This window comes from Anopheles nili, chromosome 3, assembly GCF_943737925.1.
Source record: "Anopheles nili chromosome 3, idAnoNiliSN_F5_01, whole genome shotgun sequence".
NCBI lineage: Eukaryota > Metazoa > Arthropoda > Insecta > Diptera > Culicidae > Anopheles > Anopheles nili.
In genome coordinates this window covers 13,413,754-13,557,932 of record NC_071292.1, presented here as the reverse complement: position 1 = coordinate 13,557,932, position 144,179 = coordinate 13,413,754, and the positions used below count along the sequence as shown (strand labels likewise).

Sequence of the window (144,179 nt, the reverse complement as noted above, 5' to 3'; positions counted from 1 at the left end):
AATAGGTTCACCGCTTGACGGCGGAACCAAAATGTACAAACTCATTCAAACGTGCGTGGAAAATCGACCCACCCTCTTGGATTGGCCCTCGGGAGCGAAAGTACACGCAAGTGTCGTTGCGTGTGGCCACATCGATTAGACGCGCAAATAAATTGCCATTTTGACGTGCTACCGTGTCGTGGGCAAACACAATGCGGAGATTGAGGAATCGTGTACGGGAGGTGATCGTGTGTGACCTGTGATCGTTAAGCTTTAATGAAACAAATGATGCCGTTGCACAATAGGCGGTCGACGACGGGAATGGTTCCGCCCGGGTATTCCCTTCTGCGTGTGTTCTATTCTGTTGTTTCGCTACCTACCAACGCTGTGATTAAAGTGAAAAGTCAGCGATAGTGCATTTATTAACCTATACCTTCGGTGTTCTACGAGAAACGCATTCGATTCAGGTGGCTCAATATGGTCGTGCGTTTCGATTTGTAATAGACAAATCTCCCATCAATCAGGTCAATTACTCGTCGCAGCTTCCAGCTGACGAAACTGCATTACGGCACAAATGAATTACCTTCGGCCCTTGGTGCGCGATCTTCGGGTGCCCAAAGATGATTATGACACCCGAGCCGGTTGCCCTGAAACAATTTAACATTCGTTCCAGATAATAATGCTCGCGTCAAGGGTGCAGAGTAACGGCGAGAGGGAAAAAATAAAGAGCCGTACCATACCGGTGCGGTGTAAACAAACACCGCGCTAAAGGGGAAACCTGTTTCAATGACAATTCCGTTCGGCGTGAGGCAACCTTCACCAGTTGTCTGTAATATCGCACTTGAACGTACGCAGTCGGTGTCGTCGGACGGTAACGAGAGGGAAATTGAACTTGACCCACGATCAGTTGGGCCTCTTTGTCGACCAGCCTGGCTGGATCGTTTTCCTGGCGAATTCCTCACTTGGAAAGCATTCACCAGGCATTCGCAACGAACGTGAAGAAAACCCACTCTCGCTTGAGCTACTACACCCGTCCCGGCACCGCTGCGTGGTGGTTTTTCTCGTCTGCTTGCCAAACGCAACGAAAGACTTCATTACAAGCGACGAACCCCTTCGCACGCAGGTACGCGATCATGCAGTTCATGGTTACGTTTCTTTATCTTCCCACCGTTTTCGTCACCGTTCGCCAGCGGGTTTGTTTTTTTTTTATCAAGCTTACGCTCGTGATTAGGTAATGGTTACTCGGTTACTACTGGCCACGCGATCGCGTCCCCATTGGCATGATGCTGCGAATGGCAACCGAACTTCGTCCGATGCCCACGTCGCTAAATATGCATCTTGAGGGTGCCGGTGCGGAATGTGTTTAAAGCTGTTGTGTGGCCTATACAGTCGTTCCATTTTCCAAAAATACACGGACTAGTGTGCCCTCAATATGGGATATAATGAGGTTTTGGCTGACGAATATTCGATGCCTAAGCTCACAGCAGCCACGCTAAACATCCTCGAAGCAGAAGCAACAAAGCAGGCAAAAAATAGACGCTTAATCTATGCTTTATTTTATGTTCGTACTAATCGCCGGCCGGAGAGGCTCGCACGCGCGATGGGTGAAGCAACCGGGCTTAAATATATTCCGCACCCCAGTTGAGTCAACCGAGCGTCGTTGCATCAGTTGTGTGGGCTTTTTTTGTGGAATATTTTTGACCAACAACGGCACGTGGCAGTTGAAAGCCCATGGTATATAAATAACCCCAGACACCAAGAAAGGTGTCCACCTCGGGTAATGATTTATCGAACTCGATCGTCTGTGGAGCTAATTGTTGTCCTTTTGAATCTATTGCAAATCCAAAGAACGATACTCCGCATTGGCTTTGACCTCGTTGACCTCTCGAGCCAAACATTCAAGGTGAAGCGAGTGAATGCGAATCTTTCGACACACTCCAGGTGGTGCAGTTCATTCAGGTGTTTGATGTTTTCTTTCTTCGTCCCTCCCAAAGAATGCCTTCCATTCCTCCCGACGGCTTATAAGCACACAGCAGCTTAAATGGGCGGGAAAAAGCCGCCCCTCGAAGCAAGAGTTGAAGAAAAAAAAAACCGCGCACACAATTTACAAACAATCCAACACTCGACCGAACGCACCTCGTTGCTCAACCACCGCAGCACGGATGATGGACACTAGGTCAGGTGGTTGCACACCCCATCTACCACCTGGAGACAGCCACCACGCATCCCTGACCTATGCATGATTTTATTTTCGCTGGAACAACGTTTTCTCCCCCAACGCGGTGAGCCCCGTGTGGCAAACGGCTCGATCTTTAACGGCCTTGGTGGTTTGAATCGGCGGCAAATATTTGCTCCCCACGTTTCGGCGTCACGAACCATCGTTCATCGCGCGTCGATCGGTCGATCGGTCGCGGGTTCAATTGAAAGTAAAAAGCGGTACGTACCAGCGGGCGCCGTGTTTGCATTTCGCTCGTTCGCTTTCAGCTCGATCGGTGACATTGAAATTTGTGTGGAGAAGAAACGTGGCAATGTGGTGGGTTACGAACGGTTCCAAAGACAGTTCAGAGAGCCACTTGGCGGCTCAAGGGCAGTGTGATGAGCGATCGACAGAGACACGTGCTCACTATCCGCAGGCTCACTTGGGTGGAAGCCTTCCAACGTCATGACAGCAGCAGGTGCCGTCCGAATTCATTCATCAAATCTCACTGCCTGTAACAGTTTAATCAAATGATGATTTACGTCATCATTGGCAGAAACGCTCGTAATAAAGATGTTGCTCATGTTTGGGGCTACAAACAGCCGTATTTATGTGTTGTTTTATGAACATTCAAAAATGTTTGCAACAGTCCCGCAGGACAAATATTTAAAGCAAATCTGTCAGTTGCAAATTACTCGTTTACTTTGCTTGTTTGGAAGAATTTATTAAACCTTATGGAGATTTTTGAACCCTACCAAAAAGAGCCCTCTTCGTGCTGTCCGTTATACGTATGCAAACGAGCGAGCTGCGATCGTTAGTAACTTTTGAGTACATCACACAGACGCGATCACCTGCCATCACTCCTACGTCCGTAGGTCCGGTTGCAACATGTCGCAGCGCGCGCGCATCATCAACTGGCCGCAGAGCCGCCAAGGCCGTTATGAGGCGATAATTTCCTAGCAAAGGTCTCGCTCTCCTCCCATTCCGGTGCTACCGGTGGTGCACATTTTCGCGTCCTCACCGGATAAGTCACTTGCCACCGCGTGTGCGCGCGGCTGCATCGCGCCAGTCATCCACCGCTCGGAAGCGTTCTTGGCCGATTGGGAAATCGTAAACAAGCATATGCCACGCTTTGACGATCAGTGTCACCGCTAACGGGGAGGCTTTCGCAATCCGCTTACCAGGCGAGATTATCTACCACACGATTCTAAGGTCAACCGTTTGGTGATCGGGCGTCTGCGGTGGCGATCATCCGTCGAGAACGGTCCACCATTACCGTGCTTTAGTCGATCGTTTGTCACCGAACGTTCCCGATCGCACCAGCGTTCCGGTCGGTGGAAGCTCTCAATCGCCATCAAGGGCTAAGCGTGAGCAGGACGTTTTAACGGCATTTAGCGCTCGAACGTTGAGAGTAGGCTTCGTTTCGCATCTGCCCACTTATCGGTAGCGATGCAGCCTATTAATTCCTCATTCACAAAACCGCCATTTGTGACGTATCGGCGCTAGCTTTTTTTTTCCCGCTAGCATTATTAACCTCAACGTCAAAACGTATACACAAATGCCGGAAATGGCATACGGCAAATGGCGTCCATCGTCCTTGCAAGCCAAGCGCCAACCGCGGCGCGGGTGCTGAATTTTTAATCAAATCACAACACTGCAGCTGCACGACTACTTGCCCAGACCCACATCTGTAACTAGGAAATGTATTCCATCGAGGAAGCGCGACAACTGCTTTACTGCCGTCTCGGCGCAAGAAAAAATGAACACCAAAACGCTCGGGTGGGTTTTTATTTATTAACCCTGCGGAAAAAAGAGTATCTCGCCGACCCTGAATGGTGATATTTTCCGCGTGTGGTTTAGGTTGAGTATTTTTATTCGAGCACGGGGAAATACAGCCGACTAAATGAACCTGCATTAGTTTGTGGTTGTCACCGAGCTAATGCCGTTTGGCTGGAGAATGTGTGATTTACGGAAGCTTTAATTGCTTCCAAGAATGTGACAGAAATCCAAACGATCGCACAAAGTGGCCGATCGATTATTGATGCAAGTGATATTAGATCCCTTTGAATTGTGGGTCGTCGGTTGAAAACTTCCCCATTTTTTAAGCTCAGCTTGACTCATCATTAAAAATCACCTCCCATTAGTGAGACGTTGGCCTCTTTTAAATTTCCGTGAGATCGGAGTAGCTTCATTCATAGCGAACGTCGAAAACGTAATCTGCCGTGGAGTGCTTATTAACACCATCCTGTCGTACGTTTTCCCATCGCCCTTTGCTAGATACCCGGAACCCGCGGAATATTCTTCGACGACCAGCCAGGAGGTCGTTGTCAGTGCTGCCCACAGGCACTCATTAGCCGTGTGAGCAGCCGTAATTCGTGAGTCCACTTCACACCGGAGTGTGAAAACAAAACCCGTAATCCCTTAGCAGCGCTTTAGTGATCATCAGTGACCTACCATGGCGTCCCCGAACGCGACAACCTCGTCCAACTACTGGGACTTCTTGTTCACCGAGCTGGCCGATCCACGGACGAACCACTGGCCGCTCATATCATCACCGGTGCCTGGCCTTACGATAATCGCTAGCTACCTGTACTTTGTGCTCAACTTCGGCCCTAAGTACATGGCTAACCGTAAGCCGCTGCAGATGCAGAAGACCCTGGTCGTGTACAACTTTATCCAAGTGCTAGTTAGCGTGTATCTGTTCGCTGAGGTACGTTCCGTTGATGTTTGGTGTTTTGTGTGTCCTTGCGATCCTTGCGAACATCGGACTGACCTTGTCCTTGTGGCAAAACACATTTTTTCGGCAGGGTCTTGATGGTGCCTGGCTCCGACACTACAGCTGGAGATGTCAACCGGTGGACTTCAACGACAACCCCGCCGCCATGAGAGTAAGTGCATGCAGAATGCGTGCGATCTATCGCTAGGGATGATCTCACACCTGTGTTGCTTTCTCGATCAGGTTGCCCGTGGCTGTTACATCTACTTCCTGGCCAAAATCTCGGAACTGCTGGACACGGTGTTCTTCACGCTGCGGAAGAAAGACAACCAGATCACCTTCCTGCACCTGTACCATCACACCGTGATGCCGATGATCTCGTGGGGTGCCACCAAGTACTACCCGGGAGGACACGGCACATTCATCGGTAAGTGTTGAGGTTGCGGGTTTTCTTTTCGGAGGGTTGTTTTTCACCCGTCGATCACCTTTCCGCAGGGGTGATCAACTCGTTCGTACACATCGTCATGTACACCTACTACATGATGGCGGCCATGGGACCTCAGTACCAGAAGTACCTCTGGTGGAAGAAGTACATCACAAACCTGCAGATGGTAAGAGCATCTTAGCTTGCGATGTTCCCTCTCTGCTAGTTCCGATTCGAGTTTCTTTCACTTCTTAAAACCCTCCCAGGTTCAGTTCGGTATGGCGTTCGGTCACTCAGCTCAGCTCCTGTGGACGGACTGTGGTTACCCGCGCTGGTCAGTGTTCTTCACCCTCCCGAACGCGATCTTCTTCTACATGTTGTTCAACGACTTCTACAAAAAATCTTACGGCTCAAAGAAGGCCTCCACCACCGGAGCAACCGGAGCTCAACCCGTCACTGCCGACACATCCAGCGCCAGCAAAACGCCACCAACGGAGAACAACAACTCACTCAAAGTCGCCAGCAAGGAGCTGTGACCGGTCACGACCGATCGCGGTGTTCCGAGATCCACAAGTCTTCACAAACGCAACCAATAGATATCAGAGAATGGCGCAGCCATCACGCCCGGCGTGGAGGCCGGCCAGTCCTACCTGCACCACTGCTCCCGTTCGCGTCCAGGCAAGGCGCGAGTGTCCTCGTCCGAGAACCGAACGGGATGAGCCTGGCGGGCCAACCGAGCAGTTACCGATAGTTACCCCCCAGTTTGGCCGCAGCAAAGGGCTCACACCAAGGGGATGGCGAAGCGAAACCGTAAGCGAGTGATCGAGTCCGAATCGAACGGTTAGGTAGCGATCTAGTGTAATCTTTTAGCTGTAAGCGTACCTCGTTTTATAAAGAAAAAATAAATTAATGATACAACCGAAAAACACCGCGACGAGTGCAGTGGGAGTCGTCGGAGCCAATTGCGTCACCTTTTGCGGAACCAGCTGGGGAGTGGGCCACGCCCGGGACTTTTACTTTCCAGGAGGCAAATAGCGGACCGAGGAGAAAGAAATGCCGGTTGTGACTTCCTACGACGATCGTACTCGTTCCCAGCAGACCCAAGGTCGGATTGCGTGGCACCGTTTGACCGACTTTGACGCTCGAGCGGGTTTCCTCCCGTCGGTGGGGTTCGCCTTTTACCGTGCCCGGGTGCTGAGTGACGATTACCTAAATACGGGTTATTGTTTTTCGCCCTCGGTCCACGCTCCGTTTATTATTGATTTGTCGCCGGGCCGGGAAAAACGGCCCCTGCAGGAAGCGCCCGCACTAATGCCCATGGCTCACGGTGGAGGGATTTTTTTTTTGTTTCGATTGTGTGTTGGGTTTGGGTTTGCATAATTTAACTACCGAACCGGCGCGATCGGTTCACCCCCAAAGCGGGTTATGCTGCTACGTAAGTGGCGGTTGAAAGAGAAAATATGATGAGAGAGCGTGAGGTGAGAAAAGACACACACAAAAAAAAAAACTGGTGAAACCGATGATTTGGTTCCCTGCGCTCCGTTTCGAAACGAACCCGAATCGGTCGACCGCAAAACGTAACGCGCGTGTGGCCTGGGAAGGTTGGATTGGCGCAAAAAAAAACAGGTTTCCGCATACGGCACTTTTCTACAACCTCCTCCGTGCGTGCGTGCGTGTGTCGACGGTGGAGGAATGCGTGTCGTTTTGTTTGCTTTTTTCTCTGCGCCATGAGGGATGCTGTCAACGCAACATCCAAGCAGGCCGTGTCAATCAATGTGTGATGTTGGCAAAAATGTTGAACAAAGAAAAAAGGCTCCAACTGCAGTTTTTCGATGAATTATTGTCTCATAAAGATCGCCAACACCAGAGAACGTGAAAGAACGCGAAATTCAACCATCCATACGAGAGCAAAAAACATCCACGAGACTTGGGGCGGTGAATAAATTAAACGGCAACTTGAGGTTTATTTCGCTAAAATCAACAGTAATAAATAATTTCACACCCAATCGCGCTCCTTCCCCTCCATCTACTCCGTTTTCGGACCCACCGGACCTCGTTTACCGCGGTAGGCCTTGCGGTAGAAGTTGATGAACAGGAACAGGAAGATGGTGATGTTGCTGACAAAGAAGTACGTCAGCGCGCGCGGCACATGGCACTGGAGGCTGTTGATCAGCACGAAATAGCACAGCATGATGCCGAACTGCGTCAGCTGGAGCGTGGTCAGGTAGCGCTTCCACCAGAGGTACTTCTGGTAGCGAGGTCCCAGGGCCGCTATCAGGTAGTAGCTGTACATGATGATGTGCACGAACGAGTTCAGCACACCGATGAAGGCAGCATGCATTCCTACACACGGGGAGAAAATGTTGCATTGTGGTGAATTGGCCTTTATGCCATGGGTGACCTTAGGTCAGGGTTCTTACCGGGGATATGCTTCAGATAGAACCAGGTGAACAGCACCATGATCGTGTGATGATAGACGTGCAAAAACGACACCTGATTTTGCTTCTTACGCAGCACGAAGAACACGGTATCGAGCAGCTCGACGATCTTCAGCACCAGATACACCCAAGCACCATTCCAAACCTACGAAAAAAGCGACGAATGATCATTATTATTAGCTGAAATCGGCGTGGAATGTGGTCTAATTAAAATGCTTTGAATTTTGCCGCAATCGAAAGCAAATTTCGTATATCATTATGCGTCACCAACAAGCAAATTTGAATTGCTAAACAAATCGAGAGGCTCGGGTTTAGTTGATAAATTAGCACATTTCTGCACTATTAACACCTAAGTGCTTCCTTGTTTGCTTTAGTTGGCAAATCGAGGCCTCGTGTGCTTTGAACTCCCTCACGATGCCAATAATACAGCGTGTCATTTTGTCAATATTACGGGTCGAACGTCGTGTCAGTGCTTCAATAAAACGGCATGCGAATGCCATTAAGAGAGGTGGAAAAACCCCAGATTTTATTCTACGACCCAACGATCCCAACCTACTATCAATCATTTGTATCGCATTTCTCAACCCATCGACCCGATCATTGCAAACACACGCGCAAATGACTTAATTAAATCGCCGCCCGAGCCCGAGAACCGCCGAGTCATCGGCAGCACAAATCGAAACCGAAACAAAGCACGGGAGGCTAGAGAGAAAAGAGAGAGAGAGAGAGAAGGCAAACGATCTCATCGCACTTTAATTCACGAAATTGGCCCCACTGCGCTCGTTAGATCTGCCCGTCTCGTGGCATTGAATCCCCTCCGGGAGGATCGGATTTTTCAGAGGCCCCACGAGGACGAGTGCTCCATCATGGAGCATCCGACAACAACAGGTGCACAAACACACATACACAATATGGTGCAAAACAGGAAACACCCAGCTCACTACCCAGTGCTCGTCCGAGTATCGCACCATCTTTGAGCAGGGCGGAAAAGAACGGAATAAACGCAACCATCCACCAGAACGCGGTGGTGCGAAAATGAAAAATAAAAAACCCGCGAAAGATACGCAAACAGAGCGTCCTCAAACCGCTCGTTGCTTCTCCTCGTTCGCTCCTTCATCCAAACCGAGACTTGCCTAATTCACGTCCGTCTGGGTCTACTCACGGTGGTGGAACGAAATTAATCACATTAATGAGTTTAACCTCCGCCCGACGAGCCGGCGATTCGCCCAAAGCTCATCTCCATTTTCCAGACTCCTTGTTCCAACCCCCGGCCAACCCCATTCCTCACACTTGTCTCCCTTTCGCACCACCCTCTAATGATCCACCTGCTCGATGTGGGGTTGTATGGCGCAATTCGGCAGGGTTGGGGTTTTTCTCACCCCCAAAACGCCCTACAGGCGATCACTCGGAAGTGGGCGAGCAAACCGACAAAAAAAAACCCCACCCGGGCCCGAAGTTAATGGGTAATTATCTGCTTACCGTCAGCTGCAGGTCTTTGCTGACGCCAGTCATCGCCTCGCCGCAGGACATCGACAGGTAGAGCCGACTGAACAGCCCGGTAAAGAATGGCTGCAAGCAGAACGCGGTTGAAACGACCACTTGGATGGCATTGTACACGATCAGGGTGTGCTTCAGCTCGTACGGTTTACGGTGCTCCATCCAACGCGGTCCGATCCACAGGACGAACAGCAGATACAGGCCCGTGATCGTCACGATCGGTCCGGGCGTTTGCATCAACGGCCAGCTGTCGATGAGCGGATCTAGCCGGTTTATGGGGGTGAAAAGAACGCTCACGTAAGACGGGGGTTGTTTGATTTTCCCGGCAGCTTTTCACACCTACCTGCACCCTGGGAGAAGTTCCGATACTGCACGGAGATTCTTTCCACGTAGTTGCTCATCGTTCGGCAGGAAAACGATACACTTGTCACACTTTGCTCGTCGATTGAGATACGATCAATCGTGGCTCAACGAACGGATATTCACGCGACTGGAACGATCGACAACTTCCGGCACACTCTTGCACACTCTGGAACCGCTCGAGCTGGCGCACCGCAACGGACTGATCAGGACGCCCCGGTGCAGGCAACCGCGTAAGGGCTTCGGGTCGTTTGCAAGCATTCCGCCAAAGAAAAGTGAAAACCGAAGAAAGTCGCGTCTTCATCGCAGGCGCCAAGCCGCACGGAACCGGCGGTGATGATTTTATGGCGGCACCGAAAAACAGCCCATGACCACAGCAAAGTGCGATAACTGGTCCCTTTTCTGTCTCGCTCACGCACACGGCACACGGTGCGATTCGCAACTGCATGTGCAGTTTGTCTGCTGGTGGTGCAGCGATCAGATCGGTCTTTTGTTTGTTCCTGTTGCTTTGCGTTTCGTACGGGTTTCCTCCTCCTTTCGGCCCTTAAAGGCACCCGCCCCGTCCCCGCCAGAGCCTACGCACGGTGAAAAAGGGGAAAGTTCGTTACTTAAGATTTTGCACCCGCGAAACCTGCCCGCCCGACCGACGGATAAGTTGATGAAGAATTTACCGCATTGTTGAGCTTCGGGCTGATTGACTTAGTGACTCGCGAGACCGTGACCGCGGTGCGGGAGTCGGTTACCGGAGCTGGCCAGAGGCTGAACCATCATGCTCTCTCATCCCTTCGGCCTGTCAGTGAGGGAGTGCCTTTTTTATTACCCATCGTCGCTATTGTGAACCGGCCACCCTGCTGGACAGGCGTATGCACTGTTCGTGGCTGTGTCACTTGGTTGGGGTGCACTTGTGTGCACTTTCTGAAAACAATTATTCATCAACGCGACGATTGATGCAAAGCTTTCACCATTAGTCGCAAGGGGTAGGCTAAACACTGGCGATCGTTGATCGTAGCTAATGGTGGCAGAAGCAGATCGTGGGAGAGCATTTGTCGTCTGCCATAGGACCCTGCAAGATGATAATGAAGTATATTCGTTTCACTTGGGGGGTTTTCTGCAATTTGATTTTATTTGTTAACCCCAGTGGTGTGTATGCTGCACATGTTGCATGCATTTTAGATACTTGTTAAACAGGCTGGCTTATAGAAAGCTTAGTATAATTTAACAATTTGTTCCGAAGGAAGATGTTCAAGGACAGAATTTTTGTAGATATGTTTCGTGCTTGAATTGAAATATATTGCCTTAATTTATGATCTTGCATATGTTTCTCTTCTATTTTGTCGTACGCACCTGCTCATTTCAAGAAGCACTTTATTCTTAGGTCATTTGAACGATTTTAAACAAAGAGCGCCTAAATGTATGCAACCAACCATCTTACTGAACGATGCACTTGCACTCTTAAGAAACAGGTACACGTAAGCAATATGTTTTACATTGTAATATAAACTTTTACATCAGTGAACGAAAAAAGAGTATTGTTTTTGCTTTGTTGTCCTTATATTTATGACCTGTTCATGGTTTAAATGCAATCTTTTAGAAGTTGATTAAAACGTACATGCAGCAAGTAAGTAATAAATTCTTACATCAATTTCAAAGCCTGCTTTTCAGTACCATAGGAATACGATCACAATGCAGTGCGTATTACAAATGTGGCCTAGATTTCAACCGTTAAACCTTAGCCATGAATTACATGACATTTGAAGCGATGAGATAATCGGAAGGTTAGTACGACCACACCAACGCGCTTCGCGAGCAATCATTCGCGAAACGCTACCGTGCATCACTTCCGTTGTCGTGCTCATCATCTGCACATCTCAAATCGAGGTCAAACGTTGTCACAAAAAGTAACACGCAATCCAGCACCATACCGGGACCAGCAAATCCATTCCAGCGCATCGCCCTTCACCGAACGCACGAAGCCCACCGGTGACAGCAATTTGCTCCATTGGTGGTCATTTGCATGCCGGCGCTTAAACGCTCTCCTTTCCAGGTGCCTAACGACACCATTCTGGGGTCCTTTTGCGCACATTTTTTTTTTGCTCACACTCAACGCGGTGCCATCTTAATCCCTTCGGGTTGACAAAACCACCACCATTCGAGCACCATTCACACGAACGGGCCACGAACGATCCGGACGGCAATTCGTCCTCTCGTGACTGAGTTGGTTTTTCACGAGAACGTCACACAATCGAAGCAATTGATGTAAATAACCACTTGATGACGATTAGCCGTCGTTGGGCACACCTGTCGGCACACCTGGCACCGGTTTAGCCTGACCGTTTGGTTGGATGGAAAATGCGAGCGAGGAAAAAAAAAGACGACAAGTCCTTCATCGGTCCCACCGGACGTGCCAGAATATCCCACGAGATCACTCGGCATGGTCCTCGTGAGTGTAGGAACCGTGCAAGCCGCACTGCAGGAATGCAAAGCCAGCCGAACCATTCCCATCCGCTTCGGGTGATGGATCCCAGCCTCGATACGCAAGTACGATCGACCGGTACCGTTTGGCCTCCAGCCGGACGACTCCTTGCGCGAGGCGAAACAATTGAAAGCAAAATGTTGTCAACATGAAATGGAGATTACAAATGGTTCAGCTCGCACCGCAGCGCCCCGAAAATGGGCCCCCATCCGATCTCGGAATCCCGGGAATGGGCCTTGTAATGGTGCCAATTTTCCACCACCGTTAGCGTCGCAAGACGTGTGCCAGCGCTGTTTCGAGGCTTGAACCACGCAAGCAATCGTTCACGGGGATCAATTTGCACGGGTGTGCTTGCAGTTTCGTGCCGGACACGAAACATGGGCCCATGTTTCCGGGCCCACTCCGAAACGATGCCACGGAAATCTGTTAAGCTCTCAAGATGCGGCTCTGGGGCAGCTGCGTCGGCGAGTGGACGGTGGAGGATTAGAGCTTATCGTACGCCTAATCCGAACCGAATCGCCAAAGCAGAAGCATGGAATTGTTTAAATTGTAACCGAGAACATACACACGCTCGGTTCTCCCGCAAGGACCGACCAGGGCGTTCGGATGCAATTCGAATGCGCATCCCTGTACGCGTTGGCAGCTGGCAGGAAATGTTATTAATTGTACCGGCTGTTCGAACGGGCAGGGTGGCCTGTTGGCACATCAGAGCCACGTCGGTTGTTGGATATGGTTGAAGGGCGCCTAACATGGACAGGCTTTTAGGGTGCGTCACGGGGACCGAAATGCCACAAATTTCGCTTACCCAAGCGGGGACGTACACGCTCGATGAAATGTGTGGAATCGATCCAATGGAGAATGGATCCATACAACGATCTTGTGGGAAAGCTGTAGCTTAGAAAACATGCAATGAGGAAGAGAAAATGAAAGTATGACTTAATGTGAGGGAATAACTTTGCTGATGTAATAAGCAAACCCCTAGTGCTAGTAAATAAATGAACCGATAACAACTACGGTTTTTGCAAACATCCTAACGGTGATGACATTGTTGCAATGCACCATTGCATTGTTCCAGACCCATTCGTACGACCCTTTCACACTTATTCAAACGCAATTCTCTGACTCGAACTACCATCGAAACGGATGTGCATCGTACAAACAGTTTGCTTTGGGGCAGCACCTTAAAATGGCGTTCCTCTGAGCATTCGTTGGCAGCCAATTCGATGCAAGAGGGCTCGACCCACGCCGTTTTAACCACGTGCTATATAAACAGGTGGCTCGGGTGCGTTTCTGGACTCCAGTCGGCTCATCTCGTTGACGTTTTTGTGCACAATGAAGCAGCTGCTGGTGCTATTTCTGGTTGGTTGGTGTGTGATTTTTAGCCCCCCAACACAAGCTGTCCCATCAACGGCCTGTTACCAGCTCATCAACGGAGGCAAGTTCCTGCGTCCCAGCAGTGCGGTGGATCCCAACGCAAACTACCTCCAGTTCGCGGTTCTCTCGACAAACAACACCGCGAACGCCACACTCTGGAGGCTCGTTCCGGGTGTTCCAACGTGCTTCCAGCTACGCAACGTCCAGACGGGCCATTTCCTGGCCGTGGCAGACAACAATCAAGTGTACGTCCTGCACGAAAACCAGCTGTCGATGTTGCCGCAGAACTCGACCAACTTTGGACCGTACTACCCGTACTGGCCGGCTAATGCGGATGCTCGGCTCACGAACGCCCTTAAATCGTACCAGCTGTGTGCGTCTTCAACCGTCGTGGAGCCAAACCACGAAACGCTGCTCATAGCCCTAACAGATCCTTCGGGAGTGTCCACCATTCGGTCTGAGTGTCGCTGGGAACTTCACCTGCATCCAAGCTGCATCCCACGATCTAACGATCGCTGCTAACCGCGCCCTACGCTGGCCATCGATCGACGTACCGATATCGTCGAATTTGTGTGACGTCCAAGGTCACGTCTCTTGGGTGTTTGCGTGCACCGTTAGATGGCCATTTTCCCCCACGAACACACGCGTTGTAAGCTTTTCCTCTCTGTCGCGTGCTTTCACGCGTCCCATCACGCTTTCGTATGTACAGCGAGGCACCGTGGGCAGCATCCCATTTATTTACCGACTAATCATCGACGCGATCATTAATGGGCTTCGGCTGGTGTTTTATCGGCGTTCTAGCCTCCTGGGTGGCGCAATCGAATGGCATCCGTATAAAACGTGTGCTCAGCTGCCACGGTGAGATCAGTAGCAGCTTACCATTGTGCGCCCGATCACGTTTCCACCTGTGTTCATACATCCCATAACATCACTGCCACCATGGTTCCATCGATCGTCGTCCTCTGTGCTGTGTTGAGCGTGTTCTGGTCTGCGGATGGCGCGTACATCGACGATCGACGTACCGAATGCCGTACCGAAGGTTGTGTCACGCAAGCGGGTTGTGTGCCACGTTTTTCCCAATACAACACGGCTCTATACTGCTCCCAGCGGTGTGTTATCGAACGTTGTCGGCCGGTGTCGGAGGAACCAGCTCGGAAACCCTGCCACCGGATCACGTCGGTGGCCAACGGGATGGTACTGGCCGCAACCGAGAGCTACGATCGACGGGATAATGTCCGGTACGCGTCACTCGTCAGTCCGAACGCTGGTGAACGCGATCGTTGGTACATGACGGTGGGACCGGACAACTTGGGCTACTACATTCAGAACAGTGACACCGGCGAGTATCTGCGGGCGAGCGAAAACGACTACGTGTATCTGGTGGCGGGTCGACCCAGCGATGAGAGTTTCCTGTTCCGGCCGGACCTTGTGCGAGGTAGCTGGTCGTGCGTGTTGCTGCAATCCGTGTGCTATCGGGGGTATTTGTTTGGTGAGCGGTATAATGGAGCTGGCCGAAGCTTTGCACTTATGACGCGTGATCTTCAGCGCTGCTACCAGGAGAGCCTGTGGAGTATCAGCACTGTGAGCTGCTGATCACAAGGGAGAATGCATGTTTGCCGGGGATCGAAACGCCATACTGCCATATTTGAACACTGCTTAAGAAATAAAGGCACCTTTACAACGAATCGAAGCGTCGTTCATCGATTTTTGATGACAAACAAATAATTTTTGAAAACTACTAACGATAATGCATAATAAACTCAATGTTCAAAGTGTAATTAACATAATAAAACCCCTTCGAGTAATCTTACCTGGAAGCTGTTTCTGATTGTCATTCTTCGTTACAAATTCATGGTTTATGCACATTTAATTACCATCCTGTCGAAGGACATCTCTTCCAGGACATGCCATGAAGATGCCACGGTTCTATTAACAAATTATTAACTTCCAACATACCCTGGCAGAGAGGCAAAGTGTCCATCCTATCCATGAGAGACAAGGAACGATCGTTCCAGTTTGAAATCAATCGGTCCTAAGCTGGGTAACCTGTGCATGTGAATGACTGTATGGTTTTATAATGCTCATTTAATTTTAATTCCACCTGATTCTGTTACACAAAAGGCCGTCCCACCTTCAGCATCAATTGATTGTGAAATAGAAGGTTTTGTTCCTTCAGATTGAGTCCAACGACACTGACGTTGTCGAAGCTACCGTACCAGTCCCTTGCAAGGATATAATTGTCCCAGAACGCTATGCAGGCGGCAAATTACGGCACAAATTACAATGCCATGTAAATCTTCCTGCCCGAGATGTTCATTATCTCGCATACTCTCGCCGGAGCCTCGGTATCGGGCTGGCCTGTTGCCAGCGCCACCGAGAAAGGACAATTTGTTCCGCTCCGTCAAACTCCCCGCTCAGAAGTCAATTAAAAGCCGAAGGAGTTTTATTTTCCGTTTGTGTGGCGTGTCGCCGTTTTTGCCCTCGCTCCTTGGTTTTCTTTTTTTGTGTGTGCCGGGTTGTTGCTGCTGCGATGCTTTCTTATCCCTTAAACCGTAACGTAAGCCCTACGAGGGCTGACAATTCCAAAGCAACATCGAAGGGAACGAAACGAAAACAACAAAAAAAGGAAGCGGGAGTAGCAAAAACAAAAACAACACCCAGTTGACGCCATTCCCAGGCCGTTTGGTTCGGTCGTTTTTGGCCTGGTCTGGTCCGGGCAGCATCCGGAAAATTTTCTCCCGAAAGCGGGCGAAACGAAGCTGGCAATGAAAAACAGGAACAAAAAAATGTCCCACGTACCGGCGGCTCACACTAAAAAAAACGGCTCTAGAAGGAAATCACAGCCAAAATTCAGCAAACCGTGAAAAATCTCATTTTATGCAACGATGATGCAACACACGCGGGTGACGTGTTTCGTTTGGGGCCGCGGGTTGTCCGAGCCCCGTTTCATTTGCCGTTTCATTGTTAGCCAAAGTGCCGCCCGTGGACCTCAAGATGCGGCCTTGTCGTAAGAAAGGCACGGGCCCAACATAAACCCGGACCGAGAACGCGCGCCACGCGAGTCCGACGAAAAACAACCGGGACGGTAAAAGAACACTGGGCGCAGGGAAACTAATTAAATTTCTGCTAAACTTTGCTTCCTTCACGGACGGGAAAGAGCTCCCCGGACACGGTGGTGCATTTTCCGACCCTCTTCGAGCCGTGTATTGTTGCATCTCGGAACGGGCGGCTTCACTGGACGAACCGGCCACCACCGTACGGTTGGAGGGAAATAAATTAAAGCCAAAAGAAGAAGCGCGCAAGACTTTGTTAGATGCCCAATTACAACCGGTTTGTCGAGGGTGGAAAAGCGAGCAGCGAGCAAAACGGACAGATGTCTCCCGGGTGCCATCCTGCGCCAGGATTCGAACGTGAAGCGAACGGACGCATCGCAACTCTTTGACACAAAACAGACGCCGGTTTGGTTGCCCAATCTTTTCCACACCCCGGCACTGGAATGACCAAAAGCGTAAAGCATGGCGGAAAGATTCGTTTCTTTTCGCAAGGGAGCATCGGAGCGCTTGCAACAGCAGCAACAGCAGCAGCAGCAACAGAGGCAACATCATTAGGAAACAGACATTTTTCTCCCACCATCGTTCGGTTCAGCACCAGCAGAAGGATACAATGCCCGGACGATGATGCCCTAGCGTTATGGGGGTTGGGAATAAATCCGACATTCAAGTGCCGAAAGAACAAACAAGCGGCCAGAAAAAAAAACCGGCGGCATCGCAAACTCTCAGCCTCTTTCGGGTGCGATCGAAAGGGCAAACCCGGTGGAATTCCTTTCCGGATGATGCTCCCCAAAAACCCCGAGCAACCCGTTCGAAGAGGAAAATCCTACGGCCTGGATTTGCCCTTCAAGAAATGGCAGCTTGGGGTGGGTGGAAAAAAAATACGCCCAACTGCAAGAATGCTAATGAATGCACATCTCCGGACGCACGATTTCGTCGGCCAATTCGTCGTAGCGTGGCCTGCCACCGAGCTAATCCTGGCCTACCCGGGGCGAACGTCCTCGACGGCGTGGAGGAGATAAGCAGTCGTAGAAAAAAGCTTCCCTAAAATCACACACACTCGGTTGCTTGCGCTCCAAAGCGTGCCTTCAGCTCGACCAGCATCCGAACGAGTTGGACGACAATCGGACCTTCAGAAGATTGAGCAGCAACGAAAACTGCAGGCGAAAATAAAGCAACACACACTTTTCCGGACGTCGCACAACATTGTGCTGCTAGCCCACAAAAAGGAAAGGGCATTTGGGTGCTGCTTTACGCCCTCCGGCCAGCTGTCCATTATTTTGTCCCGTCTGCCGTCGGCCGTTCTGCCTCCGAAGGGCGCACTTTGGGACGCAGCGCACCGGAAATAAATCGGCCATAATTTTGCTGACCTTGAGCCGATGTGGGCCAAATGGCTAGCGTAGGAGTGGATCCACCCACCCATCGTCAAACGAAGTGTGACGGCTCAGATGGATGGCAGCGTGGAAGATAAGCGCGTCAGACCATTCGCGGTGCAACTGAGCGCACGTAAAAAGCTCATTTAAAAACGACCAATTAGCCGGGCCGTAAATGTCAACCGGGGGTTGTTTGGTTGCTGCTTTTATTTTCCCTCTGCCAATATTTCATCTCGTCGTGTGGGGGTTGCTTAAAGGTTTAGTGCAGGTGCACGCACCATAAGGCGCTGGTAAACTCATAGCTCGTATTCAATATTCACAACCATTTGCCATTTTGTCCGCTAGCACGTGATGCGAGCTCCCATCGTGGCCTACTTGCGTCAGGAATTAAATGTCGCGTTCAAGCGCACACAAACGAGAGGTACGTCCATCGCAAGCCCGATTTCGTGCTCCAATTTCAGGAGGAAAATGCACATAATTACGTCACATTCATTGGCCGGTTGGTTGGCCGTGCGCAATCGAAGATGGAACCGGTGTCGCGTGGGTCTGTCGAGCTCTCGGTCGTCTAGTTTTCCACGGGGACGTTTAGAGTGAAGAATTTTCCGCTCCAAAAAATTGCACCGTTATTGTTGTGGCGCGCGCGATTTGATTGCACTAATGAAATGGTTTCCATGAACAAAAGGGATTCTGCAACTCGCGCTAGCTAATTTAATCATCAATTTCGTGCCAGGATGAAATGCAATTTTGAAGCATTTTCCTTTGTTTATTATTGCACTTCAATAAGGTCACTCTCACCAGCATCCATCGCTCCATCTCTACGCTCAGATAAAGAGAGACGCTCGGCAGCTGTCAGATATAAAAGCCAAAATGTATGCCCCATCCAAGCAACCTAGAAGCGAGCCCACCAGGACCTACTTCGATACGCACTCAGTGCGTCACCCGCAAAAATCTCCCCACAAGCGGAAAACTCTTCAGTCCGTCCCATAAATCAATGCTGGGCGGGAACGTAAACGCTGTCAAATTAAGAGAGAAATAATAATATTTATGGAGTTGCGCCTCCACGCTTGGTCGCTTCTGTCACTTCAGATAACGTGCCGCGCTATCGGGAGGGTGTCTCGCCTCGTATAGCAAGCTTTAGCGAAACTGCCACGGCTCGACACTGATCTCTGCGGCTCAGCGCTACCAACTGCTGGTGGTGTCGGTCGCTGCATCCACCGGCTACTCGACGCGAAGGCATCAATTTTCATGTTGTAAACATTAGCATTCCCCTGGCGCGCCAAATGCCCTGGTGCTGAGTCGATCCGAGCCGGGCGCTAACACATTTCCACCCGCGTGGCGGCGCTTTACATCGGGTGGCGCATAAATGACACCGAATTTTTGGTGAATTTAGAACGAATACGCGCCCGCGCACCAGCAACACCAGCAGCGCCGATTTCCATCCACGGTGGGAGGGGGAGAATAATTTATCGCCGAACGCTGTGCGTGAATTCACAATAAATGATACTTGCGTGCGAGGGTTGCGCTGCATTGGACGGTTACGAGTGGGGCGTCCTTGCAGGGCTTTTGGGAGGGAAAAGCGCTGCATGCACGAGGGCATGGAAGAAGCCCTTCAATATTGCAAATTAGACCGAAACCTTGCATCTGGTTCTGTAAATATATGGACAAGTAGCAACATTTGCACGACCATGCGAGTGTGTTGTGTGCTGTTGGCGGAGTTATTGGTGAAGAGTATAGCAGTGAATTATACATTTTACACAGCGTATTTTGAAACAGTGCTCTTGAACGTGGTAACATAAACAGGTTTGGCAGTTTTAAACAAATCGTTGATTTGATTTAAAATATTGAAATTCCAACGCCACCTAGGATGGGCGTCTCTAATGAGATTCTATTTGTAACTTAAATTAAAGATGACCAGTTGACCATTTACAGATAAGGCGCTTTGTTTGAAAATTCGTTTCAGGAATCCCTTCTTTCCCTGACTTCCGTTCCACCACGGGCCCTTCAATATCCACACGACACAATGAGCCAGCTTTAACATTCCGCTGCACAGATTTGCGCCCGTTCCCGCTGGCGGTAAAAATGTGCTAATGTAAAATCACGTACTCCCGAGTGCTCCGGTTTTGCCGCTTCAATGACCGTGGGCTCAGTACCACGGGAGATACTCGATGTCTTCAAATAAATTACCATGCTTAACGGGCTCGGAAACGTGCCGAAACGAAACCCGATACCCTGGCCGGCCCCAGTCGGGAAGATGTACTGGTCCAGACACCGATGGTGACCTCCGGCTCTAATTTGTGCAAATCGATTTAGCACTCCGACCCCAGGCCCTACCGTCGAACGATGGACGATATTTTTCCAACCAGTCCCGCCAGCCGTACGACGTATCGAAGGCAAACGAAACGGGAATAAAAACCGGCATGGCAAGGAACCTTCCGTTCGTGGGCACTATCTGTTCACTCCGACCAGCCAGTTGGCGTATCTGAGCGGTGGAGCTATTGGGACCGAAAATGTTTTGCACCGATCGAAGCACTTGGCAACCTTTGCGGAAGGCCAAACGGTGCTTGTTATTGCATTCGGATCACTCGCCTTCCACGCCAGTCCACTGAAGGCGACGTCCTGCGACGAGTGCTCAGGGCAAGATACGAGAGTCCTCAGTCGCACCAAGCAGGACGAACAATCGAACGACATCCTCTACATGTGACCTCCGACCGGGCGGGCTTTCTTTCATCTTGCGTTCGAGTACTTCCACTACCGGTCTAAGCCCTGCTCGGTTCTTCGGTTCCGGTGCCAATCACGGCCGGGCTTTTCCCGGCCCGGAAAATACGCTTACGCTGGCCAATCGGTTTCTGAACTCGCTCGGACTCTGCGCGGCTGCTTTCATATTCCACTCAGGTTCTGATTGAGACTAAAGTGATTCTCATTTGGAGCAAATAAAATTTCGCTTTGTTACCGATCCAGCTCCGTTCCGCGAACCCGAGCGCCTGCGGTGTATGCAATCGTCTTAACACCACCGTCTTTCCATCGCGCGCGTTCGGGCGATTTTCCGGGAAAATCCGGGGTGGCCTCGGTGCGGTACCAAACCAGGAAGATGTCCACCCACTCATCTTCTTTCCACCGTTCTTCCTTTCCCACCCCTCCTCGAGCAAAGGCGTGACGATGGAGCTCGATTTTTCCTATCGATTTCTCACCTAACCAGATTCACCTCCACACTTCGCTTCGGTCGGTTCGGGTTCTTACTTTTTTCTCTCCTCCATTCGCTTGACTTTTCCGAGAGCAAAAATCGAACCAGGAAAAAAACCACACCACACCAGGACCACCGGCGCGCGCGGACAACCGCACACGGGGTAGAAATTTAAATTGTAAAATCTTGAAAATATAATTTGCATATTTTATGGACGCGATATTTATTCAAATTGAACTTTAAAAGATTATGTGCCGTTACCGCGACCGAAGTGGAACGCCAAGCAGAGCACCATCCTACAAAGTCGATCGGTGCAAAAAGGCGGGCAGCTAGAAATGAGATTATTTCTCCGATGCCTTGCTTTCTTGCCTCGGCAAAGGAAGCCTCCCAGTCGCGTCTTTCCACGCCGTTTGTTAAGCCTAATGCGAACGAAGGAAATCACTCCGCAAAGTTGGGCGAAGTGATTTTTGTTATTTTCCGCCGTTCGGTGCGCTTAGTGAAAGGCAGCTTCTACAGCAAATTGGGCCCATTTGTTCGGCCGGCGCTGGGAACCGGGCGTGTGCGTGTGAATTTTAACTTCCTTTCGCCGAATCCTCGGCCAGATTTTTGAACCACCAAGCGCGTCGATTTCGAACAGCTTGTACGAATTTAAATTATTTGCGAGTGGGATAAACGCTAAATTAGACCATTGAGGCTGGCGCCGGCATTAACTGTTGCTTCTCGGCTCTTTTTTCGACGGTAACTAAGGGTACGATTGTGGCCGAAGACGAACAGGACATCGTGTTGTGGTTCACGATGAATGCCTAAGAGAGTCTTATTTTCTACCTGTTTAACCTACAAAACGTGGCTTTTATGGATCTTTTATGGGAAATAAGTTTAAAGCGTTTGTTCCAAGCACACATAATCAGCCACGAATAATCTTTTAACTAAAACAATGCAGCACTTCATTTAGCAGACAGCAAACAAATCCCTCTCAACGGAATAAATCGTTTTCCCTCGCGTGAACCCTTCGGTGCCGAATCTGTCAACCAATAAACCCTTTAAAGCAAACAGCTCGATGAACAGCCCTTGGGTGTTTAAAAGCACATCAAAAAACGCGGCCACACTAACGCCTGCCCACTCTCGGCGGTTGTCCTCGGCTTTCCAGGAAATTCACGCCCAATTATGCTGCGTCAACTGCGACAGTAAAGAGTTACAGCTCGAAGGGAGAAGTAAAAATAAAGTCAATGGGGACTTACCCGAAAGGACGTCGTTCCGTTCTCGGCTGGCCGAAAACTTTCCCCTGTGAGTGTGACTGCTTGTGTTGTGATTTTTTTTTCTTCTTTATTTGGCTTCTTCTTTCGATGATGTCGCTTTCCCTCTGGTGGCATTTGGCACCATTCGCACGTACGCCAACGCATGGTGCACGGCTGGAAAGTTTTTGCCTTCTGTCCAAGAAATGAGCCGCCTGGTCACACACGAAAACCACAACGAAACAATCCGCAACCCTTCGGGGGTCGGATGGGTTTTACCAAGAAGAAGAAAAAAGGGACAGACGAGAAAAGGGCCAAAAGTCGAGCGTGGAAAACTTACCCAAACTGCAGCAAAATCCGATCCTCGGGCTTTCAGGCGGGGTGAAAACTTTTGCCAAAAACTATTATTACTTCTTTCACATTCAAATAAACAACGCTCGCCCTCCTGCCGGGGGCCGCCTGGGATGGATTAGTTTGGCAGTTTCCTTTCACCCAGGCCCCGGCCAAAGGGCAAAGCACTAGGGCCCATCGCAGCCCCTGTTCGTGAGAGGAGAAATAAAATTTTACTTTTACTGCTCGCCAGCTCCAGCTTGGCTGTTCATCGGAAAAGTGTGCTGTCGAGCATAACCGATAACAGGGCCACGTGCTTGAGGCGCCTCCACGAGGGGCTCAACTTCTTCGGCCATCCACAAAATGCAAATCCACGGTGCACCCGGAGCCCTCCGAATGCAGCCAATCCAGCTTAAATCCCGGTGCCCGCTCGGAAATGCTGTCCGCCCAATCTTAAAAGCCTGCACCATGGGATCCTTGTGCAGGTGGTCGGATAAAAGGGAACGCCACGGGGTCTGTCTGGTCATGTCGGTTGAGCGTGCTTTTGGCGACCTCCTTTCCGATACAGACACTCACACACGCACACACACACACACACACACACACACACACACACACACAAATCCGTACAATTTGCCGCACAGATAGAAAGTTTTTTTTCCTTCTTCATCTTCTTACGCTTACACTCCCCATTTGCTTTGTTTCTAAACACCCCGACGAATGCCATCGCAATCCAACGACAAACGCTTGGGTCCGTGGTGGGGCTTAAACCCGAGGATTACCCGTGAGTGGAATTGGCAAAGGGAGGTGGGAAAACTTTTCCAGCCCTCCCCCCTTTTCGCAATGAAATGGTGCAGAAAAGTACCGGGGCAGCTAAAGCTCGCCAAATCCGGCTCGTGCTAAATCAGAAAATCCCGCTGCAAACAAAGCACACACACGTACACACATACACACTATGGCAATAAAAATGGGGGAGGACGCCGTGTGTAAGATGTAACGCCGCGTCCTAACCGCCCATTCTCACCTGTGTGCCATCGTGCGGATCGATGGCAAGTGTCGCAGCAGCAGCGCTCGGTTTGTCTGCACGAGCTCCCAGCTAGGTATTAGCAACACACCGTTAATTCGTCCTGCGAGAAGCGATCGCAGCGAACTGCAACTGCAACGGACGACGATGCCGATTCGAAACACGGGAATGTACACTCATTCCGGTCCGTTCGGAATGAAGATTGCCAATTCCGTGTGCGTGTGTTTCCTTCCCGTGCAAGCTGGTCATGTTCGATCCCGACCGAGAACAGGGAACACGAACTAGTGAACGCCGTTACACGTGCGATGAAAATAAATACCACCGACACTTGCTAAATGTTTTGTAAAGCGAGTCGCATTTCCACCGAGTTGTGTACCGTGCTTAGTGCAGGTGGTTCAGGAAAATCGTAAAATGGCGATGGGCTATCGTTGTCCGTTTAGTGCAACATGGAAGATTTCATTAGGCGTTAAGTACGTTTCGATTAACTGCGTTTATTCGTTGTTTATATGTGTATCTTGTTTCGCACTATCATGATGGCTGATTGGCACACTTTGCTGTTTGAAAATGGCATCCATGTATAATTATATATTAAAAGGATATGTGAAATAAATAAAGTTCGATTTATTTCGAAGATAGTTTGCTGTTTTTTTTCAACGATCATCCATTCTGGTACCTGTTTAGTATGTGTCTTTTTTACCCACTCAACTTAAAGTCAATTATAATACATTCTTCTCCAAAAAAACACCAAGCAGTTAAATGCACTCCGGCCTGCATTCATCTCCATCGCAATTCAATCAAAATCTGGTGCTGCTCATTTCGAAATAATGGCTGCATTTTCTCGCCACGTTACCCACGCGAACAAAGACGGAGCACTGCAACTGCCGCAAGCACTTTCGCGCAACACTTTCCCAGCGTTCAATTAATGCCACCGAAGCGCAGATGCATCGCAGATGGGTTTGTTTCCCCTTTTTTCACTCCCAAAACCGCGAACAAGAACGCCCGCTACAAACAAACAACTCGCCCGTCCGTGCGCGTGTCGGCACGCTTATCGATACCAATAAATTCACCACCGCTATCCTCATAAATTTTCATTATAAAATACTTAGCGGCGACTGAGTAAAATCTTATGCTCACGGTGCTCCGGTTTCTCCTCCGAAGGTACCTCACTTTCACCATTGTTTCTTTGGCCTGTTTTCGTTCGTCCTTTTCCACTTCTTCGTGTGCTTTGGTAGTGTGCTTTTCAGCCGCCGCGAGCGTGAAAACAAACGGCCCAACAAATGAGGCGCCCTCGCGCAACGATCAACCGGGTGACCGGCGGATGCCAAGAAACACGCTCCATGAATCCTTATCGAGCGCAAATAACCATAAGATTTAATTTTTATATTGACAGATTTCTCCAGCCCCAGCACAGGAAGGCGCACATGCACCCACTAAGCCCCGTGAAAACGACGAACCACCAGCTGGGGTGTTTAGCCGGGCACCCATTCATTCGTCAGTAAATTGCTTTCGGACCGTATGCTTCGTATTTCACTGCGCTGTGGCACCCACCGCAGGCCACGAAAGGCACCAAAAATGGTCGCATTATTTCCCATCACAACGTTTGCTGCCGAGACGCTAAAGATTGGCGGCTTTCGCTTGCTGGCAGTGATTTTTTGGCCCGGGAAACGGGCAATAATATCGAACAATGGCTTCCTTGGGGAAGGGATTTTTTTTCTTTCCTTCGAAACCACCCACACCCGAACCACGGCACGTTATAAACATGCTAATGACAGCGGGAAGAAAAACCCAAGAAAATGTTTAAATAATCTTAACGGGACTCGTTTGTTCGTAGCGGAAGCGCCCACTTCCTAGGGCGCTTAAAACGGCTCCAGCACCAACACAAACGCTCCTCGGTGGTGGACGTTTCGGGATGATTACTTCAACAACCTCACAGGAAGGAACACGACGACAAAAGACCATGCAACCAGCCTCGTAGTGATCAATCGCGCGCGGAACGGGGAACACCAAATCGGAAAAGTGTCTGCTCCGCGATGCAAAAAGCCTATCCGAGTCATCCCAGGCCCGATAGGCTGCTCGACCGTGGTGACACATTTTCACGACGCACCGTACGGTCGATGGTGACGGTGGCGATCCCGAGAGGCGTCGGCCGCATCCGCGGCTCAGTCGTAAAGAGGCGCGCTGATGATACCGAGCCGTAACCGTAAAAAGTAACGACACTTTCAAGGGCCTGTTAATCCATTAAACGATGGTCGTGAACGAACTACCGTATCGCACGTCGTTTAAAGCCTAAGCCTCTAAACAATCCCGCTCCCGCGGGTGGTCGCGCTTTTACTCTTTTTGCACTCGGAGCTCTTTCCGGCCACCGTCAATCGAACACTGGGTGAAGGAAAATGAGCAGCAGTGGCTGGAAAATGGAAATGTTACGCTGCAGCAGAGGCGGCTCGTTTTGTTTGCTTGCTCATGTGGTATTAAAAACTTTGAATTTGAATTGGAACGCAGCAGGCTACGCCTTTCGTTTGCAAGTAGCTTTTACGAAGATTTGCTGTTTGAATTGGCGGGCAGTTTCCTGGACATTGGTGCAAATGACATCTGGCAAACGTCGAAACGATGGTGCAGCTACGTTACAATCTTTTGCAAAGTTACCGTTCGAACGAATTTGCTGCAAAATTTAGCCCATTTCCCTCAGGCATATACAACGCCCAAAGGTATGCAACACGAATGCAATATGTGCGGAGCTTTTTTCACGCATTATGCCTGCGTTAACTCAAAATTCCATTTTCACTCCCACGTAAAATTCCGCACCACTAGAGACCATTGTGTACGCTGACACTCCACTCTCGTTATCGTACGGCACCGCTATTGATCCGCGGCCACACAAACCAAAACGACGACCGGAACCCCCAAATCACCGTAGGCCCGAACATCGAAAGCCATCGCTGCCAGCGACGGCGCTGTAATGAATCAATAATGATGTCTTCATTCCCTCTCCGCAGTCATGCCGACGGCCTACCCGTAGCTCCCCACCCATCCATGACGGCAATAAGCCATCCTTCGTCACGCTTCCGTGCCACGTTGCTCATCCAGCCGGTGTGGGGTGGCCGGAAAATCAGCTTAAACAACAAAATACACACAACCAACCACACGCGCTCGATGCTGATGGAGTACTCACGGGCTGCGTCGTCTGCCTGGCAACAGGATGGCAATACGGGGTTGGAGGATATTTTCACTTCCAAACCATCCCCACCGAGACGGCGAATGACCGACGACGAGAGCCTTCCGCGAAGTGCCGGAAAAATTCGCCAAAGAAAAACGCTTCTTCCGTCCTGATCCATCGGGGATGGTATCAAACAAGAGGTTTACATAACAGAGGGTTTTCGGAAAATGAAAAAACAATCCTCTAGCTGCTGTGCTGAACAAGCTGCCAAACTGCAACGGCTGATTGGAAAGAATTAAGACAACATACCGCTTCATGATCGGAGCGGAAGACCTATCACACGGCGCGTAGAAATATTCACCCCTGTGTAAAAGGCACATCCACCATCGAGCCGCTGTGTTTAGGGCTTTACTTAGCGAAGGGATTACCCGTCGGCCGAGTCGTCCTCCGCACTCCGCGTGCTTTATTCGTTTATTCACGGATTTATGTCTCGGTTTGGGCACGCATCATCGCACGCTTGTCGCCGTCATGTAACCGTTCCGCCCGATTTAGGGGCGGTTCCGGTTGCCACGATTTCATTTTTCACAAAATCATCCGCCCGCAGCCCGACTCGCAAAATCAATGGGCGTCCATCAGTTCTCGTCAAGCATCGGGGATTAGAGTAATTTTTTAGGATTATCGAAGTCATAAAGTATTCAAAACGTGCCATCACCGTCCCAACGTGGCCCGCGGATCTACGCGGGAATGGAGCGCTAAAATAAAAGTTGAGCCAACAAACCAGCCATACGCGAACCGCACCACCACACGAACAGATAGTCCCACCCGCCCAGAACAAGACGGTTACAAATTGGTGAAAATCTATGTCGAATTTGTAACGATGGCAAAAATGTCGAACAAAGCCTGTCCCCGTGCTCCCCAGGCTGTCGGGGAGCTTTCATCCAAGCCATTAATCTTCCAACGGCTGCTGCGATTTGGTGGCGCGTTCGAGCACGTGATTGCGCCAACTTTTGCCGGTGCGCGCGGAAGCAGTTAAAGTGCACTTTGTTCGCGCGATAATTGTGTTTATCCGTGCTTAAATTGTGCCACCTTGTGCTGGCTTTGCTCGGTGGAAAAAAAATATGCCTTTTCCCCGGACATTAAGCGTGGCTAGTACGTCACATAATTGAAGTCCATCGTCGCACCGCAACTGTGACCGAGCAGCTTCGCGGGCCTCTACATCTGCCGACACACGTCACGGGATCGTGGGCCGAAACTTTGGCCCGGGAAAAATCCCCGGCGGCCTGTCGGTGCCGTTGCGTCTGCTGCTGCTGCTGCTGCTGCGGGTTGCGGTTTGCTCGGTGAAATAACAAGGATTTTTTTCTCGACGTTCACCACCAGACTTCAGTTCGGTTGGCTTGCAGATGACACATGTCAACGGATAGCATATTTGTTTGTTTGACTTTTTGGCCCACCGCCTACTTCGGGGGTCGGAAAAAGCGATGTATAGTAAACGTACCCGTGGTGGTTCGAGAGAAATGGATGCGTTTCATCAAACTTACTATCGAAGTAAATAATTTTTTCGTTGCACTATATATGAACAATGGAAATAATCGCGCAAATTACAGAACAACGAAGGAAAATGTGTCCAAAAATGGGCCTTCAATACACTTTCATTGAAATTCATGGTAATTAAGCCTGTAACGTGTGGTCCATTATTTACCCCCAGGAAAAAAAACAGCACGCAATTCCAATAATTATAAAACAATTTTCCACTGATGGACAAATTTTACCTTTAAAGCTTTAAGCCTTTTATCCTGTAGAATATTTCATACCCATACAATTCGCGATTAAAATCACATTAAACAGATGTACGCTCCCTTGATCAAAGTTCATGAAGCGTCGAATTTGCATCAATTCAGTGCATCCCCACAGCAGTTAAAAGCAATAATTCTGCTGCATAGATGCGTTATAATGAAGAACGCAGTATCCATTTTTTTTTGCGCAGCTCTGCCAAGTGGTTGATGATGAATCGGTTGAAAAGTGTCAACGGAATCCCTTCATCGCGGGTGTAAATTATTGCAAATTAAAATAAATTTTTAATTTTCCACACTACCGCCATCGCGCCGGACATCGGTAGGGTGCTTTTAGCGTGCGTATTTTTTGTGCGCTCGTGAATATTACTTTCGGCCATCGGAAACCGAGCGATTCGGTGTCCCTCGATCCCGGCTGATCCGAAAGCTACTTCATTTTGCCTGTACATTTTGCTCGCGATGCGGTTTTGTGGCATGCAAACCGAACGTAGAAAAAAGGTACCATACCTGGCGCAATGGAACACGAACCGCGAGAAATTACACACTCATGTTTCTTCGGGGTCCCATTCATACACCCAGATACCTATACACCCGTGAAAAACCGCCTGGCAGGATCCGGCCCGGTACCAGGTGCACACGGTGGAAGATTCATTTGTAGGAAAGTATGAATTATGGCAGCGCACACGATCTCGCCGCGTAAGGCTTTCGGGTGCTTTTGTAGAACTGGGCCACAAACAATGACCTCGAACGTGAGAGACAAAAAGTAAATCCTCCAAACATTGCATTTTACCTGCCCGCCTTTTTGCTCGTTTGTCAGCGATGAAAAACGGAAGCTTATTTTCCGCCTCGTCATCGGTCGCTATGGTGAGTAATTGTTATTGCACGAATTTTCAGTTGAACTCAGCGGTTTAGGGGATGTTTTTTTTCCACCTTTACCGTACCATGTTTAGCACAAGTGAACACAAACCAGGTCATTTCCTCGGATATAGCACTTACAAGGCTACAGAAACCGCCTCCATTTGCCAGTGGATTGCATAATCCATCATTAAATTAACATAAAATAAAATTCAAAATACATTTAAAGATGGACATTTAAAACACAACAACGCACACACATCCATAAACACCTCCACACACACACACACACACACACACACATACACAGATGTCAGTAATTGATAGCTTTCCCATTAGCTCGAAAGCAAACCACTGGGCAGTGATAAATCGCTAATCATATTTAACAATTTTTCGACGATCAATCTCAATTTGATGGGGGTGTTGCCTGGGCATGAATATTCTGATGCCATGCTACCGGTGCTTTACTATAGGGGCGAGAGCGAGAAAGAGAGCGAAAAACCACGTCCTTATCGAGCATCGATCCTGGCACTAACATCTAACACACTCGAACGATGGACAGCTCTCTCCGGACGAGTCCATCAATCATTAACATAATGTATGCTCACGGAACGAACCCGTCCCGGTTGTTACCGTTCGCGTTTCTTTTTTTTGTTTCTTTCGTTCATTTATCTACCCCTTATCTCATCAACCCACATCACCGGGAAACGGCAACAGCATCAACAGCAGTAGCATCGTCAATTGATCCTGTTTTAGACGGGCACAGGTCGCAATCGTCACACCACGCCTAATTGAGTGCGATGACAATTTAGTCCGTCCGTTCCGTGCGATTAAGCTGCCCAATGCCCGACCTCGGGTATCAATCGCTAGATTAGGTGCTCGTGATAGAGCAGCAGATGCACCGCACCTTTGCTGATGCATCGGAATATGCCCTCACTCGGTGCTATACCGACACCTGCCGATTGTCGCTAGATCGGGCCATTTTACGGATAAACTCGTTATGACTCCCAGTCGGCTAATGATCATAAATATTTATGACGCCATCGCTCAAACCACCCAGACGGTGACCTGCCATCATCGGTCGACGTTTTCCCGAGAGTCCTAGGTGCCAAGAGTCAGTGCAGCCATTCGAATACATCCCACGGGAGCTCTTTTCTCTCGCCGCCCCATTATGCGGGTGCCAATTTGGAAGTGGAACTGCACGAACGAGAGAAAAAAAAATACCTTATCCCTCACAAACACGAACACGCAAGCAAGCTAGAGTGCTGAAAAAACGGTGAATCTTCCACAGGATGGCCAGGTTAGGCCATGAATCTGCTTCCCATTCGAGCGGGATCGGAACGATTCGAGGGCGTGAATCCTACCCGGAAATGACCACCACACGCAGTGGATAGCGCTCGAAAGCCCACGACGAGCCACAAATCGGTTGCTGACTCAGCGGCGCACGCAAGGGGCTCAGCGCCAGTCGGCGAGCGGCTTTCGGTATCAACCTCCGATGAATTAATGCGAAAATCAATTATACGCTTTGCTACATTCCAGCGCCGTGACCCGGCATCAGCACGGGCATCATCGTCGTTGGTAACGCAACACAACGCGAGTGCACACTCATACACGCACATACACGTGGGCACATGCATCCGAGGGCGGATGCACCGGGTCGGAATCCGAAACGTGCCAGCACCATAACTCATCGACCGATAGCCCGAGTTATTAAATCATCTGCAACACAATTACGCTACAAACGATGGACCGCTGGTTGTGGAAGTTTTGCCTTTGTACCGATGCTAGATGATGCGTTTTTGCTCACGCCATCGCTGGTAGCGATTAATCGGTGCTATTTAGAGCGTACGGCCACCGTCCGAGCGATTTCACCGTGTGGCTGTAATCGTGAAGCACCAGGCGCCTCCATCGCGGTTGAGACGGGCCTTTGCGAAGGAATTTCGGTATGGTATCATGCGCATTTGGAATGCCATCGTACGCGTTTTCATCGCGAGTAATGGAGAAAATGTTGTTCCAAGGACTTGAACTGCTGCGTTACGGTCATGCTCGATCGTAAGTAGTAATGATTTTCACAATATTGTTGCGATGGTCAATTAATCGGTGGGATTAATTCACCTTCAGAGTTGTGTGCGGGTTTTTGGGCATATTTAAATATGATTTCCGCAACAAACATCTATGCAGGTCAGCTCTGGCCGCAATGGGTTTCATATTCTCATAATGGAATCTCTAGCAATTCAATCAAAATGAAAGCAATCTATGTTTACATGTAACGTATGCAAGCTCTTTTCCTGGGTAAAGGTAGACCAAAGCCAAACACTAATTTAAAACACATTTTTGACATCAATTTGTTCTTTTTCAATTGATGTTTTTATGAAGAGAGATTTGTATCTACTTATAATATCGTCACACTGCAGATCACATTCAAATAAAAAGCTTCATTTGAAAGACCCATAAATCAAAGCCATCAATATCACTATCCCGTCTCGTTTTGATCCTGTGCGTATCCATTTCTACACTTGTTTTTTTCACCCCACCCATCTCATCACAACATATCATCAAACATTAATTGGAACGAAAACTGCCAACGCAACCGCTCGTGCGTCTGCATGTAATTACAGATCACCTCCGAGGCATACAATTTCATTCCATCATTTAAACCAGACGAAACCCGATCAATCACAATTTCCTCTATGAAGGGGTGCATGTCGGTGAGGCGGCATCGGAATGGCTTCATCTTGTTTACAACATACGGTCCCGAAAAAAGGGGTTTGAAAAATGCACACCCAACTCCGATCCAGCTCGCTTTCTGGAGCTAATGGAGACCGTTTCAATTGATGATCGGGTTTGGGGGAGCTGGAAAGCTCGGTTAGGGAAAGCTTTTGGATTTTTTCTCTCTCTCTTTCTCTCTTTTTCTCTCTCCTTCGTAACTATAAAAGCACCCTAAGACATGTCCATCGGCTCCAGTAAAGGATGGAACGATTGATTAGATTTTCCTTCATATCAACCGACCGTCTTCCATCGGACCATCGATCGAAACCGGCAAAGAGGTTGTTTTCAGGGTGCAACCTGCTACATCCAATTCACCCGGGAAAGGAGCATGAGGTGAACATGTTGTTACGGCTGCAACAATGAACTAATCAAATATTGAACCCAAGATGGATCGGAGTGAAATGAGAGAAAAATCACCTGCTACCAGCCAGCGCTGCATGCGTCAGTACAAAGCATGTTTAGATGCCGTCCCCATTCCACCGGGTCCATTATCCTCGCATGCGGACGGAAAGGGTACAGTGGAGTTTGGTAAAGAAAGAGAAAAAAAAACCCGGCCCAAATTCCGATACTCCCTGACGAAAGCGAAAGGGGTGCGATGGTTGAGCAATCATCGTTTGCCGAAGCAGGTGAGCCGAAAATAAATCACACGTGCTTGCGAAAAGGGGGGAAAAATGTGCACCTCCCTGATGCTGGCCTTCACCTTCAGCGCACCTTCCTCCCTTGTGGGCTAATGGAAGAAAGATCCGTCCACCCCCGCAAGCGTGCGAAGGCGAACCGTGCGCCGGCACGTGCATTAGCCGAGATTGATGATTTCCATACGTGGAAGATCTATCTAACACCCGAGCCGGCTGTCGGTGCGAGGAAAGCTTTGGCATGTTTTCTTCTCTCGCCCGAAACGGAACACGAACGAACGGCGTATCATCTTCGAACGATTTCCGGATGGAGCAAATCCTCTCACTCTGGTGCTCGCGCTGTGGATGCTAAATAAGTTTTCATCAATCCATCGAGCCATCGAGCGAGTGATGGCGACGAAATCCTTTGTAACACCTCGCTGTCGGATTCGTTAGAATGGTGGCGAAGAAGGATTCACACCACATTACCATAACAATCCCGAGGCCGACGGCGTGCCTGGGAACGAGCATTCGGTGCTGGGAACGTCCAGTGATCGGTCCCGTGATCAGAAGGCGACCGACAATTTTTCATCAACTCATTCATTGCTTCCTCTACTCGCTTGGATATGAAATGATGGATTCGATCGATCATGCGACTCATTCGGACAATGCGCACCGAAACGGGCTGTTTACCATAAATGTATTGGCACGTTAAATTCCATTACGGGTGTCGAGGGTGAATAAAATATGGATCATCAGAAATACGCTAACGTAACCATGGTAATCCAGCCGTGAGGGCATATAAATGCCTTCGATTTGCCTCACAGAAAAACGTGCCATAAGTACAAACATATCATGACTCCATATTTGCCATCAAAGTATGCCACAATTTCATACATTCATGATTCAATAGCTAATAGCTATGAAAGCGATCATTTAAATTAATTGTATGCGAATAAAGCAAATTTTCCAACATGTTTTCTTAAGCATGCGTATTAAATCAACGCATGTATTTTGTACATCGATGAGCCAAATTATCCTTCCCCATAATATTGGATAATGACGCGTGTGCCAGCACCCAACATGATAACTATAACAGTTTGAAGAAGCCATAACTGGACGTTACCACCCTTAAAACCCAGCGCTAACGAATGCCGCAGGAACAAGAAAGGAGCAGCGTGCAAAAGCGCCAACATACCCACCTCGTTGTAACTAGTTTCCCAACCAAAAGGAAGCTGACACAAAAACCCCAGACTCATCCTCTTTTTCATCGTGAAACCGGTAGCCATACGGCCGCACCGGTGGTTGAACTAGCCCCCGAAAACTTTCGCCAATGAATAATTCAATGGACCCGCCTAGATGCGGCAAAGGCTCACGGCTAAGTCCTTGGATCTCCGCCAGGGCACATTCGGGTTCATTCCATCCCTTCCGCCGACTCATAGTGGCTCGCTGCTGCTCGGTTTTCGCGTGTTCCGTGCCTCAGAAGTTGTAGAAGAGTGAAAGAGACAACAAATGAAAAGGAAAGCTAGCAAGCTTGGAAGAGGCTGCATCACAAAGACTGGACAAGGTCGAACAGCCCTGAAAGTAACCGAGTTCTAGGGATCGTGCTTCAAGTACGGGAACGAACGCAACTGGCACAAAGGATGCACCGCCGGTTTTCATCACCGCTCATAATTGAGGTCAAAACTGGTCTGGAAGCTCTAGAATCCCGGTGCGCTGTACTTCACCGCGGGTTGAAACATTCGCGTTTACTATTTTTGGAAGAATTAATCCTGCTTCAATGATGATCCTTCCCCGCACGCCGCCACCAACTTTAAGCCATGGAATCGATGCTCCTTTTTCTAAACTCACATACAACTTAAACGACTCGTGGAAATACTCGCACCAGTTCCATGCCAACTCCATGCTAGCAGCTTGCGAGAGACAATGGCTCGTCAACAACACCGTACCCGCGTGGGTTTGGATGCGCGATCAGCGTAAGGGCAACGGTCACGGAAATAAAATCCCCTAAAATATGCGCCCCGTACGGTGTGAAATATAAATTTAAATATTTTCCGCTGCCCTATCAATCATCGTTGATGGCTTGCCCCGCACGATTCTCGCACTCAATAGCGGCCGCTTGCATCCTGGAAGGCTCGGTTCGCAGAGATTCGCACGCGTGTGTGTGTGCGCTGCGAATAATCCTTACAACGGGACCTCGTTTTCGACCCTCCATTTCGTTATTGTCCCCCACTTTTTCGACACTTTTACAGCAACTATTTCCTCCCACTCTCGCTCGCGTGTCCTTTCCGGGAGTGAATGCACAAAAGCGGGACGAATCTGCAGGATGCACAATGCACTCGGTTGGGCCATTCATCGCGAAAGACGGGAAAAGGACGGGAGTCCTTTTTTTATATATTTTTTTTCAAACCATTTCACCACACCGCAAGTTTTTTTTTTGGGCAAAATGTTCGGCTGCAAACCAACCAACCACCTTTTTTTCTCCCGTTTCGCGAAGCATCACGCGGTTAGATCACGGTTCACGCCAAAGTAACTGTGATTTATGGCGTGAAGGGATTTTTATCGCAATAGCAATTCCGAGCCCGTGATTCCGGCTGGCCACTTTTCTCCCGGTGCGCGGGAACAGCCCGTGCGGTTGTGGTGAGCAACGGATATATATGTAAAAAAAAACGAGACCATTGCACGAAACTTTTCCAATAATCCGTGAAAAAACAAGGCAGGGTGTTAATATAGCTTCGTACTTTTGGTATAGATTCTTTGATTTAATGTACCATAAGGAGTCATTTTTAGGAAAGTCATGACTTTTTCCATGTTTTTTGGATAAACATATAATGAAACCTATCAACATTTTGCATAGTCTCTCGAAGTTTCTTTGCGTTTCATTGATAATTTGACGTCAAAAATACATCAATATCATTTTTTGTTCACCATCGTTAGCCTGTCCAACAAAAATTGGCAGTAAAGCGATGGATTTTCAATCGCCTCTTTTTAATCTCCCATCACGTACGGGGAAAGAACTTTCTCCCTGCGATGGAAATATGATACACTCACTGCAATTGTGAGATGCAACTGGCATAAGCCCTTCCATCAGCGCAAGCCGATGTGCTAGCACGTAAATCAATACCTCAGGCAAGTGGCGCCGGAAATCATCACGATAATCACTTAATGTCCTGGCATTATTTTTTCACCTAGCGCCACAGAGAGGGACAGTACAAAAGCGCGAAACGGTGACGTTAAACGAGCGCTCCACATTGGACATAATAATACTCGATGGATGGATTGTGCAACGGTGCAAGCACTCCGAATGCATGCTGTGCAAAATTGATGAGCACGTCGTGCGGTAAGGATCAATTTTCTTTCCTCATAGGTACGTTATAATTGAGATATGTGGTCCATCGCATTCCAATGAAGCCTCCATTCATCCATCGAATTGATGCGGTGTACATCTTTTTTTTTTTGAACATTTGAAAATATGAAACCATTCCAGTGAGGCATGGTATCTTTTTATATGAGCTCCGATATGGTGGTGTAACTGCTGCATGGAATTGAAAAATTATGCATCATTTAACTGCACTCACATTCGGATGCAGAACACATTTGAGTACAAAAACGAATGACAGACATTTTATTTATTTTATTCCTCAAACTATTCTCCACATTCTCTAGCATTATCACAAAAGGCAATAAAGAGGATAAATTGATAAGCTCACGTTCTTCATTTTATTAACAAAGCTCAAACATGCCTGTCAGTAAAATAACACATATCACCTTCCCTAATCAATCAAATTAAAAGGTGCCTTTCCCAAAGATGTCCCGCAATCGAATATGTTCGTAATGGGTATCGGAAAGCCTATTAACGTCCCTCGGGGGTATCCCAATTAAGGAGCTCGTCCTTTCCAATAAATATGTTCTCACTCGAGCCTCGAGGTGTCTTGGTAAAAATTCACACCTCCCAGGTCACGAAAACCATCACCCCCCCCCCCCCCTCCTTCCAATCAAACCCACCCCGGAAAATGGTCGCGTAATCGAACTGGCAATCATCACATCCTACCCAATCAGGTAGAATCGCCCCATTAAGCCGACAACGATGGCTCAATTACCGGAGCCGAGGCTCTAGCGCTAGTGCCACAGCGCCATGATTGCCCATAATTTAGGCCCCTCCCAAGCCACCTGCCTGGAAAAACACCTCCTCAGAACGCCGATAAGACCCGGAGGTCAAGTCTGCGACGCGCCACCGAGACGATGCTTCGCGCGGGCGCTATCGAGCGGACGCGATTTTCTTAAATAATCGCCCACTCGCTCCTTCCACCGACAAAACGCCACAGGACACCGCGCAAAACCGCGACAATCAGGAAAAAGACGGCCGTGCAAAAAAAAAAATATGTACACGGCAGCATTTAAACCCACCCTCCCCCCCCCTCCCTTTTGTCCGTTTCCGCCAGGGGAAAACACACCCTGTACGGTCGACGCGGGAGCGATTACACCAACCGGGTGGTCCATCCCGCGGTCGCAGCGATTTGTTTTCCACCGCTGGTGGGGGCGGTGCGGGAAAACCCACCCCACCCACACTCTACCAAACCTAAATTTACCAAAATGCGACAAAACGTAGGGCCAAGAAAAAAGCAGCTGAATCCGCCCACACAAAAGCTTTCTAATCGCTCCGACATCGCTCCTTGTGCGGTTCCGGCGACATTTAAGGATCGTTCTCTCTCTCTCTCGCTCTCTCTCGCTTTCTCCTTCCCACACGCATGTTCTTCGTTCGGGTGTTTTTTTTTCGTTTCTTCTTTTGCTTCCCCCTTTTTTTGCCTTCTTCGGGTTCATTTATCTCGTCCCTCCCACGTACTCAAGAAAACCACCCCGTGGGGTTCGTGGTTCGTGGGTGAAACATGAAAGCAGCCACCCCCGTAGGCTTACGACTGACGGTTGGCCCGTGGTATGAGTGCTTATTCCTAATTATTTCCTACCTGCGAGGTATGTTTCCATTTCCGCCGAGGGTTTGCTCCTCCCGCTCGAGCATGTGCTCTCATTTGTCGCGCTGCCACCACGCCACCGCTCGTTTATTTCGGAGGAAAAAGAAAATTATCCTGCCCACTCCCATCGCGGCTCGGTCGTCGTTCAGTTAACAGTCGACAGGGAGCCCATCAGGCAGCCCGTCCACCGACCGTCCGTTCGTCGTGCTCCCTCGAAGGCCCCTTCAGCATACGGCGCTTTCTTCGGAATCTGTTGAAGAGAGTCGTTGGCTGAAGTCATTCCCGGTCGTTGTCGGCGCTTGTCATTAGCAGAAAACTGCCACTCGCACTCGCGGTGCCAACGCGGGATGCCATTTTAGTCGGGGTTTTTTTTTTGCATTTTTTCTTTCAGACATTCGCAAGCTCCATCACACAAAGCAAGACGCACGATAACGGCCCGATAACGCGCGCTTGGGATAGAGGAACGAGCTCCGTAGCGTAGCAGGCAAATTGGTCAAAGCATGCTATGAGACGCAGAGAAGGGCTCGTCGGTGGTGCTAGGCAACCATCATGGCTGCCTTTTTTTACAATTGCCTGCGGATGTCTTCGAACGGGGCTGGAGGAGTCTTTCCTTCAATTTTTCCCATCGAATAGGATTTCAAATGAAAAATTTCCCATTTTAAACATTCGTAAAAACGTTATCTTTATTATTAATTTGCACACAATTATTCAAAATTAATTGGAATTTAGAGCAACTATCACGAATTGATAAAATGCTAATGATTTTGAAATAACTATAACACACTCTATTATCCACGTAAAATTTAAACGAAAACATAAACGTACTTGCATTTTCTGTAATGCTATCATGCTAACATTAAATCTGTCGGCTTTAATTGCTGTAACGAAGTTAAAAAAAAGCATATTCCAAGCCCTCTTTTGGAGCGAATCACAAACCCATTCCAATCACGCACCAAATCCCACCCAAAACGAAGTACGCACAATTTCACCGGCAAAAGGACCCCGGGGGCCCTGGCATTCGGGCCATGATGGCGTCCAAACGGACGACCGGACCGGCAATGAAGCGTGCGCCCCGTATCTGATCCGCTTAACTTGATTACGTTGAGGTTATTTTCTGATAAAACAACTAATCGAGCATCATTTAGTGCCAACGCGCGTTTCCACCTCGCCACACCAGGCTCGCAACTTTCCCTCCGTTAGACCCTATCCGAACGGACTAAAATAACCGAACGTGGCTAAATGGTTCGAACTAAATTAAAAATATGTAAATTGAAACCAGCCTAGCCCAGCGACCGGTACGGGCCACTTCTGTCGACATTCCACTGGGTGGTCTGGGGGGTTGGACCATCCCATCGCCACCAGCATGGCCATCATCGGCCCCATCAACATCATGATGATCTTCATCATCGCCGCGTGAAGTGCACAAGCGAACATTAAAAATCCAATATCGACCAATACCCCTCTTTGCGTCCACGGTTTGTCAACCGTTCTCAACCGTGATGCTGGATGGGCAGAGATTAAAAAAAGCAAAAAAAAAAAGATAAATAATGATGGGATGTGCCGGGAAAAAAACCATCCCCCCCGGGCGATAAACCATATTTTCATTATCTCGCAAACGTATTATCAATCCACTTTTCACCTCACTAACCGGCAACTAGAATCCGGGGGGTTTCCCGGAAACACTATGCTGTGGGCCTCGATAAGGGCCCCTATCCGGGAAAGCCATGGATACTCGCCCATCCCGGAAAACCCCGCTTAAATGGTTCTCGTTTTAATGTGACCAAACACTTCACCACGATCGAGCATCCTCGAAACCCAACCCACCCCAATGCGTGCCAGTTGGCCGGAAACCAGCTCTACACCCCTTTTCACTCTTGGTGCTATCCCTCCCCCCCTTCCCCCCCCCCCCCCCGGCATGGTCCTCCACCCCTTGGGCGAGGTGCCGGAAAGGAAATGAATATTTCATAAATCGTTCAACCCGCACCGGCCGCAGCCAATCGCCAAAGCACTCCCACCAGCCGACCGAAAGCTCCCAACTCGAAGCACATCCGGCCACATCCGGGACACTGGGCCACGCACACGCGTGCACGCCTCCCTTAGCGGGCCACCCTCTGCTCAATGGCACGGTTAACCGCAGCAACACCCACAAGCAACCATCCCACCAGTCGGTCCCTTCGGAAGGTCCTTTTTTTTCCCTCGCTTCGAGTCGGTGGTCGACGTGGGCGTCTGGATTGAGGAAGGTCGCCCGTCGACGGTAAGATTCAGGGTCCCGGGGTCTTCCTGGGCAGCCGGAGAAGCGAAAATCGTGCGAGCGGATGGAAGCTACACCCCACCGGAAACCGCCCCAAAACCGGCTCGTGTGGTTGAGGCGGCGGGTTTTCTTATCGCACTGCGTGGCGCAACGACGGAGGGGAAAACGGTCGCTTTATCAAATAATTAATCTGTGTGTTTTTCGGGGATTTTTATTGCCCCTTTCCGATTGTTTGCGGAAGATAGTGGGCAGACAGGTCTTGTGCACCGTCGAGCTTTGTGGCAAGCGCCGGAAAAAGGCACCCTCGTGTGGCACACTTGTAAAGAGGAGGAGTTGTTTTTCCTTGTTTAAGTTTCTTTCAATTATCAGCACGATATTTTTTAATAAGCTAACAATTGCTTCCCAAACTCTCCATACTTACATTAGTACATTTAAGGTCCTTTTGTTTATAATTTACTCGAAACAGAAAGCCACAACTCAAGTGCGTGACATCAATATCAGTCTAGGGAGGGAATTCAGCATCAATATTCACGACGTACTGCACGGTAGCAACCTACCAACGTGGAAAGCGAACAAAATAGACCCAAACAAAACCCGGAAGAAACAACGGAACTGGTCCTGCTGGCAACGTGTGCCTGTTTAACGTCTCTCTCTCTCTCTCTCTCTCCTTGCGGTGGCCCTAGATTTACGGTCAACCCGGAGCTATAAACAGTTTTATTAGCCTACTTGGATTCCAGTACCCGACCGGCTGCCAGAGTTGCATTGCATTTCCATCGGGTTCCAATGGCCGTGGGCCGAATGTGCAACAGGGCGCAAGGAGAACCGGGCGAGAAGCCAACGCCATGTTTATGCCAATGGGAGAAAGATTAATTGTGGTTTTAATTTCCCATGCAAATGCCCCCAAAATACGCACCGAATACGCGCTCGCTTGTTTTTCCTTCGTGTGCCACCCAATCCAGGCGACGGGTCGTTAGTAGGCGCTGCGGTTACAGCTTCTCGAATTGCTGACGTTAATTCGGCATCGTTTTCAGAATGGCGTCGTTAGACAAATGACTCTGCCTTACGGGGGCGTCTCATTGTAATGAAGGCGCAATGAATCTATGGGGTGTGTGTGTGTTTATATACTTTTGCTGTTAAAACACTTTCCAAGTTCACAGCTTTATGCTTGCTCAAAAATCCATTCATTCGTCACAAAGCGGCTGCTATATCAGGTGTGGCTTGTACAAGCAGAAGTTTATTCAGGCATCTCATGACACCAACATTACAAAAAAAATACCACCAACACCCAAGCACCTTCAAAAGTAATATAATTAATTATTTCGAATTAAACACCTCGCGCGCTCGCTCAACATTTAATCCCGAAAGCAAAAGCGCAAACGCGAGTGTCAATTACGCGCAAAATTTAAAGTACATTCCACGGTACAAAACCACCCCCGAACGGCGCAATCGGCAACCGTTTAATGAACCGCCTCATCGTCATCTTCCCAAAATACCCCATCTTCCATCGCAGGTTCACCCAAACGCGCGGTTACCCAAACATCAAAATGTCGTAAATTATATTTAAAATCTGCTTTCGGTCTTCTGTTTTTTTTTGTTTTGTTTCATTCGATGCTTTCTTTCGCAGTACATCGGCCACCGGGCGTTGGTGCGTTGGCACCCGGCCAGCAGTTAAATACTCTCGCCAACTCAACAGATTATTTTACCACCACAACTCACCATCGGTATGCGTGCGTGCGCGATAAATCATGCCCGGGAAAGGACCGGGACCGCCGAAACTGCACCGTAAACGCGACCGGCCAGCTGCAACACCCCGCTGGTTCGTGTGCGTAATGAGGCACGTAAACAGAACAAGCGAACCGGCCACCAACCGGAGCGAATGGTGTGAGATAAAAAAAAACAAAAATAAAAACCCACTCATGCGTGCCGCGCTTTAAACGTGCGCCAAATACCTCGCCAGCGACAGCGTCCACGTTTCCCGGTGAAAGAATTCCACGTGCGCGTTTTCCAACGCTGCCGATGAGCGCCCCACCCTCAACACGTGCGTTCCGCGTGTAGAACATAAATTCAATTAAGTACATGTGTAATTAATTGCTAATTGAAATAAAATTTAATTTTCAGGTTCATTGCGGTTTTGCATAAATCAAGAGCCCCGAGCCCAACGCTCGGAAATAAAAACATTTCCCCCGATCGGGCTACGCGGCTACTCGGCTGCTCTTTTTTTTTCATTTTGGCCACCCTCTTTTTCTCTCCCCCCCCCCCCCCCACCCCAACATCATCATCCACCCACTCCTCGATGCCCTCCGTGCCCTTCATTCGGATGCCTGTTTCCGGCGTCATTTTTGGGTGCGATGGCTTCAGTTTCCACATGTGCCCGACTCGCTGGACGGTTGGCGAAATTTGGCCGCAAGCCCGAAAGATACGGACTCCTTTCGCATTTCCGGTATGCTCCCCCCATCGGCCTGCCGGCATGCTTACATCCCACGTCCCCATCCCCATCGTGGGAGTGAATTGCGAAAAGGGCTTATTTAAAACCGAACCACAACCGCATTAGTTCAGGCCCCACCAGAGACGGAATGGCGCTCCCGGAATGCTGGCTCGAAATGAACGAATGTAGAGCGCGTATGCTAATGAGCGGGTCGCTTCATCGTTTCCGTGCGGTTCCACCGATGCTGCACAGGCATCGGATTGCGACACCGTGCGGTCGAGCATTTATTCCGCTCGATGGAGCGATAGTTCGTTATCAGCCGGGCTCGGTTTCCGCAGGCACCATTTGCAGGGATCGCTAATTTCCACCGGCCAGCTGCGTTGCCTGGCGTGATGTCCTGTGCGAGGGTCACCCTGATCTAGTTAGCGTCCTCATCGAGGCGTTGGAGTATGCGAAAGGCAACTGTGAACATCATGAGCAGGACATTACTAGCCTAGGGTGCTGCAAAATGAAACAAAACTGTAAAGCTTTGTCGAGGTTTTGCTGTTCAGTTTATATCTGTTTTAAACAACATGGAACAGAACGTTCCATTTATACAGAAGGTTGATAAATGGAACGTATTGAAGGATACTGCTGCATTCTTGTTGCTGTATTTATTTTTTTGCTACAATGCTAATAATAGTAACTCATTCAAATGTAACATCCTAAGCGGCTAACGCCAACCAAACCGATCATTTTCCATCGAAATGTTTCTATAGCAATGAAGGGCAACTTGAAAATTCCTCCATAAAACCTAGCCTAAAAACGCCATGCTGTCGGGTATTCCCTCCGCGCCAGTGACTTTACATCAAGCTTAATGCAATAAATTGTTTATTACTTTCCTTCACTTATCACCTCCGACATTGTTGGGAACCTCCCGAGAAGATTACACATCCTGACCCTGACCCCCACAACCCACAAGCCAGGGTGCTTCCTGGGCTGGTTTGCTCGAGTAAACATGAAATTTTAAGCGAACTCTCTCCGAAGTCAACATTTGCACAACCAACTGGGGGTTTCCGTTCCGGGCGGCCCAAGCAACCGGAGTGAACCTCAACCGCTAGTGCAGGCAAGTGCCGACGTCCGAGGTTGGTTCCTTCGAGAAACATCAATCATCTTTCGTCATAAAAATTTCACACCGAAAGCATACACACACACACACACTCCCACACATCCCTGCTGGAGCACGTTCCGGAAGTCAGTCATCGCGGGTGTGCACTCCCGCAGAAAGGAGCGAGTGTTTCATCGAAAGTGTCAACGATAGCGTCAGCAACAGCTCCTTTTCTCGGTGCCCCAAGGTTGGCCAAGAAGAAGATGCAGAAGAAGCAGCAGCATCAAAAAAGGCCAAGTACCCCCGTCCGATGGCTTCATTTCCATGGAAAGCCTGGAAAGCGCACATGCGGGTAACGTGACTCGCACACCGAAAGCGAACGTCCTCGTGTGATGGCGACGGCGCACAAACATTTAACGACGATAAATTACCCTTTTTATTGAGCTTGAAATTTAGCTGTCAAAATGCATGCATGCGTCGGGTGGCAAAAAGGGATGCAGAACGAGAGAGAGAGAGAAAGAGAGAGAGAGAACGTGATCCTTTAGGGTTTTGTGAACGTTGGGGTAACTTTGTGCACGGATGTCCGTGCGACATGCGACCGGTTCCTGGGTGAAGATGGCGAAACTTTGCCACCGATCGTTTCCGCTGCATTTGCAGAAAGCGAACCCTGGGCTGGGGGACGCCACTGACGGCGTGATTCCGAGCATCATTGCATCGATGCAAACGCGAAACCCCGCGGGATGGAACGGAAGAAGAAACAAGCAACACTGCCAGGAGCGGGACGGAACACAATATCGGACCGCCGAGGAAACAGCAAGGAAGCATGCCGGGTGTAATTGAGCTGGGAGCAGCGGTGGGTGGTGCATATTTTTTCCAATTAGGGCAAACTTTTCAGCATCAACTAACTCCGGGAAATGTCCGGGTTTTGACACACACACACCCGCACATACAGCCCACTTGCCAACTGAACGAGCAGCCCTTTTGAAGTGGGCCGTAATTTATGAACAGATTTTTTCAATTTGTTCCACATCAATGGTGCCCCGGCGAGCATGGGAATTGTCGAACGCTGCAAACCCGTTGGGAAAAAGCTCCCGGATGTGAAGGCCCGCCGGGAAAAATGTGGGTGAAAGGGATGAAAAAAAAATTATCCTTCCAGCGCTTGGGCCAAAGATTTAGCTTTTCTTATCGCTTTGGAGTCTTGTTTTTTTTTTTTGCTCACTTCTTCCTGCCCGTTACGAAATGAAGACTTTCCAGCTAGCGCTCATCAGCTCACTTCCTATTATGTGCCGTTTCTTCCGGCGATTCATTACGGCATTTCGTCCCGGGGTTCGTCCAGCTAGCCGGTTGTCCTAGCTCCGGTTGGTCGGTTATTAAATATGCCACCGAATGCGAGCAGCGGGCTCGAGTCAAGAACAAAGAATGCCCACCCATCGATTCCCGCGTCCGGTGCGGAGTGCCACACACAAACACAGGCACTTCCATGGGCCATCCGCTTCGAAAGAGAGAGAGAGAGCGAGAGGGTCGTAAATCTTCTTCAGCAACGCCACCGAATGGAAATGAATACAAAGTGTCCCGGCAAGGCGGCCATACGCTGCGGGAGCCCCATTGTTCGAGGTTTCGGGTCTGGTTTGGGCAATGCCAAGCAGCTCAGGAAGGAGCTTTTTTTTGCCGCACCGAAAGTACGGCTGTGGTATGAATTGATGGGGAAAGGGAGAAAATTAATGTGAGTTACGAGAGAGAAAAAAACCCTCGCAACCACACGCTTGTTTTAAGAGGCAAATCGCTAATTATTTGGCACAGCGGAAGAGGCGGCTTTTTTGCGCCAGATAAGCATCGTATCTTCATTTTCATAGCTCATAATGAATCCTTGTTTTTTTTTACGTCATCGTTATACACAAACATAAACACAAATGTGACACATTTCTTCCCACATCAAGTGCTCCTTTGCTGAAAGCTTCCTTGTCACGTTTTGATTTTTGCAATTTTTTCCGAAACCGGGTCTTGCTTTAAATCAATTTCAATCAACGTAATTGCATGTCGCAAGTATTCCGAAGGGAAATTGCACACTACTCCCACGAGATGGATGGAATATCAACATTTCTTAGCCTCTTCGTTCGCTTGGGCTGGCAGGAAAAGTTTTTGCGTTCACTTTGCAATTCAATCAATTGATTTTAAACTGGATAACAAAAATGTTGCCTCCGTCGCCGGTCACGGTGGAAACACATTCAGTGACACATCATTTCATTTAGGACGTCTCTTGAAAGCTCAGGTTCGACCTCTGCCTCGGGCTATCTAAAACGAGGGTTCCGGTCGCCCTCGTAGCAGCGTACTTTATTTGTGGCAAAAAGCGGTGAAACCCTCAGAAAAGAGCCGACCAACCTCAAACGATGGACCGCGCATGCCACTGTTTATCTATATTGAAAGCAAACACGGCTATTCCATTAATCTCAAACAGACCGCTATCAATTATATGATAAATTATTCATAAACAATGGCAAGCCGACGCAAAAAGACACACACACACACACACACACGTGCGCACTTCGGGAAGTTCAGCTCTTCTTCAACTTCTCGTGGTTTTCTACCACACCAGCCGAGGAGTCCAACAAATGGGTAGGAGAGCAAAGAAAAAAAAACCCACCAGGATGTCTTTTCCACGCCGGTGTGCGATTGCCACGGAATGGCTCGAAAGCGAACGATAACCGAAGCAACTTCAAGATAATGAGCTCGATTTGTAAACTTCTCGTAGCGCGAGAGAGGTGAAAACACGGCCCGGTCCATGAAGCAGCAGGAGCAGTGAAAAGCCACGGCCTACTGAGGTGGCCGCCCGTGGTTTTCCTCAAGCACAGTCGGAACGGCGAACGCAAATGAAAAGAACAAAAAAGCAAAAGTAAAAGACACCGGTATTACCGGCCGGCTCACACACCGGGGCTACGAGCGACATTAGCTCCACGACACCGGAGAGGGAAAGCGATTTCGTTTAATTTCGATTTTCCTCACCATGATGGTGGATCGGCACCGAAAACCGGTCCGGCATATAATTTCATTCCATCAAGCGAAATTCATTTGCGCAACGACCAACACGCAAACTTTACCCCGCGGAAACCACATCGAGTTGGTTGTGATTGACGGAGTTGGAAGAGCTCGCCGGCCGGAAGGAGCGTGAGCTCTCCATCGAAAAGGTATCAAAAATTAAACGAGCAAAATCGTTACCATTTTAGCTCGCTCACCCAGGTAGGCTGAATCGTCGTCTTGCGTCGGCATGGCAACGGAAGTGTGCACCTATCCCGACGGTATCGCGGAACCTGAACGCATTCGGGAGATGAAATACGGAAAATGGAGCGCTTTAAGTATGCCCGCTTAATGGTGAACAATGAAATATGCAGAAAACAGGCGCAACTGAGACGCAAGCTCAAACTCGATGTACATAAACGTGAGTATTATTGGCGTGCAGTAAGCATCTTATGCTTTGGCGCATCGCTTTCCATTTCCGGGTGCTTTCAAAACAACCGTTTCATAATCTTTCTAATGTCCCTAGCATATGTGGTAGATATATTGGTTTCATGATGGATCCTAAATCGTACTCCCGTTACGCACCAGCTGGGTATGAATAGTTTATATTTTTATCTTTCACTGGTAAGACAATAATAGATTGGAGTCTGAAAGCAGCACGAAATGCGAATACCATGGGCCGATAACAAACTTCTTTTGTAGCAATAATAATTACAGAATAACAACACGCAATAACAGAAAAACTCGTGATTGGTAAAGCACCTTATAAAAACCTTTCATTCCAAACACAAACTTTCTTTCATTTCAACAGCAATTTATGTGCTTTATCACCTCCAAGTGACAGCAAATTTCATAAAATTATTGCCCATGTCGTCGCAACACCCGCTTTACTTTCACTCGTAGAAGCAGTTCCGAGTTGAAGCTCCTCGCCATTCGAAATTCAACTGCGTTACACAGTATGGTACGTTGATAAATGGTTCACTATAAACAGCTAAATGATATCGGTTACCGGGTTGTCCTTTCGTCCTGTCGACCAGTCGCCAACCACGCTCAGTCGCTGCTGACGGACGACGAGTCCCACCTTCGCAATTTCCTGGAAATCTTCCTAAAATCATGCCCCTGCATGGTTCCCTGAACGGAAAAACCCACCTCCTCACTAACGTACGCTCGCTCTGAAAGAAACCGAAAAGTCCCAGTACCGGTCGATCTAGCATCTCTTTCGCACACAACACCCACCACCCATCGTTCTGGTCGGGGACCCTTTTGCCCACGGTGCCACCTCTGTCAACTCACCGAACGACGCCGAGTGCTCGGTTTGCGTGAAGATAATTAATTATTATGACGAGAGATTACACTTGTAATGAGTTTTGACCTTTTTTTTTTCCGTGCACTGTAAGTTGGTTTTGGCCAAACATTGCCCTCGTGTGCGACCGGTGTCGGGCAAAGGACCTTCTCGGTCGGTTCCTCCCTGCAATCCACCCTACCCGACGGTATCAAATACCACCAAAACGGCCAACTTTTGACGATAATATGCTTGTTTTGTGGTTGTCACTGTCCCTGTCGTCAGCACCCGTGAGACAGAGGCAAACCACAGCCTTCACCGGCAGCATTGGAGACTCCCCCGAGACGAGTCCTGTTCCAGTACCTGTCGCGTAAGGGACACAGGGTGGGGGGAGGTCACACTCATCAACCTTTTTGATGGTACGCCACCCCCCCGGGAGAAGGTTGTTCGGTTCGCCTTTTTCGTCCTGCAGAAAACATCCCAAGCGGGCATTGTTCGACGGCACAAACCCTAATGAAGAGCCATTTTGCGGACACGCAGCGGGACAAAGGTGCCCATTTTCTTGTGGCACGCTGGCGAAAGCGCGATCTCACGAAAGCTTGTCTAATCGAAAGCAATTCAAAGGCCAAAGAAAGCCGATCACATTAAACGTGCTTTAGCAGTGGCGAACGGAAGCTTTGTGTTCGTCGGCGCCACGCATAAATTACGACGCCAATGAAGACGCATGGCCGCGTGGCTTTCGCTGCACACAAATAAGGTGAATGAAACCATTCTAAACTTTTGCTCCGAAATTTCGCCCCCCCCCCCCCCCCCCCACACGCCACACCGCAAGGAAAGCGAACGAACGGTGCGGAGGTCATAATAAATCTTGTACGACCTCTTTCGAATGAGAAAATTGTGCCACCCGGCGCGTCACAAAAGAAGTCATCATAAATACGTCCCCGGAAACACGTCCGCATCCTTCCGGCGCCGGTACCGTTTAACGATTAGCGAGGGTGGGTGAAAAACCGTAACAAGGAAAACAACTCAACATCGACCATTCGTCGTTCGGGGAGGTTTTTTTTTCGTGTTTGCGACCATAAAACTGCACAGCCGGGCGTGAAAAATGTCCCCAATTGTGAGTGTATGGGTGTGGGTGTGTGTTTGTGCAAGAAAAGGAACACGGCGAGCTTTCAATGGGTGCTTTCAAATTGGATTTCCTTCCCACTCTGGGATGGAAAACCCAAACTCCCCCAAACGTGCATATGGACACACACACACACACAACCACACCCTGGCCACCGTTCCAGGCCATCGAATGCCTCCCCAGGACAGGCGGCAATAAAAGTCTAAATTCTAATTTGGAAACACACGTCTCCTGGCCACCCAAAGCACGGCTGGGTGGTTGGTTTGTGGTGTAACCGCAACAAACACCCACTCACCGAGACACCGAGTGCGAGGAAGTCCTCCTTACGAGGAAACAACACACGCCGGGATGTCCGGGAGCCTCCGGGAAGAGGAAACATTAAATAATACTCTCAATGCCGGCTCCGGCCCGTGGTGGACGAGGAAATCATAAATTACCTTTTATCAAGTATCGCCCAGACCGTGGGGTTTCGCTTTGTTTCGGGGGTTTTAGGGGGCTTTTGGTGGAACGCACAAAAACCACAACCACCTTCGGTTGCAGTGGCACCTTTCCCGGGACGACTGGTGGTCGTTGAAATGCATCTCTTGCAGGATGCTCCTTTAGCGGGTAAAAAGGAGAGAAAAAAAGATCGCCGTTCAAGAGCGAGAGAGCAAGCGTACGCCAGCATCACGCTCCCGGTTTAACCGGAAATAGAACCCGGTTCGATCAATAGCACTCCACCTGTTCGGGCCGGTAGCTGGTGTGATGCGGCAGAAAATTTATGTTCAACCACTCAGCACTATGCAAAAGGGTGTGGGTGGGCCAAAACTCCACGTCAAAACCGATGCACCCACACCGACTGACCGCACGAATTAATACCGGCCAAAGTTTGGCAGTGGCCTCTTCCGAGGCCCGAGCTCGTGTTTGCCGATTAGAACCACACCAATTAGTTTCCCGATCCCCAGCAAGCGATCCTAGCAAAAACCGATGCTGAACGGACAAACCGGATTCGTTCGAGCACACGTACACGTATGGAGAGTTTAAGTAAAAAAACTGAAAGCCTGAAATTTATTGCGAACATTGGCACAGAGAATTCACAACCGTCAGCAGGCAGGTTTCAGCTCTTCGGCAGCAGATCAAGCGTATCAGCGATGTCACCCTTACGGCTGTGACCACAAGCGGCCATCAGTAGATGTACGGCGGCCTCGACGGTCTTGCGTACGTCCTCCGGCGTACCAATGGATGGGTTCACCTCGACAAGGTCTACAGCCGCGAGTCGACCGGTTCCGTACGCTTCCTCCATGATGTAGATGCCCTCACGCAGTGTCAACCCACCACGAACGCTCGTTCCCGTGCTGGGTGCCTCCAGAACGTCCAGAGAGTCGATGTCGTAGCTGACGTGCAGACTGCGCTGGCCTTCCGGATCGATACGCTCAAGCGCCATACGCATCACCTCGCGAATGCCGTACTTCTCGACCTCACGCATCCCAAACGCGTTGATGCCAAACTTCTCGATGATGGCACGCTCGTACGGATCGACCGATCGAAGTCCGATGTAGGCGAGATTCCGGATCGAGATGATTGGTTCCTGCCAGTCCATCCCCGGGATATACGGCCAGTAATCGCAGAGTTCACGGGCCAGCAAAGCTACCGGCATGCCATGGATGTTACCCGACGGTGAGGTCGAATTGGTGTTAAGATCCGCGTGCGCATCCACCCAAATCACGGCCACATCCTTGCTGTGATGTAGATGTCCATCGATCGAACCGATCGCAATTGCATGATCACCACCGAGCGTCAGACAGAGCCGATCGTCATCCAACACCTCCGTCACCTGGTGCGAGAGATGTCGACTACAACTGGCCACGTGCTCCAGCTTCTTCATGTTGCCCACTTTTCGACCCTGGAAGTTGAGTGCTTCATACTGAATGTCCCCGTAATCCTTGATGTCGAGCTTGGGTGAGATCTCCTGGATGTGATCGATCAGACCCGCCTCGCGGATAGCTTTCGGGCCAAGTCCGACACCCTTCTTTCGCTGGCCCTTATCAAACGGCACACCGACGATGCCGATCCGCTCGTAGTTGATCTTTTTTGGTTGCACCGTCGCAAGCAGCGGTTCTGGGGCTTTGTTGCAAAGCCCACGAAAGGACACACTCCACACTGCTGGTCGCACCAACCGCACCAACGCTATCCGCGGTAACATTGTCTGGTACTGTTTCTACTTCGATTCGAACACCGATGGAACGATCGACACACGCCGACGATTTCGATTAAACTGATGATCCGAAGTTGGACCACCGAAACCCGGCGTAACCGTTCCTAATCTCGCAAACCAAGCGATAACCTTGCCCTTGAACGGCGTCACGCAATCCAACCACACGCGTTATCTCCGGACGCGCGATGGGCTCGCTTTGTCACTTTCACTTCGTCCGGAGGAACTCGAACCAGCTCGATGGTTGCCTGCTAACACGGCGCTCGGTTGTTTGTTTTAAGATTGTCCACGTTGTTTACTCGCGCGTCCCTTTCGTGGTGTGCCTGTAATTCAACGAAGCCGGGTCAGTAAACGCACGTCACACAGCATCAACGGCCCTCGATTCGCCACCCCAAATTCGTCCCATTCCATCCGTCACTGTTTAAGAGCCTCAATCCACCCTCGAGTCCTGGTGGCTCCGTTTCCGGACCGCCTTGCCGATCATTTATTTCTCTCACAGTTCGCTCACCACGCGCACTCCGGGTGGATTAATCAGCGTCACACGTTCCCGTGTGCCGGCTGTAAGCGATAACTGAGCCTTCGAGACACGGGCACCATTCCGACTGGTTCCACGAAACCGCGTCTCCAAGGGACGCGCATCCGTTCATCAGTCAATCGCCGGAAGCACTACGAGACGCCACGACGAGATGCAGCGTGAATCCGTCGACGGAGCTAATTAAAATTGATTTCCATTATAATTAATTCCAATTAAGGCTTACCAGCGCGGCGTGGCGTGGTGAAAAATTCACCACCCCCAACGAGGGTTAGTGGATGGGGATGGTGATTTTTCTCTGGCACTTCGCTGGCGTAAGACGCAGCCAACTTGGCGCCCGCCGTTGACTAATGTTCGCTCGTTCACGGAGCTCGTTCGGCTATCTAGTTGCACGGTGAAGTTCTTCTATCGTGTGGGCCAAACAGCACTGGTGGTGTTCCGTGGCAGTGGATCAGAAAATCAACACAATATTTCGTTGGCTCTCCGAGCTGGAAGGCTACTTGGATGAAGCAAAGGGACTTATCTGCCCGTCGCTAGCTAAGAGCAGTTGGTACGGCTTAGTTGTTCGCCTGCTTTGATTTTATTGCCAAAACGGTCAGCTGACGCTAACGATTGCAATAATGATTGTACAGGCGAAGTGTTAGTTGTTGCGCGAGGATTAAATGAAGTGCGAAAGTGTGCGAATATTCGGTGCATTTGTTTGTTTGAATAGAGTTTTGAGGGGTTTTTTTTACTCCTTATTAATGAATTTGCCGTGATCATCAAATCCATGTGATTATTTATCACGCACGTGTCACATCGTTGCAGCTAAAAATACCTCAAGTACCTCGCAACTTGTTCCAAACCACCCGTTAACCCACAATGATCGTGAGTTTTCACAAACTTTTAATCGACTTTTCGTACGTCCCAACATAACCCACTTCGAGCTCACTGGACAGTCCGCCGTGGCTCCCGCAGAAAGGGTGCGTTAGAGCGTGTTGATTTTGAGGGCGCATTTTCCACTCTCGACCTTTTCGAGAGAACGCCTCACGCCTTGCTGGGGGGGGGGGCGCATTACGCGGCTGACGGAAATATGATTATCATTTTAATTTAATCTTCCCATTCATATGCGCACGTTCTCGGATCGCAAACCATGGCGCAAACCGAAGCACGCCTCGCACCAGCGCCCGAACTGTCATATTGTTTTGCTTTCCTTGCCCGTTATCGTTTTAATTTGGGCGATAAAAAATGGCTCCTCGCTACCAGCACCGGTGGCTACGGTGCGTGCACGGGAATGCAAGCAAGCAAAGTGAGCGGCAGAGATGCGGCAGATCGCGGTGGACGGAAATGAGACCACAGTTAAATACTCATTTCCGCGGAATCTGCTCGTGACTCGGTGGAAAGCATTGGCCGTGGAAATCGCTCCAACCATCGTTGCCGCTTCGTTGCGCGCTCATTCCGTTGCCGCGCCTGCACGCTTTGCTGGGAAAGTGATGGGAACTTGATTAAAATTTGGTTCCTCAGCTAACCTCAGCTCCACCCACGAACTCCACCGCCTACCCCAACGCTTTTGCGCTCGGTGGAAAGAAATCATGAAAATTCGAACCCGTTGACACATCCGCGCGTACAGGCACATTTGGGGTGCGCGATTCGAGTGCTTGGTCCCCGTGGCCGGGGCTGTCGGGAAAGCGAATGCAAATATTTGATTTCACTCACATGTTGTGCAAACAATTCGGTGCGCAGTTAAAATACACGAACGTGAAATCACGCCACGGATGATGTTGCACGTGCACGCACGCCTGGTGGGCCTGTGCCGCGGATCGCAGTTTCTTTTTAATGCTACGCCTCATAATTAATTAAGGTTTCATTTTATGGTAAGCCGCCTTCTGGTGGGCGTTTTGCTTCATTATTTCTGTGTTTTTTTTTCTCCCCCGTTCGCTTGTTATGTTTTATCGATATTATTTCCTTCGGAAACGAAACCGAGGCACGTTTTTGATGCCCCACCGCGGGATGCAATGTTCCATGTGGAGAATTGTTCGAGCTTATGTTTGCATATCAACTGTTTACGTTTTTTCATTAACTTCTCTATACCATAAGTGTAATAAGAAACTCGCACCCACTTGGCTTCACACTTAAATTGGTCAAAGATTTGAAAAAATGGACAGAGAAAGGGTGTCTCATAAACTAATGCATCTCTCCAGCCTGTAGTTAGATCACTTCAGTCTCTAGTTTAGCAACATTTTCATATGAATTTGATACATTTTTCCCGATTTGTCCTTTATGAAACATTTTGCATATTCGACACAACAAATATTCCACGCTTCCAAAGCTCATGTTTGCAACAATGCCGCGACTAAAAACGATGCTTTTTTTAATAATGTCAACATTATTTTAAACTCCCATTGACTGCAAACCGATCGATTTGGGATATATAAAAATCTCAATCCATCACAAGATAGAAGACACAAAATACAATCACTAGCACCGCATTAAAAATGCCCTAGCATGTTATCGCTAGCACTCAAGCGCCCGGAGACGGGATCAGACGCATCTAATCCGTCCGGCAAATATCGATAAGCCACAGCTTCCAATATACCAACCAAGCTGAGCAGATCCACACCACCACCCGGTCTCTGCCATTGCTTTCGCAGTGGTATTTCGCATATTTTTCTTCCCACCAGCAGCATCCCTAACGGGCGCCGCTACTTGGAACTCATTTCGTTTTTAATAACGCAGTCCTTCAACGCCAACCCCGGCTCCATCGTGCTCCCAGTGCATCGTTTCCATCCATGGGGGTAGATTAGTCGCCATGCTGCAGGCAATCTGTAACGGCAGACACCTCGTCGTTTGCTAAACGCTTCCCACCGTAGCGAAATCGTGGATACAAACCGCAGCAACAGCAGCATCTACCCAGCTGTCTGGAATGCAATGCCGGTGCAACAAGCGCATACATACATATCGCCGGTACACATCTCAATAAACTGCATACGCCGTTTCCCTACCCAAATGCACCCCCATTCATCGGCTCGAATGCCTCACCTCACTTGCATCGGTACCAATGCGACGTGTACATTAAGCATTGTATTGATTCCTGCAACCATCACGGGGAGGGGGCTTTTCGTCGATGCCAACCGCTTCCGGTCGGGCTGGCGATGCGCATTTGCATCGAACTCGTACACTTGGCTCGCAAGATGGTTCGATCTTTCGAGAGCTGGCGTTCCCGGTTGCCCGCGTCCAACGCATTACCTCGATTAATTTCCATGTGTTTGGCCCTTCGAGCAACCGATACACGATCGGTAAGGCATCGATCGATCGTCATTTGCATGGGATGCATGCGGCATTGCACCACCGAAGCCAATCAAACTTTTATTATGCAGTGCACGCAGTGCATATGCAAGTAATTATAGTTGAGCTGGGGGAGAGTGAGCGAGTTTTTCATGCCACCCCAACCAACTCAATCGAGGGTGCTTCCGAGAGCTCGTTTCTAAATTAATTTCATCCCATGCGGGCATGCGGTGGGCGCGCCTAGGACGTTTATGACCGGGTAAATAAAGCTCATCAAACACTCTGCAGTGAAAAGACGCCAATACGAATATCAACTTTGATTGGAAATTGCATTTCAAACTTCGAAGGGAAACGAGCGCAAACGAGTCAAATATCAATCGAATTAAAACAACTCGTCAACTCGTCACTCGGGAAAAGGGAAGTTTTTCCCTAAGGACTATGGTTGCTGTATTTGATGATTTTTGAGCTTCGTAACTGAGCAAAATGCTAAGTACACCAACCATCGCTAACGCATCATTTCCGCATCATCATCATCGTCGTGGCAGTGTAACAATTTCCACGCCACGCTAAGGTTCCGACCAACCAGACTCGCGGTAGAACTATCAGCCCTTATTGGCTAACCGAGGCACCCTCGGCACCAGGTTATCGAGTAAACAGATTTAACCATGATTAAAGAGCCGCGCCCGCGCTTGAGTTTGGGTTTCAACAGAAGCGAACGGCGTCCATTTCGGGGGGCATAAATAAGCCGGAACATCATTAAACTCGTTTCACGGGGCTCGGGGTCTCGGGCACCCACTGCCGTTAGTTATGCGACGGGTTTTAGCCGATTTAATCCCATCCTGTTTCACCAGCGCCGAGAACGGTGGTCCAACTCGCAGGCTGCGTGGCATTCTCGACTGGACTCGTGCCCCCGGACAGCGCTTAAAACGGGAAAGCTCATTTTGGTCAGCCCCTTTGAAATTGAGCGTGTATTTAATCTCATCTCCGGCATCCAACTCGCTGACCGGGGCACTTTTAGGACCCTCACACACACACACGGCCACGGCGCGGCATCCGAACGAGTGCCCTTGTCGGAGCAATCGGTGCTAAATCGAAAAATCGACGCCCACGTTTTTCCCACCGTACGATGGGGTTTTTGAGCCCTTTTCTGCACCCCACCGGACTGCAGCGATACATTTTATTTCACTTGCCACGGCATGCCACATCAACGATTGATCACCGGGTGGTTTTCCCTTCCACGCCAGCTGCCCTAAGGACTCATCATTCATTTACGGGCGAATCTGCGCTGATTAGATTTGCTTGCGAACCGCGGAACCGGAGGGCTTTGGGGTTTGGGATTGAAATGTAAATTTTCCACCCGGTACTCCATTCGTCGATTGAAACCCCGCACGAAATCCATTGAAAGCACGTGAAAATACGGAGCCATAACTTTAACACCGGCACTGGGAGGTGGGTCTCTCGTAACACCGCTGTCCGATCGGTAGACCGCACGTATACGTTTTGTTACACCGCTGGTTTCGTAAGGGATCGGTGCCATTTAACGGAGAAATCGATGGTGACACAGCATCAGGGAAATGCGATCGAAATGCACCTTGTTTGGGCTGGGACTTTTGATGCACTATGGGCAAATTCGCTCTGTTTAGGAACGCGTTCATTTACGAAGGATATTTTGTTTGTTATTCGAAAATAGTTCAAAGGTTCATAATACAGATTTCTTGTTTTCGAAGCAGCTGAAGTTATAGAGATATTGTAGAAGGCTACTGTCAACTCATCATCAATAAGGCTGATCAGAGCTAATTATTCCACTTCAATTCACCGTTCCAATGCGTTACATCCGAAAAAAAAAACGATTGGAAAACCTTGTTTTCTGCTTAGTTTTCCACAACACCAAAAGAAAAACTCCCTTCCGTTTGCCTCTCAAGTATGTCGTGGGCAATTGATCTCGCGCCCCATTGAATTGATCTTTTCGGCTCAGCTCTTCCGTAACCGCAAAGCCTCACGCACGAGTGCACGCATGCACGAGGCACAATCGCATTTTCCGGCCAACCGTTTGGCAAATGGCTGCTCCAACCTAAAAACTTCTCCCGTAACATCTGCCGTAACAATCGGGCGAAAAGTCCTGTCCATGCGTTTCGTGCACCCCAAAAATAAAACCTCACAATGGTCGGCGAAATGCCGTCAACCCTTCAACCTCAAGGGCTCCGTGGTCCGAGCGATCGGAATCAAAATCGCATTATTGTCAATTTACGATTATTATCCCGAATCTGGTTCCGTTCGCTTTTCTGCCACCAGCGCCCTCTCGTGTGCAGGTGCGTAAGTTTACGGCCACTGGTCACCCATACATTTCCACGTGTCCTGCGGGTGGCCTACCTGGATGGCTTCAATTTTTCACCAGCTCGTTCGTCGGTCGGATCCATTCTCCCCGTTCTCATTCGATGGTTTCTCATGGCCATCCCTCTGGTGTGTATGTGTGTGTTTGTGATGTGTTTGCGAAAATATCATCCTTCTCCTTTATCGTTTATTTTTGCTTCAGCAACCCGCAAAAGAAAAGTGGAAAAAGCAAGCGACCAATATCTGCCTACCGGACCCGCAGGTCGGCATCTTTCAATCCGATTTGGGCTCGTAAATGTATAAAAATCCCCCTTCGTAAGCTTATTACGGGTCCTTTCTGCCGGCCGCAACCCGAACCGCCTTACCACCAGCGAATGGGGGTGAACCATTTTCACCCGTTCGCAGTCCGCTGCGCCCCAGCCCGGTTGTGAATGTAACGGCCAGCAAAGTAGCCGCGCACATTCGGGTGGCCCTTGTGAGAGTGTCACGTTCACGGTCGAAACGGGGTTTCGGTTTAAAAGTTGCATGGCCAAAAAAGGACGCCGGAACACACTTACAACCGACCAGATCCCGAAGACATTGAGAACGGTTCAATCACCCATCACCGCACGCCGGTCGCCGGCCGTTTCCGGTTTCGATCGTTATCCTGCTGCCGCTGTTCTCTCACTCCTGGCTCGGGTGTTGAATTATTTAAATCCCCATTCCGTCCAATGGGGGGGGCTGCGGGGAGGCCGTCGTAGGGCCGACAAGGAAAAAAAAAGCAAAAAAACGCACACACACACATCCGAGGGTCACGAGCAGATGGTGGAAATATTTTGTGAAAGGTGTCGATTTTATGGACACTATTAAATTGGCATTGTTGAATTATTGATGCGAACAAGTGGCTGGAAGGACGCGTGGGCGAACGAGAATCGATATGCGCCGATGCTTGTTATTTGTGTGGGTCAGCGAAAGCGTTTCGGTGAAGATTATTCAATTAAAATGGGGTTAGTGGACGGGAAGCTATAACCCGCAAGAAACGTTTGATAGTCACTGCTGCTTAAGTTAACGTTTAGAGCACTTACATTCGAGAAGCTATTTAAGCAATACAACAATTTGCTTGAATGTTTGTTAATCCTTAAAATAATCATTATTAGTATACATTAATGATTATTTAAAGGATTAACAGATATTCAAGCAAATTGTTTTATTGCTTGAATAATTTTGATTTGTGTTGTTAGCCCTTCAAAGCAAGCTGATAATTTTTGTAGCACTACAGTCTGGTACTTAAGCTATCTTTTAGATCATCAATCTTCATTCAACTTATATTATTCTTGCGCCCAAAAAAAAGTTAATCGAGGAACATTTGAATCGGTTCCTTTCACTCGCTGTTTTATCGTGAAAAAACAACGCAAACGCTTCCCAACGTAAGCTGCCACGAAATTGCACCCCGCCCGAATCAGGTGCGACTAACACAAATCTCAACCCTTCAATCAAACAAATGACATCTACTAGCGCCATTCCGAGCGCTTTTCCCCGTGCATGCAGGAAAAATCCAATTATGCCCTCAACCGAATGATTGCGGGCAGGAATTTTGAGTGATTTATTCGACGAGCGCCGGCAGATTCGCCGAATTTATTACGCGCACGTGCCAAACCGTGGATGTCGTATATTAGCGCACATTCAATTCTTTCGCTTTCGCAGTGGCAATAGAGACAGTGGGTTGAACCACCTTTTTTCCAGTGTTCGGAGACAGGTTTTCCATTATCCCCACTCAAATACTCACACATTCACATAGAGACACACCTGCGGGATAGAACTGCGGGTTATTACAGCGAATGGATTTTTATCTCGCACCTTGCAGCACATGCAAACCGCGTGCAGCGGGCGTGCACTTGGCAGATACCAAATCCCGGAATCGGCAGCCACCCAAGTGCAGAAATGCAACCTTCCAAAAACCCCCGGCATTCGAAATTGCGACACCGTCCTGAACGGGAGCGGTTTAATGCTTGACTTGCTTGGCTTGGCTGCATCCTTTTCCGAGCTCGAATCCGACCGGGAAAACATATGCTCGCCTGCGGTTGAGGTAGAACAAAATGGCCGCTTTGAGTGGAGCCAGCCGCTCCGGGTGGATAACAAATTGAGTTATTGTAATGCGAAATTGATATTACCCCGATTGGAGTCGCACGAAGGTCTGGGACATGCGGTTTCCGCAACGATTGTGGCATTTTGGGTTGTAGCTGCGGGTGAAGCGCGCATTCGGAAGATATGAGGGAGCAATTTTACAGTTCACTTGCAGCCATAGAAGTGATCCACAGAAATGCAACCCAAAAGCTGAATCATTCGGAGTGTTTTGATAATACCAAAGCCCCCATTCAGTTTCAGGGAATGTGAAGAATTCCCCGAATACGGAAGAAACCCTTGATGCTCATTAGATCGCAAGCAGCGCAATTGATTTACGATCTCAAAATGAAGTTGCACCATCCTTGTCACTGGGTCTCTCTCTCTCTCTCTCTCTTTCTTACTCTCTGTCGATAGCAAAGCGACCAATCGAGTCGGAATTGATAACGAACGGTAGCGAGCAGCCGGAAAAACCCGCCCAATCCAACGGAACGTCAGTATTGACGTCGGTAAATGGCCGTGTGTTACTCGGTGCGCTTTTCCCATCCCGGACCGGCTTTATTGCGAACAATGCGCTTAGCGGGACGGACAGTAAGGACGACATTCTCGACAAAGACGACGACAGCCGGTTACAGGAAGCGGTCCCATTCGATGCGGGACTCAATTACAGAAGCTCGAGCAGCCTCGAAAGCCTTACCGGAAGGTTTGCCCGAACGAGGACGAACACGGGCTTTCGATCGGGAAAACACGATCGAACGGTTGCAGTGCGGCGTGCGTTGCAACCTGCAAGACAACTAAACTAATTGCAGTTCCCAATACCCCGCACGGATGGGAGCTCCGTTTCGTAAGCTGGGCTCTTTTCTGACGTGATATTTGACAAATGCGAATTTAATTACGCTGCGCTGCGAGTGCTTTACCTGATCGGTTTCACGTATGTTTGGTGTTACATAAGAGCAGCTTTTACTGTAGATAAGTTGCATGCGTTTTGAGTTCCATTGCCTTTCTGAGGAAATCTAGAGATTATTTGTTCAAATTTTACATCTATTGCAATAAATTTTCTTTCTATTGCTAGTGAACTTTCCTCTCTCTCGTAAATGCCCCTCATAGTGTCAAATAGGAATTTTATGACTTCCAATAAATCTGACCGACAGCTTGCAATGAGATTTTGATCATTCATCGAAACTGCAAGCTATCCTTACAACTCTTCAGTCTTTTGACCAACGAATTCACCGCATCCTTCCCGAACATTTGGTTGCGAAAAGGAAGGAGCAACCATATCTGCCAATCTTAATCGTAAAACACTGACGCCTTTAAAGCAAACGACGGCGTCACTCGAGCGGAAAGTCTCGCAAGCTCCCGGTAGTTGCCTCAATTCGACCGCCCCCAAAAACCTTTACCGAAAGCGACGATGCACTTGAACTACCGGGCCAGCTTCCTGTGCCATTTGCTGGCCACAAACCGATGCCATTTACGAGCGAGCGTACGCCATTTGTACGGCCGCATCGCAGGCTGCGGCACACGGTCGAAGGGCGCACCCGGTGCGGTATTTACATTTTCGTGGAGATATTTATTAATATTTGGTCTAGGAATTGCCCGGGTCGGAGCCGGGCAAGCGAGCAACCAGGCGGACGAACATCAAATGAAACTTTCCGCCAAGCCCCGGAAACTTTCCACGCGAAGGATCGCTCGAATTGAACGAAACGCGTTGCGCTTAGGGCGCCCCATCCCATCGTCGGTTGTTGGGCATGATTTTCTTTTCCCATTCTTCTCGTTCTCCGTGCGCCCATTCGGATAAGTTACTTCAAATAAATGCGTCTTCCAGCGAGCCTCTGGCAGCGGCAGGGCACAGGGAAATAAATTTTGCAAGCACCATCTAATCGTGTCCATCGATCAAAGGGGCGGACTCGTCGGAAATGAATTACTCAATCGGGAAAAACTTTTCCCCAAAGGGCGGGAGGCTCGAGCGTGAAGGCTCTGGTCAAAGTTTTGCGCGAACCATTCGTTTCGCCTCGCCGGCCGATCAATTCCGAAAGCGAATAATACGATTAATGTCAATTAAAATGGGAATGAAAAATGGCACTCGAAACCACCGGTGCGGAGCAAGCGAAAGAGACCGAGAGAAAGAGCAAAGAAAATCGCTAGGGCCGTGCCGTAAAACGACTAAAAAAGACACCCTCTGCGGAAGCATTGAGTCGAACATGTGCGCATGTTGCGTGTGGGGGTCGCTTAATAAAAGAAAAATAAACTTTCTCGAGTACTCCATAAAACAGCGCAAAACGGAAGCTGCATTTACTTCCACCAGAACCAGCGGGCGTATGATAAGATTTCGTGGGCCACCTGAGCGTCCTGTTCTTCCCCGGTGGATGGGGTTTCCGACGTAAAACCGTTCCCATTTCATCTGACTTATGAACTAACCTTACAAATTGCAGTGCAGCGACATTACGCAACTCCAGCCAACCCAAGTCGGTTTTCTGGTGGTATTTTCCCTACCTTTCTCACAACCACACACACACACACACACACACGGGGTCACATCCAGCTCACCCGAAACACGCGATCTTATTACGTGTAATCGCGCCCCGGCACCATAAAGAAGACGCCGGCACAAAGGAGCATTCCAAAATCTGCTTCCCGGTCATTATCAAGCTACTTTAGCTCGCTCGCTGCCAGAACCCGGCAAGACGAGGGCATATTCCAATTTCAAGCTGCAAAGCGTACGCCGGATGCCGGAGAAAGCACGGGGCAAACAACGCAGAACGCGAGAAGAAATGCCGCACACATTCTCCACCATCCGACGGGACCCGCCCGTTCCGTGGGTCCGTAGCTTTTTCTGCTGCTCCACACGTGTTGTTCTTTTTATTCTCACTTCTTTTTTTTCGTTTCCACTCCGCGCTTTTCGCAGCAGCAGGAAAAAGCTTTAACCCCACCCACGCACGCAGCGCAAGGAACCGCTGAACGCGAACCCGCCGGGCCTGTCCTCAAATTAAGGAAGTTTAATTTATAAAGCTTATTTAGAGGTTTATACTTTTATCTTGTTTATCAAGTTAAGCAACCGTTTCCTGCACGAGGGTCCTCCCGAGCAACGTGGCAAAGCAACACCACTTCTGCTCGCGGGGATGAGCCTTCAAGCAGGCGGATCCTTCGCCCCCTTTCACGCGCCACTTGGAGGTGGGTTTTTAGGGAGCCCAGGGATTTGCTGCACTACAGAGAAAGGATCAACTCCATCCGGGCCAGCGCTAACGAAGTAATCCTTCGATTGTCCCCTTCTTACCGGCCAAATGGTCGCTCTGGCGGATGTCCTTCGTGGTGTTTCTTCTTCTGCCTGGTTCTTCTTCAACCTGGCTGGCCTGTTTTCAACCGCTACAAACCGTTTGCCGCAGATGCAGCGCAAAGTGCAACGCCATAAAAATGGTAGCAGCATCGCTTTGATTGCGGCGACACGTTCCGCTTTCAATTATAAGTTTTCCCGTTCGCCCTGGTTGCCCCTTGGCCAGGTGTGACGTGTGGCGGTAATCCGTGCAATTTTAGTTTTGTGTCCCGTGGGGGACGCAGCTGGTCAGTGCAGCCGGGTTGCATCCTTTGCCGTGACCGTTACCGGGACAGTGATTGATTGATTTCGGACCGGCGTTGTCTCTGTTCGCGCGCGCCCGTTTCCCGTGCCGTTTCGTGCTTGCGCGGAAGTACGGTTACTTACGAGCCGAAGCTGTCTTACAACGAGCAATGTAAATAGTTATTTATGTTTCGTACTCGAGGATACGGGCTCTAAAAGGACGGAAAATGCACACAAACCGAGGCTTAGGTGGAAAGTTTCGAAACCCCACTTAGGTTCTTGGGCGGTTTTGCATTGTTCGGTCGAGGAACGTTAGTAATGGATTTTTTTAAACTTATTGACGTTATACAACTATTTTCCCATCATGCAACCATCTAATAGTCCCATGGCATCGAAGCCTTCACATATTTATGTTTTTACTATAATTCATGTAGGTTTCATTCAAGTAAATGCATTCATAAAGGGGATATATTTAAGTATTTTTATATCAATTAATAGCAAACTTAACAGGCAAACTTCAGTTCATAACCAACAGTACAGGTCCATAAGTTTTATTCAAAATAAATACTAAATATATAACACATGTTTATTAATAAGTTCCAACAGAATGCACCCTTTCAACCATTCACAATTGCCTCAAATGGCCGGTACGAAACGACAAGCAGCCCCTCAAAGCATCCATAACATGTACTTCTTTACGGTACCATTTTCCTTCCGCTTGTCTCACTCTTCAACCCCTTAAGCCACTTATCGTAAGTATAAAATTAAATAAATACCACCCGCAACCCGAGCGATTTGTGGCTACTTTCTCGGTCGAACCACAATGTGTGGCCCACGAGAGCGAAATTCTTCCCACACGCAAATAGGCTTCCCGTCTGTGCCAGCGTCTGCGCTGCGTGATGCGAATTGCAATCGGATCCCGGATCGGATTCATCCCTCCCACGCAACACGAGGACGTCCTCACGTCCTTGCGACGAGCTCTGCCGAGGCGCAGACATGCAATCGATACAAGTTGCGGAGAAAACTTTCCCCCAAAACCCGGAAACGATCTGCGGGCTACGGATTCCGGCAAACGGTGCCACCCACGCCGCTGAAAACCCTTGCACGCACCCATAAGACGCTTTTGGGTGTGTGCATGCGTGTGTGTGTGTATGTGTGTGTCTCAGATGGTAGGACTATGCCGTAGAAACGGAGCGCAAGACAAATAAACATACTGTTTGGAGGAATTTTCGCACTCAATTACCGACAACTTTCTCCTCGATATTTGTTTGCCACTTCGTCGGCGCGGAAGCCCTCCGAGTGTTTCGTGTTTTGTTTCTTTTTTTTTTTGTCGTCGTCGTCTTTTCTCTGGCTTCTCTTTCACTCCCTCCTCCCCTCCCTCTCTCCGCTTTCATTTGTCGCAACGAAGGCTTCTGAAAAGCGCCAACTCGCTGGAAACCGGAGCAGAGAGATTTGCCCCTCAGCACAGTGGGAAGGATTTTTCACTTCACACGCAACTGTGCAGCAGCACGTTTGGCAAATGTTTATGCTATCGTCGACACCCCTCCATGCCACCCACCCGCATGCCCCTACTTTCACCACCCCCTCTACTAGATCAAAATTATTCGCCCCGAAGTCGGGCGCGGGGTTGAACGTGGCAACGGGGTTGTTTTGTTTTCGGTTCGTTTTAACGCAGCCGGTGACGATGGGCCGCTGGATGCCACGTGGCCAGAGGAAGCCCTGGCGCTCGCAACCCCGCATGGGAAAAAGTTTGGCGTCTAATATGCATTAAGCTCCCATTTCCGAAAAGTGAACGGATGCGCCGGCTCGCCGTGATCGTCGTCCTGCCGGTGGATCGTCGTCGAACAAGAGCAACAGGAGCACCGATGCGAGCATTCTGAGCCGGTTTGGAACTGAAACGTTCCACAACGCGCTCGGTTTTGGTGGTGAAACGAAAACTCCTGCCCCCGATGCTCCGACCACAGCGTGTGGGGAATGCTTTTCCGGGTAAACTTGGTACGGGTGAGCGATCGTGGAGGAGCATGAAGTGTGATAACTTTCGTTTGTTGTGTGAATGCCAATGGTTATTTTGATACCTCTTGGTAAAAGGTGGTAAAAAGCATTCATGCAACCACTGCATTGGGTTTTAGCAAAGGTACTTTTCTTCGTAGACCTATCTGTTGATCGTAAAATGCCTTGTTATATAGTTTTACTGTGGCAATAGTTTGATATTTTATTGTTTTTCAACACCATTTAATGGTACACAATTTTCTAATAATATTTGTTTATCATGCAACTGTTGAAAATTTGCACTCCAACCCGCAAAAGCATACAGTCAAACTAATTTAAAATTATTCGTTTCATCGCACGTGGACTTCCAGACTACACGCTTCCAATAGCAAAACCAATAAAACACCGGCACAAAATCGAGACAACACAACTGCGCTTACTCCATCTACTGCACTCTACCGAAAAACGCGTCCCCAATTCCCAATGGTGCTGTTAAAATTTTATGAGAAAACTTATTCCTTCAACCATCCACGGACGGGATGCTATCCCAACCAGCCCACAGATGCGCCGATTTACATTCGTAAGGAAAATCCCAACCCCGTGATCATGACGGAACAGCATAATGTACTAACGGTGGTAGAATATTTAATTATCGAAAGATCCACCAAAAACCGCCGACGCTCGGCAGACACGCGACCAGCTCCGGTCTCAATGGAAACTCAATAATTATGTGCCCGTGCCGGTGCGTACCGGAGTACCGATCGCGTGGAAGCATCCCGGCAAAGAACCACGGACGCCAGGAGACGGTAAGACGGTAAGGCGCAACCAATGTGCATTTGCAGCTGCATCTTTCCCGGTGCGATCGGGAATTGGCGTTTGGTTGGGGGACGATGGGTTGGAGAAGAAAAAAACGAAAAGAAAAGAAAACACTTACACTCACCCACCCCAGAGGGCAAAACACGCTCCAGATCACGGCCTGGAACTCGCTTCCACGCGAAATTGAACGCCATCGTGGCGATGGAACGGAACGGAATGCAGAACACACTCGTTTCCCACGGTGATGGTGGTAATTCTATCTTTTTCCACGTCGGTTTTTACGTTCTTCGTCCACCCCTGCACGGCACTCCTGTAAAATGCATCGAAGTCGTTTGGGGAAACGAAGCTGCAAAATCTCGTGTGCTTTCCGGGAATGGTGGCGCGCTTTCCCGAACCACCACTGTCACGCTCGTGTCTTAAATATTTTTAAGCGAAAAGTTTAAATTGAATTACTTAGAAAATTGACGCTGGAAACTTTCCATTCCTCGCGTGGCTCTCGCCGGTCCAGACCGATGCATGGTTGCAACCACACGCGGGTGGCTTTCGTCCGGGGAGCGATGGGAATCCGTGAGGCGTACGTAATCAGTCGCTGGCCTTTTTGGCACTGGAAGAAAGCACTGACGCGAACGGTGGATTGTGTCCTCGATGAGCCTCCCGTTCGCGGGCCTCCATTTGCCGATTTTTATGACCTAAGCGCCATCTTGAGTGCACCGGTTTTCCTCTCTACTCGCTCATCATGCCATCATTTGGTTGGAGAAAGTTTCGAAATAATCTATTACGTTGGGCATGGACAAAAGTGGCTCAGGCTCGAGCAAATCCTTTCGCGATCGTTTAGCGCAATCGGTTTGGCTACAGCCCCACACACACAAACCGGACTAAATAGGTTTGAAATAGCTTTATGCATGTGTGTGTTCATGTGTGTCCTTCGGAAATATATGAATACAAAATCCGACCGCTTTCCACGAATCCTTGGCAATATAATTACACTGGTTTTGCGTAAAATCTGGCCACCGTGTTCTGTTCCCGTTCGCTTTACCGTGGCCGTTGCACTGGTGTTCACCCGTTTAATTTATCACATCTTAATCCGGCTACCAACCGGGAAGCATCGTTGCACGCCCAAAGCCAAATAATCCCTCAGTCCGGTCGGAAAAGAGTGCACCAGCGTTTGCGAATCGGAGGTTTTCTGTTGTTTCGCAACAGCTCTTACGCTCGCGCACACCCCAACATAAATCATCATTCGAGCGGGTTGTATCGTAAGCGAAAAAACAAAAAAAAACACACCATCCCACTAGCCTGGACGAAATCTGGACGAAATTAGAACGAGATTCTTTGTGCCGGTTTTTGTGTGTATGCTTTTTCGAGTGAAACACCAGGCGCCTCCATCGATGGAGGCGCCCAGTCTCCCATCGCATGAACAGTACGCAACCCGATGGAACAGTTGCATCGTTAATACCGCCTTGCAATAAGCATTCGGATGTTCGTTTTCCGATTCCGAACGACCGCTTCAAGGCTGCTGTACAGGCACACACCTTCCAGGGCGTTCCGGGAGTCTTGCGATGCCCACCCCAAAGCATTCTCAACAGAACAAGAAGAGACAGACAAAAAAAAGCTTAAACAACCCTACGGAAAATCCATTGAGCTCTGCTCGGAGGGCTACACATCTATTGCCCGAAAGGATTTGTTTGATAGATCGAGCACCCGAACCGGTTCTTCGCTTTTCATCTCAGCAGCAGCAGCAACCCAAACAAGCAATCAAGGCCAATCCGGACAACGACGACGGCGACGACGACGACAACGATGGCTACACGACAAACAAATCCCGGGAAAACGTCGATTCCCGCGCCCTGAGTGGCTACCAAAATCGCCCGAAATCACCAGAAAAAGCCCTCGAAATGGGAATTCGGATCCTTGCTCCATAAAACAACCGGCACAATCACGGCACCACACGGAATGCGAACACGGGGAAACCCCGTTCAAATGCTGCAATAAACTGAGGGCATCCATGCACATGGCTAGGACCTTCTTTTGATGGAAGCAAAAACTGGCCATTCTACCGCGTGGTGAAGAACAATAAATGATTCGTTCAGGAATGATTCGTTCTCCTTACGGCTTTAGAACGCACCAGAGAAAGGTGCAGTTTTATTTCAAGCTCAATGCGTCCAGATTTCCACTTCAGCGGCCTATCATCTGTTGCTTTTTCTATGTTTCTGTTTTTGTTCTATTATTTGTTAATTTTTTTTGCATTGTTTTTCTAGTTTTAATATGTTTTAATAGACAATTGAAAGAATAACTGTCCTTATATATTTTCTATTTACTTCATGTCGTTAACGCTTCGTTTGTGCTTTTGAATGAATTTCGAATCCCTTCGTAGGGAAATCGTTTTCTAATCCACACCATGAACGAATCCGGTGGTTTCACCGCATTGAGCGGCACAAATGGCCTCACGCTCAGCCGGTTTGATTTCATCCTTGGACGGTTCGGAGATTTCAGCTGGCGATTAGCGGAGAAGTCCAACCGATCCTAACCGACCGGCAAACTCAAACACCGCAAGCGTGCATGCCATTTTCCCGGCGCAAGGCCTTCCCACCTAAGGTACCACCCTAGAGCCAACGATACGATACCAATATATCCGTTCGGGATTCCAACGGCACGCTGGGTAAATGCCGACTCGAGAGCAGCCTCCAGTGACCTCGGCACACAACTCCGGAACCGTAAACTGCTTCGTGGAAACAGTACGTAAAGAAAGTTCAAACGGGCAGGTCACGAATTCCCAATGGAACGGGTCCCAAAAATGTGGCGCCTTCCTCACAGGAACTGGCAATTGCACCTTCAACTTTGCCCGGGATTCACTTGACAATTGCACCCTCAAAACTCTCAACCCTGCCCGTGGTTGGCCCACGACGGGTTCACTTTGCAACATCGCCCCCTCCAAACACGAACGCCACTAACGAGCAAACGGTAAAATGCAACCTTTTACCCGGCGTGGTGTGGTGGTTTCACCCTACCCTGAAACACGAACAATGAAAGATTAAAGTATTAGGCAGGATTTCGTACCGTTTTCGTGCCGCAACCGTATCCGATGCACGATGCCGGGCGGCATCTTCCGGATTACATCCCATAGCTGGTGGCATTACATTTATCGATTCGTCGTCCGTTAAAGAACCGTCGTCGGCGTGTTGCAGGTGTGTGCATGTTGTGTGCCAAAAACCAAGCACCGAAATAAGATGTACCCTTCTTTCCAGGGCTCCAGTTGGGGCTTTTCTTCTACTTTTTCGACAAGCGACACAAGAAACCCCATGAGCCAGTACGTGTGCGTGGGGCACGCGTTTACAAAAGTTCTAAATCCCACCGCAGCAACGGGTCACCTGTCCCGGGGTGTCCGGGGATCCTCATGTGTCCTGCTGGGTGGAAACGGGCGATAACACACTCGGCTTGAGCACAACTTTGTGAATTCCGAATTGTACCGAACTAATTGGCACAAACACTAGCGTGCCCGGGCTAAACTTGTGCTCAGTTTTGGGGAATCGACGAAGAACTAGCTGATAAGTTGCTGGGTGTATTTAGGCAAGCTCGTTGGCTGCTAAGCTGTTTTGGATCTTTGGGTATCTTTGGGGTATGAGTGAGCAATGGATTTCACCGCTAATTGAGAGCAATAGATGTGTTGTGTTTGTGTCAATCAAACGCTCAATTACAGCAAATGGGGAAACAAAATCAATCTAACTTCATTAAATTACGATTTTCTCTATCGATTGTTAATACTATATCATCTACCCGTTCGTGATTCGTTGCCTGCTCGTAAAAAAAGCATAAATAAACTCTATTGATAATCTTGGTAAATAAATACGGAAAACAATGCAAATAACTGTAAACAAGAAGGAAAAAAATGAATTAAATAGCGATTTTTGCTTTCAACGATTTAAAACTATATAAGCTTGTACATTTATGTCGTTTGAGAAACAAATGGTTTAACAGCAAATTAAAGTAACTTTTAAGCCAAAAAGTGGCGTTCTTTATTATGTAGACAGTTATATTGTTGCCAATGACAACAGCAAAACCAATAAACGTCCCAAATAAATTAAAACATCCATCAGGCACTTTAATTTACACTTTACACCAATGAAGAGATGATAAAAAAAAACAAATTAAGGCATTTAAAAACAATCAAACATCCCAAAAATACTCACACATCACGTGTTGGCTGTGCTATTGGTGTTTCCATCTCTTCTATTAACTAACACAACCGTCCTAAATTTCACCGAAAAAAAAACCATACGCATACAAAAGCCACCACCCCGGGTTTTCAAATCACAAACTCTAATTAACTTTCCCCGGTCAACATTTATGAGTGCCGATCAAACAGAAGTCCTCGTCCTCTGTAAAGCGCACGCTACCCGTGTACGTTGAATCAACGACTCGGCAGGAATTAGTTTGCTTCGTCTGTCGCCCGCTCCACGAGCTGACGAATGGTTAGTCAAAGGTGACAGAGCCAGCATCGCTCGGACAGAAGCGCAGAGGATCACATCACATTCTCAGTGATCCAGTTGGACCGCCCGAGGACAAACGGCAACGGAGACGATGACGAAAACGACGACGACGACGGTGCCGGATGGTGCTCCAAACTCGATAAAATCACACAAAAACCTCCGGACACAATCCGGTCCCCGTACCAAGCGGTTCCTCTAGGGGGTGAACGCAACAGATTTGCAACGCTCGCGAACGAACGGGGTAGTGAATCCGGACAAAACTCAATTAACACACTTCACATCATGTCGCGACCATTTGTCGTTGGCTGTCTCGATTTTTGTCGTTTGTGTATTGTTTTATATTCGCCGGACGAGCAGATCGCCACCAACTCAGCGTCAGCATCGACGCTCGGAACATGTATCATACCGCTGATTTATCTTCTCCCGGGCGTTTGCCAAGCGTTCGAGCTGCCACCGGGGTGCGGGTTGGATGGATTTCCCGCCCAAATAAATCCAATCGCATCCATAACAACCGCAGCTGCGCCATTTTGCTGCGACTCCCCTGGTCGGGCCAGCGAACAGGGGAAAAATTGATCCCATTCGTTCCCTGGGGAGGCAAAGGTTCCAGAGCATTCAATCACGGTACACGCCGGTACCATCAAACAGCCGATTCCCGGTGAACGAAAAGGCCCACGGTGGCACAACTGAAACGGTGAACCGGAATGGCCGTATGTAAAACTAAACTATCATCGTGCGCGACATCACCGTGCGTGATGGTCGGCAATTTGAGCGAGCTAGCGCACGAGAACACGAGAGGACGTCTGGTATTGTCCAAGGACGAACAAACACACACCCATCAAGGGTGGTCGGTGGGAAAATTTCGAGGAATTTGTCCGCCGTCGAAACGCTCGAACGCGTGTCCCGAAGGTAAACGGGAACAGGAATATGTGTAAAATATTAACGGTCTCGTTTCGGCGAATGAAGCGTATCGAATTTGACCTCTCGGAACGGAATAATCCGGGCCGACTGCACGGCCATGTGATACGGTAGATTTGCTGTCATATTTGTCTCGCAATCCCAATTGAAGCCCGTCACTATTTCCGTGATGAAGTAACAAAAATGCCTGCCATTTTCTATCGAAACATATGATCCTTCATAGAATGCCAAACATAAGGGTTGGAATTGATCCGTTGAACTCAATTATGTAATTTTATATGATTAATTTTTGCTTCCATCTGACGGAAGCAGTTCAACAAAATCAATGAGCTAATGAAGGGATAAAATAGCAGCTCTCGATTTAAAAATCTTTATAAATGGTAAGCCAATACTCGGCTTTTACATGACACACATAACATTTTCAATTCAGCCGTGTAACTGTTATTAATTATCTGTGCTAATTGCTTTGTATCTAAAGCTCTGGAATTAATTCCCCGGCTTCCCTTCGATAAATGTGTTTTAATTTATATGCTTCATTCATTAAACAGTACTTAAAGTTCAATCAACGCTCCGATCGACGACATACAGGCTTACCACGAATGGTACCGTAACCTTTTACCGTGCAGCGGTTTTAATTATGCACCGCGTAAGGCGAAAAACATGCCAAACCCCATCAAAGCCACCCACATCCGCTTCGGCACGGTCCAGCTAACCCCGTCACGGCACGGCAACAAAAAAAAACCCAACCCGAAACCGATCATTGACACTTTCGGCACATCATTAACGCTGGCGGGCAAAAAAGTTCATTACCTTAATCGACATTCCGTTCAGGTTTTTGGCCTGGGTCGAAAGTGTTTCCACCGGTTTCGGTCACGATTAGGAGGCGCCAGCTGGCACCGAACATGCCGGTTACGTAGATGGGGGGCAGAAAAATTTCCGAGAAAAAGCGAGAAAGAGAGAGAGAGAGAGAGCGGTGGGAGAACGAAAGACAGAAAGCGAAACACACGCACAGTAACGGAAAATCCAGGAACAATCGACTTTAATTTGTCCCCCGGAATAAGAAACTTTCACCCGCTACGTACCAAGTGGCGCCAACGCAAGTCAACGAAGCAAAAATCAAGGAAAACCAACGAGACCACCATATGCGCCGGTAACTTTGTTCCCCACCCCCACACGGACTCCCACGCACTCGGCGGCGAGTTCGACCCCTTTCCACCAGACGTCATCCGGGGTGGCCTTTTCCCGCTAAAGGTTGGAAAAACTGTGCCGCTCCAACAACCTCCGTCGACATATGTTGCAAATTATGTTAAAATATACACATCCCATTAAGATTGTTATCGTTGATAAACTCTTCCTCGGGGCAAGGTTTTGTCAACGGCACGCGGCATTCGGTGCCGTTCTCGCCGCCTGTCGCTAGGATCAACGAACGGAAAAGCCACGGGAAGCGGGCGACAAACAATGTTTAAACAAAGTTAAGCGGAAAAATCTGCCTCAACCAACTTTATCACCGTGCATGATTTTTTGTACTCTGTTTGCTCGTTGAATTCCTTTTTCCTGCTGTTGCTTCAATACCACCCTCCTCGTGGTGGAAGGAGGGGGGGAGAGGAGGGATAGGGGATTTTTATTCCCCAAACCCTTAAGCCCACGAAACGACGGTAAACGCGAATAATGCGGAGACCATGCGCGTGGACGGCATGGTACGCTGTTTAAACTTGCCTGAAAGTGGCTCGCGAGACGGCGGCGACAAATACGCACAAAATCGCCCCGCCAGCAAAGTGTCAGGATGGCCGAGCGGTCTAAGGCGCCAGACTCAAGAGTTTTCTAATCTTGCCCACTTAAGCGGTTGAGTTGCCCCCCAACAACTCACGTTTAAATCAGTGGGTTCTCTCTAAATCTTCTTCTTCTTCTTCTTCAAAACCAATCAAGAGAGCATTCTGGTCCTCTCTGAGGGCGTGGGTTCGAATCCCACTTCTGACAAAGGGAAATGTTTTTTTTTATTTTTATTTTAAATAAATAAAGTTTGTATTATCTTTCTACATTCATTCAACCCTGGAAAGAGGTATAATGTCCTAAAAAAATAAATACACTCTGCATAACAAACCTCTAAACATTTATGAAAACTAAACTTATCTTAAGATAAGTGTGCGGTTGAACATTCCGCAAAAACTTTACTACATCAATATGTAATTGTAAACTATAAACATCCGATCCTATTTGTATTATCCTTCCAAGAATAATTTGTTGATTGAATCACTATCTCACAAAGAAGGCACATATAAAAAATCTGTGATACTTTATTGAGCCAAAGGTCAATTTTTTTACACTGTTACAGGGACCTAGTGTTGTATTTGACGCACAATAGTTCACGCACCAGTTCCCGCCATCCTTCACCTTTGCAGTGCTCGGCTAAAAGCTCAAATTCCAACATTCGCTGGAACGCCAGTTTACCGGTCACCGCGCGAAAGCCTTTGGGAGCTTACGGTGTTGCTTTCTTTTGCTACTGCTTTCTTCTTTTGCTAACTGACAGAGCCAATCGACGCGCGTCCACACGATGGATGCCCCATTTTCGGCTAGCCCGCTTCCGTGTAACCATTCATCTTTCGCCGAATCTGAGGAAAGTTGTCAGCAGATTATGACAAGATTTTCCCGCCCAACCTCGCAAAGCGCCACCAGATAACTGCTTCCCCCTTTTGGGTTTCCCTGGCGGAAACAAACATTTTTGCCCCGCGGAGCCACAGATTCGGTGCCGTCATTTCACAACACCAAACAAATGGTCCGCAAACGAGCGAGCGAGAGAGAGAGAGAGAGTGCGCTCGTGCGAAAAAGAAAAGCGCAAGAAAAGCCGGTTTCGCAATCCATTTCGCAGCAACCCGTCGTCGCCTACTGTTCGCGGAACATTCTAACCCTGAAGCAATGCCGAGTTTTCCGAGCAAACGGAGCGCTCCTTTTCCTGCGCGCAGTGCCTGGCGCAACTTTGGCGAACGAGCAATTTGTCATGTAAAGCGATATAAATAAATATTGTGAAAATCCGCTAAATTAAGTTTTGTCAAAATATTTTCAAATATCCATCCGGGGGCCACGGGCTGCTTGTAGCGCGCGTTGGATAAACAGTTTTCGTAGCTGGTGTGTGTGTTTTTTTTTTCACTTTCCCGTCACACTGTGGATGAGATTTTCTCGCCCGGAAAAGTTCCCGCTTCGTCCCAGTAAACGATGTCAGGCCGGCGAACGAAAGCAAAAGTGTCTGTGGGACGGGTTTTGTTGGGATGGGCAAAATAAGCGTCCCGAGAAAGCGCCCACCCATCTTTGGTTCCTGGACGGGGGGTGGGTTTTCTCGCTCACTCGGACCGTCGGCTTTCCGGTTACGGTTGAGCCGCTCAGAGGGCTTACTGTTCCGGTGCGTACACCAGGTGAAAGTAAACTAGTCAGTGTCGTTTCGGGTGGCCTTATTTCCTCGCTTCGTGGTACGCTTGCGAGATAAATCATTCTGCGCGCGGCGCTCAAAATGGAATCCTCGCCGGCCGACGAGAGTACGGTTGATCCGTCTTTCGGCAGCCTCACGCCGGCGGTGGAATAGCTGCACAATAATTTATTTATTTTACCCATGTTTCCGGCTTCCCACATGCCGTGTTGCGCGTTCCCATTTGCAGCATGAAATATGGCACGCTCGCTGGGACGGTGAAGCATGTGCAGGTGGCTTGTAAGCTTGCCAAGTGGTCTGGGTTTTGAATTGTTACTAGGAAAATATCACATTCATACTTGTCATATTTGTAGCATTTTTTCAAATAACATAATCAGCACTACTTTCACAGTTATTTTAGTGTTAAAACTTTTTTTTAATTTTCGCTCAACAAGCTCATAATGCCATTCCATTCATAGCCCATTCCATGTGGCTAATCAATAAATTGGTGTTAATTTAAATACAAGCAATTCTCGAAATATTATTCGTAAATCATACTTAAATATGTGCCCTCCCTACCTGAGTGTCGCCAGCATATGGGAATGGGATTTTTTTCCTTCTTTTCTATGTCGTAAATAAAACCTAAGTACACGTAGGTAACGACGTCGTCCCCATTTCTGCTAAAAAAAAACCCAACCACCCGTACGGTACGCAATTGTGTCGACCACTCCATCCCTAATCCGTCCTACTCAACCGGAAGCCCAGAAATATACGGCTCATTAGAAGATTTACGACCAGCACCATGATGCATCCGAGCCCATTACCTACCGGCACAAATGCCACTTCAGTACAATTGGTCGAGGTGAGGCGCATCCTTGCCCAACGGTTGCCCAATTGTCCTGGAACCGCCTAGATGTAAGCCATTTTACGACACCAAATCACGCCGTCCCGAGGCAACCTTCCCGGGAAGAAGTTGCTGTGTTTCTGCCGGAGTAGGACAGTGACTTTGTCGCACGGAACCGAACAAAAATGGGCCTCCCTCGTAAAAAAAACAGACCGTTTAGGGCTTCTTCTGGCCAATCTTGGATGGTTAGTGGGGGGGGGAGATAAAATGAATATCCACACGAAATAGATAGCCCGTCTCCCCAGCTGGCTGTGAGCAGCTCGCGGAATAGCCTGCAGCCGAATGTAGGCCTGCTCCGGTGGTGTTGCCAATTCGCACCAATCGACCTACCGGAACCGATCCTGCCACTTTCAAAGGGCCACCACGTGCAAGAAGCCCTTCAAAATGAGGGGAGGGATTGCAAGAAAGAGCGCGAGAAAAGCACGAATCGAAGCTTGCTACGGGACACAAACTCGACCGCCGTGTAGGCAATGGATCGAACGTAAAAACACAAAAAGAAAGCAAAACAGAAACTCGCACCGGACCCAGATTCGCTGTCATAAATTGGAAAACTACGTGCCCGGAATTGAAATCAACCGGGCGCCTCCACCGAGCACCAAACACCAGGCGCCTCCATCGAGTTGGGCCGCAAAATGAAACAAATGGACAACACATAAGTCAGGGCACGGTTGGCTTCTTTTATCCCGTCCCCGCGTCCACGTACCGCTTCTTCTCCGCGTGTACCGGGTGGCCATTACCGGTGGCAATTTCATAGCTTGTTGTCGAACATTTTGGGGCCAATTATGGGCTGCGATCGCCTTCGCAGATTTCGTCGTGTCGCTTGGGCGTTTCGCGCTAGAGTGGGTCGAATTTATTGAAACTTGCCGACAAGTGCCACTGGTTGTGACAGTTCGGATGGAATGATTCCTTCCCATCACGCGACACAGGGATGGAGATTCGGTTTCCGTGGATTGATGCGAGGATTCAAGAGGGAGAACATGCTTCCATCCTTTTGCATGGGGTCTTAAATGTAAATGAAACTGATGGCGTACAAATAACGCGCAAATGGACTTTATTTCAAATACTCAAACGAGAGCATGTGAAGTGGCTTTATGCATCATAATAAATAACAAATATAATTAAATTCATGAAAAAATGTATGCACCAACAAATCAACAATATTCACATTCACAAATAATAATGTTGCATACCTGGAAAATTCCAATGATCTACCACGCTGAAATTTACGCAGAACTCAAATCGGTTCATCGTTTTTCAACGGTACCTTGTTTTTCCCCACTATCATCCAGGGGTGCGAAATACCTCGCAATAAACCTGTGATAATGGCATTAAAATTATAACAGTGTCATGTCGGCGGCCAGCAGTTCTTTTATTGATATTGTGCTCTGCTTACCCATCGGCGTACTCGGCGTCCGGTCGTTTCTCGTTTTCTGCTACACGTATTTTTAAACCATGCCCATCCAGTCTTCAACAGTCCATCTCGTTTTCACGTCCCTTTCGCTTTACTTACGCTATGAGCGGTTTTCTTTTTTTTTTCGATCACCACCGTTCCATTTTCTCTCCACGCCAACTCACGTTTCGCTTTAAATTTCAAACCAAACCGAACGATGGCCACCATAGGCGACCAGGCATGCTCTAGACACGGCCTCAGATCGAAAACCCCTCCGGGGGTGGTTGTTTCGCATGTTTATGTCGCTTCACGTTAAACCCGAGCCGTTCGTTTTGCAGTACACCGGAACGCAGCGAATGGTGGTGGTTAGTGTCGCAAATAAAACGCAATCAAAAAAAATCGAAAACATTCCTCCCTTTAGGGGTAGAACACAATGGGTAGAAATGGAAGCAGGTGAGAGAAAGACCAGAAAAAAAACGATCCCCCGTGTTGGAAACGAAACAGTACAAGTACAGATCGAACATCGACGCTCGATCCGGCCACCTCAGCCAGCGGGGAGACCCGGTGAAAGTAGCCAATATTAAATAAATAATAGCATTCGGCACATGATTAAAAACAACAAAATCATACCGCCGACACGCACACGTACTTTTGGGTTTTCCAATTTTTCCACATCGTCGCCCTTCGGGTGCGAGCGAGCGAACATCGGAAAATGGGACAGCTTCTAACGAAACAAAAACAAGCCCCCTACCAGGGACCCGGGACCAGAGTAACGCTCGTGAAAAACACGACAATATAATTCCCAACCCATCGTTCCCCATCCCGTTGATGCGATTTTCTCCCCGGAGGCAGACGGGCCGGTTGCCATCGGATTAATCGATGATTGAACAGCCTGGTTTCCCTGGTTCGGCCTTTCGTTGGTTCACCTGGCCGTGGGATAAAGACATGAGGTAAAAAAAAGGGCCAGCCCCTAAAACAGGAGCAAACATCACTTTTCCGGCACGCCACGTTGGGGTGGAAATGCAATTAAATCACACCCGAATTCGTCTCGCTCGCGCTTGTGCCTGGGGTGCGCCGGAAGCGCAATGGCAAATAAAATATATTAAAATTCATCTGCTGCCGCCAGAAAGCATCAACCGAGCGGTGCAAAAAAAAACGGGAGAGCCAATACGCAACATTATTCCCGCATTCCACATCAAACGGCAGCTCGGCGGGAGGAACCGAACCGATACAAAACAGAACGAAACGGGTGTGCAACAAAAAATGGCGCGCACACACACTCATGCTTCCCGATAATGTCCTCTATTTTCCCGGCTTCCCACCCTTAACGGGAATATCCACCCAAGCTCAATCACCACCGCCCCTCCCTTTGATGGAAATTTTCCGATCAGATTTTTAGCACTCATTTGGATCATTTCCTGTTTTTTCTTTATTCTTTTTGCAGACAAGTGGAAAGCGTTCCCTTTCGCTACCGGCCCCGTTTAGAGCTAGCATCGATAAAAGTTAATTTTCCCGTTAGGTGACCGTGTTAATTCGATTTATGAGCCGGTCCGTTCATAAAGGGGGTGTGTCTGAATAACAAAAAATGCTAGCAGCCTTTCTGGCACGGACGCTCTTGTGGGGATCCCATTCGGATGGGAGGAATAATAAAACTCCAACGAACAGCGTATCGTACGCAGAGCCGCCACCCCCCGGGGAAGGGCAAGAAAAAATGCACTTTTGTGCGAGCTCAAAGGCTTGATTTTTTTTTTCTCTCTTTTCCTGTCATTTTTTGCTTGCCACCGGAAGCGCAATGATCAGCCGGGGCAAAAATCATTATCAGCTCCATATGCGTGCTGGTGGCGATGCAGAACACGGCCTACTCGATCCCTTAGCGCACGGTGTTCCGGTTGCCTTGGTAACCGATTTCGGGAACGCATATGGAGCGAGATCATGCTCGATTTTTGTCCCCTGTTTGAGCCAAATTGCAGCCGAAAGGTACCGAAGGGGGAGGGGGGGGGGGGGGGGATTTTGGTGGAATATAGCATAATGGGAAATTCCAAAAGCCCAGGAAGTTTTCACTCATGTGGTCTGCTGGAACAACGATACAGGAAATCCATTGTTACGGTTTGTGGAGAGGATTTTTTCGGCGGATTAAATCACATTATGCACTTTTTCCTTCGTTTTGCTATTTAAAGCTGTTACGTTTTAGAGGAATCTCTTTGCTTTTAATGAAAATGAAATTTTCTTTAATAAATTGCGTTAATAAAGGTATTCTATTTCATTAAAACACCCACTTATATGTATTGGCATACCTCCAGTATCGCTTGTTCCGCTGGCTGAGCCAAACTATCGCATTTGTTCGGCAATAAACCCGCTAATTAACATCAAAAGTTTAATTATAAGCTCCATTCGTTTGCAGGTGGGATAGAATTACCCTCCCCATGCCACTCTTCTTCGCACATTGAACATTGGGCTCTATCGGCTCGATCAAAGGTACAAACTCGCGATCCAATTAAAGAGCAAATTTCCCATCCCCACGCCCACCTCGGTGAGGGTGCATTTTTTCCACACGCAAACGACACTTCACAAAATGTCATCCTCCCTCGAGTGCGCGAGTCTTAATCAGCAGCAAACGCGCACATTGACACCGAGGTGGACGAAAAAAAACCGCCTCTCACGTGACCAATATTGGGGGAAAAAAATTCACATCAATCAAACGCAGGAGGTCCTGTGCCACGAAAAATTAGCGATCGCGGTCGACGGAATGAAGCACCGGGCCGGGAAAAAGTGGCTCCAGCTTCGGTATCCCGTTCCTTTTTTTCCTCGAGTAGGGTACGAGCTTGCTGTAGCTCTCTCTCTCTCCCTCTGTCTATGTCTTTCTCTCTCTTCCAAATATGCGCTTCAAATTTTCCATCATCCCGTCAAACGTTAATGACTGCACACTCAGTGGCAACTTCGATCGGAAATGTGAAGTGCAATTGAAATCGAGCAATTTCCACCGGTCGCTTCCACAGGCGGGCTCATGTTCTATTCACAACCGAAGGTGGTTGTCAAACATGCACCTGTATGCAACGAGACAGAGAGAGCGAGAGAAAGTGAGAGAGAAAAAGAGTCAGCCCAAAAAAAAGGCCACCACGCGCGGTGACAGATGATTGATAAATTTGTGCGAAATTTCCATCAATCGCTTCGGTAGTGGGCATCGAGCATGGGTTCCGTTAGGGGGCGTAATAAAAATGTTGTTAAATATTGTACGAACCACCAAACGGGGGGTTGAATCTCACTCACCCCCACACCGGACGCATGAAACATGAAAATTTGTCGCCCACGGTTGGACGCTTCGATGCACACGCGCGGCCGGGATGTTTCATTTTTAAGGCGATTTATTGCATTTTGCTCACCCACCCACCCACATTCGACATTCCCCAGCAGTATTTGTGCATCGATGAGTGGGAAGAGAGGGCGAAATATTGCATTCAAAACCGGACAAAAAATGTTTGAAGTGAAAAAAAAGGACTTACCCCAAACCATCATCCGATGGGAGGTGAAGCGTTCCGTTGATTATGATTAATAATTTACCATTATCACAGTTGGTTGATTGGAACTCGCGATCCCGTGGCCAACCCGGGGCTCATCATCACCTGAGGAATGCACCGGCTCGCAGCTGCTGCCTGTCGGGTTCATTTTTCGCTTCGGGAAGCAATTTTCCCGCTGCGCGATGAGGCTCACCGAGGACAACGAGATGATTTCAATGTAAGCATGGAATTAAAATTTAAACACCTCCTTCAAACGGTTGCCAGCGAAAACTCACAGCGCAACTTGACGTGCTTTTCATCAACCTCTTTCCCTCGCCTGTCTCTTGAATAAAATAAAAACACCGCATTTAAATGCGTTTTCAATAACTTGAATAACGAGCACCGGAATTATCGTTTTGCCAATCCATGCATTAACAACATCCTGCAATTCAGTTCGGCCCCAGTCAAGCTCAAGAGCGGGCTCATTATTTGTTGGCCTCCATTTTTTTTTCTGCCCTTTTCCGGTACCTGTTCGTGTCTTTACCGGAACCATTTGAGCGTGCGGGCGTACGGACGTAGTCAATTATTTTTACTCCAACGCGCATAAAAAGGCACTCACGGGTCGTTCGATTATGGAGCATTTTCCTGCACGCCCTAATGCACTCTCGGAACCATCCTACCAGCCTTCCACGGTGGAGCCATCGCAAAGCGAGATGCCATCAAGGATGCCGATCTGATTCAGCCCTCCACCACCAGCCTACGGTAAGGACGCGATCCTTTCGACAGCCACGGCATTAATGATGTTCCGATTCGTGCCAGAAACGGTAAGGCGGTCAGGAAAATCAGTGCTTAAACTTTTCTCGTCAATCCGGCCACGAAGCACACCTCGGACAGGAGAAGAGGAAAAATCTCTCGAGTTTCGCAGCCACCGGTGAGAAAGCCACACAACGCGAGCCATTTGAAAAGCTGCCCTTCAAATGGACAAAGAAAAATGACCAACTCGGAAAAAAGGGGCCGGTTTTGGTTTGCCCCAGAAGCCTGCAGGTGCCACACGTGCGATTATCCTTCACCGCGCACCAACGAAGTGTGTAACTTTACACCGGTCCGGATGCCGAGTTGCGTTTTGACGAAATTCCGGCGAAAGTTCTTTAACGACTTTTGCTAATCTCCATTTTGTGTGTTCCCGCTCTGCGCGTGAGTGAGGAGGCACGTGTTTCGTTTGCGAAACTGCCCCAAGACCCAGGCTGTGGAAGGATTCCTGCCGGTGTTGGAGGGGTCTTAAAAAACGAGAGCAAAAAGAAGAAGAAAAAACAACGATCACAACGGAAAACGTCCGTTCTGAGACGATTCGCCCATCGACGGCGTCTTTCAACGGGAAAACGACGGAAAGTTGCGCAAAATGGCACGTTCCAAAGGACTCTGGACTGGACCCAGGTCGGTTGGCTCCCCCCCCGAGGGCATCGACGTGCGATGTAATTAATTTCAATGATCATCCTCTCATTATTTTATCTTCACGCTTTACAACCTACCTTCCCGGTGGCGTGCTGCTTGGGGCGTTATTGGAAGCCTTCAGAACGGGGCTACCAATCGGGCAGTTTCTACCGCTCGTGTTAAACAGACCTTCAAGCATCGGACCATTTATTCGTGCCATAATTTTCACCATCCGGACTGGGCCACCAGAAATATCACTTTTTTATGCCACATTTTACGGAGGGCGAGTTTTAAGCGATGCTCCCAATGCTAAACCAAGCAGAGGGTGTATATCTGTTATGAAACGAAGGGCGTATTGCTCGAAACAGGTCATATTTTGTACGGCAGCTTTTTGTCATGCGAAGGAATTAAAATGCATTTTCAAAAGCATACGTTCAAAACGGGTTTCACGCCCTGTGGCGTAAGAAAAACATCTTGAAATACGATGAAAAATTCATTCCTTTTAAGCTTTTCTTTCTAGCTTGCAGTATTACATTAGAATCATCTGATTTCTACATCCCATCCAATATTCTTTTGTTGCCCATTCATCGTGGGGTTGTACTATTTTTCCGATACTGGCGTTTTTTTTTTCTCGTGCAAAAATCGAAAGCACCCGTCTTAAAGCGTCTTATCCTTATCCCTCACCAGCCCTCATGAAAGCCGCCATTTTTTTTTTTGGCGAAGCGAAGAAATGAACGTCGCCGGTGCGATTGAAATTAATAGTGAACCGAACATACCGGCACAAGTTCCAAATTGCATTACTTACACTAATTAGGTTAGAGGGAAAAAGTTTTTAATTCCCCGCCCCGGCTGTGTTCGCTCCGCCTGGCGCAAGATCGCTCCCGGGAACTTCGAGCACCAGGAGCCGTTCTTGCTTTTCTTTCCGATACGGGTTTCTGTGGTTGCTTAACTAACGTGCCCGTGGTTGAGGAGATTGGGCGGATATTTACAAAATTTAGCTCGAGTAAATAATTGCCGAATGAAACACTCCACATTTTTGGCTCATTTTATGCCAGCCAGCGCTGACTTGCCTTGCCGTCGATGTATCAAGTTCAATTAAAACAGTTTTTTTCTCTCTTTCTTTCTTGTGGTGCGGTGAAATCTAAAATGTACTCGATGCAGCTCTAGGTGCGCTTTTTTCGCTTTCACGGCGTTCTGCGGCTGTCGGCAGTAGGCAAAACTTTGCCTTTTCACAAGACATCGTCGGAGTATATTTCGAATGCAGTTCTCGGATAATAAAACACCGAAGATCGTAAATTACTTCCAGACACATCAATTTTATTATCATTTTAATTGCATTACTTTGCGTTGTGCGATTGTACGCAGTGTTGTGTTAACGGGTTTAAGGCACTTGCAGTCGCAGCTGCACACGCGCGTACATTAAGTCGGTGTTAATTAAATTAGTTTAACAAACTATTCTCATCTACTCTCCATTGCGCTGATTGAAATACTTCAATTGCTAGTCGCTGTTAGTTTGAACATAAAAACCCGGTTCTCCCGTTTTTAGTTGCGTTCTGTTTCACTGGGAACAGCGTGGAGCTTCCGGTTGGCACCATTGGCACTGGGATGGCCGTCGATTCATCGGCAACACGACGTTCGCTATTCGCTGCTTTACGAACGAGCCCGGGACGCCTTTTTGCTTTTGTCCGATTTGGGCGGCAGATCACTGCCTGATTTACCTCCCGACTGCGTGTAGCGATTGTACAGGCTGTAAGACAACATTCGAACAAAAGTTAGTGTCGATCGGCGACACGAGTCGCAGGGCAGCCGCGTGGTTCTTACATTCTGTACGCCTCCGTCTTGATGTACTCCAACACGTGGCTAATGCCGACCAGATACTGCTCCGCGATCGCTGTCACCCATGGGTTTTCCTCCATTTTGAGTACCGACTTTGGTCCGGGCATGTCCAGGTTAGAGATTTCTGGCGGCAACACACTCAACCGGTTGTTTTGGATGTGCAGCTCCCGAATGCGCGTTAGTTCACCGATCTCTCTCGGCAACTCCAGCAAATCGTTATCCCGCAGTCCGAGCTAACGAAGAGAAGTGAAGGAATGTTAAGTGAAGCCCAAGGTCAGGTGAATGTGCAGTGTCCATTGTGAGTGTGCTTACAATCTGGAGATTTTTCAAATTGCGAATCTCTTTCGGCAGGTATTCGAACTCATTATCGCCGAGATACAGCGCGCGCAGCGAATCTGAAACGGGTAAGGAAGAGGTTAATTTCCCGTGATCGATGCATGCTCCACTAATCGTCTGCATAATGTACCCATCATAAAAAAGTTTCCCGGCAGCACGTTCTCGTTCAAATTATTGTACGATAAATCTAGCACCTCCAGCACGGGAAACGCTCCAAACCCGCGGGGCAACGTGTTCAGCCGATTGATCGAGCAGTTGAGGATTCTCAGCTTTGGCATCGACGAAAGCGAAAGCGGCAGCTCTTCCAGCTGGTTGTTGGAGAGGTTTAAGATTTCCAAATTGTTCAGGTTCGCTATACCCGGGGGAACACCTGAGGAAAAAGGAATCAATCGTATTTTAGCCTGCAGTTGCATCGTGAACCGCGCAAATTTTGAATCATTCGAGCACTGTAAACAAAATATCGCACAGCCCTAAGTGCTCGAATTCTTAAACGTCAGCTGAGTTCGCGCGGGCGTGTGCAAGAGAGGATGATTCAATACGAAACAAAACACCTACAATTCGCTATTTTCACTTATTTCACTGATAAAAATGCATTCCAAACTAAACTAGCATATTTTAGTATGTAGCACATGACACTCTGGCGTATTTCCACACGTTGCAAGTAATGATATTCATGATTTTAAAAACAATAACAAACCATATGTTACTCACTCTTCAATTTGTTGTGGCTCAACGTGATTCTAGTAACAAACAGCATATTAACTGCAAATAAAATCGAATAAATTAAAGAACACCATTAGATTTAGTTGAATTTCGGGCAAAATCATGCTACAAATGTAGCGTCTCCATTTCAAAACAAACCCCCACCAACGGGCCACCTCGCAGCATCTTTTCCCTTGACACACCCATTTCCCCAGCGCACAAACAAAACTACCAAAAAAAGCAGTTTTTACCAAAATAGGAAATTCGGGTTCGCTCTAACGCCACGCGACCCGCGTCCGGCTAATACTCACGCAACCCTGGCAGCTCGTCGAAGGTGGAAATACTGCGATCTACCAGGTCAATTTCGCGATTTTTGGTATCGCGAGCCTCATCCAAAACCTTCTTTGCTTTCGACATTTTGTTTGCAGTGACAGGTAAACAACTGACGACGGGTTGGTTTGACATTTTTGCTCTGCAGCTATGCAACTAGCGTAATTATGAAGGGAAAACAGGATCAGCTTGCAGCTTGCTTGAATGGAACGTTGCGTACGCGCTCGCGATCACTACTGCGGTGGTTGTGGCCAGAGAATTGATCGTGAATCTCGATCAATCTCGCGCGTAGGATTGAGCAGCGTTTCTTTGGTTTCGCAGGTGTGACTCACTAATGCTGTGCGGGAGGATTTTGTCCTTCGCATGTGCGTACGAGTGATGTCAGTGCGCACCTTTAGCTCTCTCTACGCGCGCGCGAGAGTATCGGATGGATAGTTTTAAATAGGGATTCAAACAAAAACTAACGAAAACGGGTATGCGCGCGCATATCAAGCGATCAGATTGATTCAAAATGAGGCAAATTGATAAATTGTATCGCCTCACACGCTTGTCCATCTTAATTTAGCAATAATAAGCAGCTACGGTGGCATATCGGTAATTAGAGCAGATGTCATAAAATAAAAACAAAAAAAGGTTTACTCAGCGCCCAACGTGGGGCTCGAACCCACGACCCTGAGATTAAGAGTCTCATGCTCTACCGACTGAGCTAGCCGGGCTGTCAACGCGTGGGCATCTCAAGCGTGTTAAGAACACATTGCCTATACCTTAGGTACTCATCATCATGAACTCCCTCGATGCGCATCTTCATTGGTTCATCTTCTACGTTGTTCTTCATTCTCGAGACGTCATTACCTCGACACGTTTGTTGCTACAAGTAGGATTACAAAGACCTGATTGAGTATCATTTCTGTATAATTGATCTCTGAAAGGGTCTACATTGCACTAATTGCTACGCTTTCTCATTTAACCTATTTTAGATGTACAATATAGCCAACAAAAGCTAGTTTGAACCACACGTATTCATCAGGGGATGTAGCTCAGATGGTAGAGCGCTCGCTTAGCATGTGAGAGGTACGGGGATCGATACCCCGCATCTCCATTCAATAACTTTTTTTCTGGATTGGATCGTTTTTTTTCGTACAACTAGCTGCATGCACTATCTCAGGATTATTTTGTAGTACTTTGTTTTATTATTTAGTATTTTCAATGTATTATTTTGTAGTACATCATATTTCGTAAAAGTATGATTTTCTGCTTTGCATAAAACACAACACAAAAGGGATTGTGTGATTGAGTAGAGTAAATTATTTGATTGATCGGTGATACATTTCTTCGATATTTGATAAAGTATCCACATCATATATCGAAGAAATAACATCATTCACAATATAAAATATATCAAATAAACCTTCAAGAGACGTTGGTACAGTAAGAAGCGAACATGTTTGTTGTTAAGATCTTTGATTTCAAATGCAACTACGATGCAGAATGAAATTAAATGGCATCGTAAACTTGTCATTGAACGTCTTTTGTGCGTTTCAGTTGCAACCGCGTTTATTCTTTATAATATAACGGCAAATAAAAAGATCATCATCGTAATATTCAGAGAAATTATTTCAACCAAGTGGTAACGAATACATCACGAACATAAGACTGATCTTAAGGATTATGTGTCTTACAAAATAAGTAAGCAAAACGGTAAACAAAATAACAGTTTTGATTTATTTTAGAAACTATAAGTAATTATTGGTTACGATGTACTGACTTGCTATGTTTAATTTGTAAAGAAACGTCTCTTAACAAACTGACAGGGTAAAGAAATGCAACAGCCTCAAATGTCAGTTATTTTTTAAAATTTCCAACATAAGAGTGCTACCGATAAGAAATATCTTTGCTTATAATAAAATGTAGTTTTTGTACGTTTGATTAATTAGTGATCAAATTATTATAATTATTATTATTTTATCGAAGAAATGTATCACCGATCATATAATTTACTCTACTAAATCACACAATCTCTTTTGTGTTTTATGCAAAGCAGAAAATCATACTTTTACGAAATATGATGTACTACAAAATAATACATTGAAAATACTAAATAATAGAACAAAGTACTACAAAATAATCCTGAGATAGTGCATGCAGCTAGTTGTACGAAAAAAAATGATCCAATCCAGAAAAAAAGTTATTGAATGGAGATGCGGGGTATCGATCCCCGTACCTCTCACATGCTAAGCGAGCGCTCTACCATCTGAGCTACATCCCCTGATGAATACGTGTGGTTCAAACTAGCTTTTGTTGGCTATATTGTACATCTAAAATAGGTTAAATGAGAAAGCGTAGCAATTAGTGCAATGTAGACCCTTTCAGAGATCAATTATACAGAAATGATACTCAATCAGGTCTTTGTAATCCTACTTGTAGCAACAAACGTGTCGAGGTAATGACGTCTCGAGAATGAAGAACAACGTAGAAGATGAACCAATGAAGATGCGCATCGAGGGAGTTCATGATGATGAGTACCTAAGGTATAGGCAATGTCTTCTTAACACGCTTGAGATGCCCACGCGTTGACAGCCCGGCTAGCTCAGTCGGTAGAGCATGAGACTCTTAATCTCAGGGTCGTGGGTTCGAGCCCCACGTTGGGCGCTGAGTAAACTTTTTTCATCAATGATCGCGTTTTATCCAGCAGATCCAAAAAAATACCAACAATGATTATTTTACATGTACCGGATACACGTGGGTGCGAGAAATCTAACGGTAAGAGAATGGTGCTGTCTTTCTTTCCGAACGAGCGACGCGATTGGAAGACCAAATCATCGCTGCACTATGGAACGACGCGTGTCATATGGACATCGTACTTTTTATTTGTTTTAATTTCATTGTTTTTTGCAAAACCAGCTCACACAATACAATGAGAATCATTTATTTATGTAACAGAAAACTACCACACCTCGTTTTCTTCATTTTTGCGATCAAAACAATTGTTTTATATGCAGCCAAATTATTTAATTCGATCATAGTCTCATGAATAATGGTCGCCACAAAAACCACAGTGCGCTGAGAACAGCGTGCGATCGAGTGTAAAAGAGATAGCTTGTGGATAAACACGCACCGAAAAGGATAGCTATATGCGTTAAGGACGTTAGAGGGAGCTAGCAATATGTACCAGCGGTACCAGCCGAGCTGATACCTCTTCGAAGCATGATCTCCTGTTAACTTGGCAGGCAAACTAGCCAATTTGGAAGGCAAAATTTGACACCGCAAAAATGCTTTTTCAGCGAAGCGCTAATCCGGTTGCGTGCGTCAAGGGCGAAATGCAACGTGGCCGTTTTTGGCGATTCAACGTTTCTGCGCGGTTTTGCACCGTATTTTGAGGGATAGGGCAGTAATTCGCACCTCAAATGGAGCAACATTTTTTCTCAAAGGAGTCCTTCAAATATTCATGAATTTTTAATGCGAGTTTTATGATTTATTACCTTTTTTTTTAACCCTTTTTGGGGAAACTAATTTGGTCGCTCGTGAGTAAGAATCATCAAATGCGCAAAATATCAATGAAATCTTCTAATGTTTGTATTATCCAACATTTTTCGGACGCAAATAGACCTCATTTATGTTTTAAAAGATAATAATTTCGGAAAAGGGGTATCAAATAAATATATATGTAACTTTGGGGAAACTAATATGGTCGCTCGTGAGTAAGAATCATCAAATGCGCAAAATATCAATGAAATCTTCTAGAGTTTGTATTATCCAACAATTTTCGGACGCAAATAGACCTCATTTATGTTTTAAAAATTAATAACTTCGGAAAAGGGGTAACAAATAAATATATATGTAACCATACATACCAGACACGTTAATTTTTCAATTAACAGAGGAAAGAAAACGGTAGACAAGTTTCAGTTTTTAGTAGGATTTTTTGTGTTTTCCTTTATTGTTTTATCACTAATCCAATCATTCAGACTTTCCCTTCAGATCATTCGCTAGTTTGATCTGAGCAATTGTTATCCTCAGTGATCCGTTTACATTGTCCTATACCTGTTGCGAACTAGTACCAGTTCTTCTCGTCCGAATCGCTTCTCTTTATAGTTACTGTTTTCTTGTTCGCTTTCTTTCATTTCTTCATGCTTTCGCTGCGCTTACTTCGAACACTATTTACAAACATTTACAAATAGTTACAATAATAGAAACATACTATTTTCTCGCCCTCTTTCATGCCCAATTTTTCCTTTCAATGCTGCTCTGTTCGGTCTCTGTTCTCTATTTACTTTCGCTCACAACACTCGTTTTGATGCATGTACGATTGTTTTCATTCCTTATATGCATACAATTTTTCTTAATAAATGTCTGTTACAGCACACACCACACCCGGTCGTGCGTTTTGTCTTATTACATGTTTGCATTTGGTATCTTTCTACCATTTTGTAGTCCACGTGTGAGAATGTTTGGCTTAAGTCGGGTTTTGCATATTCCCTCGCACTTTTACAATGTAATGAACGTTTTATTTTTAACGTAATGAGCTTTTCCGAAGAGTACTTTTGTCTTTTTGCAACACAGTCGGCTTTCTTACTACTCAATTGGAAGAATTTATTTCAGAGTACACCTTATGCAGCGCACCATCGACATCCTTCTTTCCTACCATCCATCGCGTGTAGTAGCATTTGAATTTTCTCTATCCATTTCTTTGATCTTGATATTAATAGAGAATGTGAAGCGAAAAATCTTCCGACAGATGTTTGTTGCCTCGTTTTTTGCTATGCATTTTTTCCGCTGCTAGATTCATTGTTATTTCATTCAACAATTTTCATTTGTTTTTTTATCGCTATTTCTCAATCACGCTTTATCCTTTCTATTTTCGTCATTGCCTTCACAGCATGCTTTAAAATTTTAACATAACGCACCCGTATCGATCAGCTTTTTCGACATGTCTGTGGGAAAAATAGATGAGATTTGATTTTAAGTTTCGCCACCTCATCCCTCCCCGTTTTGCCTTGTGTCAGTATATAATGCTAATCAAATACACATACTTTTCGGAATAACAAAATGGCATACTGATCGTAACAAACTCAAACGAAATTGATACGAAAACGAGACCGAATGTTTCTTCTGCACCAGCAATCATGCCAAATAGATGCCACTGATGGTACTGGTTGAGTTTCTATCATCCCTTGAGCTTCGCAAATTAACCTAAACTAATATTGTTTGTTGGCATCTAAAGAAAACCATCTCACTATGCTACTGAAGAGTTTGTTGGTTTGGAAATCCGAAAGAATTATTCACCCGACAATTGAGCGATCGTTTTTCAGCTCTGCACGTCAGCGACTTTGATCGGGCAGTGATGAACCATGGTATAATTAACTTAAAAATAGAGCATACAATAAATGATGACTTATGGGTGAGTTTGACAAACGCAAATTGTGAATATTTGAGATTAAAGAGAATCCAAACGTTGCAGTGCTAAAACTTCACAAGAAACGGTTACACGATCGAGTTAATTTTGATCTTTTCCTCTAGTTCAGAACGAGGTGGCATTTTGTTTGATTCGTTTTCATTTCATTTGTCCTATCAATGGTTTGCTCAAACGCAGACTTTTGTGTTGTTAGTTTGGGTGTGAATGTGTGTTACTACAAGCACCCTTTCTGTTCTTGACTGTGGTACTCTTCCGATCGTAATGTATGTTATTTATCCAATATTTCATCGCCTTTTGATCATTTTGTGCAGTCGATTATTGAGCGATTCCATTTTCCTCCTACTTCAATGGAGCGTTCGACTGGTTGATGGTTGACACTTTAGGAATTGTTTTGATCTACATTTGCTTGTTTGTTACTATTCCATTGGATGGGAATTATTTGCTCTGGCGCGTATTTTTCGTGGGGTTTGTCTTCTGTTTCATTTCAGTGTTAGTAGGTTCTCTTTTATTATTTTAGAAAAATATATATCACATGTATCCGCTTTAAATATTGTTTGTCTACTATTTGCCCCTATTTCTTTTTATATCAATCCATCCAAAGACGACTTTCCTGCGCGACAGCTCATCTCTCCACGAACCAATATTTTACGAAACTATGTCGCAACAGTAGCTTTGTGAAAGAAACAGTAACGTTTAACGGCAAATAAAATAGACTAATTCATGAATAAATGCTCTTCCTTATGAGTGGCTCCACATTTTCGATTGTACCAGATATATATCCCTAAACTCTCTTTTACCTCCCCTAGCTCCACGAACAACATTGTTAGAAACCAAATTCAAACTGCAAACAATATGCGAATTTTGATAGTCAGCACACGTTCGTCCTGTGGTATTTTTGTGCGATTGCTGTACAACCAGGACTGAAACGGAAGCTTTCATACGAACCGTTTTTTGTTGTTTATCGTGCGAAACCGACTAAAACGACGCGCGAAACCGACTAAAGCATAAACCACTTAACATGGGAGGAACTTCATCAAATGTTTTTTTATGCGATATGCCAAAGAAAAAATTCACGAACATAAAACGAACGATAGTAAGTAGCTAGGTGAACGAACGAACTGAGTACAGTATGATGCGTTTGACGTAATTAAATCTACTAAACCTAGATACATTCTGCAGTTTCCAGACGATCAACAATTCACAAAAAATTTGCTATCTTCCTCTTATCCAAAAACCGTACGTTCAATCCCTTGCTCGTCCGAACTACGCCTTTTTCGGGACATTTTCCTTGGCATCGACTATATAAATACTCTGTATTTGTTATCTGAACCCATGTTTCATCCGACCGTTGCTTGGAGGATCGTCCTTGCTAAGCTACAAACTGTTCCTAAACATGTCTTACGTTATCCCTCTCCCGGCCGTCGGTGTGTATGTTTTGTTTAATAAATTGTTTCGCTTTGCTCAACACCTTCTTTTCGGTATCTTTTTTACAAACTTTTCCCGTTTACTGTTATTGTAAGATTCCTTATCCGTTCGTTCTCATGCATGTGTTATATTGCTGGACCCAAAGATGAATAATGTGTGTATGTGAGTGTCGTTTTTCTCTTTGTTTCTAGATTGTATGCCACATATATGTTTTAACTTCTCTAACGTGTGCGATTTTCATTTTGCACATTCGGTTGATTTTCATTTGATCCCTTGCCCCGCTCGGCACAAACTGGCATATCCATCCTACACCATATATACTTCTCCAACGTTATTTGAGATGCATGCATAGTTTTGCGGTACCAACCTCGTCCGCTAAAAACCATCTTATTTTTGTTATGAAAAAAAAAATGAATCGTAAAATCAGGAATCGAGAGTCATTTTTTTCTTTACACTTAAACATAGATAAAAATGCCAAAAATGTAGAATGTCAAGTGTAATAACGAATACGTTAGAGGCAATACCTTTCATTGTAGCCTCAGAAAACAGTTTGAGACAGAAGAATGGAGTCGTTTAATCATGTACTAACAATTTTAGTCCTTTCCTCTATACGGTTATCCGTTCATACAATATCACTTCGTCTACACACACACACACGCACACATACATCACGGTGGCTTAAGAAGTTTGATAAAAGATTATTTGTGGATTCGAGCACCCATACGAGTAGATTCGATCTCATTAAACTATAAAAGGTCAAGAAAATATCAATCGGTATGTAATGAACGTGTGGGGTTTTTTTTTGTTATTATCGATTGATTTATCCCAATCCCCACCGATTTGATTACCTCTACGTATCATTTCGAAATTGTGATAACGGCCTGATGTCCACTGGCCGCTCCACTATTTCTTCACATAGAGGACACATAGCGATATAAAAAATAAACACCTTACACCTAATACTACCCATACGAAAACGAAGGAAGAAATTGCACCCGCGATCATTAAAACCGTCGCCTCATATGCCCTACCACCCTTTTCACGCACTTTCTTCCCAGATTGTTCCTGAATAATCCAGATGGTCACTGAGCGGTGGAAGAAGATTTGTCTTATCTTTGAAATCGTTAACGAAATCGATGGCTGCACTTGGGGATACGATAATAACGGAGGGAGCAGCGAGTTAAAATGATCTCCAGCAGTAGCGGAATCGAAGATCACATCGGTGTTCGATAGCCCGCGAGCTGTTGCGGTGGTTTCGTGCTTGGCGGCGATGTTGTCAAACCTTATTATTGGCGTACGGACGCCTTGGCGGCTCGTACATTCCTCGGTCTGGATAAGCTTCAGCGTACAGCTCCGCGTTACTCATGCGGCTATAGTTCTGCGTTGGTGGTGCTGGAAGACAGGACACGGAGAGTTTCATGAGAATATCGTGTTTAAAATACTCCACGTATACAAGAAACACATTTAAATGCGTAACAGTTAGTTATAGTTTAGTACGATGAGGTACAGTAAGTTATAAAAGCCACAAAGTTCCTTTACATGTGACCGTTTAACGAAAACATTAGAGATGACCACAACGAATTAGGAATTTCAAAGACAACGCGCTTCCACCATATATAGTGCATGATACAACCCTAGGCTTTAAAGTAATAAGTACTAGTGTAAACCTTAAGGTATGTACAAATAAAACAAAATGCATGACACTGAAAGATATGTTCTGTCTATACGGAATTTGCATGGATGGAAAAGGACTGAGGATGAGGAACATACAGTATGAATGAAATAGAATAAAATGCATTTAAAACGTTACTACATGAGCCGTGGTTAGTAATGAAGTCAACGAAGTAGAATGTGAGTATACGGAATACCAAATTGTATGCTTACTCTTCACGTTAACTCGACAATGCTCCACAAATACCGTTCGATTTTTTTTTGCGGAAAATTAAAATAACCATAACGTCGTAACATCACAACAATGTGTCTATTGGCTCGCATGAAGATGAAAGTAATAGTGTGTAAAATAAAACGGAACAAATCGTATCTACGTAAACGTGTTGCGGAAACCGCGCCGGTAGTGAATACGGATTTTGGCTTCAAGCTGCGAATTGTACTTTTCGTTTTCGTTAGGGAGAATACGCACTCGTTTGCTTGCCACCGATTTCGGGGCCAGTGCTAGCGTGTCCAAAGTTCTCTCTAATGTGCGACTTGTTTCTGTGTTCTACTTCTTGTATACCACTGTGGCACTCGTCTGATTGGCTCGACCCCCTTCGCGAGGGTTGGAATTTGCTTTGCGGGAATGTTGTTGCTTACCGTTGTGCTGGCCTACAAAATAAAACGAAAAAAGGAAATCAACTCATACAAAATCATAAAAGAAACGGAATAAAACGCCAATGGATGGATGCAAATAAAATACTGAGCTAAACGAAAAAAAATCGATCGTCAGGAGACGTTACAACGAACAGAAGTAATAAAACTGAAACATAAAGATAGAGGCTCGAAAACTCATAAGCAGCTACGGAGATATCATGCATGTGGATCATACAGAGAGAACACACCTTTCGGTGGGTAGTATTGTTGGCCACGGCCTTCGCCATACCCATGAGCTGGCGGTCGCGAGCTGTTTGACGGGCGACTGTTACCAGATGAGGAGGAGGTATGTCCACCCGGGACACTACCGTTGCGAGATTCTCCGTGGCCATCACGCGTTCGGCTTACGCCACCTCGACCACCATTACGCTCGCCACCACCGCGTCCTCCACCTCCGCCTCCTCCACCACGGTCTCCGGCGCTGCGAGACCGTTCGTTACGGGGTACCGGAACACTTCGTGGTCCTGCCCCATTGTGATGGTGTCGTCGCTGTGGGAAAATTGAAAGTGATGCAAATCTCGATTAGCAAACCGACTCGATTATGACTCCCAGCACCGCTGGTCAATCAGGATCGATAACTAACCATCATTCGAAGCGTGTTCATCGGACGGCGCAGCGTGTCCGAAATTCGGTATGCTGCCGGCTTCTTTGGGTTGGAGCTGGGCGTATGTACCGCGCAGCACTTTATGAAAATGCCCATCAGAATGATGAAGCCGATACCGAACATGCAGACCAGATACCATCGCTCTGTCGCCCATTCAGCCACTGTTTGAAGCGTCTTCTTGTTGAACAGCAAATTTTTCAGCCGCACCAGCGCACCCTCGGCGTCGACGGCACGGCATTTTAGAAATACATCACAGTAACCCTGAAATGAAGCAAAGATGTTAGCGGTTTGCATTCCCGGAACGAGAGACTGAGCGCAGAGACACATACCTGGAAGTTATCGCACGGTGAGCCGGGTCGCAAGCTATAACCACCGTCCGGCAGTCCGAAATCTCGGGCAAATTCACTCGTACTCCTGCAAGTGTTGGTATCGTTGCCATTTTGGCACGCCAGCTCGCATAGCTTGCGCTTATCGATGTTCGGGATGATGTTGGATGTCAGGAAGCACTCCGTCATGTTCCAGAGCAGACATATCGAACCTGAACATTCTCCCTTGATGCACAGTTGTGTACCTGTTACATACATATAGAAAAATAACGCTATGAAACCAATCCTCTTAAGGATGACTACTTTAATCCTGTCGCCTTACCGTTGTTGCACTTCGTCTTGTCGTCACGAGGTTTTGGTTCCGGGCATTCCGGAGTCGTCCCGTTACAGGTGGATCCCCACGAACATTCTGTCTCCTCCTTGCACGTCACCTTTGCATCAGATGGAATGAAGCGACAAGTGTTGCTATCACAGCATGGTCCCTGCGAAGGACTGCACTGTGTTCGCGCTCGTCTTCCGCAGCTTTGGGCCGTGGAATTTTCAATTTTCATCGCATCTGTCATTTCACGAGGATAGCAACACTTGTCCATGCACTCCTCTTCGTTAAATCCGCAGTCACATTCCTCTCCGATCTCGACGATCTTGTTACCGCAGAAGGCACCCTCAGATGCTTGGAAGCAGTTACGCTTCTTATTTTCATCGATGGCATCCAGCACATTTGAGATGTTGCGCACCGAGCAAGGGGAAAACTTGCCATTATTCAATCGAATTCCACTCGTCGCACTAGCGAACATGATGAAGTTTCCGTTGTTACCACCTGGGCGGCATTCGGCAGGGTAATCGTGCTACAAGCATACAAAGGAATAAGAGTATGAAAAAAATTTATGCTCAGCGACCGTTCTTGTTTTTGAAAAACTTACTGGTGAGCCAAAGTTGTGTCCGATCTCGTGTGCCAGGGTCAATTGTGAGACTTTTGGTGGGACGCGTGTATTGTAGTTCACAAATGTAATGATACCCGTGTTGAGCGATCGCTTAGTACTTTGGTACAGGCCTCCAACTGTTTCGGTATACGTTTTATACTTCTCGCAGATACCGCCCGATGCGCCGGAAGCCGAAGCAACCCAGGCCAGCCCGAGAGTGCCTCCGGTGAAATCTCTGTACCAAAAAGGAAGCCACATTTGATTTTAATCTGTTTCACCAGTGTACCATCCAAGGATGTTAAACGATTTCACACTCACCTGTAGGTAAAAACGTACGCCAAACAGAACGCCTCGTGATTGCCGAGCGAGTGCAGATTGAGAAAGTTTGAAACGTCAATGTTTTCCAAGCAAAGGGGATTCGTATCCTCCTGATGATTTTCGCCACACGATGAATCATCGTCGATCTTCAACCGTTGAACCTGAGAAATAAATAGATGTAACATATATTATTATGTGCTGATGATTTCGATCCGAATTCGATTTTTCATCCGTATACTTACCTCAAACCGAATGTTACGATGCTCCACTCGTCCGTCAAACTTTGTGTTGCGATAGATGTAGTTAACGGCAGTAATGTGATGAATGATCAAGGATAAAATTTCTTCCCGGGTCTTGTCTTCTAGTTCAACTCGCCGTGCTCGGTGTAGATGCTACGGGAAAACAAGGAAAAAAACGAGACATAATCATTAATTACTACTCCTATGTGACATGATTTCTTCGAGATGCCAAAGAGCATCCTTGATGCTTGCAATTCATTCACACTTGGAAAAATTTCAAATTTTCAGTGTTCTTCTCCGAACCATTTGAAGTGTGTGATATTAAAGCTGACATATTTCAAAGAATTGTCGAACATAAAACAGCACCTCAAGTGCCGAAAACTAACCAACCGAACTTGGCTAATTAGTTTTCCGATGTATCCAAGACAAGACAAAGCACGAACCGGCGGCAACATCACAACATGTGAACCGTTTGGAACAAACACTGACGTGATTTATGGTCCACCGTTGGGCTACGGAGTTGTTCGCTTCGACCATGCGTGGAATCAGCAAGCATTGGGGGCCCCTTTGGTCTGACTTTCTCAGAAACTGACTACCATTGGTGTACCGATAACCAAAGCGGCGGCGGGAGATAGAAATATTGCTTCACCACACTGATAAACGAGTAGGTGATAGCAGCGAAAAGCCGGAAAGACGAAGTGTTTCTGATCGACTTCGAGTTCGCTCTACAGGCTTGCACCGAAGGAACGATTGCACTTTGTGATTCATCAGCTTTAGCTGAAGGAGAGAACCCATCCAGCATGAAGTAAACCGTGGCCAATAGCTTCTGCGTCGGTGACAGCAAACGAGAAGCCAAAAAAAGGGGAATAGAACCTTAGTTTACTGCAGCCAGCACAAACAGTGTGGTAAACACAGGCTAAAGAAGCGAAGCGGATGTTGGACGGATGAATACATGCATGCCAGCGATTGTCAGTCCCGTAAGCCCGGCCCTTGGGCTGCAAAAGATTCCTTCCGCTTGCGGTCGACAAACGACAATGAGAAGTGACACGTTCATCGACATGTAGCACGCTCAGGTCAGGACGTGTACGCGTCAGTCCATACTGCGCGTGGAACCGTACGGGATGCTCCTTCACCATTTCCTGTGGTGTGTGGTAAATGTGGTTTTTTCGCATTACTAGCCACGGGACGATGAAAACGTGTGGTTTTCATTTGTTTTCTGCTGGTTTCGTTCGAGTTCTAGTCAACCGCTCCACTGGCACCCAACGAAACCGATGCGGTTTTGGCAAGAGGGACCAAGCAATAATGAGACTGTTGATTACGAATGCGATCTTCGCCTTGCGCAACGCTATAATGCTCGTTGCTTCCATCGCACTGCTGTTCAAGGTACTTTTTGTTCCCATTTTAATACTAACTTCATCATGGGTTTTGAAAATTTAACCCACTTTCATCTTACACAGTGCCATGAATAAAAGATAACTACATCCTCAATGACATCGTCAATACATTCTAGACTCAATACTCACGCTAACGATGCTGTCTCGTATATGGCTCCACAAAAGCGGATCGGTTTGGATGTACAGCGAGCAGGTGTTCCGATAGTCCTCCTTTGGCCGGGCCGCTCTTCGAACCCGGTCGTGCGCCTTCCAGTGCCACTCGGCATCGGTAAAGCTCTCGCCCGCTGCCCGCCAGTTGGCCGCCTTGGAATATTTCTCGTACGGGTACTTAAACTCGTACCCGGTCTCGATGGAAATGTCGTTGCCGGTGCCGGCTCGCGTATCCTTTTCCGACGGCGTTGAGTGCCGCTTTGCTTTAGCATTTGATGAAGTGTGTTTTCTCTGCCCGTTGGACAGTGGCTGCTGCTGGTGACTGGATACGCTTTCTCCATGCAGCTGCGTCGGCTCCTTATGCGCTTCCTCCTGCGTTTCCTCGTCCTCTTTCTCCTCACCGTCTTCAACTTCTTCCTCTTGATACTGGTTCTCATCCACAGCGGAATTTTGGACACGATCCATCCAGGCCGATACTTCATCATGCACTCCACATCCGGAGGGATGTCCTGGAAATCCAACATAAACAATTCATTAAATTAAATGACTTTACAGATAAATTACGGTAATATAAAATAGATCGTTATTCACACACACACACATACATCGAAGAATGAAGCTGTGAGATATATACATTTTTAAAAAGCATGGTATACAACCTCTACAGCATTCATTAAAAATCCACTTTTTATTTCTACGACGGCTTTTTACCTGTTATCCCAAAATCCCTCTATGTGCCACAGGACTCCTATGAAAGCAATCCCTGAAACATTTCTCCTAATTATCATCACTCACCGCACCCGAAGGACCAATATGTTTAATTGAACGTAAAGCTCTAACGAACAAGTTTCAGCATGCATGACAAGCAGGTCACAGATGTACCCTGCCTAAAAACAAAAAAAAGGGAACCATTTGAAGTCTCCGGTTCACCATCACGTGTGTGCGGGTATGTGCAGAAACAAGCGGGCGCTTCAAGATGGCGATGTTACGAGAACGCAATCACTTTCTGAAACCCGCATTAAAATCTCGTAATTAGTTACTGGTCTACAGCCGTTCGGTCACCAACCGCACATCAAACCCCTTAATCGTTTGATACGTGCGCCCAAGGACAAAGGACGGTTGTTCCGTTCTGCTCCGGGATATGGACACAAATTGATTCGGTCACGGGTTTTCTTGCCCAAAGTTTCCCAAACGGAGGGGTTTCCTAATTGGAACGAAGGGAATCGCCCATCATCGTCATAAGTGATGGATGTTTAGCGAAAAACAAATTAGTCAAGCTACCAGCCACAACATGGAGAACCACCCGTCTGAGCCCTGCGACGATAATAATAGTTTTCCAGCCCCCGGTGGCTTACTGGTTGGGGTGGTGGTTTGTGGGGGTTAGATGGAAAACTATTTTGAGATGGTTCGATGTGCTACCGTAAATAGTGTGGGGAATTGGTTTTGTCTTTTTCTTTGCGCCCAATCTTCAATGATTCACGACTGAACACCGCGGCGGACGTCCGACGGAGGTTTTATGCGTAATCACCGTAGTTAATTGCGAGGCCACACACGGAAGGCCAATTCCAAGGTCCCCCATTCCACATCATCATCAAACCGTCCAATAACGACAGCTGATTGATTTTGTGAAGTATTTCACCGGTTGCCTTGCTCAAACAGCATCGACGGTACGCTGTTCAAAGGTTGGCCCCTTCGGGTAATTGAGAAGCCACCGATGTCCAGAGTTCGGCAGCTCAGTTTATTTCCAGAGCACACGAATGGCCCCATTTGCGCTCACTTATCATCTTGTGTTGCTACTTTCGTTTGATAGGAATAACTTTCTCCGGTTCAAGAAAGTATCCAGTGAACAGGATTTACGCGAGCGACTAACACTCATTTCGTTTGTCTGGGCACTCGAAGAAACCAGAAGCGATCAAACGGTTGATGGACAGCTTGGGGTGAAAATGCAACTGACAGCTATTGACCCTTTATTCAGAGTGCTATAGATTGTACAAGTATTGCTTTTTCACGATCGCCACGCATGAGTGTCATGTAATGATAAAATATGGTGCATACTTTTTCTCCTTTTCATATAAATCCAAGAGAAAATGCTTTTTGTAAGTTATAAGGGTTTGCAACAGGTATAATTACCAACAATCAAAAAGAAGTTTCTAAAAAACTTAACATCAACCATTGAATATAACATGAAAGATATTAAATAACACGTGTTTCTCTTCTAAAACGAAGGCTTAACAAAACCATCTCTATGATAAACTACATTAAAAAAAGCTCACTACTCGTCACGAGATGTATGCGAAACTAGCAGCTTTGAAGGTCCCATGCGCAATAAAGGGCGGATGTATGCTCGGATGCATTCGACTCCATCAATGTTCAAATACTATCAATACAACGGCGTCCGAGAACCTTTCAGAGGCCATGCCCTGTATTTTGGAATCTTAAATTAACACTTCATAAACACAAAGCAAAAATAAATGCAGATACATAGGTCATAACCTCCTATCCCCGTTAATGAATTTGAGGTTAAATAGTGGAGTCTTACCTTTCCTTCGATGCCGGTAAGGATCGTCTACGTGTTCGTCTTTGTAAATCACCGAATGGAACGGCGGTTCGTCATCGCCGATGTGATGCAGCGGATGTGTTTCCGGGTTGGACGTGTCACGAAAGTAGTGCTTCGCCCGCTCGACATAGTACTCATGGTCGGAGGTGATCACCTTGCCCTCGAATACACCGTCAAAGATCGAACCAAAGACGAAGCTTTTCGGATCGCCAACCAATTCGCCGTGGTAGATGTGAGACGAATCGACCTGTACCGGTCCCTTGTCGGTGTGTATCTGTAAATTAGCGACCGAGGCAATGGGTGATGATGAAGAAACATAGGCAATTTAAACGATTCAGCTACTCACCTCTAACTTATCGCTTATTGTGCTGAGATCGCGTTTAAGTCTAATGTTAAAATCTCGTTCGTGTGCGCTAAAGCTAAGGTGTACGTAATGATCTTTGGTGACCGATCGTTTCGCCCGGCTGTGACTAGCATGCAGATGCTCATGATCGTAGCTCAACTTCTCGTAATGCGATATGTACTCGTTGAGGGGACGTGCTGTAATAGGAAAGAAAAATGAAACCATTAGACAGAACCGCGCAACGTAAGTTCGTTTTATAGTCAACTGGGTGAAGAACACAAACAACCTACACCCTGAATATAGAGCCAATGGATGAACGAGTGTTAGCGCTTAACACGAAAACTCCCCCCAAACGTGTACTTTTGGGAGATTGTGCGAGATTGTTTTCAAGCTGCGACGGAATTTAAAACGATTGCCGTTCATCAATCGATTGTCCTTCTTCGGTGGATTTTAGAAAGAAGGAAGCTGCTTCATCGTAAAACTTCACCGAAGCGTATAATTTGATTCCAAGCCCATTAAAATGGATCGTTCGAGACCAAGCCAGGCAGCGACCGAGAAGAGCTCAGCGCGAATTGAATTGCTTATTTTATTTCTCCCTCCTTAACGTATTGCTGTTGACGACAGCATTCGCAATTGCTTTTCAGAAAACCAACACATTACTTCACATTGGTTGTGTAAGTAAGTAAAAAAATAAATTTATGTAATGAAAAAAAAAACACGAGTGAAGCATGCAAGCATGCTTAGAAGATTCTACATAAAAGAGATGTGTTATTTGCCCTATCTTAATCATAACGATTACGACGAACCAAATTTTACGAACATGATAAATAAATAACAAAATTTGTCAATGCAAATTTCTATCATCGCTAAGATGAGATCGCATAGGGTCATTGCATAAGTGCGCCACACCCATCGGAACCTACTTAAAATGCATCCATGATGGGGGTTGCAAGAAAATTCACGTGGGAAAATGGCTCCTCCATATCACTCTTACAAAACCCCCTCCCGTTCGCTCTTACGGAGCGCAAATGGCTGTAAATCCGTCGAGAAGCGGTCTAGGCGACTGAGCGTGAAGCAGGATACCAGAAAAGGTGTCATTTTCCACCATATTGGTTGACATTCTAAAGGGGAAATGAAACATGGAACGGAAAGCGTGCAGCCAATAGAAGAAAAAAGCAGCGTACGATTTCGTTCGAATCAATCTTTGCATGAGAAAAAGTACACCCCATGCCAAAGGATTCAAGTTTGCCTCGTTTTACAGTTGTCAATCTCAACAGCACGAAATGGCCCCGGAAGTTGATGAAAGTGCACCAGGATGGTGATGGACACGAGGCACCGCGAATCGCCACTTCGGTGGAAGTTGCTAGCAAATGTCAACGAATACGGATGGCAGCGACCGAATGGCAAGTGTGGTAATAATATTGTAGCACCCCGTGCCGGAAACGGACCATCGAAACGAAGGCTATGCTCTTTCGAAACCCGGTTACAGCACTCACGTGAAACGAAGGGCTGCAATATTCCCGCTTGAACTCGAGGTAGAATTGATGCGAAAGCAAAAACCCCATGTAAAAGCGAAAAGGATATTTCCTTCAGCTGATTTGCAGCACGCAAACAGGAAAACGGAAGTCGACTCCCACACGAACGGACGTTTGCATATCATGGGGAGGAACCTGTTTTTTCCTTAGTCAATCGTGTGTTGTTTTTTTTCTCATTCCAACCATTGGGTCTATCAATCGTTCGCTGGAACATAAGAGCCGCCTTCGGAAACGATAAGCGAGCGAGAAAAAGCACAATTACATGACGAATGGATATGAAAATGCAATTTTCAAAGCAAGCCCGTCTCACAGTCATGCCAAGTGAGGAAGGTCTGGGAAAAGCGAATGATCTGCAAACTGCAACAGACACATTTGCGACAGGATCTAATGAAAATTGATTGAACCCAGCGGCCCGGAAGTCCGGTTCGATTACCTTTGCTTACTCTTCCGTTATATTGATGTCCGTGCTGTGGCAGGGAAAGCAAACAGCTCCCACAAGGAGTTACAAGAAAAGCGCGGAGACGGGATTGATATTGAAAAATTCACGTTCGTTTGGGAACGGCACCTTGCGGTCAGGCCAGGTTTTACCATTCTGGACTGAAATACTACTTTGTAATCATCGGAAAAGTGGCCGGATAGGAGAATGGCAACAAACATACACAATTTCCCGCACGAACATTTTCCTCGCACATCGACTGCGCAACTGCTCGGTCGTCTTAAATTACCAACGCGCCAAAGCCCCAAGCAAAACGCTGTTTATGACCATTTGATGGACACTAATGCAGGGCTTAGGTGTGCGCCCCGTTAGAGGTCACCATGACGGAAAAGGAAACAAAACCCAATTATGGAGCGTTCCTTTGGCTAACGAGAACACTGAAGCAAAACATGGTACTGCAATGAACGGAACGGCACTGTTCGCCCGATATAGTTGCAGTGTTCGAATCGAATCGAAGTTGAACTCGGCCCTGTTTTTCGTTGCCCATAAATGATAGCGCCTGATCGTCAACAGGATGCTTTTCAGTAGCCTTTCTATGTCGAGCAGGAGCGCGAATTGAATCACTTTACAATGCGATACTTTTGGTGCCTAAAAAAAGAAACAAAAAAGAGCAGTTTTACGTCCCTACTGCGTACCCAAATAGGCTGCATGCATGTCACATAATAAGATTTCTTTCATTAAGTCCATTAAATGCCTCCTGAAAGCCGTCACTTTCCATGAATTGTCAAACATACCCGGCTCGTGAATTGCGCCACAGTCCCAGTTTACAATACACAATTTGCGTTGATTGTTTTCCTGTTAAATTATCCCCGTAATTCGATAACATCGCCTTTTAATGATCCATTTTCTCTTCCTGCTTCAATTGTGCCCACCTAATGAAACTGCCGCACGCTTCATTGCTACTTCTTTCCCTCGCCCGGCCATCCCACACGCCAATGGCTAATCCAAGACCGTCAAGACGATTGGGACAACGTGCCTGCGGATGCTGCTTCCATGCTCCGTAGCAAGCATAATGCACACGGCAAACGACGAAGGAAGCGGCACGCCACGAACGGGACCCCAACGGTGCACAAAATGATTGTCGTCATCAGTTTCGTAGGCAATTTTTCACTTTCTTATCGCCGCCTCCGATGGTTGGGTAGCATGGAAACGAGTGCGACCGGGAACCGGGACTGATTATGTTGCGGAAGGTTTAGCGAAGTGTCCTGCCCCGGCAGGACGATCCTGACGGGACGCTTCTGACGAGACGGGACAGCGCTTAATGCGTTGACGGGGTGTGCACGTCAAAAGGCGATGAGTAGCGGATACCTCCGCTTAAACCCATCGCTTGGGTATAACGTAGACGGACGGGAAAATAAATGAACCTAGACTTGTTCCTCCCAGACAGCTATCGTTCCGCGTACAGCACACGTCGTTGAAGGCAAAAGCAACCGGCGACGTAATTCTGCGTTGCGGAAGCCCGATGTGCAAAAAATGGCGTCCTTCTTCGTTGGTTACATCCGTGGTGCACGCGGGCTAAATATGTTCCACCGACATGTAAGCACCCGACACAAACTGATACGAGCACATCCAACAAACGGCCGTTTAAGCCAGCTGTTTGTCACCGGCAGCTCTTTAATCCGCAGGAGCATTACCCGAAATGCGGCAAGTTTTATGAGAAGCCGCGAACCCACCGCCATCGCTCAACGACGAACGAAGGATAAACGGTGCTTCATCGCCCTGTTACAACTCGTATAATCCTTTCGTTCTACATGCCTTGTAAATTTAATTTAGCTCGTTGCTTTTCATTACATCATTACGGGTAATTTTTAATTTTTGCTAGGAAAACGCGATCACGGCAAGGGACGTTAACATATTCCCGCTAATTGACGGGCAACACATTCCAATCGATGTCATAACGCTGAGAAGCATCCACCAACAGATCACTTGACGTGGATGTCATAAACACAAAACACAAAAAGGGCCCAATGTTGGCGGTGTATTACGCCGGCAGTTCGCATAATTTTCACAAACTTGTCGCTCCCAGCTTCCAGCTCTTCTGCGCCTCGTTGATTCGCTGACAAACAATAGACGAAGTATGAAACCATCGCCACCACAATTTACTCTGCACCGTGGGGGATCGTAAAGCACACGCGAGGGGTTTAGCATCGGGCACTAAACGAAAAATGCGTCGATCTTGGTGTTTCTGCCGCCCGCAACGCTTGCATCTAATGGGATTAGGCAACGAGAGCGGCTGGCCTGGGTTAGTCTTTTGCCGGTGGTGGCGTGCCTTTGGCGAGAAGATTGTTTCTTTTTTGCGATATCTTCCCGAGCCGCGCGAGCATGCGTTTTCAAGCGATGCAGCCGGCCGTGGAGCCGTCGGTTGCACAATATCCCATTTCGGCATCTTCATTACCATCTCGTGGGGGCACAAACCAGCGGGTGGGGGTTCCGGGCGGTGCAGATTTTATTGCCTCAGAACATGCCACTTTCGTAAACAAGCCGCACATATTCACAGACTCCCATGGTAGCGCAATAGCTGCTTAGGTGTAATGAAAAACAGCATAACAGAGGCGCAGGTGATGTTAGCGAACGCTTTTCAATTTGTCTCTCTTTACTTGAGGATTTTGGGTATTAATTTAATTTATACAACTATATGGGATATAAAATTCTTGCAAGTATAGACAGTGTTGCAAAATGAACCTTCCAGCTCAATCGATACACACTCACTACTGTAGGTTGTGACCAGTAAATACACATAAAATTGCTTCAGAACACCTTGAAAAAACAAACGCTAAAACTAGGCAAAATCTATCTTCATCCCGCAAAAGTTATCCGGCGAAAGGATGTGGCGCAGACATTCAATTCACCCGTCGTACCTTGACGACGGAAAGCGTCGATGAATGCAGAATCACGGCCCGGCGTGCAAAGCTAAGGAAAGAGCTCAAACTAATGCTCAAACTGCACAATGCGAGCTGGTTCCTGCGCTTCCAAAGGGTCGCAACAGCAAACAGCAATTGAAGCCCTCTGCAATGCATTCTCGCATCGCTGAATAGCGTTTCCCCGCCAAGTGCTGTGACTGCCGTTGAGTTCTGTAATGTCGTGTAAAGTGCAATTGCGCTTTTCCCTCCGATTCCGAAGAACTCGTCCCTGACTTTCGTCTTCACACATACGCGCGCACGCTGGGTGCCGCTTTTCCCATTCACACAGATTCGACAGCCAGGATTGGTGGTGGTCGGCGTTGTTCAATTTTGTTTTAATGCTTTTACATCGCTGTAATTCAGCTGCATCTCACCTTAGGCAGCTGTACGTGCTCCTTCGTTTGTTTGTGTTGTTATTTTTCTTTTCGTGTGCACTACCGTCCTAACTGCACTCACGTCACCTTCGAGCGGAAATGCACAACGCTAGCGGCAACGAGAGATGCACCACTTCTGCCATTCGGAGTTGATGAGTTTTTTTATATGTATATAATGTCACTGTTCTTTGGAACTCACACTGAATGGACAAAGACAAATGGATGCCAGCGGAGCTGGAAATGAAAAGGCAAAAAAAGGGGCATTCCAGCAGAACCAGAGAACCCGAGCGACAGAAAAAAATCAGGGTCAGTGTGTCACGTGATGCACCGTCACTAGCGCGTACACAGTAATGCCTCGTCGTGCCGGGGTGTTGGCACACTATGACCTTTTCCTTAATTTCCTTTCATTAGAATGTGCACCATGCTGGAAGCGTTCCTGTTCCACAATGTGTTTCCCTCCACAAGAGCACCCTTTCTGACACGACGCAAAGCGGGCGAAAAAGCAAAGCCAGCACCGGACAAACAACTATAATCACTGAAACTATTTATCCGGGAAATTGTTGCGCAAACTCTGGCCCATGTTATCACAAACCAGAGGACGCTGTGCACGCTGCCGTTGGGGTTGGCACACTCTGCATTCGTTAATTCTATAGGAGGAACCGAAACTTTCCGCAGCATATGGCAATGATAAAATAGTTTCCGTAGGTTCTTTTTTCCCACCGCATCAGTGGTACATATTTCTACTGACCCAAAAATAGAAACAGCAGGAACACAGATACGCAAGTGCAACTGATACTAGCAAAACAGTGCACTACAGAAATTCAGCAATGTCCAGGAGAGAGGGAAAGCATGAGAGGAAAGTTTAAGAGATAGAAATAAGCCTACTAAACCAGAGAGGGAAAAAGAGAGAGATCATGTGTCATCAAACTGCCTCGACAGAAAAAAAAACAGTTTTAATAATATTATACAAATTTTTAAAATTCACACGGTTTGCTCATTCGGGATGCGAAAATTCTCGCTCTGCTTCTTTGTTTGCCTCTCTCAAACATGTTCTGATGCCGGATGCCGGAAAACATGGACAAAGCACCCTGTTTTACGACTTAAAAAACGATCGTTTACGACCTTTCCATAAAAAAGGCAATACAAATTATAAAAAAAACACATGCTTTTTGCGTTATGATTCGTTTGCAGGAAAAGCGCGACATAAACGGAACAGGATACTCAGCACAGTCGTTATCGATGCAATTTTGCAGCACACCAGTGTGAAACAATTTGGTGAGATTATATTCAAAAAGGGGAAAATATAGCAAAAACGGTCCACTGAAGCTCACTGCAAAACGAAATCGTTTAATGAAAGGCTTTCGCTTCGACTCCAAAGACCAATAAAACACATCCAATTTTAACGAGCATTTCAAAGCCCGCTATTTGCCAGGCCGTGTAATAAAAGAGGAAAAAATGTTTCATTTATGCAACTATGCAAATCCTGCTTGATAAGCTGGCAATAATTCTCAACAAGGTTCTGCAAATGAAAATTATTTACGTGTCAGGGTTTTGTTGCGTAAATTCTGCAAGGAAAAACACCCAATGCGAACGGATTAGCGTGCTGCATTGTCGGGTTTCTTTGGATCGATAGGTAATGCAGAAAAAATGACTGTAAGCCTCCCGTGACGGCGGAAGCTAAAAGGGGATTAAAAGTGGCGACTTTTCAAACCAGCAGCGTAATAATACATCTCAACTTGTGGGTATGTAGCTTATTTACGATATTTGTCCGCAAGAATTCTATACTTCAAAACCCATTCAAAACGCAATGTTGAAGCATGATTCAGCAAAGAGAGATTCAAAGAGATGAACTTAACTTTTCTCTTGAATCCCAATATATTAACACGTATATTAACAGTATTTAGAAAAAGGAAAACTCAATCGAAAATTTACATTGTCTATTTTCATTGCATGACGCCTATGAATTTGCGTGGTGCATTTTTTATATTTGACATTAGCAAATAGCCTCGATTGCAGTCACTCCTACACGCAAGGGTAGATAAGAACCCCTTGCCTTGGGCCCCATTAAAGGTCACGGTTTGTAAGTGAATTTAATTACTGCACGTTATAAAGGCTTACCGATTACTCAACGCCTTCGCACGCGGCGCACAAACGAATGCCATTCGCAAGCATCACAATTATTGTTCCCCAGCGGTCTCCTACATATCGTCAAGACGCGACGCCAGCTACCGTGCGCCGGTGGATTCGTAGAATTAAAACTGGGCTTAGCGAATGCTGCACAGGCTGACACGGGATGGCATCTGTGATAACAGCATTCCAGCAAGTGCACCACGTTGTGTGCACACGTTGATTGTAGTTGAAAGAGCACGTTCAGCAGCAAACAGCAAACAATGCTGTACAAGGAACGAAAGCTCAATCGCATATATCAAGGATCGAAAACTATAATTTGTAAATGCTTGCAATCTATTATTGTTTCTAACCATGAGTGCGACAAGCATAATGCTTTAATCTCAACGATACTATGAAGATGCTTTCAAACGCATAAGACAATTTCTATAAGTAAATTGAAACGACACACTTTTATAAAGCCACACGCAGGATTGAACTGCAAGTTAAACTCATTCTTCTACCGGAACCGCCATCAAAACGTACAGAAGAACCGTTGTTACATTGAAACTTTCCACCAGTTATTGACTTGGCGAGCCAATGCGTGAAATACAGCTGCAAGGTCTTCGGATGAAAAAAGACAAAGACTTCACCACACCACTGTCTTTTTTCAACGGATCTGCTTATATCACATGTGTTATAGCCCTGGCTACCAAACCACGAACGTTGCTTCTTTTTATCGCCGTATCGTATACGTTTGTCAAACATTGTTGATCCAGAGAAACTAGGCCACTGAGTGGCTTTATTCTTATTTACTTTTTATGCACCACCTCTCTCCTTTTCAAAGACAATTCCAGATGTATGTGAACCCTTTGAAAAAAGACAATATTATTGTCGTGTACTATGGATGGTCTTTCGAATCAGCTCATTGTTTTCTATGCTCTTAATTTTGTTGATTGTAACTTATCATTAATCCTTAATCACATTCAAAACTTCAATGATAAAGTAGTTGAATGTGTGCCACCTGAATGATACTTCGGCTTGGCGTGGCAAAAATAATCCTTGCAAACTACTTTTGGAAGATCACAAACGATAGAATCGAAAAATGTGTGAGTAATCATTTCAAGCAAGAAGCCTCATATGTGCTCGGAGAAGAAATATTATCGGTTCCAATAATACCGAGCTTTTGATACTTTAAACACACTGTTGTGCAAAATATCGAAAAATATGTGGTGCCCGAAAGGTGTATTTCTCAAATCAAACACCATTACAAATGAGCTTTAAAATACCATACCATAAAGACCTACCACATGATATTATCAGTAAAGCAACATGTACACCAAAAATTCCAGTATGTCTTGATTGTAATCCTTCATAACATACTTCATTTAAACAGCATGCTTACGAAAACTCGCTTTGTGTTTTCCTAAGCTGCCGTGTCTGTTTTCTCTGATGCCATTAAAAAAACTCCATTTTCCTGTTGGCGACGCGTAAGCAGTGTTTTCAACAGAAAAAAGCAATTTAAATATTCATATCAAATATAGCGATCCAAGGTTGGAAATTTGAATAAAATTAATTCGCCGATACGACATTCAACTATGAAGAAGGACCCTCCATTCAGCCATACCGTATAGAATTTTTGTTGATACGGATGCACAATTGGAAGCAATTTATGTTGAACTTTCAACTTTGCAACCGTTCCACGGCAACTCATGGGAGCCAATCTTATTTTAAAAGCCTCTTTTTCATTCATTAGTCACTGTTAGGACGTTACGATACCAAGATGTGTGCTTCAAGCTGCTCTACACGTACGCACGTTAGAGCACCGCACACGTAACGAGGAAAACTCAATTGCCACCCACAAAGATCAATTTTCGGTATTACGCTTTCAATCAGCTTTCCTTCCTAATGGAATAAAAAAACTCTCCTAAATGCACATAAGCACCTTGACGGCGTTCTCGCACCATAAGCGACATGGTACGAGTGAGTTCAACGTTTTTTCTTATATTTCAATTAATTTCAATCGGTTTCTGCTTCCAACGAGATAAGTATCCTGATTATTTATCGAACATATTTGAAGAGTTTTTTATTGACGGTTCTGAGAACAAATCAAACGATCGGGTCTTTGTATGAATGTAGAACATCGATTACACAAAAATATATAAAACAAGAAGCTATAACCGGTCTAAAATATTAATGTCGTAATGAAATCAAAATAATATGTTTTAGACGCAGCTTGAAGTCAGCACAATCAAATAAAACGATAGAATTTTTTATAGACTTGGAAATATTTTTCACATTTAACACGTCGACAAACATCCATTGGCTCATTTAATCAAACCGGTCAGAGTAGGTTGCCCCACATTGCTTTGAGCTATATACGTACCTTTTTTTGATTCTCTTACGTAACCTGCAAAAATAAAAATAAAAGCATATTAGTGAAAAGAATATATGATCCAAATATCTAAAATTCTAAATATGGAAAAAATATTCCGCAATTTAAAATTTATGTTTGATCTCTACAATTCACTACATGCATGCATGCTCTGCAAAGCATACTTCAGATGAACTCGTTATATAATTTAAAATGCATTAAACCCAAACAAATACGCCAACGCCACAAATCCTTTAGGCTGGCAATATATTTACACCACCAGCCGTCTCCAGCTGGTTTATAATATCACATTTGCGACCAAATGTAACATTACGGTTTATAAATGCATTCATAAGCCCCCCCTTGGCGACTGCCTGTGGACGAAAAGGAATATGAAAATAAAAATCCCTCAGCTAAGACGCAATAAAGCCACCGCAGAATATTTTTTCCAGTTCAAGACCGATGGTGAATTTCAGATTCACTGCAATGTTACAGAAAGACCACCTGAGATAAAAAGCACTTTTTCATTCTATTTAATTTCAAATAAGAAAACAGAAAACCCTGCGCCAGGAACAAGGAAGAGAAAACATTTAAATCTCAAAATTTGATACTATGCTGCAGCTTCTTAAACATGTACACATGAAGCATACGTCGGATGGCCAAATAAAAAATTCTATGAAAAAAATTAGTTTACTCCACATCAAAAGCGGTAAAAACTTCAAATGAACAAAAAAAAAACAAATCATATACATATTTGATTTAATTTCATTTGGAATATGCAACGGTACTAGAAATAAAGTACGAGAGAAGTCGATGTAACTTAATTAAACGAAACAGCATATTTTCTCCTACAATGGAGAGCAAGCTCATAGAAACCAATAATTGTATGCCATTATTCAAACAACTACGTGACAGATGCGTCAATTTCCTTCTGGTCGTTATTTTAAATTGATATTTGAAAAGCGTCTCAGCTGTGTAAAAAAAATGTATAATGACTCCAGAAAAAAAAGTATAATGAACCCAGCAAAGAGGGAAAAAACACCTCGATAATATTCGCTAAAGTTTCCGAAACTTGGATGACTTCAGAAAACGACAGCATAATGCTGTCGAACGTCTAAAAACAATTGTAAAAGCGTTCCTTTCCCACATTGTTCCAACCTAACCACTCTTCGATCCCGTAAACATCAAGCTTCCCATTTATCCTTCTTCAAAGTTGGCCACAGCGCTGAGAAAGTTAGGGTTCCAAGGAGCCAGTGATGACACAAGCATAAGGCAAGCCCATCAGTTGCAAGTTCCGTGTTTGTGCTGCTCATCGCAAGCTCCCGCAAGGGACAGTAGTGTGCTAGTCTAAATTTTCTTCCACCGGGTCCGTGGTTTGCAGTGGTTTGATTAACGTTTTCCTTCTCGCAAAGAACGTCCTCGAAGGAGCTACCTTACCTTCCTGTAACACAATATGCACCCCGAACATGGCGACCGAAAATAAAATAAAGCAAAATAAATGACACTGCCTCGCACCGAGTTCTTCCTCGAGATGCACAGCACACCACTGCATCGGTAAACATTCGCATCATAGTACGGCAGCTTTACACAACGGGATCCAAGTCGTCCCGTGAGTTCAGGCGAGTAGTTTTCTTTTCTTTCTGGTTCTCCTAGCAACATCAAACGGAAGGCGTCCAGCATCCGTGGGGTGGAGAAAATGATGAAGACTAAGATGGAGTGCTCAGAACCGGCGACTGATGGGTCGCGAGCAATGGCGACGATCCCGGCGGGCGGCTTCGGCAAGGAAATAATAATAAAGTTCCACGGTGTGCTGTGTGCTTGGGGTAAAAAGTTACTACTTTTGCTCCCACCCCCTGGCAATGGCATCATAATATTTCACGACACCGTGGCCGCGCGAGATTGCTTTGTTTCGGAGCGGGTTCAACTTTTGGGGCGAATAAAACAAAGCTCCAAAACTTGCAGCCGGCATCACAAGACAAGCACAAGCCAGCGAAATTCGCGGGTCGTGAAAGCAACTGCTTTTATTAACTAAAACTAACTTGCATCCATTACTCTACATGACGTGAGTATAGATTTGGGATGTTTCGAATGCATAGTTTTTTTTTAAACAGCTGCAACAAAACTTTTAGAGCCTGTTTAAAGAATATATAACGAATATAAAGGAGCAAGTTGTACTTTTACTTTTTAATATACAATACGTTTGCTGGCTTTGGAGGCGCTCAAAATTAACATAATATAACATTGAAAAGATTGCATAACAAAATTCGCTCGAAAAGAAACTCCTCTGAGTACAATGGAATTTGCACAAAAATTGTTAGCGATCAAATACCAACACCTTATACATATATTCAAATTTGACCATGTTTTCACTTGCATCCCATCCATATCAATTTTCACATCCACTGGAACGATTTCACAAAAAATCATTGGAGCTTCAAAATTGTAGGAATACATAATATTTCATATTCATATGAATGCATAAGATTTGAAACTGATTTCTCGGAAAACTACTGAAAAACCTTAAGACTAGTAAATATAGTTTTCATTTGACCGTTGAAAGTAAATTGAAGTTCAACTTCATTAAGCAATGTGCCATCATTTTAGTTTTCTACCAGATACTGAAGGCTATGTAATCTGAAATATATATTATTGTGAAGGTGCCATGTCGAATTGTTTGTCCCGTTTGAAGCCGTTTTATTATTTACTTGATGTGATTCCAAAAAAGCATAGAATTATTGCCCAATTGAATTCTCTTGACGCAGAACAACTTCTGTTGTGCGGTGTATAAAATACATCCCGGTTCATCGAGCCGAGAAGGCAGCATTGAAAGCCTCGGGTGGTAACCATAAATGAAGACGAGGGCAGCAGGAGCAGAAAAACACCCTCTGCTGCTCCTCCCATTAGTACTCGCCGCCGTACGCTTTTATGTGCGCTATAATCGAACGTGAATCAAAGCGCCGGAAAAGCGCACCTCAAAAGCGACCCGGTCTTGCCAGAGACCTTGACATGGAAAAACACCACGAGGGTCTCTCGTTCGCTCCATTACTTTTTCCCCTTGGAGTAGGCCAATGGCGGCAAAAATAATTATGCTTTGGCCTCGCACGAGGCAACCTCGGGGCCTGCGTTCACGCTCTGCCTGTCTGTCAAAACAACGGGCCGCCAACGGGCGTGTTTGGTTTTGGTGTGTGCATCATCATCGCTTCTCGAGCTTTTGGTCAGGGCAAGTTATAACAAAGCTGCCAGCGAAACCACGGCATCGGACATGGTGCGAGATGTGAAAAATAGGGAAAACTAAAGACAAAAAGAGAGCACAAGAGAGAGAGAGAGAGAGAGAGAGAGAGAGAGAGAAAAAAAACAAATGCAGAGAAGGATGGAGAGGTATAAAGTTATGAGTTTTCTTTCCACAAAATGAAAGCACACTTGCCTCATCTCACACACAGATGTGACGTGTCGATTGCGGTGAAAATGAAATGGGAAAACTTGACAAGAGCCTGCATCGGTAAAGAGCATCGAAATAGAGCTTAGACAAAGAGAGAAGAGAATTTAATAATCACATTTCCATTCCACGATGTAATATATGAACTCTATGCTTTTGTTCCGTTTGCATAACGATCTGGCTACAGGCTCCAGTTTGGAATCAATCTTTTAGCTGGCCTTTTCCATTCTTGCAAAAAAAATGCAATCATTTTCCATTATTATACATTTGTTATATATCATACACGTTCATTTATAGAGTTAACAGCTATACTAATGAAACAGACTAACAAGCTATAACAAATAAAATAATAGTATATGAAATAACTAATAGCGGCTGGCGCGTTGGATTTTAATTATACGAGAATTACATTTTTAGATGCAAAAGAATCAACAAAAAACTCAAAATCAATCTATAGATATTAATAGCAACTATGGCATACAATCCATTCCTCACATTTTCATCAGAAGCGAAAGCGATGTTTGTTCAATCGACCTCGAGGTCAACCGCACAATTCCATTAAATTTAATTAATAAGAGTAAACATTTATTGAACCAATAATTCAAAAACTATCGCGATAAATGGCCGAAAGCACATAAAAATTATGAACGATGTGCAAATGAGCACAAGTGAAAGTATTAAATCGTTGAATAACAATTAAGTTTTCTCTCACTAACTCAATTTTCTCCAATACCAGGTGTAGGATCTATTTAAATTCAATTCTCGTATATTTCTATGATGATGTTAATAAATAGGATCGACGAATAGAAAATATAAATAGACAAAAAAACAAACAAGCACTCCTTACTGTATCCGTTAAAATTTATTTTGATTTAAATAATCATGGTTCAACAATTTAAAATCCATACCATTAGTTTAGTCACGAATGTGTTTTTGCATCTTCATATCAAAAGGTTAATTAAGTTAAATTCGTTGCGAAAAATAAAAAAACGCTGGTTGAAATAGCTTTTCAATGGGAATTGGAAGAGAACCACCGAATAAACATCGAACTCGATTGGAACATTGATTAACATTTTGCAACATAGACGTAGGTCAGTGCGTGGCTGTGTAAGGGAGTTGAGCACACAGTTTAATTAGTGCTGTTTGCCCGTTCGCTTGTTTGTCTCGATCAAAAGGCATTGATTTTATCGAACACAAGCTTTGCTTTTGTGGTACGAGTAAAACATATCCCTAGCTGTATTTGCTACAAAAAAATCTCATTAGTAATGCTTCCTGAGAGGGGGAAATCAAAGCAATTAAATTTCCACGAATGAAATCACATTTTAGTCAACAAGCATGGAAGTGGAATTGTACAGATATCAACAAACAACATCTGGTCAAGTCTGGTAGATAGATTCTTATGCCGGTAAGTAGTTAGTACGACCGCGAAAATAATGATGCAATATGAACGAATAAAATTTATGATACACATACAATAATGTTGTAATACTCTTTGTCTAAAAAAAACAATGTAAAAAAAAGTTCATGCGCCCCCGGGTGGACTCGAACCACCAACCTTTCGGTTAACAGCCGAACGCGCTAACCGATTGCGCCACGAAGGCACTTATTCATGCCACTTCTAATACCATCTTTTCTCATGCGACAAATTGCCTGTACAAGTAATTCTATTCCATCACTCAATATTCACGTAGATACCACACAGATTTATAAACTGAAGTACATTATTAACATTTATTATGATAAAACTAATCATCTAAAAATATTTCTTTGGCAATCTTCAGTTGGAAATTCTTATACACATATCTATCCAAAAATATTACCCAAATTATGCTTATTCTACCTTCCATGTTAGCGTAATCGTAAAATGATGTTAGCGTGAATCAAATGATGTTCATCGTCTGCTTCATATTGAGCATCAATGAAAAATGTTTAGAGGCTGTAAAGAACAAACTTTGGAGTTTCAATTAGTGTTTTTCCGTACCCCAGTTCTGCTCCTCATACCCCGAGTCTGACAGGAGGCGAGACTGCATTCTTCTGTTCAAAATCTCCTTTGAACAGAATCAAAATCCTTTAAAAGCTCCTTTTCTATCAAATACGCCCCAAATTTCCGTGGATCAAGCTGTTCTTCTAGTTCTTTTTCGAGAAGAGGTTCTAGCTTGTGTACCTAAATATTATTTTAAAGAATCTGTTTTTGCTTGTTCTGTCCTATAGCAATGGGCTAACATCTCGGTCCAGAGTACAGAATCAAGCGGATACTGCCTGCTTATTTGCCAGGTTACACACAGTAGTAATGGAAGTAGTAATCACCCGGGGGGGAATAATTTTTCTCCGCGCCACCTCCGCTACAGACCCATCCCCGAAAAATATAACCAGGAAAACCTCAAACAAGTTGGATCAGCAAAAATGTAGGCAACTTAGCCGCGAAGAAAGCAGAATAAAAAAATTTCTTTATTCTAATCCCAAACGACCATTTAGCAAGAAACCACACAAACACGCTCCAAATGGATAAGGGTTGACTAACGTATTATATGAATAGTAGAAAAACTGCAAACGTTTAAGAAGGAGGAACTCTAGCAACCTTTCATATAGACATTTATAAAAAAATATGTTGAATGATATTTTAGACGCTCAAAATTAGACAAAATATGATACGGATTTTAGTAAATATTTAATGTTTTAGATGAGGATATAATATCATAAATCTATTATTTTTCAACAAAGAAACTGTTAATATTCAACAAGTTCAATATGTATCTTTAGAATTTAAATTTTATTAAACAAATTTATCATAATACCAGCAATAACATTTAATTAAAAAGCTACAATTCTATTTAAATTCTGGTCTGATTCTGTTCTTCAAATAAGTAAACAAATATAAAGATTCAAGTCTGCAACAGGTTAGTAACGACATTTGACAATATAAATATGGTATCATACTCATTCTAACAACACTACAATGTTATTACTAAATCCATGCTTTCCACCTCGTAATGGATTTTTCTAGTAAAAAGCAACATCCAAAACCCTGTTAGGATAAATTATTAAGTCTCGCAGAATCTGATATGCAGGCACCACCATTCTCTTATCCCAAAAGGCGACGAATTTCACCTACACATTCGTCAGGAAAGCTCAGCACAAGCACACATGCTACACTTTCCCTAAAACCCATCTCTCCTTTGGTCATATGAGCAACCATCTTGAATGCGTTGAGAACATCCTAATCTGCGGATAAGACAATTTAGGGCACAGACAACTGAAGGCTGAAAGGAATCTATTTCTCGTCTAATACGTGGGAGGGAGATTTTCATAAGCTTGCATACTCCATAGATATTGCGATATAGAAAAGAAAATCAGCTCCTGATAGCTGAAACCATTTATGCTTTGATGAACAAAAATCCAATCAACATGGACAGATTAATGGAAAAGGTGCATCGAAACAGAACTGAACCAATAAAAATGGATGAATACGAAAAGTCTAATATTGTGAACGTATTCAGCTATCGAAAAACATGAACATTGATAACTATGTCTTTCTAAAGATTATGTTACGTGCAGCTTACTAATGTTTGATATTATGAATTGTACAAGTTCAACCATTACGATGAAGTAAAATGGTAGCAAACGATGACCGAAATCAATGTTTCAAGTTATGACCATTGAACAAAAAAACACTGAGAAAAATGATCCATCTGTTCTGTGCTTTGGCAGCGCAGAATGCAAGAAAAGTTTAAAATTCTTCTTTTATTCATGTTCTGCATACTTTTTATGAATTCATTTTTTTTAACTTTTTTGCGAGCAAAGTTATGCCTTATTAGTGAAGCATCTCATCGGCAAAAGCAGAAAACTTTTTTACTGATTCATTATTTTTAATCTTTGCTTTCTTTATTGATGGCATTGGCAGATAACTGATAAGTAAACTATACAAACGTTTGTAGTACGTTACACCGCAGGCCTCGAACAATAAGCTTTATTGACGATGGTTATATGCCTGGGTAGTATTAAATATGGAGAAAAACATAAAAAAAGAATGTATTTCTGCTCCATCTAATAGGCAAACGAACAGAAACATGTTACACAAAAAATACCGATTGACATCACCCCCCTACTGTGATAATGTGACACACTGATTCGAAGGAAACGCGAACACATTTAAACATGCCAATTTTCGGCACACTGTATTTTGTGTCAAGTTCATCCACCTTTCGTTTCACTTCGACCACCCAATCGTGTTAGAAAGTGTCTTGAGCCACGAGAATTTCGCTAGGGAACGCTAACAAGCTATTCACGCACAGCCTGCCATACACTGAAGAAAAGCACACAGGGAAAAGAAGAAAATAAGCCGAAATATAGCGTTTTCCCTTCCCATCCCATTCTCGCTCGCTTCTTCCTGTTTCCGCAACGGAAATGGTGCTTTCCACCGTCAATTTATCAGGCCTACATTTTACCTTTCTTTTTGCAAAAAAAAAGTAGAACACCACATGCAAAACGGGAAAAAATGTTCCACATACATGTTCGGGAGAGCCAACACCGAAATAGCCGACTTTGAGGGAACTTTGAAAATGTCACAAACCATTCCACAAAACCAGCGACATTAACAGAAATACGAAATAGTTCTATCGAACGACGGTGTGGTGGTAGTTTATAGGAAATTTAAAACATTCTCCTCACCACATTATGAACTGTGGCCGGATTCATGAACGAACAACAACGCGGTTTGCATAAATATATTCCGATAACCACGAAACCCATACGCAACCCCATTGCGACGGGACGAAGGGGATGATGGTCGGTTTTGTTGAGGGAAAAAAATGCCACCTCGGCACTGTTTTATTTTCGGTACGAATATTTTATGCCCGTTTGTCCTTGCGATCCCCATCCCGCCATTGTCGCCCTGTTTCACTAAAGTTATGCTAAACGATGCATCCTTCCAGACCCCCACCCACTGGAGCTGGGACTCGGCGGTTGTGAAATTCCGCGCGCTCATAATTTTCCACCCCATCCAAAAACCGACACGAAAACCAAGAAGGTGCAACATAATTCATCGATTTTGTAATGGCCGCGCGGTAGTGCTCCTGCTGCATCGGAACCCTGGGGAGTTTTTCGGGTGGCAAAGGGGGCGCCGGGGGCAATGACGACGTTGGAGAATTTGCATATTCAAAGAGAACCACGCATATGGAGATGGTACGCAAAGGAATGACGCTGGCATCGATCGGTGCGGAGAGGATCGCAAGCTTCAAGGGGTTAAAATGGGGGCAAAATTTATGGCTGGTCAGTTCCGGCTTGCCGTTCGATTTTCCGGAGGTCGGTAAGTGGAGAACGACAAGGAAGCGACTCCATCGCTTACCGACCCCGCGGCGAGCCTAACCGAATGACCCAAATGTAATGCTAGACGAAGGTGATGATGGGCGAGACCAAGGAAGTCTCGGGAAAGGGACAAAAACCATTTGGGAAGCAATGTATCAAAAAATCCGGTCGTACACAACCGCCAGGAGATTGTGCAATTTATTCGTCCCCCGGATACGTAAGAAAGGGTGGCGAAGATGCATGCAAAGTAGAGGTTTCCAGCATGGGGAACAGAGAGGCGGTTCCGGAACTGATTTGCGGGGCTGATCGGGTGGGTTCAGTAGGTGAGGAGTTTTATTTCATTTTCTGGATCACTGGGCTACTCACCCTACGTTCCGCTCCCTATACACGCGCGGCACGGTAGTTGATGACGGGTTTAACGATATGGTGACACGCGAGCTAATAAATTCGTTATCCTGCCGAGGCAGGTGAATAGAATATGGGTATAGAAAACGCGAATAAATGGCCCTGCCTTCTTACTGCGAATGGAGCAGCATTTTTTTGCACATTTCCTACTTTTCAATTGCCGCTTAAAACATTTCCCAACAAACAACGAACCCGCGGGCGTGAGTTAAGTGTTAAGTAGAGGCGTGCGTGCGTGTCACGACGGTTTAGTGAGACCAGCAATAAAGTAGCCTTTTTTACTCACCTCTTCCTTCACGCAAAAATCCACGTCAATACACCACACGAATGAGGATACATTGCTGATTAACGAGGAAATAAATGACCACTAAACACACAGGTTGTGGCATTACAACCTCTACTCCTGCCACGCGTTTCGCTTCGAGCAAAGATAATGAACATCCCTCCCTTCTTGACCGATACCAGCAATGGTACCGGGGGTCTGAGGTGTGACACGATAAGAAGATTGGTGGCATTAAATTATGACAGCAATTTCTGCACGCGTTATCTAAATCGGCACCATCAAGAACGAGGCGGTGCCAAAAATCCAACGAATTTATTACCATGCTGCAGCTGTGAATTATGAGGTGATAAAATATACAAATCAACAAAAAAGGCTGAACAATCAGTATGGTGTACACAGCGATAAGTCATTGGGAGCAAGAAAAAATAAGTTATAATAAAAAAGATCACATTGGAGATGCGGGGTATCGATCCCCGTACCTCTCACATGCTAAGCGAGCGCTCTACCATCTGAGCTACATCCCCTTGTAGTTAACTGGCCCGAACAAACAGTACTAAAATTAATCCTTTCACTAATCGACTAAAAACATTGTGGATATTCGATACGAATACATAAGTTTAGCTTACAATAAATTTAAAAGAATGTTTTCCAAGCTACATTAAATATTCAACATAACCTAGTAAGTTGATCCAGAAAACACCGAGCGTTCTCTTTAATATATCTTCGGTGTAAAACAATATCGGTTCATTACGCTACATCACGGTATTGATAGGGGATATAAAAAAACACTACCTTTATGTAAAAAGCCTTTCCGCGGCTGTGGCGTTAATTATGATTTATTCCGGGAACAGAAAAAAAGTACACCACAAAACACCTCGTTAGCTTTGACCGGCAATCTGTCGATGGCGGTTTATTCTGGTCCAATGGAGCATAGCGCAAATGAACCGTAGTAAAGAAAGGAAAAAACATTAACCATGAACCGACCGTTCATATAACATAGAAATTTGTGATAACCAAGCCTCTCCTTACAAAAGAACGAGAACTTATTGAAGGCATGACCGATATAGCACAAACAACAGAGGAAAAACTCTTCTTGGGTCGTTGGTCAATTGAATTTTCTTTTCAAGGTCAGTTCTACAAATCACACTGTTCAGTAGACCTTCACAATGTCGTGTAAGAGTATAAGGGTTCGTTGGTGACTGCGACAATTTTGCGTAGCTTTGCAGAATCCAAGGACCACCTCGAAGGGCTTGTACAGATAAGTAAAGCAGTTCTTCTCCATTAAACCCTTTATTACAATCGGAGCGTTTCACGATTAAATTAACACGCTCCGACGAATACGATCTGGTTGGTCGATGGCTGGTTATTTCCCGTTTTCGCATGCAGAAAAAAATAATTCCCTCTCGCACGCAAATATACTCTCTTGCACCGCTGGTCAACCCTAGGCCAGTGATCGCGAGCGGGACGTGAAAAAATTCGTTTGAAACACAATACCATTGCTGATGCATTCCGAAACGGGAATCAAATGAGTACGCAAGCAGATCTTATTTCAATTTGATCACGATTCATTCAAAGGATTTCAACATCCATATGAAAAAGAAAGAGAAAATATTATTCAGCCACTCCAATGGTAGCATTTCACAAACTCTTAGAAACACTTGAAGAAAAACATTCGCACTTGCCAACTGCACTAGAAGTTAATTTATCTTATCTTAAGCACGTACTGGCCACGCTCAAGTGCGGTGGTTATGATAGAAAATGAACGGTAGAGGTAAACGTCTAAAATTAACCGACAGCATACCAGTGCATCATGACTTGGTAAGCGATCGTGAGGATCGACCGGCCTGCTATGATCGCGGGTGTCCACCTTTACCAAGCCCGGCTAGCTCAGTCGGTAGAGCATGAGACTCTTAATCTCAGGGTCGTGGGTTCGAGCCCCACGTTGGGCGCTGAAAATTATATTTTAGTCTTTTTATACTTTATATTTTATGGTTATTATTGATAGCATACCAAAATAACTATAAAATTCGTAGCAACAGCTTCTTTAAGCATAATTTTTCGTTACGCCAATATTACGCTTTTATAACACAGGTAACGTTGCAATTATTGAGATGAAGCTGGAACTGTGTGATTGTTCAATTGACACGTTATGGCTACGCAGCATAGTGATCGTTTGCATATTTTCTACAACCTAGGTTCGGTGACATCTATGCGGACCACACTTCATCAAAACAGGCGATAGGCAGTGGTTCGAGTGATGAATAAATACGATGTCGCTCGTGTGCGAACATCAAATCAAGCGGAAGCACACAACGACAAACCAATAACAAACTAGTAACGTTCGCGCAACAAAATTCAACCAACTCCCATCTATTACGGTCCACATTAGCGAGCATTCATGTGCATATTTTATTTATGTTACGTTGACCGCTAGCAAAAACTGAGGAACTGGTGATAGCAGAACCTGCAATATCGAACGCCATGTTAGAACCCATCAATTCCATCGACAGTGCAACACGGAACACAGTGGAGGGTAAGCTGACAACAACGACCCGAGACAAACTTGTCAGTGGCCTGGTCCATCCAATCAGCAAACCCCCACCGTCTGGTGCAGTGGGGTTTGCACCACCAACCGAGCAGAAAGTTCACGCCTGTCTGATTTAGGTCAATTAGTTTAGTTTCTAGCTTATTTATTTTACGCCGCACTATTTTGCACATATCGCCTGCTACAACTGACTGCACGGTCCCCATGCATTCATATTTTATTCTTTCTTTCACTCTTTTCCTGCTGACCCTTGGCCGGAACTAATGTGCAAAAACATACATACATAAAAACGAACAACCAGCGAAAGGAAGAGAGAGAGAGAAAGTGCCCCCTATGACACGACAAGGATGGAGATAGGGATAATTTTTCGTTTGAAAGTGGTTCCCGATTCAAATGCATCAGCCCATCATTGCCGATTTTTTGTGTGGTATGTTTCACTTTCGGTCCACTATCTATTTTATTTTTGCAACAAGCACTCTACCACTTTTCGAAGAGAGTTGAATTATTTATTTGGTTAAGCTTTCATACATTAATGTACCACATGCAATTTAACCCATAAATTGCTTGCATGTTAAATATTAAAATATACACGAGCAATACAAAATACACGAAAAGTTTTTCACTCTATTTCCGACGACAGTCATGTAGGGTATACCCATACCAGAACATAGAATAAAATTCTACCTCCAAATAAAATTAGAAATAAAATCTATAAATCTTATTATTAGGAAAATAATTTGTATGTTTTCAATGATGTTCAAACTTTTGAAAGCTATTTTCTATTTTTTTTATCAAAATAGCATTTGGCGCGGTCTCGATAGTTCAGGTTAGTATGTCATAACACGATTTCGTTATCTTACATAAACATTTGATAACATCAAACACGGTATTGGTAACAAAAATTGTATTTATAAGAAAACGAAACAGAACAAACGATAGCACTGCCTTGCGTTCAAACGTCCCAATTTTAAAAATTCCCCTTCTGTTTGATCTTCCGCACATCGAGACAAATCCCAACCAAGCACAACTCTTCCAAGCGCAAAGGAATTGCCTAGCAACACGTAGTGGCGTAACAAACATGGAAAACATTCGATATTAAATAGAAACCAGCATGTACGTAAATCTCCATGAAATGTACAACGAGGCACCGAAACGTACAAACGAGTTCTTTCGTGTTGCTTATGGAGAAAGTGTTGTAATGAATTAATTGCTACAGAAATGCTCAATGTTTTGCAATATGAAGAAAAATTAAAGCGCCACCAGCTTAGAAAAACCATTTCAAATATGCGCAGCAACATGTATTTGACCAGAAGAGCAATTAATTAAGCAAAAATTACGGCATTAGTAATGCATGCTTATAATTAAAATTTCTTCGGAACTGTTGTGACACTAAATGTTCCAACGAACTTCAGGCCGAAATACTATTCATCGTTCATTGACATCAACAGACCTTTGGAATTTGTGAGCCTTCGTGAAAAAAAGGAACAAGAATCTTGAAAGGATATTGGCCCCGTCGTCTAGCCTGCAACACATACAAACACCGGGTCTTTACCAGCAAACGCATTATACTGCCAAATTCGAACAGTTGCTGTATGCCTCGTTCCCAATCGATGACAAGGTAAAGTGCGCCAGTGCTTGTGCCAAAACCATGCTGGGAAACGCAGCGTCAGGTGAAGGGACATTTCATGTTTCAGCAGAACAAAGGATCATAAAATGTTATTACGATTTCACCATCCAAGCCCACTCCAATGCCCTTTGAAGCAACACATTTCTTCCTCTCTTTTTCGGCACCATTGTCTGTCCTTCTCGCCGTATTTTTTATCGAAACGATATTTTGTTAGGGCGTAGAAGCCCCATATCTGCGTTATATTTTCCGAATGTCGTTGCATCGAAACCATTAATGCTGTAGAATTGCATCGTGGTGTGTCTCATCGGTCGAATACAGTTCGGGTGTTGGCTGGAGAACAAGTGTTCCATTGGACACACAATTTCAATGAACATCCTTCCTCGCATAAATCATGTTTTAAATTATTCATACTTGTAAAGCAACTTTTCTAAAAACGAAAAAAATAAATACGTGAAACTTAAAGCCCCACAACATAGCCTGGTCTGATGGATCCTTAGGAATGTTCGGAAACTTTTGAGCGAGTATTGCTGACGCAACTGTTCTGCAAACAGGCCTTTGGGCTAAAATAAGACTGATTGGTTTTTGTGGCTCATTAAAAGTTTCCAATAAAAATATTCGAACAGCGCACGAACGTTCATCGCCCTCGCTGGTGGTGATGGTGATGATCTAGAGAATACAAACTGCGTTATGAAATGAAAACGGATCGATCTGATCCGGCACGAGTCAACGTACGCCATTACTCGGTTTTGGAGTTGTCAAAATAATTTTCAACCACTTCAAATAGGTTATGATCGTGCAGAGGTGGCTCGATCATTGACCTAAGATGTGTGTAATATTGTCAACCAAAGGCACACACATATACACGCACAACAGCATTACGGAAACATAAATTTTATTCGCAGCGAAGTATACTTTTGACAAATGCTCCGGCGATTACGTAAAACAACTGCACTAATTTCTTGCAGCTAACTTCCAAATGAATTCAATACACGAACCAAACAATGAAACGATCCTCAATTAGCATTCGAGATGAATCTAGCTTTTTTTTATCGTCCTAAGTTTATTACCTCGGAACAATTCCATCAGCGTTATCGTATTTCAGGCTGAAAAAAAAACCATTTCATGCTCGAAGCGGTTCAAAAAACCCGAAGCGCACCATACCAGTTAAACAAAAAAAAAGCGTTAAAATCAAACCATCGCCGCGAGCCAAAGTTAGGACCCAAACTCAAACTTCAGGCCGCTGAATTGTGCCGATGGACGCGAAATGCGACACGGGGGCTACCCCGGCGGTGTAGATAGAAATCCGGAAAGAGAGTGACATCCGTAGAATACAAACGAGATTCAAATGATGATTAATGGCGAATGCTTTGCGCGCTCAGATTATTCTCCAACGCGCGAGGGTTGCTACATTTCCATCGCTTGTCACTCGGAGGACCGGACTGACATTCAGCTCTTCGGTGGGCAGTACGCGTCCGTTGAGGCACGCGGCAGATAGTTGCGGATGGGAACGGAATGAAAGTGCGAGGGAGGGTGCGTGAGGAAGCAGCTAGAGCGCACCCAGATGGGGGATGGAGGATGGCGAGTGGGATTCAAAAACCGGAACATGAATCATTGCCCTCTCGCTGTTGGATGGCGGCGTCACTCGCTCGAAGAACCGTCCGGAATTATTCGCAGTTCAGTTGAAGTTTCATCGTCTCTCATCGTCACACACAACGCACGCAGCTGATCTGGTGGTGTGTTGGTAGCACCCTGGCTGTAATGCGATGGAACGTACAAGAACGTGACGGATACGCGAGAAACGCAATGTTTCGCGAATGTTACTGACCTCTAATCGCTATGGCTGTCAAATCGTCCGTCGATCGCGAACCAGCGCGAAATATCGTCAGCCCAAAGCGTTAGTCAGACTAACATCGTCCAACTTATAATTTTAACGGCAGCACAGAATCAACAGTGCCAAAAGAGCAAATCAGGGGAATTTCCAATAATTTTCTCTTTCGTTATTACTAATTCAACGAAACACATCCAACAGTAATTATATTAATAAAACATATCTACTCATTCCACATAACCAGCTGTACATAATGTTCAATTTAAACCACAAATGTCGGAAATCCAATATGGGTGCATAAAGCAACGAAAAATGTGCAACATTTGGCCCATCATTCGTGAATTATGAGATCTCTTAGCGAAACGTTGCTTTCAGATTGATTTTCCGAGCGCACATTTCCCAGCCAACAAACGGTGAGTCAACGCGCGTATCCAAAGACTCCGAAACGAGCCTTTATTGGATGCTGTTTTACGTCCATCCTAAAGAGCGCAGCGTCGTGCTGAAGGAAGCATCCCATCACACCGAAACAAGTCGCTAGGGCTAAGCCAACCGAGCGGTTACTGCGTAATGCATGCAACGCGGATGCCGTTTGCCGTTACACCCTGGAACGAACCATTCGCGGGAAAGCAAAAGCAGAAACGAACACAGAAAAAAAAAGTGCAGCGAGCATATGGGTGTGCAAGTATGCGAAAAATATTAGCATCGCCGCGAGCGAAACGCGCCCGTTCGTTTGTTGTTTGGTTTGATTCATTCGCGTCCCCATGCTGCGACAATTTACGGCTTCGAATGCCGTGGCTATCTTCGTTGCAGACAGACCCCTTCCGAAAGTACAACAGCCAACAGGAAGCACCGCTGATTGTTCATCTTTCCGTGTCGCAACACAGGATGGTTGTGAATCATCAACCAGCGTACCTCGCGCGTGTGTAATCGAACGTTATTGCTGCCCGTTATGGTGATAAGACAAAATAAAACGCTCTCAAATGGCCTTTAGCAGTTGGTAAAAACAAACAAACAATCTAGCGAACCTTTCCACGGTGGGGGCAAAAACTGGCGTTCTGTGAAGCGTTGCATGCGTTATGACTCAAAGCAGCACCACCGGGAAAATCGTCTCATGACCCACGGGTAGAACAAGTTCTTATTTTTAAACCCCATGATTTCTCTTTGCGACTTTAAAAGAGAACCACCCGCGAAGAACGGGGGTGTGTTTGAGGGCTTCGGAAAGAAAACGGACGCGCTTCATCATCAGCATCCACAGACGGCACAGAGGGCTTTGGTTGAACATGCTGGAATGCTACCATGCCGCGGGAAAGCAGCATCTGCACCGGCAGTCCTTTCGTCCCGCTGCACTTGTAACAGTAATCCGGCAAATATGCAACGCCCGCTGCGCCGAGTGCGGATTGCAAACTCGACGGGCGCATGGTTGGATGGAAAATGTGCATCTCGCATATTTTCCCAGCGCTGGTTTATTTCCTGCACGCGCGCTTTATGACGGCAGAGGTCACACCGTGCAGTCTAACAGGACAGGAAAATTAAATCGGAATGGAAACTCATTAGGCGAGTTGAGGGGAATATGGAACCCTTAAATCGATCCACCAAGAGTGTGTATTATGTACCAAGAGTGCGTAAATATAAATCGTCCTGTTTCGTCCAAATAACTCTTCTTTTAAACGTGATAATTTATGTGTTTCTCACTTCTGTTCCTATTTTCTGCACCTACGTCTGCACACGCTTGCATGTCGTAGTAATCGCTCCACTGTCTCCACATTTATGTAATGAGGAACATCTTATTATGTGCATCATACGATGTGTATCATGCCATAAGGAACACTGAAACGCCCCAGTAGCATTCAGACAATGGGCATTAAGGAAGCACAGCAACTCTTTTATGCATCGTACCAACATGAGCTGCATGTTCACAAGCCCTTGCCGTCGTCCGACATGACACTGCTGATGGATGTTTTTGTTGGAAAATATAATTTTAGCGCACTAACAAGCATTAATATGCCGCCAAGGAACCAGACTTTTCTTTTTTCCTCTAGTTTCCTTCCTTTTTTAAGATGAAGACATTTCACTCGCTTCATCGTTCGCGTCTTTCCTGACCTTTCATCCAGAGAAGACGCTCGACGACGGAAGCTGCCGCAAGCACAGCTGGAAAAGGTTGCAGTTGCCGCACATCGATATTCATTGCCGGTCCCAAAACACCCATTAGAGCGGTTCATTCACGAAAGGTTGCGCTTTATACGTCATGGCGGAAACTAAAAAGGTTCACCAGCATCCCACGCGGACCATCGGACCACTCGAAAGAAAATGCCGGTTTCGGTGGCTGACCGTTCATTCGGTGGCAAGACGCGAATAGCAGCCGTCCTTTAAAACCCCGTAAAGAAGGTGCTTTCTCCAGCTCTTTTTTTGTCACATTTTATGTCCCACCCATCGTCGACATGACAACAATTTGCTGCCGCGACCACGCAAGACGGCAGAGGCGCGTTTGAATTAATTTTCGAGCCATTCCGAAACGGAACGCTAACTGGTTTATATTTCAACCGCCCAGCAGGCCGGATAGGGAGGGCACAATTTCAGAACCGGAACGAAAACAGATTCAGCACCGTGTCACGTACGGGTGGGTTGGAAGCCGTAAGTAGCAAATTTTCACCCAAAAGCAGCCTCCCGCGGTTCGGCGTGACTGCAGAGAGAGAGCCTCCAAATTACGGGCATTACACCATCGCCAGACCACTCCTTGGGACGGTGGTTTTTCGTTCGAGCTAGCGTGTCCTTCAGCCAACTTGGAGGGTAATTCCAGCACCACTCGTCCCACTGACGCCTGCGAGCGGAACAATTGCAGTTGCGAAAATAGAAGCAAACCAGACGCGCGGATTGCCTCTCCTCGACGCAGCGGTCGCAGCAATGTTCGACTGAAGGCTGAAGCATGTTACGCAAACGCTCCGTCCAAACGAGTTCTATTGCAGCTGGGCTTAGGAAAGTAGTGAAAATTAACGAAGCAACATGGTCACCCAAGAGCCTCGGAGTTATTTCACTGTTGTTCATATTAGCAAGCTAATTGCTATGAAAAAAAAAACAACGCCTTTTCAGCACAATTGCAACAGATCGTAAAGCTTGAACGAAAGAAGTTATTAATATCAAATTTGTTCCCACATGACGCTGCTCGTTGGAGATACGTTGGAGATACGTTGGAGATACGTTGAAGATATAGCGAAAAAAACCCATGCACAATCCACAAACCTCATCATTTTTGTCAAATTGTCTACTTATGAAACCATCGCAACCAGAAGGCCTCTTTCTGACGTGGAAAGAAAAAAGGAATCTATTCAACATGTGCTGAAAATTTTCCACTCCAGCGTGCTTGAAAAGGTAATAAAAATTGCTCCTTAATCTGGAAGAAAAACATTCTGCCCAGACAGATTAAAGTCCATGATAAAAAAAAACCCAAAAGCTAGCAATATGTACGCAGACCTCTTACTGCGTCTGTGTTGAACTTTTACGAGTAGGATTTCGTGGACTAATTAATTTGATTCAAATAACTGCGGTGTGTTGACTGAAAAAATAAGCATAGCACATGGTATCTCCAACACGCATCTGCCCCTGCTGTTAGCAAATTGAATTGAAATTCCCTTTAACAGTGTGTGATAAGAGCATGATTTTTTCACCCATGAAACATGCCTCTCACCCACCTGCATCGACACACAGGTCTAAAACTCAAGCAACACAACAGCGGGGCGTCGAATGAAAAGACATTAATAATCTGAACGGAACACGAAAACACAAACATGGGCTCTCTCGTCGGAATGGATAGAAGCATTACACGGAATTTGGGACTCGTGGGGTCGAGAATTTAAGAAGATGAGCAAAGACACACAGAGGATTCGCCAACCCTAGGGAAATCGAAACGTAATCCAATGTCTAAGCCCCTAGCGGACGACACAGTGCAAACACCAGTCGCAGTAATTTTCTTTTAACGCAAAATTTCGTGATCATATTCCGTGGATGTGACAGAACAACGGAGATTAATTTACTAATTGAGTAAACATAATGAACATAATTCTAAGGTCCCTTGAGGACCCGAAATTGATTCCAGGAACAAGGATTTTATCTAATCGCATGAAACATCCAATTTGAACCGTATTGATTAAATCAGTATCAATAAATAATAAATCTATCGAGAACAATAAAAAGCAAAGATTCTCAAAACTTCATAAAAAGTACATTACATTTGCTGGCATTCCTAGCGCTAACAAAAACAAATTAGAGAATGAACAGCTGTAAAACAAAATCAAGCATTTGTTATAGCTTATCTATCAATCTTCTCTAACATGATACAGTATCGTCGATCACGAAGGGTGTAAAAATAGACTTCCTTTCTATCTGCGTCAATTAACATACAATAATTACCCAAGACAATACCAATCAGCACGTTGGAATGATGAGGTCACGATGCAAAGATACTTTTTGCAAGTAAAACTGAACGAAACAAAAAAAAACTTGAGCATCACCTTCCACTAGACACGAGAACTCGCCATCCCCGGTAACGATCCAAGGCGGCTAGGCGTCCCAGCAAGCGATCTTGACATACACTTCGAATGGGGTCGTTCGATGGTCACGTTCGGGTATATCGCGCTAGAAAAGTTTCGTAACTTTTAATTGCTCTTGTGACGGTGACTAGACAACAACCACACGACGAGACTTCCGCCGTATTCACGAGGGTGTTTAATGTAAAATCGTGATCGGTTGACGGTGCTAACACTCCAGAGACACACTCGGACCCTGTAGATAGGTTTAATTTTAACTTCACGAAACAAAGCAAGCAAACAAAATTGAATTCACTAGCAAACAGGCGTGTAAAAAAAATGAAGTCCTTCCGTCATGTTTAAACCGACAAACGAAGCCCGATTGACCGGAGCAAATGGTAATTTTAAAAGAATCCCCATCATCAAAAGCTTTTCAAAATAATACTCTAAATTTGTTCGAGTGGAAACTTTTGCTCATCCACTAGGCGACAAATTGGGCGCGCTTCTGTAGCCATTTACGACCGAAACGAGCGAGCGCCAAATCATTGACCGTTGTTACTTATCTCAGCTGTATACAAAATAAAAAGGGAAAGCATATTTGCGAGATCCATTTCCTTTTCATTCGGTAATTTCCGCTAATGAATTACTGCCTCGGCTTTTTGAATGCTACGCTTTTAATTAAAATCATCATTTGTTTCCAACTGGAAGGTTTTCCTCAAACAAAACGAGAAAAAACAAAACGCTCATACCTCCATAAGCTCCGGAACAGAGCTTCGGCCTTCGGCACAGGGAAAGAGGAATCTAAAATCATTTCCCGGACGGATACCGACAGACCACCCATCCCCGCGCTTTGCCATAATCCGTTCTGATGGTAATTTTGCATGATTTGAATTCAACATTTTTGCGGGAAGCGCTTAGCAAGCCGAGCTTCGAACATCCTTTAATTCTACGAACGTTTCACCTAATCTCGTACAGGAAAGCATAAAATAATAAGCAACTCCAACCAAGCTGATCGAATCTGAGTCGAGAGGATCTGAGCTAATATCAAACATCGAAGGAAGCCTGAAAAGCATAAGCTAAACAAAGCACAACCGGGTGTGTTGTACTTTCTAAAATCCGCTCCGACAAGCCCTTTTGTACCTTCGTCCTTTACCATATTTCTTCTCCTTTATAGAAATATTCAGTGCAATAAACGTGATATTCTGTCAAGATGTTATTCACATTAAACATCCCACACAAAGAAGCGCCTCGTTTTTCCGACGCAATCTTTTCCGTCGGTACGATTTACTCACCACTTTCGATGTCGTTGAGGAGCACCAGCATAAAAAGTAGCAGTAATCCACATTTCAGATGCATTTTTCCCACCGATCAGCCGGAACCGGGAGGCCGCCGCCGATCGTGCCGTGATCTAGCGCGCGAATGTGCCGTCGTCTTGGATCCGTCTTGAAAACGACGACAAACGACGAAAAGGTGGCTAAAATCACTACGGGTGTAGGTTGACGGAACCCCCACCAACTCCGGCCGGTTGACACGTTTTCCCGGGCCTTCCACGGAGGTGTTTTACTGCGATGAATATTTATTTTTTCTTGCTTTCTCAGCCACGATGGCAAACTCTTGCGGGGATCTTTGCTTCTCTAACGCGATCCTTTTTTCACTATTATTGCTTTTTTCCACAGGCTTCGTGCATAACGGACACTAATGTGTAACAATCACACCTCAAATGGCAGCTTTTTCAGCTCGTCACCTTCACATGAGCAAGAATTTTGCTAACTTCACTCGTAAAATTTTATTTGCATTCAACTTCTCACAACACGTCCACTTCCCTGCACTGGCCTGCCGTTGCGGCACTTCGTACACTTTCTCACCCAATACATGCAACACACTTCTGCGAATCATATGAAAAAAAATTAATAAACTGCACTTTTGAACAGGACAAAATAACACACAAACAAATCCTTAAAATTTAAAACCCTCAAGCTCAAACATAAATATCGATTAACCTTGGAAACTATTGAATATTTAAAAAGAAACACTTCTATTCCAGACTCGAAATAGAAAATGTCTCACATCAATCCAGCTTGGTAAAGATAAAATTAAAGAATTCCATAAGAAACTTGCAGCCACTACGATTGACGAACGAACACAGAATGATGTTCCAACAACACACGCAAGTCTAAGATGATTAGGTCGCTGAAATGAGAGGAAGAAAAGAATACCTGATTAGCACGATTGGCAAAATGGGAAAAAGAGCAAAAGAAAAACCATAAAATTACAATATGAGTCGTCAAATCTCAGCTCCAAATAACATCGCTAGATCTTGGTGGTGATACAGGTCATTGAATTACGACTAATATTTATACCCTAGCAAAGCGGCGGTATAGGAACATTGGAGCATTGGACGAACAATGAAGGAAGGACGATTGCTGTCCAGTAGCAGACAGAATCACCCTCAAATGATAGCATGTGCAACCCAGTCCTTAATGTATGCGATCTCTACAATCGGCGGTAACACGAGCAGCTCTGTATATTATTTCGCTCGCTCTCTGGTCTGCTCACTTTGTCCTTGCTGTTCGTGGTCCACCGCAGTCTATCCAACCTCAACCATCGCTGGTGTTTCTTACTGGTCTATCCTTGCGTGATGAAATTGTTGCTGGGACGTGCAGGAAAAAAAAAGAGCTCTTCTTTGTTTCCCTCGACCAGCAACGGAGGAAAATGTACGTTTTTCTTCATCCTTCCGTCGAAGCTGAGTCGTTGCTAGTTCGATTTGACCCGCGTACGAATGCCATAAACGCCGGGAATGACGCGAGCGTTGCAAGCAGTGCAACGATCAAATGATTTGGCTTGTGCTGATTTTTTGCTCATATTTTCATAAAACTTTCCATCGTATTTTTTGCATCAATTTTAGAACCTTTCAGAACAAATACTCGTACCTCCGAGCCACAAAAATACAACTTCAAACGCTAGTCATGTCGAAAAAAAATATGAACAGGACTTTCGAAACGCAAGCAACTCTTCGACCAGGCCTTTCCTTCCATCACATCTCGTTTCGAAACGAACATTAGATCCAAACGAGCGCAACCCGCGACAAAACAAAAGGTCAGCTGTTTTTTTTGTCTTGCTGCACACATACACACACACACACCGACACATGCACAAGTTGATTTTGGTTCGCATTCATAACTTTCTCGCTCTCGTTCTCTTTTCCAACGAGACACATCTTTGTCTCTCTTTCTGTCTGAAACAAATTCCATACTCTTTTGGAAAATCCATCCCACACAGATTCAAACCATGCATTTTTCCTCGTTGGTTCCACTCGCCAAGCACGCAGTCTCTGTCAAAAACAATTCCTGATCGGCGAGGTTATGAGAGAGAGATGAGGATTTTCCACGCAACGTGGAAAACCCCAATCCTAAGCAAACGAAAAGTGCGTTGTTGCTTTCCCATGCTCCACAAAATCCCTATGGGGGAGATTCCTCGCATTGGGATGGATACATATTCTTGGTATCGTGAAACAAAGAGCTTCTCTACAGAAGCGTTCGATTTTTGCTTTCCAACGACGTATGTTGATAATTTCGTAGAAACAGCCGGGGGATGCAATGGATCCAAATAAGGTAGAACAGCAACAAATTATTATGCTTATCAACCCCACGTCAAATAAAAAACAAATATCAAAATGGTTGACTTTGGGGAAACTTTCGATCATCAACATAGCAGCATATGCGAGATAAACAAGAAATGTTGTTTATTTCAAGGGATCCTAAACGCCACAGGCACACATACTCATGCATACACACACATTAATTTTCACTTTCAGCCTGTTCCCGTGATACACGGCCAGCCTTCACACATGGTACCAGCATCGAAACCAGCACCGAAGCGAAAAATGATAGGCCACATAAAAAGGATCACCCTTTTTTTCCTGCCGCGTACGAATACCCAATTTCACTCTTCCCTCCTCAATTAATGCATCGACACGATAAAGCACGCACGAACCAAAACATCATCCTTTTTTTCCCTCCCATACAGCCACACAGACGCGCGCACGCACGCAGACCACAAAGGACATAAGATACATCACAGCGAGACAACACAGAGCTTGGAATTTTGCTCGCGTACGAACCTTTTCTTCGTCGCCAGAGTAAGGGAACTGACGATATTTTCGGTCACAACAACACGAGACACCCCAGGGAAACAAACAATTTCTGCACTCACTTCACGCGGAAAATGGTCGCGCCATTGTGCGGCTGGTGGACTAGAAACTCTTTTTCGTTCTAAACTAGCACTTTAAAATCGATCGAACCCCGAAAAACTGTCCATCAACGGTGGAACAAAGTGAAAACCTGCTGCTGCTGCTGCTTTCGTTGACAGTTTTGGCTTTCCCGTGCCCGTTGTTGCTGTAGTCGAGTCTTTGTTATCCTGCACGAGGACACTCACGCGGAAAATGAACAGGTTGGCTCTTTTTTCCGCTCTCCCTCTCTGGATGGCTCGCCGGCGGGCGGCCGCGTGGGAAAGGGCTGTTGGCAGGCTGGCCAACAACAGAGTGTTCTGGGTGGTGGAAGAAAAAAAAAACCACCCACCATACACAACAAACTGCCATTCGGTCCTCCTTCCCCCCAAAGCTGGGGAGAGTTGCGAGAGAAAGCAAACGAAAGCGCTCAGAGCGGCCATCGTTTCGTGCGCAAGTCCGCTACCAAAAAGGAGACGCTTCCTCGGTGTTCATCCCGGCCGTGCATGTTATCAGAGCGAAAGCAGTGAGTGCCCTTTAAAGTGAAAGATAATGAAACAGGATAGACGCGCGAGGATACCAAATTCCGTCCGACTCTTCGCTCCTAACCGAATGGGAATGGGCTTTTTTTTCATGCTTATCATCTCGCTCTCATTCCACCGAGAAGTGGGATCCTGCGTTTCTCTCCGTCTCTCGTCCTGCTCGATTGGCATTCAATCTTGGCAATTATTTTCACACGCACACTCTCCCCACGATCCTTTTCGATCCTACCAGCAAGTAATCTACTCACAGTCTGACGGCTGTGCAGTTGTGTTAACCATTGGTTATCCTTACACAAGTCGGTGCAATACCGCTGATGTGGGAGGGGAACAGTTACATCGTCGTTGAGCCTCGGTAGTGACGCAATAAAGCTGGAAAAGCATTGGGCATGCAGCCTGTTAATCGAACCAATATCTCGATATTTTCCAACTCGCGAACAAATAACGTCAGAGCCAGGGACACAAGACCCCTCGGTTCCATCGATTCCATGGAGTCGATGCATTAGGATTTAAAAGGACTCTGCCGACCACCGCACGCGGTGTTTAAAAGCGCATTAATGGGAAAGAGCACTTGCACCACTTCCATCACTTGGGGGGGAGTTGCGTTATAAATAAATCCTTTTAGGATCGCTCAGCCCCCTTAGCACAGCTGGGAGGATGTGGGCAGGAAGGCTGCGTTTCCAAGGATTCGTGATTGCCATTCCGAACGCATGGTACACAATTGCCTCCCCCCGTTTTGTACTGCACTCGAGCCGAATGCATTTCCAGTGTCCTGCGAACGATGAATGAAAGAGCGAGAAAGGCCGGTTTCATGACAATGTCCATGCCATATTGCAACGCAACCAATTTTAAGCTCCATACTTCAGCTAAAGCCAATAAACAAACAACTCAGCAACAATATAATATAACACCCACCTAGTTCTTGCGTGGGAAAGTATTCCAATATTTAATCATTTGCCAGCATAGTGGCCATAGTGCACGACGAGGCCCCTTTTAGTGGCGCATCCAGATAAATAGTGCGCTTCTAGGTGTAAATGAAAATCCAAACCCTGCGAGTGCGAGTGGTTCACTATTAAATACACACCGTCACATGTAGCCTACACCGAAGGGCATTTTGTGCATATCCTTGATGCACACAGCTCGATGCGCATTCGAACACGGCCCGATGCAACACGCGGTCAAAGTGTTGGGAGCTCACGAAATGGCCGTTAATTAAATTGTCGCAACCGTGCGGTGCGGGTCGAACCCCGGTTGGTATTCAATTTAATTTCTAAATTCATTTCGCGAGCCAAAGGGGCAGATGGCGATGGCAGCCAGGCAAGGAATGATAATGCGCCGGAGCTATACATCACTGAATGCATGGTTGCTTCCGGTTGCGGATGATGCACACCGCGCTTGCATTTGACAGCGTACCCGCTAGCAAGAAAGGGGTGGCCAAAGGTTTGCAACGTTCGCAACCACGTCCGCCTTTCAATGGTCATTTGGGAATGCATTCTGCAGCAACACGCAAGGTCGCAACCATTGCGAAATGCGGCGTCTTCAAACGGTGGACTTGAGAGCTATTGAGAGCTTTTTTCAATTAAGGATTGAATATGCTCTTCCAATTAACCACCACGCAGCGATGTAACGATAAGTTAGCCATTATGTTTGTAAATTATATCGATTTGACTGTATTCAACGACTAAACAATATTGACTATTTAATTATATTAATACATTTGTTTCTGGAAACATGACATTTTTTCAAACAAGATAAATTGTAATAACTTTAATGAATTTTAAATCCTTGACCTTTCATGCTCCAAAAATTGTAGCAACGTTAGCGCATGAATTGAAAATTCTACCTAACTTTAGTTGGTTGCAAATCCTCGACAGTACAAAGGACGATGCTAACGTGCTCTCGAACGCTACAACCCAAACACTTGCTGCCCGCTTTTATCGAGCGTGTATGGTTTGGACAACGATTGACAGCATTGATTTTAAAGCACGTTTGGGGGGGGGTTCATCCGTAGGCACAGGATATTTTGCTTTTCGAGGAGAAAGGAAACAACATACCGAGCGCCGAGAGTATGAAAAGCATTTGCTTTCTCGCTTCGTATAGCTCCCAAAACATAAAACCGTGCAGCAAACACAAGCGCATCCATTAGCAGCAACAGTGAAACGCGCGAGAGAAGGAAAAACCGGGGAGCCTTCGCAAAAGGGCTGGTTCAACGTGGAAGAGCAGCGCAGCTGGTGGGTACATTAAAAAGGACATGGCTGTGGCAGGAGAGGGGTTGTTAATCACAGGGATGTGCGAGCATGAGACAGAGAGAGAGAGAAAAAGCATGGAAAATCCAAAAGAGCGGGCAAACGAGGGGCATTACATACACATCCATCGACAGGGTCGACGAACACACAGAAAGGCGCACCATCCGTCGACACAAGGCAAAAGGACAAAGTCAGCGAACTTTCGTTCTCAACGTCCTCCTCCGTCCTAGGACGGTGGTTCCAAGGGACGGGAAGGGACAATGATGCTCCACCGTGCACTCAACCCACACAAACACGTCTCGGTGGGGTGGTGTGGGTAAAAAATACAAAATTTAAACTCCCTTCATCCCATCGTATCAAGTTTCCCCAGATGGTGAAACCACCTACACACAACCACACACACCCACATTCTTGCAGTGCGCACAGACACACCGAAACGGGTCTGTGTCCTTGTGCGTTTCACCACAATAAGGATGGGGGGATGCTGCTGCTCTTTGTTTGCTGGCGGTCACCATCTCGGTTTGGGACGGCCGAATCTGCGAGCGAACCTTCCGTAAGGTTATAATTTTATTTACCGCCCCACGTCCAATCCCCTGTCCACCCCCCCCCCTCCCCTCTTCTCCACGTACAGGCTGGCGACTGGATTAAGATTAAGAGTCGAGGTTTCTACTTTTTTGTGTTACTGACCATCAGAGTTCGTTAATCGTTTAGCTGGTTTATACCTTTTTTTCCCACCGTCGTATGCTTCACCTTTCTGGCGCTCGGAGAAGCAACACAACCACACTTTAGCCGAGCGCAGTAAGACGAAAAGCAAGAAATGGGTTTCTTCTTTAATGATTTTTCGATGCCAAAGTGATGCCAAAGAAAAAAAAAACCTCCCAAAATGTCAGCTTATCAACAGATCCGCGCACAAGAGACGAGAGACAAAATATATCGTCTCCAAGCGCGAAGAAGCCCATCCCCGGTGTGTCCTTAACACCGCACGGTAAGGACACACCGGAGACGATGACCTACGACCCCACGGGTTTGGCGAAGAAAAGCTGAAAGAAGCCTACCCGAAGGGCACATGATTGCTATTATCGAATTCGGTCGTTCGTTCGCCATTCACCTCCACCAGGATTAGAAGCTCTCCAAGCTACTTTTTCGAGATGGTCAGACCTTGTGAGGTGCCTTTCCAAGCAGCTCCACTAGGCTGTTGGGGAGAGAGAGTAAAAAAAACATATCTACGTATGACAAACAACCTTATCCAAACACTCGAAGAAATAAATGGGAGCCTCGACCGCAAGGACATGCCCGTAGCCGTCTTTATCGCTTAGTGGGACAAATTCTTCGACACCGAAACCCATCCCCGACCGAATTAATGCTCGGTTGCTTCCGAGACGGCAAATATGCCAATAACATAAATCGACCGGTGCAATCGCTGGCTGACCAGGGGGCAGGGTGGATCGTATATCTATCAAGAAAAATGGGGTTACGATGAGATGAGACCAATATTTCATTTCTTCAATACCTCCCCCTGTGCTTGGATTAGTGCTCGGGAGCGCTTTGTGGGAGGTTTGAACAAAGAAGCGATACGTTTCCTTCGCCGCTTCGATTGCATTTTCACATCGCAGTGAGATTTGGACACAAACAGTACACAGTTACCCAATAAATAACTCACCCCCCTAACACGGCATTCAGTTTGTTTCAATTTACGATCGCACTGGAGCGTGTGGCTAATCGATTAACGTGTATAAAAACAAAAAGCCCATTTACACTTCCACCCAAGTGCAAAAGACAACACACTGCGCGCCACTGTGGGACTGGAAGCGAAGCATTCCGACGCAAAAGTGCATCTCAACCGCAGTTTGGCCTTAAACTGTACCGCACAATAATAGCAGCCCGATTACGAAATCTTTAAGGGCCTCGGCTCGCTGCCACGGTACAAACCCGGACGGTTCCATCGTCACGATCTGGAATAAATAATTAAATACCACCAACTAACAGCCAGCCGCCGGTGGTTAGACGCAACCGCCACACCATTTTCTAACTGCACAACCACTACCCGGAGGCTTTCCCACCGAAAACCCTCCCCAGATCTACAGGCTTGGGGTTGTAGTGGCTGCTGGTAGGAAAGCGAAGCAAAATTTTCCGTAAAACGGTGATTTGGTTCTCGCGTTCACAGTTGGAAATCTGCCACAATCCATATTTTTCTCGTTCATTCTCTCGCTCACACCTGACTCTCTGACCATGTTTTTCTTCCCCAACGAAGCAATATTGCTTTCCATTTCGACAACAGCGAATATGCTCCACCAGCGGGTGACTGGAAAAACACAAAAAATACTACCTAACAAAACGATGTAGAAACACTAGTGCCGGTGACGAAAGAAAACGCTCAACAAGTTTACGCTTGTGAGTAAGAGGGAGAGAGAGGAAAAAGAGCACCGAGGAAAATCCATCGATTTTAAAACCCCATTTCCTTTCCCCAGGTCATGACTAATTGGGTGGAGGCCGTACATGCCATTTCATGCCGAATTGCGCGTCCTATGGGGCGCGTCACAAACGAACTTGCCAGCGCTGGAATTTGGCAGTTGCATTAAAATCCGCGAAAGTGGCATTTTTGGGTCAAACGGAATATGACCTAAAGGGACGTTCTGCTTTGCCCGGTAAAATCGCTCAAGGATTAAGCTCCTCAGTCGTCACCGAAATGGCTCTTTTGTCCCAGGAAAACTATCAACCAGAATTATAGCTCACAATTTGATGCATTTTCATTTTCCCTCTCTTTTGGCTCACGCAAACGTTCAGTAGGTACGGCATTGCATGTGAAGAGAATTTTGCTGATCATTTGCATATTAAGCATAAAAATTGAATAAAAAAACTAAAAAATATATGATAAAAATGCCAAGCACAAAGATGCTCGACTTAACATCACCCCCCATTGCGTTACGGCCGGTGGTCACTTTTCCTGCAAATATAATTCGACCCACGATAATTGGTCGTGTTGCCGCTGGTTCGTATAATTGTTGTGATTATCGGTTCCGTTTCTACCGGCACACCTCTTCCCCAACTCCTTCCAAACCTCGGTTCCCTTCCAGATCGTTCTCTAGGAACAGTTTGCCGGGAGGAAAGCCCTCTACCAATTATAACGGAGAAGGGGCGCTTCATCATTTCCGACTCAGTCGCGTGAATTGTCCAGAAGGGAGAATGGAAAGGGTAGAAAAAAAAACCGCACCTAAAAATAAACGGCACTGTGCACGCTGCCTCAGATCACTTCTGCTCCAATTTGGCGGCATTGAAACGCGACTGACTTAATTAAAGAAAACAAAACCCATCCGCTTCATTCGATGCATCCATCCTCAGGGCGGCGGTGGTTTTTGTAGATCCCCAAGCTTCAAGCTTTGTCCTTTTCAAGTCGGTGATTCTAAAGGGCCCAGGTTGGTGGCAATTTGGTGACAAAACAAAAGCACCCGACCGACGCCGGGCGAACCCGCGAGAGAGCGCCTTTTAGTAGTAAAAACAATAAAAAAGCAAATCGAACCACGGTTCCATTAGCGTTTGTTTGGCTTTCGTTGCGCATATTGACCCTTGATGCTGAACAAATCGTCACAAAGAAGCTGGAAAAGAAACTCGTTCGAGGTTATACAATAACGCTACCATGAGCCAATGACACTGCAAACCATTTTTATCGGTAACAGAATAAAGTTAAACTGCATGACTATTTTATAACTCAATTATTTAATAGTAAATTCAAACGAATATTTGCGTGTATAATATCGCATTTTATTTTAAGTTTTCTACTGCAAATCAAACTAATATAATCCATACGAACATGTAAAGATAATTTATTAAAATAGGTAAAAACTCAGAGGTAAAAACTCAGCTTCATGGGACGTTTGAATCAATATCAACGAAATTTTCCAAAACGCTCGCTAACGAGAAATATTTGTAGTTACTATTTTTATTAACAAAATAGCTCTAGAAGAGAAACTTAATGATCGCTCCGTTACGTTCTGTTTGACTGCTGATCAGACTCATGAATGAACACGATCGGCGCTCGTGGGGGAAAATCCCGGTTCCACGAGGAATCCACACCCTCCTATCGGAGGATGCACTAAAAATGCAACCACCAACAATTCCTCCCATTCTCTCTCTCTCTCTCTCTCTCTCTCTTTCTACATTTATCGCTCTCGTTCTCTCTTTAACCACACAGCAGACGAGCTGTTTGGGCGCCACGGTGTTGAAGTTTTTATGCCTAAACAACCTTCAGAACTAAGACGACCGTTGTGCGGGGGTGTTTTTTGGGGGGGAGGGGAACCGGAAACTGATCGAGTGGGCCTTTCCAGCCACTTTTCTCCCGTCATTCTCTAATCAGTTTTTCCTGTTCCAAGCCGTCTCGGGAGCTATTAAAAATTCGACAGCGGATAAGTGGACGAAATAATTGATCGCTGGTCGTGCTTCCAATTAGTGGAAACTTCAATGACGCCCCGGAGAGTGAAAGAGAGAGAGATGAATGGAGAGAATAAAAGAACCCCCAGCCGGTCAGAAGCGGCACGTCATGGCCAAACCGCGATTAGACGTTTACTTAATAGAGCGCCTTGTATATCGCCTTCTTTTGGCGAATAGGATTGCCGTTTTGTAATACGGCTTATGACGTTTGCACAACAATAGGGTCGTGCGGAGGAAAAGCGCTCCTCGGCGTGCATTATTATCACTCGTTATATTTTCCATCTTTGTTTGAGCGCTTTGTAAGAGCGCCTTCAAACCGGCAAGCAGGCATGTTTATCGCGCCCCGTCTGGAGAAACACTTCGCTACACAAATCAGGTTCTATCGGTCGCGATGGTCTGTGCCATCTCATTCCATTTCGTTTCCGAAGTGTGTTTATTTGTTTTCTGTTGTACACGAGCGATAAACAAATGGTTGGTGGTTGCGACTAGCGCACGAACTCGCTGCCTGCAACTTATACTGAGACGGACGCGCAAACAAGCCTCTTGGCAATGGACGTTCGAATATCAGCTGCGAGATAAAAGTGTAATCTCGTGTAAAAACCACATTGCGGCTGTGTTTGCGAACGGTTTTCAGGGCGCCGTCCAGTGATTTTACAGCAACAAAAAACCCTTCATTCAGAAATAACTACTGTGCTAGCGGGTATTTGTTTTAATGAGACAATGTAACGTCTTTTTTTCTGCTTTAATACTCTCCAGCGCATGAAGTTTTCCACAAACAATAGTAGGACGATCATCCCGCTTGCCAGACAGGCGGTTTCTTCGTTCGCTGACCGTGGGCGAAAGTACGCGACGATCCAGCCCAAACCAACACACTCACACTTAAGGGGGGTTGTTGCTGTAGAAAACCTCCTTTGCCGCATGAACTGACCTCTGAGGGCTCGATTCCGTGACGTCTAGGGGCCTGACACGCATCAATCGTGGGCAGGGAACGTTTGGCCACCTTGGAACGCCTGAAGGAATCTAGTCTTCTGGCACGCAAGAGGTGGTCCACAAAAAAGAAGCAAAGAAACACCACACACTGGGCACTTTGCAGGCTGATCGCATAGGCCCCTTTTTTTGTCGATGTTGATCACGCCGCCCTTGCTCATAAAAGAAAGAATCCTCCTGCCAAGCAGGAAAGGGTAAAAAACAGAAACCACACGTCGCCTCAAAAAAAAACTACACCGCAACAAACACACGCGCGTGCACCCGCCGAAGAAAAACGCACCAAAAAGCATCCCTAAGAAAGAAAACACGCGATCGCGGCTTGGCGGACCTCGTCATTGCATGGAATGGGCCAACAACATCGCGAGAAGTACTTGGCTGCGTTCTCCCCACAAGAGTGAACGTGCATGTAAGAGAGACAGAGAGAGAGCGAGCATTAAACACGAGCGGAAGTGCGAGAGACCGAAAGAGAAGCAGAAAAGCGCTGGAAAGTGCACTAACGAGAATAGACACCTTGAGCAAGCGAGAGAGAACGCTACCCCAGCAGCCAATCGACATCGTACGCTCTCGCTCGCTCTCGGTACACTCTACCTGCTGTCTCTTTCGCTCGCACGTCACGTCCAGCAGCTGAACAGGCTGGGCTGGCTCGCGTTGGGGCCTGAACCGTGTGTCGCGGCCAATTTGTGTGAATCATGCACATTCGCCCCAGCAAACCTGATTCAAACGTACCGTTTTTTTTGTTATGTGTTATGTTTCTAGCATGTCTCTCTCTCTCCCGTTGCTAGTTCTCCATCCTTTCCCTTAACCTAGGCGCGGGCACATACACGCAGGCACCCTCTATGCTCGCTCCAGCAACGCAGCACAAACACACGCCACCATGGTAAGCCACTTTGGGGCAGTTTGTTCACGCACAATGGAGTTATGATTCCTGTGTATCCCCTCGTTCGACCAAACTAAAGTGACAATGAATAGAGCGAGACGGCTTACACAATAAATGCTCCC

The 144,179-nt window shown here is 46.3% G+C and overlaps 6 protein-coding genes and 8 non-coding genes across 14 annotated transcripts; 6 read left to right on the top strand and 8 right to left on the bottom strand.

Annotated features, from left to right (window-relative positions):
* Nucleotides 1–4,542: 4,542 nt before the first annotated feature.
* On the top strand, nt 4,543–6,193 carry LOC128722480 (elongation of very long chain fatty acids protein AAEL008004-like). Its single transcript, XM_053816145.1, has 5 exons — nt 4,543–4,886; nt 4,984–5,064; nt 5,136–5,319; nt 5,388–5,503; nt 5,583–6,193. The coding sequence occupies exons 1-5, from the start codon at nt 4,632–4,634 to the stop codon at nt 5,850–5,852; spliced, it is 906 nt and encodes a 301-aa protein (XP_053672120.1). The 5' UTR covers nt 4,543–4,631; the 3' UTR covers nt 5,853–6,193.
* A 1,149-nt stretch (nt 6,194–7,342) lies between these two features.
* LOC128723102 (elongation of very long chain fatty acids protein 4) lies at nt 7,343–9,652 on the bottom strand. Its single transcript, XM_053816813.1, has 4 exons — nt 9,595–9,652; nt 9,234–9,514; nt 7,737–7,899; nt 7,343–7,659 (listed from the first exon to the last, which is right to left on the bottom strand). Exons 1-4 carry the CDS (start codon nt 9,650–9,652, stop codon nt 7,343–7,345), a joined length of 819 nt encoding a protein of 272 aa, XP_053672788.1.
* Nucleotides 9,653–14,337: 4,685 nt separating this feature from the next.
* LOC128725652 (uncharacterized) lies at nt 14,338–15,198 on the top strand. The gene has a single exon (XM_053819412.1). The coding sequence runs from the start codon at nt 14,398–14,400 to the stop codon at nt 15,049–15,051; it is 654 nt and encodes a 217-aa protein (XP_053675387.1). The 5' UTR covers nt 14,338–14,397; the 3' UTR covers nt 15,052–15,198.
* A 34,878-nt stretch (nt 15,199–50,076) lies between these two features.
* On the bottom strand, nt 50,077–51,162 carry LOC128722805 (arginase, hepatic). The gene has a single exon (XM_053816486.1). The coding sequence runs from the start codon at nt 51,160–51,162 to the stop codon at nt 50,077–50,079; it is 1,086 nt and encodes a 361-aa protein (XP_053672461.1).
* A 21,767-nt stretch (nt 51,163–72,929) lies between these two features.
* Nucleotides 72,930–73,129, top strand: Trnal-caa (transfer RNA leucine (anticodon CAA)). Its single transcript has 2 exons — nt 72,930–72,967; nt 73,085–73,129. It is a non-coding gene; the product is annotated as a tRNA-Leu (tRNA).
* A 9,979-nt stretch (nt 73,130–83,108) lies between these two features.
* LOC128723473 (ras suppressor protein 1) lies at nt 83,109–85,110 on the bottom strand. Its single transcript, XM_053817218.1, has 6 exons — nt 84,954–85,110; nt 84,652–84,702; nt 84,071–84,310; nt 83,917–83,999; nt 83,590–83,837; nt 83,109–83,515 (listed from the first exon to the last, which is right to left on the bottom strand). The coding sequence occupies exons 1-6, from the start codon at nt 85,105–85,107 to the stop codon at nt 83,419–83,421; spliced, it is 873 nt and encodes a 290-aa protein (XP_053673193.1). The 5' UTR covers nt 85,108–85,110; the 3' UTR covers nt 83,109–83,418.
* Nucleotides 85,111–85,615: 505 nt separating this feature from the next.
* Nucleotides 85,616–85,688, bottom strand: Trnak-cuu (transfer RNA lysine (anticodon CUU)). Its single transcript has one exon. It is a non-coding gene; the product is annotated as a tRNA-Lys (tRNA).
* A 310-nt stretch (nt 85,689–85,998) lies between these two features.
* On the top strand, nt 85,999–86,071 carry Trnaa-agc (transfer RNA alanine (anticodon AGC)). The gene has a single exon. It is a non-coding gene; the product is annotated as a tRNA-Ala (tRNA).
* Nucleotides 86,072–87,165: 1,094 nt separating this feature from the next.
* On the bottom strand, nt 87,166–87,238 carry Trnaa-agc (transfer RNA alanine (anticodon AGC)). The gene has a single exon. It is a non-coding gene; the product is annotated as a tRNA-Ala (tRNA).
* A 310-nt stretch (nt 87,239–87,548) lies between these two features.
* Trnak-cuu (transfer RNA lysine (anticodon CUU)) lies at nt 87,549–87,621 on the top strand. Its single transcript has one exon. It is a non-coding gene; the product is annotated as a tRNA-Lys (tRNA).
* Nucleotides 87,622–93,086: 5,465 nt separating this feature from the next.
* On the bottom strand, nt 93,087–112,862 carry LOC128722803 (disintegrin and metalloproteinase domain-containing protein 10). The gene is made up of 13 exons (XM_053816484.1): nt 112,853–112,862; nt 110,826–110,849; nt 101,032–101,225; nt 100,668–100,959; nt 98,108–98,637; nt 96,588–96,737; nt 96,346–96,506; nt 96,028–96,262; nt 95,430–95,952; nt 95,111–95,352; nt 94,761–95,042; nt 94,366–94,666; nt 93,087–93,202 (listed from the first exon to the last, which is right to left on the bottom strand). The coding sequence occupies exons 1-13, from the start codon at nt 112,860–112,862 to the stop codon at nt 93,087–93,089; spliced, it is 3,060 nt and encodes a 1,019-aa protein (XP_053672459.1).
* A 2,914-nt stretch (nt 112,863–115,776) lies between these two features.
* On the bottom strand, nt 115,777–115,850 carry Trnan-guu (transfer RNA asparagine (anticodon GUU)). The gene has a single exon. It is a non-coding gene; the product is annotated as a tRNA-Asn (tRNA).
* Nucleotides 115,851–120,689: 4,839 nt separating this feature from the next.
* Trnaa-agc (transfer RNA alanine (anticodon AGC)) lies at nt 120,690–120,762 on the bottom strand. The gene has a single exon. It is a non-coding gene; the product is annotated as a tRNA-Ala (tRNA).
* Nucleotides 120,763–122,114: 1,352 nt separating this feature from the next.
* Nucleotides 122,115–122,187, top strand: Trnak-cuu (transfer RNA lysine (anticodon CUU)). The gene has a single exon. It is a non-coding gene; the product is annotated as a tRNA-Lys (tRNA).
* Nucleotides 122,188–144,179: the final 21,992 nt, after the last annotated feature.

Coding starts and splice junctions, on each gene's coding strand:
- LOC128722480 (XM_053816145.1), top strand. CDS start 4,632: ATGGCGTCCCCGAACGCGACAACCTCGTCCAACTACTGGGACTTCTTG. Junction 4,887..4,983: donor GCGTGTATCTGTTCGCTGAG/GTACGTTCCGTT, acceptor TTTTTTCGGCAG/GGTCTTGATGGTGCCTGGCT. Junction 5,320..5,387: donor AGGACACGGCACATTCATCG/GTAAGTGTTGAG, acceptor ACCTTTCCGCAG/GGGTGATCAACTCGTTCGTA.
- LOC128723102 (XM_053816813.1), bottom strand. CDS start 9,652: ATGAGCAACTACGTGGAAAGAATCTCCGTGCAGTATCGGAACTTCTCC. Junction 9,515..9,594: donor GAACTTCTCCCAGGGTGCAG/GTAGGTGTGAAA, acceptor TAAACCGGCTAG/ATCCGCTCATCGACAGCTGG. Junction 7,900..9,233: donor GCAAAGACCTGCAGCTGACG/GTAAGCAGATAA, acceptor CTTTTTTCGTAG/GTTTGGAATGGTGCTTGGGT.
- LOC128725652 (XM_053819412.1), top strand. CDS start 14,398: ATGGTTCCATCGATCGTCGTCCTCTGTGCTGTGTTGAGCGTGTTCTGG.
- LOC128722805 (XM_053816486.1), bottom strand. CDS start 51,162: ATGTTACCGCGGATAGCGTTGGTGCGGTTGGTGCGACCAGCAGTGTGG.
- LOC128723473 (XM_053817218.1), bottom strand. CDS start 85,107: ATGTCAAACCAACCCGTCGTCAGTTGTTTACCTGTCACTGCAAACAAA. Junction 84,703..84,953: donor CGACGAGCTGCCAGGGTTGC/GTGAGTATTAGC, acceptor TTTTATTTGCAG/TTAATATGCTGTTTGTTACT. Junction 84,000..84,070: donor GGGAAACTTTTTTATGATGG/GTACATTATGCA, acceptor TACCCGTTTCAG/ATTCGCTGCGCGCGCTGTAT.
- LOC128722803 (XM_053816484.1), bottom strand. Junction 101,226..110,825: donor CGTAAGAGAATCAAAAAAAG/GTACGTATATAG, acceptor TTCCTATTACAG/CACGTCCCCTCAACGAGTAC. Junction 94,667..94,760: donor TGAACACGCTTCGAATGATG/GTTAGTTATCGA, acceptor ATTTTCCCACAG/CGACGACACCATCACAATGG.